The sequence below is a fragment of the Ixodes scapularis genome, unplaced genomic scaffold, assembly GCF_016920785.2.
Source record: "Ixodes scapularis isolate PalLabHiFi unplaced genomic scaffold, ASM1692078v2 PGA_scaffold0__279_contigs__length_252992795, whole genome shotgun sequence".
Lineage (NCBI taxonomy): Eukaryota > Metazoa > Arthropoda > Arachnida > Ixodida > Ixodidae > Ixodes > Ixodes scapularis.
The window spans coordinates 109771737-109915915 of NW_024609835.1; the positions used below are offsets into that span (position 1 = coordinate 109771737).

The 144179-nt window shown below is 46.5% G+C and overlaps 4 protein-coding genes across 6 annotated transcripts; 1 reads left to right on the forward strand and 3 right to left on the reverse strand.

The window, feature by feature from the left end:
• Window positions 1–1034: 1034 nt before the first annotated feature.
• Window positions 1035–30938, reverse strand: LOC8032063 (CDK5 regulatory subunit-associated protein 3; the record flags this gene model as incomplete). Of its 2 annotated transcripts, XM_040205763.2 has the most annotated exon segments (12): window positions 1035–1240; window positions 2044–2150; window positions 2234–2348; window positions 13135–13212; window positions 15270–15432; window positions 16914–17053; window positions 23842–23931; window positions 24040–24128; window positions 28582–28731; window positions 30061–30192; window positions 30510–30555; window positions 30829–30938. In XM_040205763.2, coding segments are annotated over 12 exon segments (1322 nt in total), but the record flags the coding sequence as incomplete, so codon positions are not given.
• A 1328-nt stretch (window positions 30939–32266) lies between these two features.
• LOC8036735 (ATP synthase lipid-binding protein, mitochondrial) lies at window positions 32267–42055 on the reverse strand. Of its 2 annotated transcripts, none has more exons than XM_029990663.3 (6): window positions 41985–42055; window positions 41617–41688; window positions 39747–39818; window positions 38125–38205; window positions 34899–34998; window positions 32267–32601 (listed from the first exon to the last, which is right to left on the reverse strand). In XM_029990663.3, the coding sequence occupies exons 2-6, from the start codon at window positions 41656–41658 to the stop codon at window positions 32438–32440; spliced, it is 459 nt and encodes a 152-aa protein (XP_029846523.2). In that variant the 5' UTR covers window positions 41659–41688; window positions 41985–42055; the 3' UTR covers window positions 32267–32437. The 2 variants fall into 2 exon arrangements, with proteins under 2 accessions (XP_029846523.2, XP_029846524.2); XM_029990664.4 differs by having other exon boundaries at window positions 41942–41996.
• Window positions 42056–42223: 168 nt separating this feature from the next.
• On the forward strand, window positions 42224–61238 carry LOC8053956 (juxtaposed with another zinc finger protein 1). The gene is made up of 6 exons (XM_029990665.4): window positions 42224–42458; window positions 42777–42849; window positions 43126–43226; window positions 43525–43621; window positions 54344–54472; window positions 55528–61238. The coding sequence occupies exons 1-6, from the start codon at window positions 42338–42340 to the stop codon at window positions 55805–55807; spliced, it is 801 nt and encodes a 266-aa protein (XP_029846525.2). The 5' UTR covers window positions 42224–42337; the 3' UTR covers window positions 55808–61238.
• A 3669-nt stretch (window positions 61239–64907) lies between these two features.
• LOC8053955 (LHFPL tetraspan subfamily member 2a protein) lies at window positions 64908–84940 on the reverse strand. The gene is made up of 4 exons (XM_029990666.3): window positions 84705–84940; window positions 74337–74588; window positions 69287–69400; window positions 64908–67021 (listed from the first exon to the last, which is right to left on the reverse strand). The coding sequence occupies exons 1-4, from the start codon at window positions 84889–84891 to the stop codon at window positions 66879–66881; spliced, it is 696 nt and encodes a 231-aa protein (XP_029846526.1). The 5' UTR covers window positions 84892–84940; the 3' UTR covers window positions 64908–66878.
• Between the last annotated feature and the right edge of the window lie 59239 nt (window positions 84941–144179).

The following is a 144179-nucleotide window of genomic DNA, read 5'->3' on the forward strand; positions in this document are numbered from 1 at the left end:
TGCTTTAAGGTGTACCACTCGTGCTAGGCACGTAGCCAGGATTTTGGTCTGGGGGGTCCTGCCCATGAAAAAATGCTCTATGAGGTGGAAATGGAGAGGAGACCCTAGCAAAATGGAATATTTTCGAAAAGGGGGAAGAGAGGAGCCCTTTGCCCCCCCCCCCCCTGGATACGTGCCTGACTCGAGCAATTGAAGAGGCACATGGCTGGTGATGCGAAAACGCATGTTTTTTTGTCTCTTATCATCTGCATTTCCACACCGCCAGCCTTGCGTCCACTGCACGACTGTAAACTTCAGTGCACCAGCACGCCGCCTCCCATGTACCCTACATTTTTCTAGAATTTACTTATTTACCGTAATATCCCAAGATGTACACCCCGAAAAGGTAATCTATTCCTATTTATGGCTTGATTTGCAATTTTCTTTTAAACACCGAATGGTAGCCCACTCTTAGTAATCGTTGTGTTCGGATCAATGATGACCTTAGAGTAAATACTTCTAGTTAACTATGGCAGGATATAAGCGAACATTGCTCACTGAGAAGTACAGTCATCTTTGCTTCATAGCCCCTCGCCACAATAACAAGTTTGGCAGAGACGCGTAGTCCAAAAATAGCATTTTTTCAAGTTTTCTTGACAGAACAATGAAAGTTAGCCTACTCCTTATTTTCACTCAATTTTCTCTCGATTTTAGGTGGGCAATCGTTCGGGATATTAAGGTAGTGATTTTTGAAGACTCTCAGCAAGTTTGTAACTGGAATCATATGTTCCTTTTAACTATAATTAAGAAGTCAATTAACAAATACTACATAAATATCCATCTTATTGTGACAATTAGCCCTTATATTATGTTCCCGTGGCTGTATAACTCACCTGCACTGACTGCGCTAGTGTAGATTTTGTGGCTTTTCGTAAACAAATCTGTAAAGCCTAAAAAAAATACCCCGTATATTACCGGTAGATTTCGGGACTCTAAGCACGTGTAGAACACCGCAAAAAGCCATGCCAGAAGCCGGGTAGCGGAGGTGTGCTCACTTCGCAGAGCTGTGCAGCTGGTAGAGGTGCTGCATGCGCACGGCGGTCATTTGTGCCAGGGAGGAGCGCACCACGTCCAGCAGGGCCCCGACCGACTCCCGAGTGTGGAGCTGCACCTCTGCAGGAGCCTCCTGCAGCACGCTGGCCGACAAGGCGTCCCCTTCCAGCTGCATCTCGCTCAGCCGCATTGCCAGGAAGCACTCCAGCTGCGAGGCAGTGTCGCCAAAGGCACACTCACAGATAAGACGCGCTCCCCCAAGGGGCAGCCTGCTGTCCAAACCCTGCACTCGGCACACAAAACTGCCACAGACATGAGAATTTCCTATAAATCAGATGACAAATTACACGAAAAGTGTCAAGGCCAAGGTATCTTCTTAGGCTACACACTGACTCTAAAGCTTAGGTATTGATACTTTCACAGAATGTTGCCAAAGTTAAAGGCATAGATGTGTAGCCTTTGGAAAGGCTTCGTGTTGCAGACACATGCGTGGGCACAAAAAGCACAGTTCAAAACTAGATTATGAAATGAAAAAAGAAGAAACGTGGATTGCGGGACGGCTACAGATACAACTTTGAATAAAATTTAGTATGAATGTAGGTCAGTTGCAGAGAAAAAGATAGCTATCCGTACAAGCCTAATAATTATAATACTCTTTGAATTCAGCCACCTCTTCTCAAAAGGGGCCTCTTTGCTAAGCAACAGGTTCGCAACACCCGAAAAAAATATGCTCGGCTTATAATGTTCTTGAAATGCGACGAAGGTGCAATAGCACTTCACGGAGGGTTTCTAACAAGCGGCTCTTTCCATCGGAATTTGGCAGAGAATACTTATCCCCGCTAACTTGAGCAGAAAGTTGGGACATCACATCACACGACACTACGACGTTACACGACATCATGTCACATGGAACCATTGAGTCGCACAACAATGTCTTGCGGTCAGAGCAACACGAGCCAGAAAGATCCATGGAGGGTTGCCACGCGTCACTTTAAAAGAAAACCGTCTCACCTCCTGAAGTTCATTGAGAAAGAGTGTCCGAGTCTCCGGGTTGTGCAACAGCGACAGTGCATCTGCTCCCCTGGCCACCTTGGCTCCCCCCTGATCCGACGCAGGCTCTGCGGACCGACGCAGAAAAGGCAGTGAGCCGTGCGAAAGGAGCCAAATGCAAAGGCTGCCCATGGCTGCTCAGAAGACGCACCAGCAACCGCCCCGGGGGCGTCAGCAGCCGTGCCGTCGGCCTCGACGCTGATGTCCCATGAGATGGAGTCTTCGGCGGCGACTACCACGGCCTCCTCTCCTTCCCCAAAGTCCACCTTGGGGCAAAACATGCGGTTGAAATACCAGTGTCTGCATAGCACAGGAAAGTTTGTACAAACAAGCGATCAACGTTTTAATTTTTTTTTTCTTCTCATAACTAGTAGAAGACTGCCAACTGACTGTGTGTTTGTGGTGTAAAGGGTTCTCTTGGGACACCAACTAGCAGGTGTGTTGGTATGGAGCTGTGATGCTCATCAATACATTGTCCGAGTAAATTTAGGAAATCTACCCATGGTGGACCTACATATCTGGAAATGCAGGTAAGTGCAAGATATGAGTGGAATGAAAAAAAAAAAAAAACTTTGTCTTTAGCAGTTACTGTTATGTTACACACTTACCCTATACTGGTACAGAAATAATGTGCAGCCTGCACAAAAGAACCTTGCAAAGCTTTGTTAACTGTGCCTGTTAATTATTATGTGGATGAATCTAGAGAGTGATAGATTAGATTCCATGGTTCTAACACTAGGTGTGGGATGGTAATTAAAAATATAAAATATAAAAAATGTGCTCTGAAATTTTTAACTGATTGAAATGAAGCGTATTCAAGCTTGGATCCTCCGAGAGTTTTATAGAAAATTTTTCTATAGAAGAATAAGCACATACAGTCGAGCCCTGTTGTATATAACACTAGGATATTTCGAATTATTGTTTATATCAAACAGTCCGAACAACCCTTTGAAAATTACATGTAATTCTATAAGTGTGCTTCTGTACCGAACTCCCATGGTAAGCACACTCGATATAGCGAAAAAAGCCCAGCCTCCCGGCGCTTTTCCTGGGATCCGATTGCGCTGGTGGCAAGCACATTGCTCCAGTTGCTGCCAGATCACACACTGGAACACTGCTGTCACTGTGCGACTCTTTAGCCCCAAAATAAAATATGCAACAGCAAAAAAGTCTTTGACAAGTCGAGTATGTGACAACAACAGTTGTGCAATCGCACTTTGAACTATACTCATTGTTTATCTTTGTTTCCCTTTTTCTTTCCCTGTTATTGCTTTGCCAGTTTTGTTTCGCGTTTTCTTTTTTTACTCTCTGACTTTAATCAGCTTCATGTTTTGTTGCTTGCTTGAATTTTTTCTGTAGATCAAGAAAGAAACTTTCATTTTTTTTTTAATTCTTTTCGTGTTTTGTTGCCCGTGCTGTATGAAGGTCGCGGCCAGGCGCACGCGAAAGGACGGCGGTGTTTGCTGCCCTTGCCAACTACGGCTTAACAAGGCTCTACGGTATTTATCGGCTCTTGGGTGCTGTCTCTGGTAAGTTCTTGTTTGTCAAGCCCTTTGGTATTAGCAGAGACACGTGGAAATTTCAACTGGAGCTTAAGTTAAAGGGATTGTTCGGTCAAAACCGGACGTTCCTAAGCTTTTGCGCTCATTAGGTCGAGGGAGCCTTCATATAGACAAACGTCATATTTATTGTGATATATGATGTTTCCACATTAATTAAACCTTTCATGAGCATGTGTTTGAAACCGCACCCTGAATTTCGCCAGTGTCAATGACTGACATCCGTAGCTGCTGCGTGACGTCACATAACGCAAAGGATCGTTGGATGGTCAGGATAACAAGCGTTGGTCAATGGACGTCTTTTATTTGTTTCGAATTATATAGTCTTTTAGGCTGTACCCTCAAATATGTTCCTAGTAATGTACCTAAGCGAGTGTAAAAAAATTGCGCCTTTCAGCAGGACATTACTTGAAGGCAGCCGTTAGCTTCCAGCAAACATATGCCGTTTCGAGCATTCGCAACTGCGACGGCCACTGATCAGACAAGGAGCGCTTGCAAAGCTAGAGGACACAGATTGTGTCTCTGAAGCGCCATCTGGGTTCACGAAGTGACATCTGGGCTTACATATTGGGGGATCCACTGGATCGGTGACGCGGCTGAAGGTCGTTCTTTCAAAGGTGATGCCCGCAGGTCGAAGGCAAACAACAAATCATTCAAAATGCATGTAACTTCCTAGATCGTCACTTGACTCGGAGAAGCTTGGTGAATCATAATCACGCTCTGATTGATTGATTGATTATTAGGTGTTTAATGGCGCAAAAAGCAACATAGGCCATGCTGCGCCAAAGAGATAATTAAAAGACTCTATAGTAGAAGGAAGGAATTACTATGCAATGCACTATGCAGAGGATCTATAACTGGTGCAGGTAGCCAGTTTTTTTAAGAAAATCTAAAATGTGATCAAAAGGAACTAAAGGTTCATCTCCCAGTAAGAAGACTGGATGAAATGGAAGATATCCAGAAAGTAAAGGAAAACTCGTCCGGCGTTCCTGATCAAAAAATTTGCAGTGCCATAGAATATGCAGTATAGTTAGCGATTCACCGCAATGCTCACAGACTGGGGTGTCCTCACCACAAAGAAGATGTCGATGGGTGATACGTGAATGTCCAATTCTCAAGCGACACATTAAGACTTCATGGCGACGGTCTCTATGGTGCGAACTCTCCCATAACTCCAAACGTGGTTTGATAACATGTAGCTTATTATTTATTTCTTTGTCCCAGTCTTGCTGCCAGGCATAATAAACTGCTTTTTTGAGAACCGGTTTAAAATCTTCTTGAGGCAGCTGAACAGGTGTTTCCAGAGCATCCTTAACGGAGGCTGCTAGCCTATCCGCCTTTTCATTACCTGAAATTCCCACATGGCTTGGTACCCAGCACAGCTTGATATTGTATCCCATTTGGAAAGCCAGGTTTAACTCTGCCTGTACTTGTTGCACGAGCAGATTCTTAGAATCATTGAGGGAACAGAGAGAAAGGATAGCACTCTGGGAGTCCACAAACAAAATAGCTTTTTTGATGTTGTTGCCTAATATATATTCAATAACCATGAGCACACCATAAAGTTCTGCAGTAAAAATGCTGGCAACAGAGTGAAGCCGTCGAGCTTTTACAAAGTGTTCTGAATATACAGCTGAACCGACAAAGTGTGGAGTTTTTGCACCATCAGTGAAGAATTGTGCATAGTCCTTATACTTAGCTTGCAAGGCCATAAACTCTTGCTGAAGAACTAGTGGTGCAACAGATCGCTTATTGTATTTCGCTAGCGACCAGTCACAGGTATAGTGAACCGCCTTCCAAGGAGCAATGCTTCGAACTCTCGTCATCAAGCTACGCTCAGGGAGCGCAAGTTGCAGGGATGTAGACATGCATTGAATGCGGAGGCATAAAGGCCGTACTATACTTGGCTTGTTCTCAAAAAGACGTGAAAAAGGAGATACCTGCAAGCAACGATAGGATGGGTGTTCAGGATCAGATTTGACTTTATAACTATAGCATAGGCTGAGGAACTGTCTTCGCTTTTCTAGTGGCATTTGGTGCGTCTCTGCATACAAACTCGGAACAGGCGACGTTCGGAAGGCCCCCGTGGCAAGTCGAAGCCCAAGGTGATGCACAGGATCCAGCATTTTTAAAGATGACGGTCGTGCCGAGCCATATACAACTGCACCATAATCGAGACGGGAACGAACCAGCGAGTTGTAGAGTCGCAGGAGGCATCTCCTGTCAGAACCCCAGGAGACGTGTGCAAGTACCTTGAGAACATTGGCAGATTTAAGACACTTTCGCTTCAGTTCCTTTAGATGGGGCTGAAAAGTGAGCTTCTTATCAAAAATAACACCCAAAAACTTGTGTTCATGCCTAACGGTTATGTCAGTGCCATTCATCTGCAAGCTGGGATCTAGCGACAACCCCCGACGTAATGAAAAAGGCACGCACACTGTTTTTTCTGGTGCAAACCGAAAACCATTTTCATCAGCCCACTTACTCATCCTATTTATTGCTATCTGCAATTGGCGCTCACAAATTGACAAGTTGCATGAGGAGAAAGCAATCTGGACATCGTCTACGTACAATGAATAAAAAACTGATGATGGTATAACTGCAGCGAGGCTGTTGATCTTAATTGCGAACAAGGTAACACTCAAGACACCTCCCTGTGGGACGCCGTTTTCCTGTGTAAAAACATCCGAGAGCGTGGATCCCAGGCGGACCTGAAAACAACGGTCTGTCAAGAAGTCCTTTATGCAACGCAGCATGCGACCTCGAACACCGCACCTATACAGGTCCTGAAGTATTCCGTACCGCCATGCCGTATCATAAGCTTTCTGTAAATCAAAAAAGACAGAAAGGCAATGCTGCCGGTTCACAAAAGCCTCACGAACAAAAGTCTCTAACCGGACAAGGTGATCCAAGGTTGAGCGACCTCTTCTAAAACCACACTGGTTTTTATCGAAAATTTTCTTTTGTTCTAGAATGTATACTAGCCTTCTGTTTATAAGCCGTTCATAAGTTTTTCCTAGACAACTAGTCAAAGCGATAGGCCGATAACTTGCTGGTAGGGAAGGGTCTTTGCCAGGCTTCAAGATGGGAATGATGTGTGCTTGCTTCCAGCACTGTGGAAAACAAGAAGCTGCCCATAAATGATTAAAGAAAGACAACAAATTCATCAAGGATTCAGCCGACAAGTGCCTCAGCAGTTCATAATGAATCATATCTGGGCCAGGTGCTGACTGCTTCCTTACTGCAAGGGCTATTTCAAGTTCATACATTGTGAACGGCCGGTTGTAACCAGTATCACTTCCAGAGAAATCAATTGGCTGTTTTTCTGCCAAAGACCTGAACTTTTTAAATTTAGTACTGTAATTTGAAGAACTGGAGACCTCTCGAAAATGATCAGCAAGAATGTCAGCCTGATCTTTTAGTGATGGGGATGATGAAGGAAAAAGGGGAATACTGAAGGAGTGGTAAGTACCCCGAATTTTCCGAACACGATCCCATACCTCTTTTGCAGGAACAAAACTGTTCAGAGAGGATACATATTTTACCCATGAGGTCCTCTTGGCTTGTTTTCGTGTCCAACGAGCTTTTGCTTTGCACTGTTTGAATTTAATCTTGTTCTGAACAGTCGGGTACCGCCGAAACCTTCCCCAAGCCTTATTCTGAGCTTTTATGGTGGTCGTACAGTCCTTGTTCCACCAAGGCCTGCATTTCTTGGGAATATTTCCAGAAGTTCGGGGAACTGACAGAGAAGCAGCATTTATAATTTTTTCAGTAAGGTAAAGAGTCGCTTCCTCAGGAGACATAGCTAAAAAAACAGCGGGATCGACGGCTGCCTCCAGAGAAAATAAAGACCAGTCGGCTTTATCTAATTTCCACTTGGGAGCACAAGCTCGAAGAGAAGGAAGGGATACTGAACTTTCTAAAATTACAGGAAAATGGTCACTACCAAAAGGATTTTCTAAAACCTTCCAAGAAAAACAAGGAAGTAAAGCAGGTGATGATATGGAAAGATCAATGGAAGTAAAAGTATTATGAGGTGCACTAAAAAAAGTCGGTTGTCTCTTGTTTAAAAGGCAAAGGCCAGATGACAGTAAAAACGTTCTATGACACCACCACGGGAGTCTTGACGACCACTGCCCCACATGGGGTGGTGTGCATTAAAATCTCCTAAGATTAAAAAAGGTTGCGGGAGTTGGCCCACAAGTCCTTGCAGGTCATGTACATGCACTGGAAGGTTTGGTGGAAGGTAAAGCGAGACAATTGTAATTAGGCGGTCAAGCAGAACACGAACTGCTACTGCCTCTAAGTGGGTCGCAAGAGGGACAGGAGCACAGGCAATACCACTCTGCACAACCACAGCTACTCCACCAGAAGAGCTGTTGCAAGAAACACGGTCCTTTCTAAAAACCTGATGTCGCCGTAATACCTGTGTATGTGTTTCATTAAGATGAGTCTCCTGTAAACAGATGGCAACAGGCTGGAGCTCATCGAGAAAAAAGTTGACATCATCAATATTTCGTAAAAGACCGCGGCAGTTCCACTGCATTATACCTATATTTTTAACCATTTAAAACAAAATAAGTATAACATACAAATTCTACTAAAAAGCTATATTCCTTACGGTTTAAAATCTATTTTTACACGCGGTGCACTTTGTTTTTTGGGGGGGTTATTCTGCCTCCGATTAGAGTCACCGGAGGCAGAGGGGGTGGACTCTGATCTTGAGAGGAGAGCCTCCTCATCAGATCTCGACCCACCCTCATCCATGGGCTCGTCTGCAGTTGCTGGCAGCTGGCCCTTGGAGGTCGACTGCTTTGGCACTTCCCCAGGCTTCCTCTGGGGAGCAGAGGTGTGGGGAGGTAGGCCCCGACCCCGAGAGGTCGAAGCAGCTGGTTGAGCAGGAGACGTCATCTCCTGTTCTGAGGTGGATGCTGGCAAGGCAGCATTCACCTTGCGGTTCGGAGGCGGTGCCACCGGCGCCGCTCCCGGGGGTTTCGAGGGGGACCGTGATGGGAGATGCAGGTCGTCCGGAGACGTCTGCGTTCCCATCGAAACCATTGGCCGAGCTGGTCCCCTCCGCACGGCCTCGGCATAAGTGCCTTTTGAAACAAAGGCAAAACGCTTCTTTGCCTCAGTATACGTGATGCTTTCAGTGACTTTTAATGTAACAACTTCTTTCTCGTCTTTCCACACAGGGCAAGAGCGGGAGTATGCCGGGTGGTTGCCACCACAGTTTGCGCAATGGGGCTCATTATTGCACGCATCTGTGACGTGCTCCTTGCTGGAGCACTTTGCACAGGTGTCCCTTCCCCGACAGTTCCGTGACCCATGGCCGAACCTCTGGCACTTAAAGCACCGTTGAGGGTTCGGCACATAAGGTCGGACACGGCACTGAAGGTAACCTGCTTTTACAGTCTGTGGCAGAGTGGTTGAATCGAAAGTCAAAATGATGTGTTTTGTCTTCCGTTCCACACCATCACGGCGGATAGTGATTCGTCGTGCATCTGTAACTCCTTGACTAGAGAGGCCCTCAATTATCTCTGGCTCAGGTGAGTCAAGCAAGTCATCCTCAGAAATGACTCCTTGAACACTGTTCAGTTTGCGGTGAGGACTGACGCTTACCTTGTAGTCGGAGACAAGGTTGAGTTTGAGAAGGGCATCACTCTGCTGCTTTGTGTTGACCTCGACAAGGAGATCATCAGAAGCCATCTTTTTTGCACTGTAATTGGAGCCAATAACACCTTCAAGAACTTTGGAGACCAGAAAGGGAGAAAGTTTGCCAAGTGGCTTGTCACCTTCCGAGTGCATTACAAGGAATTTCGGGAATTTCTGCAGTACGAAAGATTCTTTCATCATGTTCAGTGCTTCGGTGCGGCCCCTTTTGGGGGGCCGATCAAAAGGTTTAAGTTTGGAACCCATATGAAGGGGGAGGGTTTTCGGAAACTGTGGTGCACCGCCCACCACCGAGCCCAACAAGGGAATAGGTAACGCTCCATAACAAGAATGGCTTGGCTGAAGACGTTACTCTATTAGTGCTGCCCAGTTTCTATAACCAAGTGTGGTTCTAGACAAGGTGTCTGTCGCCACCCAGGGTTAGCCCTTGCCGCCAAAAGAGTTGAAAAAGGAAAGAAGAGAAATGAGAAGAGTGAAAAGAAGGAGAAGACAAGGGTGAATGGAAGGGAGGGGATAGTAGAAGTGGCAACTAGACTGAATCATCCTGGCCGGGCCTTACCAGGACTCCCGTCTATGAGAAGCGGGGGCCGAAGTGGTGTATTGCCTCGCCCGGGGGGCCCCGAAGGGTCCAAACCTACCCCGGGCTTGGCTCAACCACCAGGATGCCCTTTTCCCCAGACACGGGAAAGCCACGCACAGCCATACGTGGGCGGGCGAACCCGCATGGCTCGGGGTCCGTGGAGACGCCACTCTCCAAACACCTGCTTTCACAGGTGCCCCCTGCGGGGTAATCACGCTCTAATTTCACACGCGGGTCAAACAGAATCGGACTGCACGCATGCTAAATATAACTTTTGGCATCGTCTCAAGATGGCCTAGTTGTTGGTATTGGTTTCACTGCATAATCAAACCGATTGATCTGATTTGGGTGAGGAGTGGGTGGACATAGTTGATTATTGTTGGCACAGCTTCACACCTCAGCTTACAAGCCTTCTGTCCACTTAGAGCTTAGCTCGTAGCTCTCTTCTGTGAGATGACTGCTGCATAAGCGGGATCTCAATCTTGATGGGAGCCCAGTGCTTTCTATGCACGGCAATGATTCACTTTGCTAGTCGCTGCACGTCTCGCAGATCGCAGGTACTACCCGGTGGTTGTGGCACCCAACTGCGCAACAACGATCTCACCCATCCACGAAACAAGTCGAGAACAACAACAAGAACGAAGCACGCTGCGGCATTCCCTCGCAGGAAGATGACGAGACGGAAATGCTTGCTTTGCGTTATGTGACGTCAGAGCTTCAATGTTGCCAACATTAGCACCATTTACACTAGGAGGCGACTGGAGCAGTTTAAAATTCATTTACTTATGCAGAGGGGCATATAAAATTCGGATATTGCATGGATGATGCGTTTCGATGCAATAACAATGATATTCAATTGTTTTCTCGAACACAAAATTGGACTGGAGAATCCCCTTAACATACTTCTGTATATAGAATCATTGATATATCAAACTATTTTTGATCCCCTTTGAATTCGACATATCCAGGTTCGACTTAAGTAACTGGCCTGGCACCTCAAAACAGGCACCACAAACAAGATGCCCGTTGGTGCCAGTGGTCCTGACCAGCTGTTAAAGTTTCAGAACTATCTGTTATCTTATTCAACTGTTATGGACCAACACGCAGCCCTGACATCACGCCGCTGTAGTGGCACTGCTATTGGCAGGGCACATGCGCAAACGCTCCACTTCACGCAAATCTAGTTTCTGTGCACACACAGTTCCTGCACCTCGTGCAAGAACTGCGCGTTTGCTCACAGCTCGTGGGGGCTTGTTTGTAAACAGCGCGCTGGCCTTTAGACCGACACGCGGGCTTGGCGTCACAGAGCTGCGGCGGCGCTGCAATCGCGCTCAAGCCGGGTGGTGTGCGCAGAAGGGCGCACGTTTCACATGGACATCATAGCATTCCAGCATGCCGCAAAGCTGTGTAGCCGATTGCACCGAAAGGTACAGAAAAGGTGGCGGAGTGAGTTTCCACAAGTTTTCAACGAACCCTGAAAGGCGTAGAAGGTGGATAATATTTGTGGATCTAAAAGAATGGTCGCCTCGTGTGAACGATTGTTTGTGCAGCAAGCACTTTTTGGAAGATTAGTGTCCGTCCTGAGGCTATCTCTGTCCTGAGGCTCGCTTATGTGCAGGAAAACCGTTGTCTGATTGAGAACACCCGGATTTTGTTCCCACGGTGTTTGCACACAAAACACCGGCCAAGCGCTCGTCGGTGGCTTGCTACGCCCGTGCTACCAAGCGGAAGGAGATCGGCGACAGGACGGCAGTGTTGTAGGCGTTACCGAAAAAAAGTAACGAGATATGTTACTTGCAACTCGCAAATAAAAGGAACGCGTTACCGACCACATTTCTCAAAATAAAAGGAATGTGTTACCGTTATCAATAAAAAGCAATGCACGCTACTTTTGCATTACTTTTTTAATTATGATTTTACTCGTTTTACTGTTTTGACGGTACAGGTATGCGTAAGCTCATACTATTTCAAGAAACATTATAATCATGCAGAAACTGACCATAATTAATTTATCTCTTTTTAGAGTTTCACCTAAATACTCACGCGAAAAAATGCAAAGAAAAACGCAGAAAACTAAAGAATTCACATGGCATGACGCCTACAAACACAGAAAAAATTGAAGTGTAATTTCTTTAAGACTCGGGAAGAAGTAGTAACGAGCAACTTAACTATGTTACATGTTACTTGAAATAGTAATGCATGTACATTACCCGTTGCTGTTTTGAAAAAGTAACGAGTCGTTACTATGTTACTGAAAAAAGTAACCCATTACCATCAGCACTGCAGAACGGACAAAGTGTTACTGCTTTGTCCGTATATCAAACCTTGACTTCAAGACGCTGTGTGTATTTAATCAATTAATAAATATACTTCAGCAGACCCACAGTCTCCTGATCCCGCCGGCAGTGCGGAAAATGGCTCGAAATAATTGTAGGCCTCGAGGGACTTGCGCGCCTGCACCGTGTAGGCCGTGAGCTGGCTTGGCGAAAAAACTAAATAAACGACGACGTGAGCCGTCGACGTCGGTGACAACCACTTCACGTCGGAACTCCAGCAGGCCTTGTTTACGGCGTACGGATTGTCGAAGGCAACGCCGTCTACCCACAGTTTGTCTTGATACCATTGTTGCTCAGGCTTGGGTAGCGAGCTCAAATAAGTGGGCATAACGTACGACATACGTTGGCAGGAAATACTACGCACAAATAAAGCTAGCGTCTCTACAATGTCGACAACGAGCGCACGCCATAGAACGCAATAGCGAAAACACGGAGAGCCCCGCCACTTCTGCCTACATAGCTCCTGCACATGCGCGGCCTTCCGGCCAAGTTGGTAAACAGGGCCGTGTCGCGTGTTGGTCTATAAGTTATTTTCTAGGACTTTCAAGGGGAAAAATGTGGTTGACCAAGCCGAAGAATATACATGGAGCTGAATGGCATTAGCTACTGATAATGGGCCCATTTTCCTGCTAAAACGTTCATGAAATCACTTAAACTTTTAAATAAGATAACGGTTAGTTCTGAAACTGAATCACACGGTCTGGACCTCTGGCGCTACATCTGGACGGTGACCGAGTGTTTGGCAATGCATAGTTTATTTTTTTCAGAGATACACTGAATATGTATAATTTCATGTAGCTACAATAGCAGAGTAAAAATCTTGCCTGTATGTCTAGATCTAGATGCTCAATTTGCATACGACAGAATAAAGTATCCAGCTTCTGGAAAGATTGGCCTCACTCACGTGAACAAAGTCTCCATTAGGAGATGCAGGAGAGGCGTCAGAAGATGCCCCCTTCAAATCCAAGTCACCAAAGTCGATCTGTACAAGCAAAGAAAATCAGTGAATCAAGCTTCAGCAGAATACACCAAGCAAGGCCACTGAAACCTTATGTCCCAATATGGGAGCATGCCAGAGAACAAACATTTCAAAGATGCACGGACAAACTAATGCCACATGCATGTACTGGCGTTTGCACCAAGCAAATACAGCAGTTTGTTCCAAATATGAACAGTAATAACTGCCTTCATTTTTTATTCAATGATGGCGGAGGCTGGGGAAAAGCAAGTCACACATAGTTGTAACCTAATCGGTTCCCTCCCCCACTAAAGCTGCACGGTGGCACCGATACAACAATATTTCTTTTTCCTTCAAATAATGTTTTGTTATGCTAGTTTCAAGAAAAGTGGAAATATAAGAAGCAACCTGCAAATGCTCCGTTAGTCTACCTACCATATCGGTTTAATTAGGTCACTTTGTAACCTTCAAGGTAAACTCGCTCCTCACTTGGATAGCAGGGTTGAAGTCTAGAGAAAACAAAGTTAGTGCAGTGGGTTGGAGAACTTGGTCCCAGTAATGCTAACTGCATGATACATTTTCCATTTCCCTGGAGTTCTGTCTTCAAATTGTAAACCAATCTAAAATTAGATGAGCCACATTGTTCGCACACCCAATTGCATTAGCAGGGTTCAGACGTTTTAAGTGACGGGCCAGACAATCCGAGTTTCCACAACAATAGAAACTGCCCCTGTAACGGCCTAATAAAAGAAACGCGAATGAACAGAGTTTTTCCTTTGACTTTCATATATAACATGACATCTGTGGTGTGGTCTACAGCAACAACATGCTATCATATTTATGGCCCTTTTTCTGCACCATATAACCAGCCAAGTATGTCATAAGACTGAATTCAAACATTTTCACTGCAAAGACTGTAGTTACCGTATTTACTCAAGTAATAGCCGCACTATTTATGATCAAGGTCCTTGCGTCTGCTTTCCCGCAGAACACATATACAGCCAATCATTGCGTTGCGTATAAATAAGATAGCGAATAACTAGATCGAGAACACAATTCTCCATACAAATGCAATCTTCACAGATGGTATCTTCGCGCGAAGACGTTTATCTCTGTCCTGTAAACCGCTGGAATCATGCTGCCGATCGCGGAGATTGGCACGCCGCATGCACCACGGAAAAGCGAACACGCAGGTTTTCTTCTAAACAGTGCGGCTATTACTCAAGTAAATACAGTAAGCGATACTTGCGATTGACCTAATCCTCAGAGTCGATTGCCACATCAAACCATGAAAAGAAAATGCAAATGCGATGGGACACTATGTTAATGACACTATTAATGACAGCGGTGGCATGAGTGGGCAAGTACCCAAGTCAAGCATTTTTATAGCATCTAGAGTTACATACCAAAATTTAGCCCACCCTGAGGGCAATTCAGGCAGTTTGCCCTCCCTGAGGGGGGACAGAGGAGGAAGTAATCTGTCACAATACTACGTAGTACGGTGGTAGCATTTCAACAACACATAGCAATAACCAGAGCTACAATTAGGCTTCCATGTTTTCGGTAAATACTACCGATAAACCCCAGAAATTAACCTTCGAGCTGGTTTCACAGAAAACTAGAAAAACCGAAAAGCCCCAAATTAGAGCTGTTTTTGAACAGAAAAAAATCCAAGTTTCATGGGCAGAAAATTTGTATCTACAGTTTTACTTTGTGCTAAACCGGAACACATTCCCCACTTGACTATCCGCGAGGCTGTCCTTCCGAACCATCCTCCCTGTCGCATTTTTTTCTCTCGTCTATATCCTATTTCCCTCGACATAAGCCCCAATGATCACAGATTTTTCGTCAGACACAGAAAATCAACACAAAAAAACACAGTTTGTGCAAAAAAATAAACTCTAAAAAAAACACCCCCAAATTTCAAGAAAAAACGAACCCCAAAAATGCACAACCCTAGTTATAATACCGTACATTGACTCACTGAAACCCATAAAGTAAACAAAGGTATTTGGGAAGATGGTGAACTGAGGCATGAGCGGCACAAACAATAACTCGTAAAGCGAAATGGCGAGCCTTGCCTGGTCGTCCCCATTGCCGTTGTCCACGTCCACAGGGAGTATGGGCAGCGTCTCCTCCACCACCTCGGGCGGCTCCCCGTGCCTCCACTCGTACGTGCTCGTGTTGCCGTGCGACACCAGGTACTGCATCATGGGGAGCACCTCGGGCAAGGCCTTGCCTTCGCTGCGGGCAGAGGTCCCGTCAGGAAACCACCCGGACAACCCCACGAAAAATGTGTCTGCCTCGAGGTCGCGCATGGGTGGCCGACGAGAAATTTGTTAAGAGTGGATGATTTCTTGAGTGATTTCCTACGACGGGGCTCGAAATCCCGTGAAGATTCGGCCCTTGATAGGGAATCGTTAAGACAAATGTTTCTACGCGTAATGAAGTGTGCAGAAGCTGGTAGGCAGCCACCAACACCAAAATCAAAACTTCCGGGAATCTGAGAAAAGACAAAAATGGAATATGATAGTTTGGCCATACTCAAAAGAGTATGCTCCTTGTTGCTCCCACAGTATCTACCATGTGACATCGAAAAGAACGGGAGAGAAAGAGTGGAGTAGTTTCACTCTGGCCCTCACCCGCTCAACTGCGTTGCCTCCAAAATCTGCCACAGCCAGATTTCTACAACCAGTTCCCAGAATTCCTTTCAGTTACCAAATAGGGCATTCCATATTTTGCAACAGGTCTATTGCGAGACAGTGAAATATCTTAAGTGCATTTCCGTTCTCTCCTACGATTGGTTATTTTTATGCTTAGCTGATTTGTGGGCAAGGAACCATCTCTTCAGATGAGAACTTGATCAATATTGTCTGAGAAACCTCTGCTATGAGTAAAGCCATATATCAAGGGTATCAAAACACTCTCTCATGACTCGAAAAAATGTAAAGTTACATTTTGTGATATTGTTTTATAACTGGATAAAGATAAAAAAATTAAGGGATTATGTTGCAAGAGAATGCTGCATAGAGAAAGTTTCACTCAGTTATCAACGCTGTCCTTTCTTTTTCTTTGTTTTTTTTTTGCCTAGTAAATTGCTTCATTCCTTCGACCAAACTGAGGCACATCGCTGAGGCACATCCCTCAGCACCCCCCCCCCCCCCCCCCCCCCCCCCCATGTTTTCAAGTTCAGCAAAAATGCCAAGCGGCTAAAGCGGAAATAAGTCCCGGAGCAGGACACAATCATAATAATGAAACTAACCAACACATTCGTCGACATTCATTCGAACAACAAAATTGACAAAGACGGTGTGATTTGCAAGTCGGGCAGCTCGGGGCGTTATGGGAGCAGGCTGCGTAGATCGCCGACACATTCAAAATCAAGATTTGTTGACATTCATCCCCAACTCGGGAGAATAGACCCTCTGCAAAGATCACAAACATCCACTGCATCTACCACATGACACCGAGGAGGGCGAGAGAGAAATTGGGCAGCACAGCCACTGGCGTGCATTCGCCCGCTCGTCCACGTTTTCTCCGTCGACCCCGCCGTCTGCTACAAGCAATTTTGCAACTAGATTTCCCGGCATTCCTTTCGGTGCCGCGGATGGTACCGCACCTCTCGTAACAATGGGTCTATTGGCGTTGCATAGTCCCCGATTCCCCACAAAGTTGCTTTGCCCCGAACCCCTTCCCCTTGGAACGAATGCTGCTCGGTCCCTCACCCGTCGGGTAGAGTGAACCCAAGGAAGAGCCTGTAGAGCTGGACCGCTGGCTCTGCCTTGTGCAGCGCCTCCACCACGCTGCCAAACAGACCTGGGAGCTCCTCCAGCAGCAGCAGCAGCTCTTTCTTGACACACTCCCCCTGCCGTGGCAAACAACAACCATCAGCTTCCGTCTCCTTGAAGCCTCGCACTCAAGTCTCCGGCATTTTCTTCATAGTCCCCGATCTACCTCAAAATTTGCTAATCACACCAACAAACATCACCGAAATAGAAACCCAAATATTGGGCCAAAATAAACAATCTTCTCAAAATTATTGATTTACAAGTTTTGTCCTCATTACATTTTTTAAAGTGAAAGTCTCTACAGGCAACAATGAAAAAGTGACGTCAGTAGAAGGCAGGTGTTCACTCCTCGGACTGTAGACTTTGTTCCCAACTGATTCCAAATGAATGCTTTGGAAGCTGGCTCCAGCACCCATGCAACAGCATGAAACAAATGTTCTGGATAGTCCATTTATATAGTACATTTTTAGACTGCCCGCTCGACCTGCAAACCCGCCTTCCCCTGAGGGGAGGTCACGTCACTGCAAAGCGCAAGCATATTTGAATGTTGGTTCTGGCATCATCTTCACTTGCCGATTTCACCAAAACTATTTTAAATTTCACGATACTAAATAGCATACCAAAAAGGGTAAAGGACAGTGATTACAAAAAGATAGCTTGTTGGGGTGGCTATAAAAATCGCCAAAGTACCCTTTTAGGGCCAGTTTACATGTGCGTCTCATCATTGAAATAATCCAAAGTCAGTGCTGCATGAGCACTAACTCAGTGCAAAGTTAGCGCTGCATTGTATGCACAATGGAGAAGAAGGAGTCACATGCAGTGGAGCGCTGATATAATGCGAAGTCAGCTATGTGTTTAGAGCACAGAGTTAGCACTGAGGTTTATGCGTGGAGAGGCCCTTAACCTCCTATCCTTTCTACAAAACAAAGGCACTATGCCTGACCAAGGAAGTCACTTACTATTTCTTGCGCAAGGCAAGTGACATACCTGAAGATCGAAACAGATTGCTATATGTACATATACTCTCTATCACAAACATCTGCGGTGCTGACAAAGGCACAGGCCCGAGCATGTGTCTTCGAAAAGCACCTTCGATGTGCAAACTCTCGTACAAACGAAGCATATTCCTGAGCTAGGCTCGAGTGCCTCTTCCTTCGTCTGCACTGCAGAGATACGCGAGGTGGAGCTTACAATCCAGTGGACTACGCAGACCATCGAGTTTTACAATCGGGACAAATAAGAGAAAAATGTTCAAGGTATCTAGTGAGCAATTCCTTGGAAAACACTAAAGGAAATTCTGAAGAAACTTCCCCAGCTTATAATGGAATGTTTATTTTCATTTCACTTAGAACAGATTAAGATTTCCACCACTAAGGTCCTTCAGTTCGAACAAAAATATTAAAACACCAAAGAAGTTATGCTAAAGAAGTTTTCTTCATGCAGTGCCATGCCAGATATTTGCAAAGATTCAATAAAAAGAAGTTGCTAAAAAACTGTTAAGAACAAATGCCCTTCTTGATTCCGAAAATTATTTCCAAGACCATTTTTACATCCTTAGTGGCAACATACCTTGATGCATGTCGTACCATGCCCGTAAAGAGTGAAACAAATATTAAATATTAAAATATTCAATGATTAAAACTATCCAGGGGAGGAGGAGGACAATGCTTGTGAGACAAGCAGTGTAAGTGGTGCTGGTACAAAGAAGGATGGAAGCAGCCGTGACAAAGCTATATTAAGAGTTCCCAAGCCCCAGCAGTTTCGAGAATCCCACTTCCCAAGCAGTCAAAACCTGTTAAAGCCTGTTCACACTCTTGCGACCGAGTAAGACCGAGAGAAACCAGACCGATTTTTAAGCCTCTTGCGACGTCTTAGGACCGGATGCGCTGCAGCAGAGCTGGTCCTAAGACGTTGTAAGACGCTTAAAAACCGGTCTTGTCTCGCTCGGTCTTACTCGGTCGCAAGAGTGTGAACGGGCCTTTAGGGGCCAACTTGATGCAGTCAGCAATAACTACCATCTCAGCTAATCTCTGACATCATCACATTCCCACTGACTAAACACCATTCCCCTCCACTTCCCCTAAAATCTCTGCAGTCATCTTAGGGCCCATTCACACTCTTGCAACCGAGTACAACCGAGAGAGACGAGACCTGTTCAAACCTCTTAAAATTTCTTAACACGAGCATACACACTGGCATGCTGGCGCCATCTATGCAGTGACCCTGGAACTGCATTTCACAAGAGCGAAGGTTTTGCGGGATTCCCGAGGTCAAATGTGCGTAATACCTATAAGAAAGGCTCGTTTATAACGTTGAAAAAAGGTTTTTCGAACCAAGAAAGAAAGGATAATGCGTGAGAGAAATAGAAAATATGTCTGGCCGCCAAGTTTACACTGCTACCCAATAGATGGCACCGGTGTGTCCTATTGTTGTAAGAGGTTTCAAGGTATTCAGTTCTAAAAGGTGGCAAAAGTTTGAACGGACCTTTAAAGTTCGCCAGGTTGGGAAACATTAATGCATCTTTCAGGCCCCTCTTCATAGTTACCATATTGTCTCACTCCTTAAAAGGACACTGACACTTCCAAAATTTGTTTTAAGTTTCTGCCAGGCGATTTATTATGGCGCCAGAAGATTACCCAATCAATATTTCGCTACAGTGTCACATATATTTTTAATAAAGTCAAAAAACGCAACTGCTCAAAACCGTAACTGGAGTCGGGAGGAAGAAGAAATATAGAGGATGAGAAAATTACCGAAAATCACATGGCTGTGCAACTTTTTTTTTTTTTTTCAATCAAGATATTTGCAGCATTTTAGAACCCACAAAAGATGGGTATCATATTTTTGTCTATTTTTAGTATTGGGTGTGTGCCTTCGATGGCCCACGACTTTGATTATCTTTGGTGGTTGTGTCTAAACCTTAGAAAATGTGACGTGACCACAAAAAAGAGAGTGAGTGCTACTCAAACTGGCCAAATCTTGATTGGTGGTTTTGACGCAAAAAGAAAACGAATTTTAAGCCGCAAATTGTGTTCCGGATAGTTAGGCTCTCATATGTCATGTACAAATAAAAATCTTGGCGAGCCTAAATACCTTATGTATTTAGGCTCGCCAAGATTTTTATGTACTTAGGCTCACCAAAATATGTACTTTGCACGAATATTGCTTAGAATGAACCCCTATAAAGAATCTGTTAGATTTTCTCCCCACACAATGGTAGCTGCAGAAGGAAATGACGAAATCCGAGCAGCGTTCGCCCCCTCATCTCGCAGCCAGAACAAGAGGCCCAGTGATCTGGAGCCGACTATATGCCACCAATGTTTATCATAACCATGCGCTGGATTTGGCAGAGCACAAAAGACGCTATGAGTTCCAGACACTGTTGTGGTTAAACTACCGTCGTCATTGCAGCGATTGGAAACCAAACCCAAATGCTTATCGAGCTATCAATTACTACAAGCTCAAATCGAGTGCCCACGCAATGCTCGGGTCCAATCTATAAGCTGCATTCAAGTGTCCTCACTGGGGGACTGTACCGACACTGCGACCACCAAGTTTCTGCAAACAGAAGATTAAAAGAAAACGCTAGCTTTTATCCTTAAAATGACACCGCAACAAAGAGTCTGTGGCATTCCGAGCGAGTATGCTCAGGTCCCACTAGTGCCAATGAGCTTTTATAAAGTAAGAAAAGATACCAACCGAACGTTTAAAGTTTATGAAATTCCAGTTTTTGTGCAAATATTCAAAATTTTCAATAGTGGTTTTAAACACTACAGTATTGTAACATCCCTAGAGATGACCCACCCCCAAAAAAGATAACCCGCCCCCTATTTCTGGCACGATTTTCTATTTTTTTTTAAAGCGCGGAAAGATTCTTTTAGTAATTGCAGGGCCCCGGCCAATGGTTACCTCGGCAGGCATGGTGTTACTTAGCCACGGCAGGCGATAAGCGAACATTGCTGACTGGGAAGGACAGTCACCTTTGGTTCATTGCCCCTCCCTGCGATTAAAAGTTTTAGATTAAAAATGCTAGCTTTAGATTAAAAATCTAGAACTAGCATTTTTTCAACTTCCTTTTTTGTGGCACGCCGAAAGTTAGCTTACTCCTTATTTTCACCCGATTTGCTTTCGATTTTAGGGGGACTATCTTTCGGGAGATTACGGTATCCAATATTCACATCGAGATGAACTGAAATATTATCATCATCTTGTAAACCCTGAGATGGGGAACGATAAAAAAACGGACGAACACAACAAAATCTCATTAATGTTTTTCAAAGTGTCATCAGGCTCACGCAGCCAGCGGCATTCATGGAAACCTCGGTAGAGGCCGCCAAGAGTCAGGATGACGTCACGATGACGTCAGATAGGTCGATCACCCACTCCGGCAACTAGGACAGGTACAGCCGTTAACATCCATTTTCCCTCGGGGCACTCTTTCTGCGGTCAAGCGTAGGGTTCTTGTTTCCACCGCCTCAAAATATGGCGTTACGATCGACATTGCCACCGGGCCGGTGGCCATGGCAATGGCAACAATGCAACCGGTGTTATCGGTGCAACGGTCGCCGACAGCCGATGAGCATGATTGTCAGCTCCAAGTGTTCTCCGGAAAACGTGGTGTTCGCTCGGTCCACGCTAATTTGACTTGGAAAGTTCTGGTGCTCTCGGAAGAGAATACCTTGGCGCTACTGCGCTGCGAAATGGTGCGGGAACTCCAGCAAGTCGAAAGTCTTGAAAGGTGTTCCGAAGTGAGAGGTAAAGTTTTGTTTTTTGTCGCTTTTGTTTCAAGCCCGCGCGGCAGAAACGCCATGAACACAGCACTTAGCACACGTCTGTTTTCGTTTTTACTAACGTATGAGCAACATTGCAGCTGAAATTTGCAGGCAGATAGATCCGTACCAGGTGCTAAGCGCACAGGATGACACAGGCATTTTTGGTGGCGTTTTTTTGCTCACAGACCCTTGCCTTACTTTTGTGAGCAAGCTTGAGAGTGCTTTCTGGCATGCATTCTCAATCTGGTATACAGGGATGATGTGATGAAGAATCTTAGTGCTTTCATGACAGAACAGTCGGAGACCTCCTCTGTCCAGCAATCAGGTAGAAGTTCCTCCAGATGTTCTGCTATGAACCTTGGTGAATTTACGCCTTTTAAAAGAAGAGATCTGCTAAAACCTCATTTGAAAAGGTCTGCAGCTGATAGGAGAGCACAGAAACCGTAAAACAAGTCATATATCAGCTGAGTAACAAAAAAAAATCATATTTTTTGTCTACGAAACATTGAAGTTTCTGCTGGTCAAAACTGTGGTGGTGCAATGTCTTTTATAAATGTATATTTCTTTCATTGTGCTCTTTTTTTGCTTCTCGTGCTATCTGTTCTATTGTTCCGTAAATTTTATTATCTGTATTTATCTTTATTTATAATAAAAAATGTATGAAAAGTAAATGTGTGCTCCTTGCCTTCTACCCACTTGAGGAGCAGCTTCTCTGAAGTTGCGCTACAGTGGTTTATGAAAAAAGATATAAAATAAAAGCCCCAAAAGACGACAATGAAATCAACGAGAAATGGAATGAAGAAAGCAAAGCGGGAAGGGGGGGGGGGGGGGGGCAGCGAACGGGGGCGAACCGGCCGCCTGGGACGCGACAGGACAACTTGCGCCATCTAGGGGCAAGTAGGGGCGGCCCGGTAAAGGCGGCGATTGCAACACCGTGTTTTGAGGCGGCGGAAACAACCGTACGCTTGAGCACAGAAAGAGCGCCCCGAAGGAACATGGATGTTAACGGCTGCACCCGTCCTAGTTGCCGGAGTGGGTGATCAACATATTTGACAATCCGTGACGTCACCCTACTTTTCTCTTTTTTTTCGCTCACCGCTCGCTCTTTTCTCGCTTCTTCGCTCGCTCGGGCGCCCGGAGCGCGTTACAATATTCAAGGCTACGGCTGCGCCGGCCTGGTGTCATCACGACGGGTAAGCCCCGTTGAGCGCGCTTCTTACCGAGCATGGGTGCACTGCAGAGAAGCAAAACCCGCAAAAGCAAGCTCCGAGCATGATGCTTCTCCGCATTGCACCGGTGCTCGGTAAGGAGCACATTCAACGGGATTACCCGCCGCAATCAACACTTGGGAGAGTATGAACATCGCAACTGCGTGCTTCGGTGAAAGCGCACTTTCAAACTGGAATGGTGCATACACGCGCTTAGTCCATTAGAAAAGAAACAAAAACTTTGTGAATTTCGACATCTGCATCGCAGCAAACTTTCCTAAATGTGGCTGTTCTGCAAGAGTTAATTGGCGATTTTTTTTTTCTTGTTTTATTTGAGATTGAAGAAAGAATATTTGCTTATAGCAAGCAAATCCACTCAAGTCTGCTGGGTATGTCTATAGATTTCATTTTATGTCAAATCCGTCGTCTTCTTGCCATCCCAAGGCATAGGACTTTCTGAGGTCACAGTCCAGAAACAAATTTAGATAAAAACTAGCTTATAAGTGCAAAACTGGAAGCTTGGGAACAACCTTCATGGGTTTAGCTGGGTTTTCGTTCAAATATGATGCAACAGTAGTGAAAGGCTTAGAGAAACTATTCAATATTCAATTAAAAAAATATTTGGCCAAAACCACTATTTACTGCAAATTTGCTCCAAACTCAAAATATACCATTCACGCATGAAAATAGAATTCCTTGAGACTTTAGGAATCGTATAATATGTCATATGCACCGCAGATAACTATGATTTTCTTTTTTTTTTTTTTTGTTCTCGCAACAGTAACGTCCCTTTATACGAAAATAATTTTCTAATATATCCAGGCCTTGTATGATTCCTTCTGTCAAAATCGACAGATTGCAATGAAGATGCACAAGAACACAAACCTTGATGCCAAGCTGTTTGCACTCCAACTTGTATCGGTCCTTCAAGTCCTGAGCATGCTTGCCATAGTCAGCTTCCTTCTTGATGGTTTCCTGACGACAGACATCAAGAAACACCATGACCACTGTCCCTCCTGAGCTGCCACGAGACCAGCCAGTGAAATGTGAATCACCCCAAATGTGCAAGATATGTCCACATACCTCTTGCACTTGTTGGCACTTGAGAATCTGCCTCTTGAGAGCAGGAACCTCATAGTTCACAGTTCGAATGAGCATCTGAGCTGCCTCCGCTGGAAAATGCAGGGAAACGAACAACTCAGTTTAAGATTCCAGTCCCAGAATCAAATTGCAAACTCACAATCTAAGGATAAAAAAAAATCCAAAGCTGATAGTTGTCTCATATAAAACTTCAATGTGTAAACTGAAGCGACATAAAAATTTGCACCCATCTCAAATAAAGAATGGAGTTTGATTTCAAGGATCCTTATACGGTAGAATCTCGACGATACTATCACAGTAGATCCAAATTGCGGGATGGTAAGTATTTTTTAGAAACACCAGCCGAAAAGTTTTATTTTTATTGTGTTACATTTCGAGATAGTGTGAATAATCTCTCGGACCACGGCAGACAATAAGACAAAAGCGCCAACCTTCAGGAGGTTAAATTCCTCCATTTTAAAAATATTAAGGGACGTTGAGGTAAACAACATTGCGGCACTTTCCGCCACTCAGGTGGCTGTAAAGGTATTTTAAGAAAGGAGACCTTGAGATTCCCTTCTACTCTCGCTCATCTCACATTCCATTAATAAGTCATCAACAACCCCTTTGTGCAGCCACAGTAGACACGGCCAGCCGCTGAATTAAAAAATTCTTGAGGCTTTAAAAAACCTCAAGAATTCTTGTAAAAAGTGGACCGATTTTGGAGGTAGAGCAATACCAGCGGTATTGCACTACCTCCAAAATCGGTCCACTTTTTAAAGAAAATTCTTCAGGTATTTTTCTATTTTAGCCTTAGACGTGGCTAAAGGGCCATGGATAGAGCTAGCCATAGCTCTCTAGCCATGGCCCTAGCTGTGGCTGTCTAGTCGTGGCCCTGTGTCAGTTGCAATTTCTCACGTCGCAGCGGCTGGCCGTGTCTACTGTGGCTGCACGATTAAAGCAAGTTTCTCACCGGGTATGTCTACCTATCTTTTTATCTTATGAAGCCCAAATTGAATAACAAGATTTCCGGATGACAAAAATGTTTTCGGCAACCCTGAGAGATTCGTATCTTCGAGATTCTACTGCATTGCCCCATTTTACATATTTTCATAAAAATCAATGAAGCTTGAGTTTCCTTAAATGGTCATATTTTATCTATCAGCAGAATTTAGGGTTTCATTTGCTGCCTCCCTTTGGAACCCAGTTTCAGATAGCCCTTCCCGTCTGGACTAATTTTTGGGCTCTTAAGTAGTAACTCTTCCCGTACCACGCCCATTGGCCATCGATCAACCATAATCGACAGATTCAACGCATTGCCAAAATTCAAATTTGACGTGCAGAACCCTGTTGCGCCATCTCGTGGATAGCCAAAGAACTTCAGCTTTGATTTCGATTTTGTTTTGAGCTTCCTCTCCAGCTGGTCGGCTATTAGAAAAATCTCTACATGATGGAGGTGCTTGTCAAACATTGCGTTTCACTGACATTGGGGACCGCTAGAAAAATACCCTGAAATGCACGATTTAACTGCTTTTACTGCTTGTTATTTGGATGAGAGCAGCGGCGAGGACTGTGGCTGATGTTGGTTCATTTAAGAGCTCCTACAGTGATGCTTCACCTCCGAGGTGAAGGATATCGACAGGTGCTCGTTGGAGAGCGTCATTCTAGCTTTCTAGGATTGTCGTGAGCCGGTGTACACATTTTATGTGTGCCGTAAGTCATAAAAACGCCAAAAGAGGTAAAGTTAGAGCACCGCTGTAACAAACCAAGGTTTTGTGCAAAACACTGTGCGACAATCACATGACGTGATGCGTTTAGACAGCGACACCAAGGTCGTGACGTGTTTTCCCACTAAATTTAATGTGGAAACTGAATTGGTGCATAGGTAATGTGACAAAAATTTTCCAGCCAAATTTAGCGGGGAAACTGAACTGGTGCAAGGTCACGTGAGGTAAATTTTTCTACTAAATTTAGCGGAGAAAGTGGATTGGCTCATAAGTCACGTAATGTAAATCTTTCTGCTAAATTTAGCCGGGAACCTGTATTTGTCTGCGGGTCGCGTGACATCAGGTCACGCAACATCAATTTTCCAGCTAAATTTAGCAAGGTAACTACATTGGTGCTTAGGTCACGTGACAAAAAATTTTCCCCTAAATCTAGAGCCTAACCTGTATTTGTTTGTAAAGCCCATGACGTCAAGTCACATGACACCAATTTCTGTCACCAAATTTATTGGGGGAAACTAAATTGGTGCATAAATCATGCGATGTCCCTTTTTCCGCTAAATTTAGCGGAGAAACTGAAATTGTTTACGCTCATGCCATCACGAAACCAGGGGGAGGGACCATGAACAGCTGTTGCTGTAAAACAAAGGTGTTCTGGGGCCCTAAGCTACACGGCGGGACCAAGCACGACCAAGGGACCGGAACGTCCCCGCAGAAGGCGATTGGTCAGTGGCATGACGCTGACCAACCGCAGCAGGCGGCCATGTCCTGGTCCCTTTGTCCCACTTGGTCCCACTGTGTAGCTTGGGGCCCCTGGAGAACATGCACCTCCACATACAACAGCGTCTCTGAATGGCATGACGCCACGAAAGCCCACTCACCGACAGATTAAAAAAAGACAGTATTAGCTAGAGCAGTGATTCTCAAATGGGGGTCCGCGGACCCTTTGGGGCCCGCGAGGGCATTATGGGGGTCAAGCCTGGCAATAAATCTTTTTTTTTCAAATTGAAAACAAATGTTCCAATTTTCGGGCGAGTTTTCTCGTGTGTATGTCAATGGGAGAAGTCATACAGCCCTTAGTTATATGCATTTATTAAATCATTTTCATAATTAACCTATACCTTTCCCTTCCCCTCACCACGAGCGGGGTCCTCCATTATCTCTGCCGATCTACAAGGGATCTGCGAAACATCAATGGTTGAGAACCCCTGAGCGAGAGCTTCCTAAATATAGAAGCTAGAGTGGTGTACATGGAACACACTTTGTACATTTAGGGTTTTTAAAAACCGCAGTATGATTTAATACAGCTGCAAACAAACTTCTTGCTCTCATTCTTGCACAGATCTAAAGTTAAGCAATTAAATTTGACTATTTCCAGATATCAGTATAAAAAAATTTTTTTCTAAAGATCAGTCTATTGGCTACAACTTGATGTATAATAATCAACCATACGCTGAGTAGTTCTTAAAACAATTAAAAATGTCCATCACTCAAAACAGTCACCACTTTTCTCCGTGGTACGGAAAGAGTTAACCGCATGGTTTCTGTTCTTCACAGAATACAAACATTAGGTCTGAGTATATTTCTTCCCTCGTCAACTTTTTAGGGCATTTTTCAGTTATGCCATGCTTGTTTTTCTCCCCCAATTTCTCCAGCGAGAAAGGCCACAGAGTCGGTGCAACCTATCAAACTGAGCCGTTCCTGTTTACCGAAGACACAGGTCTGAAAGGGAACTGAAAAACTTTTCTATACAATTTCTATGCCAAACGAGTGATGGAGGGAAATCTATAATTATTTTCAACAAAAGTTGCAGACAACAATTCCAAAATTTCAGAAAGTGAGCTGAGCTCCTTTCCCAGTCCTTGGCCATGTTTTGTATTTAAGTATTGCACTTTTTATTCCAGACACAATATTAATTATTTTCGGCTGACAGTGCAACAAGGGCTCCAAGGCAAGCACCAGAGCGTTGCAAACTGCTTCTGCCGCAGAAGCCCTGGCACCACACAGACAGATCCAAGGGAAGAAGCATGCCCTCGTGGTTTCTGCTGCACCATCAGCTCAAGATGAAAAATAGCTGTAGACTTTGTTGAATCGTTACACTGGAGGAAGAGCTGCGAGCACAAGCTTAGGTGCATAGGGGCAGGGGCCCATCCATGCTTGGAAGTGTGACTGCAAGAGATGCAATCTTTGCATTTTACCCTTGCTGAAGTGCCAGCTTTGGCAGGGCTTTCTTCTACAAATGCTGCATATGACGATAATTGCACCATCAAGGCTCATAATCCGTGCTAAGTTAATCCATGTAACAACACCACGAAGTAACACACAATATATGTTCCGTGTTACCACTGCTCTTTGCTACATTTGAGGTGAACTTGGTTTTGCATAGTCTCCATTTATCAAGTTTTGGCTGTATATGCAGCATACTATATAGTATAGATGAACACAACTCAAACTTTCCAGAAATTTTAGTGTTTCTTATGCAGCATATTATTTTGTTGGAACCTCTGCTACTGTATATAGTATAACGCCTTCAAACAGCGGCAGTTTGAAATGTTTTGCTTCTTTTACTTTTTCCTTATAAAAATTTACACCCCTGTTACAGCCCAGATGTGCTAACAGTATAAATAAGTAAGTAAATAAACATGACATTCCTTGAACTACACACACAAGGTCATTTCCAATCAGAGGTGTACCAAGCGCAGTAATGTAAAAAATTATAAGTGGTCAGTTGTCCATGCATGTGTCTCCTGGAAAAAAACTGTACATTACACCGAAGAAACATGCCATGTTCTTGACTACAGTCGAAAGAGTGGACCCTCACCAAGGTACACATTGTCCTTCTCGTAGAGACGAAGTATCTCGAGCCAGTCCTTCATGCGCTGCGAAGAGTAGCGGCCAAAGAGGTTCTTGGTGCTGGCCTCTGTGTCCCGCAAGATCTCCACAATCCGTTGGCAGTGGAAGTAGTGGATGTCTGCAATCACGACGCACCGACCGGTGAGCCAGCACAAGTAATCAAACGGAACTCATTTCCTATACAAGTGGCATGTTTGTGCACCTCACAGGAGTAATTCCATACATACAGTAGTAAAAATACATGAGGCTGTGATTTCTACCATAATATTATTGCCAGTGGAGGTATGAGATAGAGCAACGTCTTTTACATTTCTTTTGCCTAGGTTTCAGCACTCAACTAGTGGGAGCTGAAACCTGCATCCTCACTTTATGTCACGTACAGCATGGGTCTATGTATCTCCGATGCAGAAAAAGCCAAACAAATATTGTTTTGGTTCGACATTGCTCTGGCACAATAATAACCTTGTAGCATATACTAACCAAGTCATAGCTAGACTTTCCGGTTTTAACCGAAAAACACCAACAAACATCTGTCGGTTCCAAAAACAAAAAATTGGATTTAGCCGAAAAGGATTGAAAGGGAACCATTAACAACATAAGTCCAAAATTGGTTAAAGACCAAAAAACACAGACTTCTGAAAAAATTACTGCAGCTAGGACTGTTTATGTCTAAACCCGTCCCTCTTATTTTTTATTAAATATTTTCATCGATAATCACGGTTTTTAGCATCCTTCCGACAAAGACCACCAAAAGTGCCGATACGTGAAAAATGAATAAACCTCAAAACATATCCGCCGATTTTCCTTATAAATAAAAAACAAAAACAGAAACTCCATGGCCTACAGATAACTGCCTGTTTAAACGGAAAAAAACCAAACAAACCATACAAATAAAAATTCATGCACAAGGCAAGTTTGGGGGTTTACATGCCGAACCAACGAAGGGCATCTGGCATGCCCCAGCTAAGGAACGAGGATTTCGAACACCCGGGGGTATCTTGCCGTGAAATTAAAATTTCCATTACACACAACGCCTTTATTGCAATAATCCTAGCTCAAATTCACGAACAGATGTCATTCATCTTATTATACATATGATCTTGTTTTCAGGTGTTTTCTGACAGTCAGAGTGGCAGTTAGAGTTCACAGTATTTGCTCTAGCTCTGGACACTACACCCATCATTTTCAGCATATCATACGGCATTAATTACTGTAGAGCAAACACCATGAACGCACATTATTCGTGGCTTGCACATGACATCATTGCACCATACCGGGCGTCATGCCGACTTGTTCTAGCAGACAAAAACAAATTCAGTGGCCCGAAGTATATGCTGGCAAAGGTTTGCACACTGCAGCAAGGTACTCCACAATGACTGCTGATGGGAATTAAGTCATTGCAAGCCATGTGTCGTTAGTTCTGCCCAATATCAACAAGTATACTAACAAGTTCCGGAGAGCAGGTTGGTGATCTCTTCCACTTCGGGCATGTCCTGGATGGCGGCGTTGATCTTCTCCCTGACCACCAATGCCTTCGCCTGCCAGTCCTTGTTGCAGTGCCTCCGGCTAATCAGCCAATCTGGTGACAACAATCCCGCCGGACGCACCCATTAAAGAACCCAATGAACTTTGGAGTTTGGTACCTCCATCTCTGTTCAGGCTGGTGTGTGCGCAGTGATATGGAAGTAATGCTCTAGAATCTGACGCAACTCATCTGAAGCAAAACGCTTGCGTTGCAGTGCACATTAGAAGCCTCAACAAGTGCTCCACTATTATTTTGTTATTTATTCAAGCATAAATAAAACGTTAGAAAGTGCTGCACATTTCGTTGGTAGAAACTAAATCGTGTACGCGTAAGTGGATTTGTTTTTCTTTTTTTCCTGGTTTTGTACGTACCCAACAATTTGTTGGTTTGGATGTCAATCGGCAACAAGCTTTCGCCCTGGAAAGAGAAGTTCCCGCGCCACAATAAAAGTTTTACAAGGATAATCGCTTGCACTTGAAGATCCTGAACGTGTACCCGCTTCTATATTGCGAAATAAAACTAGAGAAGATGTACGCGAGAAAAACTTGATGAATGTGCATTTTGAATGCTGTTCCGCTAGCAGACTACAAAATGCCTAATACGCAGGTTTTTAACTACCAGCCAACGGCTGCTGAAGTTTCGGGGCTCTATGGCCGGTAATTTTGTTGTGAAAAGTGGTCGAGACATTACCTGCATGGTGTTCTTCTCGATATTTACCCAATCACGTTAGCATATGACACGATTTCACTTTCCGTCCAGAGAACACGCAAACAGATCGGACGTGTGCCTTTTACCCCACTGGACCTGACAAATCCTCAATGACTACAGATGCTTAAAAGAGGGCGCTACTGATCAGACACAATAATACGTAATATTAAACTACTTACAAATTGCAATTAAAAAAAAAAACACGCTAGTAAAGATAAACTGATGTGAGTGTATGTTGCACATAAACTGCTATCATTTGCTAGTGTCAGTGTCTTGAGCAAAAAGGCTCGACTACTCAGCTGGCTAAACAGCTGAGCCGTTTGTCGGATGAGATCACTAATTTCTATTGTCATAGAGATCCGTAAATAATATCGATGATATCGGATCAGTGTGTAAGATAGACAAGTGGGGAAATCTTGCACCCTGTATCGGATGTAGTCAGATGGTAGGACCCACCTATGGGACCCAGTGATGAGGAATTATAGTCGGTTACAAGTCAAGAAGGTAGGAGAAGCTCCTCCCAAAAGCGTGATGCGCCCGTTTCAAATTTCTCCGCAGTCGAAAGAAGAGTTCGCTGGAAACGCTCCTTGTTCCGCTTCAATGCATTCCCACTTGTCTCCGATCCCACTTTTTAAGAAAGCGACCTTTGTATTCATCGGGGAGGGAACCGAGCCCCTGAAAGCAGCCTTTGTATCCATCGGGGGGGAAGCTAATCCCCGAAAGTCGTATTTGTTTCCGTCGGTGGGGGAGAACTCTAATCTCCCTCTCGTGGCCTCCACAACGCTAAGTCGAAGTCGAAAGATAAAGCAAATATGTACAGAAAGGCAAGACCCTCCTCGCGCGTTGGTCGCGACGTCACGGAAACGATGGGACGCTATTGGATGCGGAGGTGGCGGAGGGATATGGAATTCCTTTTGAGGGGCATTTGCCGCTACCTTCTTAACCTGTAACCGACTATAAGACCCTAGATAGGTCGCAACCCGAGAGCGAGACTGATAGAGAAGGTACCATATCGCCACGTCATGCTTAGACCTGCACCCTGTCCCATGCCCATTAGTTGTAGGGAATGGTTTTTTTGAAGCCTTAAAATAAAACGAGACGTTTACAATCCTCTGTAATGTCGAATTAGAACGCAGCTCTTGAGGAGGAGGGGAGGGTATGTCTCTACTCTTTTCCCATTTAACGGTAAATTTTCACTGAACTTAGTGAGACTTTTCCTGTTAAATATTAGCACAGAAACTGAATTGGTGTCGAGGTCACGCGACCTCAATTTCCCATGTCCCATAACGCAACGCACAGCTACACTGACACCTACGCCGCTTAACTCGGAAACGGGCACCCAAAAGCTGCACCTACAAAAAAACACATCAATTACAGCTCCTAAATATTCAAAGCTGTGAGCACAGCACTGGAGCCAAAATGACGAACTTGAAACAGTTTATTTCTCTTCCACTTTATTCTGTGATCGGGGCATGTACAGATGACCTCTCCTACAAGCAACCCACCCGAGGCAGGTGCCAGCCAACAGTAGCTAAGTGCGCAATAAAAAAAATAAAAAAAAATTGAGAGGGTTTTTAGGATGGTGGCATGCTCAGAAGGCAAAGAGCAGCAGGAAGGCCATCATGAGACAGAAGAGGCCCATGGCCTCGGACAGGGCAAATCCCAGGATGGCATAGGAGAAAAGCTGCTGCTTCAGCGATGGGTTGCGGGCGTAGCCAATGATCAAACTGCCGAACACGCTTCCAATACCAGCTCCTGTAATGAAAAATTGGGAAAAAGGTCACTACACAATGAACCACACTCCAGGGCAGGCCAGTGAAAACCTTGGATGTACCAAATTGTATTGTGCACAAGTTTTCCACCATATCTTGGCAAGAAAATGCTATGCTCACTTTCAGCTCCAAAGAGTGGATGCTACAAGCCCAGCAGGTGCAGTTTCCCAGAGTTTTGTTGCTCACAAGATTGATTCCCCAGCTATAGCCAACAATAGTAAAATTTAATAAAAAAAAAAAAAAAAACCTTTTGTTGCTTCAAAAAACATTTAAAAAATCAAAAAAATCTTGCACCTACAAAGATCTAGGAAGAAAAACTAGTTAAGCACATGTTTTTTGGTGCAGCATTAACAGTGGGTTATAATCAGTCATGGGCACATTACCAGTAAAAAGTAACAGTGTTGTAGGTTTAAAAAGAGTCCCGTCCCCAAAGACAGGGGACAGGACAACACATCGTCCCGTCCAGTCTTTACGTATGTAACTCTTTCTTAACCTACATCATTACCAATGCGCTCACTAACAAGTATAACAGTGTTACAGTTACCAACTTAAGAAGCAACGTTACAGTTACTGCAAAAGTAGTAACGCAGTTACTTTCTCGTTACAGTATTAAATCTGGTCACGAGAAATCACAAACCAAAACAATATTATTTTATTTGTTACACTATAGTGAGACGAAAGGTAAACTGAGAAATTAGAAAATTTGAACTCTAAGGGTGTTTCTGTGTTGCGCGATTCGCCGTTTCAGCATTTTGATGTGCACAATTTATTTGCAATAATTGTGCACAACTTAGAATCTGCTGTTTTTTTTCAAAATTGTAATCTGCCCACGTCAGTGAACGTTTTCGTTTATTTTTCACTCCGACACGAATGCGGACACAGATGTTTGCATAATTACCTTATGGTACAGTGCTAATCACACTTGTCTATAACGCGCGAGCGTGCGGCTTTTTCCGGGAAGCACTAGACTGGTGGCATTCGCGGGAACTAGGCTAAGTCACGTGGCGCAGCATGGAACGGCCCGCTCGAGGGGTGTCCTGCCCACTCTATCAGCTGGCGGCGAACGCGAAAGGCTGCTCGCACGTTTTTACAAACATCATTGCTCGAACAATAAACACACTAAAGCGAGAAGGCGTATCGACAATGTCGTCATCAAAAAACAAAAATATATCATAAAGCACTTTACTTTTATCGCTTATCAAGCTGATAAAGTGGGCAGGACACCCCTCGAGCGGGCCGTTCCATGCTGCGCCACGTGACTCGCTTAGTTTCCGAAAAGGCCACCAGTGTAGCGCTCCCCGGAGAAAGCCGCACGCTCGCGCGTTATAGACAAGTGTGATTAGCACTGTACATACTCTGAAGCAGGCCTAAACAGATCAGGTCAAACAGTTTCGAAAGAATATAAGGGGAAAAGAGTGAGTGAGGCTTTCTGGAGCTCTACTTGTGTACAACAACCACCACGGCGTCTGTGTCCGAAACGCCAACTGTGGAAGACCAGCCCGCATACATGCATCAAAAATAGCTGTTTCTCTTACTTAAGGCACGCGTTTTCCTGGAAATCTCACTGCATAGATTCCACAACAAATTGTCCTTCCATTGGAGTGTTTCTTGAGGTTATCAAAGAACCTGCTTTCGTGTTTACTCCAGCGGCTCCCAAGAGAATAGGGAAGAGGAAACTGCAACCGGCTGGGTTTAAAAACGACAGCATGGACATATCCGACAAAGAGCAAGGGAGAGGATGTGCAGACAATATCACGTGACCACCGACATCCGCAGATGGTCCCCACAAGAGAAGAGTGAGCCAAAGTCAGTGAAACAGACATTGTTTGCCTTCCCTACCACCGTACGCACCGCCCTTTATTTCCCGGTTTTACGCCGACTCGTCCAACATCCATTCTCGGTCTTGGGCTAAACCAGGCAACTGTTTGTTTAATGCGTAGCCACGCTTCTCTTTTTTTTCTTTTTTTCAGCGAGGAGTTTTGAGGAAAATACTGAAAGCTGGCGATCTCACCATGTCTGTGGCAGTGGGTTCTAATTTTTATAAAAGAAAATGTGATGAAAACTTGCCTGACGAGTAAACAGTGATGATATGACCAAAAGCCCCACAATCTGCATAGGATGGTTCCAGCCAAATCTTAGAAGCTAGCAAAACAAAAATCCAGCCCCAGGCAAACAAGTTGCCAATTGTCCTCTCACAGGTCTTACTGAAGGTAGAAATTGACTTTGCCACTTCACGGCCCAAGCAACTGGCTGCCAGTCTTTCACGGATAGCAAACTTACCAGAGCCAGCCACCCCAACGGTAGCAGCACCAGCACCAATAAACTTGGCCGCAGAGTCAATGTCCCGCTGCACAGCACTGGTCTGGAAGCTTCGCACAGCCTGAAAACAGCAAGAATAAACCAATTTCACCTTTGACTTACGAATACCCCCATAGATGCAATCCAATAACTCCCGAATTCCCGGTTTAAAATTTTTTCAGTACAAAGTTGCATGAACATGACACGAGCGAGCGCGAACATTCATGGGAGCAAAAAAAAGCTAGATCCTGTTAGCTCTACTGAGCTAGTGTGACTTAGACTAAGCACCCAAAAGGTTGTTTATGTACCCATTGTGGGCAACATTTTGCCCCTAAGTTCATAGAAAGAAGCTTCTCTCCTATGCTTTCAAGTGGCACCCTTCCAGGGGGGTGCCAGTTCTTCGGAAGGCGACGATTTCCCGAGTCATTCCGTTAAAAATAAATATACAGTTGTATCTGAAGCTTAGTACTATGAGGTCCCCAGGAGGGAAGAAAATTCTCCCCAGGCATTCTAACAAACTTGTAAATGTAGACCCACCCATGGGCATGCATTCTTTGTGGTTTCCAAAAGGTTATCAGCATGCAGCCCCATTTTATCTGCTCGTTAAAACCACAGGAAACCGGAGAGCAAAATTCTTTTTCCACTGGCTATTTGATGCCAGGCACCTAAAGATAAGCTGCTGATTTGGCAGGCTTTCTGTAGCCACCGAGTGTTCCCAGGGCACACAGTATGTCTGGTCAGGATGAAATAAGGCCTGACAAAAGATTACTTAATATGCAATGAGACCAGATAAGCTAACCAATCTAAATCAGCCAACAAAAGAGATTAGCACCATGCCCCAGCCATTAGGCATTCCCAGAAAAAAGCTCTAGGCCTCTCGTTGACCCCTCTAAGACGCAAAAAAAATTCAAAGTGCCCGCCAGTACCCTGTGACGTAATAATGTACCGCAAGGTGTCCGAGCGGTCAGAAGGAAGGCATCGACCTACGTCCCTAAAAGAGGGCTCACCGGAAGTCACGAGAGATTCACTCCTCGTGTTCTCCATGACTGTGCCTAAGACTTTATTTATTTTGGTCTTCTCCACGAGCGATTGTAAAAAACAAAGTTTCAGTTCCACTGGCTTTTTATCGCTGCAACGTCGAGCATAAAGCATGAGTTTTTTCTAGAACATTAGTGGAACTTCTTTACTAGGTTCATTGACTCCACTTCTACCTTTGCAACAACATTAGGCGATGAAAAACAAATAAAAGAAACCTCGTCTCCTTGGACCGCTCACGGAAATGTAAAGAATAACAAAAATATGGAGTGAATTATTGCACGCAGGTCGCGGTAAGCCCGAGGAGTGATACAACTCATGTGACTTCCAGTGATGCCTCCCTTCTGACTGCCCCGACATCTTGTGGTACATTGTTACGTCACAATGCACTGGCGGCGGGCACTTTGAATTAGGCTCCGTATTTCTATTTTTTTATAAAAAAAAAAAAAATGCAACTCTAACGTGAAACAATTTTTTGGTGATGTCTTGACACACTATTTTAACGCCTAGCACAAAAAAAATTTTTCTTGCCATGTCAGGAGTTTTATAATTGTGGGGCCATTGTGATGTATGCTCTGCCTAAATTGCAAGCTTTTATACATCATTGAAGTAACATGATCCTCTTACCACAGAGTTAACACAAAGAAAGCACAACAAATACAAGGCTGAAATTTCTCCCATTCTGTTATTGTCATGCCTTTTTGTGATTGTAGCTTGCAAAATGCTATTCCGATGTACTATTCATTCACATACTTTTACGCATGATGGGCGTACTGCATATTTCCAGAATGGACTATTTTACATTCATATTAAAATAGTGCAAAAAAAGGCGAGACAAAAAGACAAAGAAGCACACAGGACAAGCGCTGCTTCTTTGTCTTTTTGTCTCGCCTTTTTTGCGCTATTTTAATATGAATCGATTACAAACTTGCCCAGCAGACCAAGCTTTTACAGGACTATTTTAGACCACTCAAGCAAATGTTTTCTAGTGTGGAGCAGTTTTACAATTGGTTTTACAAAGTTAATAAACCATTTTAGAAAAATGCAGTGCCCCCCCCCCATCTTGATGCAATCGGTGATCCAATGTGCGGTGCATAAAGGAGTAGTTCCATGAATAGAAGCAGTCGACGTTGGTTAAGCATTTTAAAATTTGAAAATGCACAAAAGGTATAAAGACAGCATAGAGTTCTGTCATCTTTGTGGTGTGGTCATTCTGTTTCCTTTGTGTTCTGACCTCAGTGGTAAGAGAAGGGATCGTGCAGGATGCACGGAGCACGTGAGTGCCTACGCATACGTCAGCACAGCGCCACAACCTCTTGTGCAGCATGGTGCAATGCCGGGGTCGTCGAGAAGCTGTGTGGGATTTTCTGAAGAGGTCTACTGCCTTTTGCGAGTTGACCCTGCCAGTATCAGTTTGTGCTGTCTGCTGTCCCGTCTTAAAGGGCCCATGAAACGATTTTTGGGTTGGGATAAATCATTTTAGATTGGGATTTTACTAATAGCACATCGTTCAGTGGGCCAAAAGAAAAAAGGTAGAAAGTCAAGAGCTTGACTTTCAGTGCGAAAGTTTGAAAAAACAGCGGACTATTTCGTACCTCCTCCCCTTCGTAACCTCTCTGCCTTTTCACTGTGATACATCCGCGGTCCCAAAAGCGCGTCGTCGGGTCCAAACTGACGTCACACGAGACCGGACCTCATTTAGTCCCTTCACCCCTAAGCTGACATTGTGGTGGAAGCTACGTGCTTGCCGGACCAATCAGCCGCCTCCGTTTCATCACCTGACCTCATTCTCTGCAGCCACAGTTGCCACACTCACGTGGCAAAAGTGTGGCTAGCCCAAGGAGCGCGTAGCTTCCACCGCACTGTCAGTTTAGGGGTGAACGGGGTAGGGAAAGAAACTTTTGTCTGAATTTTGAGCGACGGGCTAATCTTCTAGGGGGAGAATGAATGTGTCCGGATTACACAAACCAGGTTCCGAGCGAGAGGGGCCTCCCTTCTTTTCGTCTTCTTGAACTGTTTGGTGGAATGCGCGATTTATGAGTTGAGGAGGAAAGCGAAACAGGAAAAAGTTGGAAAAGCGTTTCATGACCCCTTTAAGTCAATCGTTAGAGGTAGCATACTGACACCCAATCACCAATTAAAGGTATCATACTGACACCCAAGGCTTCCTCACCTGGCTCAGAGGGGTGGAGCTAAGACCCAGGAGGGGCAGTCCCGACACTCCGACAGGTGCAACCAGGGCCTTGCCTTGCGACTGGGCAGGGGCACAAAATAACTGGGATTAGCACAACCCGAATCACCTACACAGTTCACGTTATGTGACAGGACAATACCCAAAGCTCGCTCCTAAATGCGGTCTACTAACCCCTAACCTTTACTAACCCGTAACCATTGAGGGAGAGCAAGACACCGACAATCAAGATTGTCAACAAGACCATTGCGCGACTCCTCGTAGGTCAATTGACTGCAGAGTTCCACATCAGATTGTACATACTTCGTTTAGTTCAAAATGTCTAGCCTATCCCGGAGTGACATGTACGGTGGAGTTACTGGCCCTTGTGGAGACAGAGGGGTCGTCTACAACCTACAGCATATCTGACAAGCACACAAATCTGAGCTCTGCCATAGTGGTCATACCTACGACTGCTCATTTTTTTGCAAAATGTCTAACTCTTGCATCAAGGGTCCCCATGTGGTAAAGATTAATCTCTAATCTTCCAGTAAAGACATCTCAAATTATCACCGTTTTGAGGCAAGGATGCCAAACGTAAAAATATTTTCTTTCTTTCTTTAATGACCTACTACTCCTGCAGCTCACTGTCACTTCCACCTATGCTTGGCAAGTTTGATTCGAGACAGCGTCCCTGCATGGTGGACATGTACTCTCTCAACTCGTGCAGGTCAATATACAAGGTGTGGGTCAAGTTATACATGTGTGATCAACCATGTGAGACCATCAACAATACCCGATGCCCATTATACAGTCAAACCCGTTTATAACGAACAGCAGAAAAAGCTAGGATCAGTTAGACATAGCAAAACCCATTTACGACGAACTTCCCCAATGCGTTCGCTGTAAGGCGAGAGCTTCTCTTTCTTTCTCGTCTCTTCACTTCCACCTTGTAACAAAACACCAATTTTTTTTTTTTTTTTTTTTGCGTGCGTGCAGTTTTTTTTTTTATAGCTTTTTCCCTTTCTGAACCACTTCTCTTCGCATGAGCTTTGCTTGAGCTTTTAAAATTTTCTTTCTTGCCTGCCTTTTTTTTTTTAAAAAAGGGGGAGGGGGACAGGCTAGAAAACGATTGTTTGCGTGCATTTAAAAGCCTTCCAGGGGGGGGAAAGTTTGAGATAGCCAATATGTCAATCGTTTTAAAAGTACTTTTTTACATGCAGTTTTATTTAAATTTTCCGAGAGTTCAATATCGACAGTAATTCACTGTACATGGGTTCGTTTTAAACGGGTTTCACTGTACTCTGTTGCAGGCTAACAAGAGCAGGACAGGCAGCTCTGGCAAAATCCTCCACCCTTTCCACTTTAGCAGAGCTAACACTGGAGACGAGGAGAATCCCCTCAACTCAAGTGTTCGCTCTGCTAAAATGGGAAGTGTGGACGGCTTTCTGAGAGGAGCTTGTCCTGCAACAGGGTATAGCACCTTGCTGGCAAGAACAGGCCAGCAAGTAATATGCGCAACAATTCAAGTTGGGTAGCAGCCACGAACGGGCATCTCTGGTCGACACCGATGACTGCACTCAAATCGAGAGCACCAAAAGCAACTTCAGGCAAAATGTGCCCACCTCATCAAAGAGCCTGCTGTTGCTGACCGAAGCGGACAGTGGCCTGATGCACGACCGGGAGGTGGCAGAGACCTGCACGAAAGAGGGGCGCTATGAAGGGTCTGTCGCAGCACTTCCACACCGATCCATCAATCCTTTTCGACTAGAAGGAAAGTTGGGGCAGTAAACTATTTTGTACAGCGGTTTTGTGTACCTTTTATTAGGAGAATTACTAGAGGGTACAGAAACACAAACCAATCGTACAATTTCACCGAAATTTCTGGAGGAGTCAAAACTGAGCTAGAAGTGCAGAGATGAGGCATGGGGCCAGTAGCTGGAACTACCGGTAAAAATAGATGCACTATACTCTCATCGTATAATGAACTAAAGCCCAATTCTACAGGCCGTCAGGTCCAATCACGAGCCTGTTGGAAACCATGTGGTATATTTGCTTTGCCGTATGTATCAGTGTGCCAAGACGTGTCATGCGGAGGAGAGTTTTTCGTCTGCTTATCGAGCCCTTGCGGCGACCCCGTCTGCTTGCTACTACTGAAGGATTAAATAACGCCTGGAAGCAATGCGGCGAAGAGAACCTGGGATCAGAACCAGTGCCCATTAAGAAATTAAGATGAGTCGGATCGAGTATTCGCCAGGGAAGCGTATGTATGGACCACACGAGGAAGGGAGATATGGGTCCGGGTATGTTTTACGTACACTAAGATAGGATCGTCATGGCTAAGGCGAAACGACTTCCTGTCAGTGTTGCCTGCACGCCCTCCAGCTTCTCCATACAGTGGGCATATTTACAAAATATGGCACGAATATTTCTGAAACTATATACCATGTACCCTTACTTCACCAATATAAAATAGCGCACTATCACATCACAGAACCATATCCGCAAGATTAGTGCTCTTTAAACCCCGAGTATCAAAATTTCTTTCACACTTTTTTGCAATGCGGGTGCAAGCTTTTCTGAGGTAGTGCTTCGCCCGCCAGCCTTCGGGCCTTAGTCTATCGTGAATGAGACTGAATATAGTCACTGAACTGCTTGAATTACTTCAGCTAGTGCAGCCAAGTAAAACACACCCAACGTGCTATTACAGCACGATTTGTGGAACCTGCGAATAAATGCCAGCTATGCAATTACTACCCTATATAAATACCGGTAAGGACATGCTCTCATGAGCTAAAATCTCAACATTCAATGAAGAGGGTCAATAGTCAAGGGCAAAACTCCATGTGCTTCTAAGTGTTCAGCAGAAGTAACCTAACAGAGGGCAAACCCAAGGACATGCAATAGGTTACACACGAAACAATTAATGGGTTTAAAAAAACAAGCAAAACCAGACCAGACACAAATGCCCTCCCCAAAGCACACCAATGACCGGTATCCATTACGCAAGCTGCATTCAATTAGAAGCTAAATGCGAGATTGTTTACACAGGCTGTTTAGCAATTTGAACCGAAAAAAGCATGCCAAGTACTGTGCACCTTGGTAAACTACACCTTAGTTCACCAAGGTCGCAAAAGTACGCCTTTGAAAAATTCCCCAGCTGCACATTTGAAAAAACCGACTCTAGGGGTCATTTACGCGACGAAGTCGCGAACATTGAACGATCTAAAAGCGAACTAGCACTTCGGTGAACCTCGGCAACAGCCCTGGGTAGGCCGGTGTATTCAGGATAGCGGAAACTACAAAAATGGCGACATATCGGTGAATGCCCCGAATACACCGAGCTCTCAACTGCTCCCCGCTGAAGACTACGCGTTCCGATAGAATTAACGAAGGCCTAGGAACAAGCAAAACTCTGCGCACGCCCCATATCGTCATGCGATTCAGGAATGCTCCCTTGATTAGTAAAAGGTCGGCGAAGAGGTCAACACTCACCACAGTCCTTGAAAGGGGGGCGGCCAGCTTGATGGCGAACATTTTTTTGTCCTACGGGTGAGGTTCGAACGTCTAAAAGAGAGGAAGTGGCACGTTAATCACGGTCCAAATCTCTTTTTCGCACTATCCGATCGTCGGCTGCAGAATTTGCAAGTTAAAGCGAGAGTAAAGCGGGGTGACCTTCAGAATACCGGCTCGGATTGGAGCGGCCGTTGGTAAATCAAACGCTCTCGCGTTAAATATCGATAAATACTCTTTGCAACTTGTAGGGAAGATATTACTTATCAAGTTTTAGAAATAAGGAAGTTTAGAGTTTGATACTAACCACTAGATTACCGCGGATACGAGAAAGCTTAACAGAAACTCACCGTACTGATCCGAGAGGAGTGCGACCGAGGGACTGCGCCTGCGCAAGATTTTCCGGTGTGTAGGAAGTATCTAAAAGGCGAAAAGCAAAGTAGAGCAGTATAATCATAACTAATTTATATTTAAGTAAAATTATGCACAAATAACTAATAAAAAGTAATAAACCAAAATAAAATTGACATTTTATTGATTATAAAAATAAAATTAATTGAAACTCTTCCACTCGTTTGAGTCGGGTTTTATGACGTCACGCGTACAATTAAAAATATGAGCCAATAGTGGGCGTGGATTCTGATGCACCGTACATCGTCTGCGGCCTCGCCGCCGGTCTCGCATCTCGTTCTCATAAAATGCAATGCACTTCGCTGCATGTGTGATGGCGGTCTTCTTGATCAACAACTGTAAATTCAACGGTTGTGGCCTAACATTCCCCACTCTGCGAGAACTCATATTACACATCGAAGACACGCACATAGGTACTGTTGAGCCCGGAAACCGCTGCCGCGAGTGCGTCTAGGGAGGGGGCCCTCCCATCCACGCCTCGGAAATGCACATCCGAGATGCGCGCAGATGCGGAGCGTACGGGGCTTGACCCTGCCAGCACACGCTTGCGCCCTCGAAAGTGGCTCTGGACCGCCACGTTGGCCTCGCATAATTGGCCAAATTCCTATAAATCCCGCTTAGAAACCGTCGGACGTGGAGGTTGTCGAAACGGCGCTACCGGGCGCGCTCGCCGCAGTGGTGCCGTCTGCACGACTTCTCCGGTGGTCTCATGTGCGGTTTCCTCTTTGCAGATAGCGACCCTAGGCAGCTAGAAAAGCAAGAACTTCAACCGCCTTCGTGCCTTCCGGTCAGTTGCATACTTAGGTAGGTTGGCACTCGCTTTCCTAGCCGGAGTGCGTGGGCGCTTTCTTCCACGCACACGTGCATGGTGCCCGGGGATTTGGAGCTGCAGGTGCATGCACAACCGGTGCTGTAGCGGTGCTCCTCGTAAATGCTGTTCGTGCAGTCCCTTTAAAACGGGCGTGGGCAACGTTTTACAGCTTGTCGCACGTAAGCAAACGAATGTCGTGCGGTCCCGTCTCGCTCGTGATACGATGGCCGCTGTTAGTGGGCCCTAATGTGGCGCTTGTTTGGACCCAGGGTTTTCACAGAAGCGTCCCGGATTGAGCCTCTCGGAGCCATACGCAAGAGACAACGGACGCTCTCGCCAGCGTCGTCGATATGCAGCAACACGCCAACAGGTAGAGCTCCTCTGAAGTGCCTTTCTCCACGGGCGGGCCTTGCAACTTTTAATCCAGGTTATACGTAAGCCTTCATAAGCTAGCGTTTGAGCATGAACTCACCACATATATGCTGCCGTCACGTCTGCCATATTTTCCGTGAGGTCGGGCTGTCTGCTGTGTTTGGGAAGGGGGGGGGGGGGGGGGGGGGGGGTTTACTACAGCCTCCTACAGCAGACACTGAGCGTCTGAGCACCGGTGTGTAGTGCTCCAGGAAGTTTGTGGGGCAGGGGACGTGACGGACCCCCCTCTTTTGCAGGGAGCGAGATGGACGAAGAAGAAATGACCAGCGAATCCGATGACAGCAATGATTCGTGGACGACGCAGAACGAACTTATCTCCGAGTTCATCATGAGGTTTGTTGGAACGTCTGGCTTGTTTGGGAGAAATGATTGAGGAGTCTTGCCGTCAAGGTGCACATATCTAGTTTGGTGTCAATAGAATACCTTCTGCAGACAACTGTAGGTCATACAAAGTTTCATGAGAACAGTGTGAGCAGAACTTCGGCAAAAAAGCCACCGGAAAGATTATCAAGAACCATTCTTAGTCATGTCATCTTTGAGATCAATGATAAACCACCAGCTGGCACATGCATGATGTCTGCAGGCAATGACAGTTTAGGTAGCCATGTTGTCGGAGGCCTCGGAACTATTTGGGATAGGGGGTGCAACGGTGGTGGGGGGTGGGGGGGAGAACAGGCAAGATTTTCCTTCCTCTTTCTCATTCTGTTTACTTCAAATTTTTAAATGTTTAGGGGTGGCTTCCCTGTTCCGACGCCGCTGCACATGGTGACCGGTAGAACTTGCCACCACGAGCTCTTTCGTGTGTGGGTTCCTAACATTTTGGGAAACGGAAGCTGTCCAAGGCGTGGCTCTACCGAGCCCTCCACGAAATATTTTCCACTTATAGACCTTTCCAGCGGCAGTCTCGAACGAAGCGATTTACAGTGGGCGTCCCTGGTTTTGAGAGGGTACGTCAGTGTTGCCCGACTGCGCTGAGCTGTGGGTTTTCTAGTCAGGGGGCTGTGGCAGACTGCGTAGGCGCACTTCCGGGCGCTGGTGGAGGCTAAATTGCCGCGTTCTATTTTTTGGTTCGTGTTCTATGGCAAATAGAATTTCTCAGGGTTTTTAAGAAAGCATTTTACTATTTTTTGGGAACAAAAATGAAGAAATGAAAGCTGCTTTAGTGAATCCGTGCGCGACAGAACAAATGCAACTGGAAAATTTGTTTAATTTTATGTTGATTTTTTTACGGCACCATACACTCAGCTGTGTCAGTTTACAAAGGTCTTAGCCGCCAAAAATATTTGACCACACAGGATATCCAAACTGCATGGATATTCCCTGCCCAGAACATGAAATTCAACGAGTATCATCAATTGAACAACATATAGATATATTGTACGTACCCCACGGTGCCGCGTTATCCGAACAGGACTTGAGAAAGGTCTCGAATAACACAGCATGTCCAATATACAGTGCCGACGATCTCCGATAGTCGCTTCACGACAATCGGACGGAATCCGGTGTGTCTTGGGGAACATCTAGAAGAGAGCTGCTTCTTCGCACATCTTCAAAGCAAATGAACGAACGTGTCTATTCCGTCGCCACAGCCCGGACCCGACCCTATCAGCTATTTTTCGCGAAGACCCGGAACATAGCCGGGAAGGCTTTTTGGGGATTATCTCAACATAAATAATCCTCCAAGAACGTTGAACTGCCTGCGTCGCGGGCAGCTTGACGTTCGCTCTCTTCGTTCGTTTCCTGCGAAGGCCGAGTAGGCTACGAGCCCTGGACTATTCCCTGGTTCTCACAGTGGAAGATAACACACAAAGGGTAAGTATCCTAAACAGGCAAATAAAGTAAAAACTTAAAAGAAAAGCCGGCGAACTCCGAATACACAATGCAGGTGGGGAGTCACGCTGACCGGGTTTCCACAGCTCAGGCGGATGCCAGACATTTCTGGCTGATAGGGGTCGCTCGATTCGCAAAATGGCGGCGGCCAGAGCGCTCTTTTTGGAAAGGTCTATAGCACTATTCCAATGCCTCAGCATAACGTCCTACCCCAAAAAATGCAACAGTGCTGGTCACATGGCAATACCATAAGTAGAACAGATTTGTGGATTGGTAAATCTCGGTGCAGTCACTTATGAACTGAAACTCGTATTCTGATTTCCAATGAGAACGCTATTGGTTGTTGCCATGGTCACATAATCGCTTCTGCCAACCATGGGGAGTGAGGCATGCCACCCACATGGGAAGTGCCCTGTTGTGGCAATGACACAGTTGCAGTGGACACCAAAGTTAGATGTGTACATGGCATGACACTGGTGGCGCAAGCAAGTGATCACTTTTTTTTCCTTCTTTTTTTCGTCTTTGTCTTAGAATGAAAAATGTTAATTTGGGGCACTAACCCGAGTGGTAAAGCATAGTGCCTGCTGGTGCTCTTTTGAAGTAAAATATAAAAAATTGCTGGAGTCGCGTTTGTGCCAACAGTGTCGTGCATTGCTTTCTTAAAGTAAGCACATGTTTGGCTTTGTGGCAATTGTAAAAACAATATTTCATCTTTTTTTTTTTTTTTTGCACAAAGATTTGTTTTAGGTGGCAAATTACTTCTCAAATATTCCGAGTTCTATGTCATCATTGTGCATGACTGAAGAAAAGAGTGGAGGGGCTACCTTGAGCAGTCGGTTCTGAATGGTCAGTCTTAGTGCAGAAAAGAAACAACTCAATTTTGAGAGGAAAATATTTCCTCTACAGTTGTAAGTTGAATTTCTGTAAAAAAAAAAAAAAAAGCAGGCATGCATAATTGCCTTGTCGGGGGTCCTTCAGTAATATGGAAGAGGTTTCTTGCCATGGAACATAGCACTTCTGAATCTATCCATGCAATACCCAAAGAGACATTGCAAGTAGCATGTATGTTTGTGGAACATAGGAGAAAAACACACAAAAATAAATGACCGAGCAAAAAAAAAAGATGTAAGAGTGCGAATACTAATTGAGAGTAGTGAACACACATTTTAAAATGTTTTGAACCATAGGGTACCATAATTAACCTCGCCTGGCTGATCCACTGTAGGTTGTCATTCGACTAGGGTTGATAATAGGCCATGTTCAAAAATCCCTCCATGCAACACCGCTCATTGCACTCTGGGAACCAGTTTCCCATGCAGCGGAGTGGCATTGTTTCGGTCTCGATCGGACAGCTGCTGTCTGTACACCTGCAACCAAGCTCGTGAACTTCCAAAAGTGTTGGGTAACTTCCAAAAGTGTTGGGTAAAGTACATCTAAAAGGTACTTGAAGTAAAGTACAAAGTAAACGAGACGTGATATGCTTCAGGTAAAGTAGTAAGTACACTGGGTGTAATGTACTTGAAGTAAAGTTCTATATACACAATGTACTTTCAAAGTAAAGTACTATCGGGGAAAAATGAAATGCGAACAGAGAAGCGCGTGGCTCGCGGTACAGGCTGCGCCGCCTGGAAGTGAGCCTAGGGGCGAGGGTGCGTGGCCTACTCCAACGTGTTCACGCCCCTCCCTCTGCGCTCCCCAAGCTTCAGCAGTGCGCCTCTTAGTGCGCTGAAAGCTATCACCGCTATCTTTGCTGGCTCAGCGCGTGCGGTGCAAAGAAGCTCGCCGCACTCTCCAAGCAGGCAAAGATAGCGGTGACAGCTTTCAGCGCACTGAGAGGCGCACTGCCGAAGCTGGGGGAGCGCCAATCGAGGGGCGTGAACACATCGAAGTAGGCCACGCACCCTCGCCCCTAGGCTCACTTCCAGGCGGCGCAGCCTATACCACGAACCACGCGCTCCTCTGTTCGCATTTCATTTTTCCCCGATGTACAAGTATTTTAACACAATCATTCATGATGCCCTTTCATTCCCCTATACAGTGATTTTTTAACTGGTATGCATTGCCCAGGGGTAATCAGGGGTGCATGACCTATTTTCAAAAACAGTGGTGAACATTTGATAAAGTCAAGTAACCACAGAGTTGTTAATTTCAGGGATGAAGCCGAATTCAGAAGTCCCTTTTCTGAATTTGGCGCTGCTTGCAGTGGATTATTGAACCCAAGGGGATTCAATGTACTAAAAGAGAGCATGACATCATCCTCGTAGCTTCCTCAAGCAATCCTCTCATAGAGGAGTGTCCTCTCCTTAATGAAAAAAACATTGAGTGTGCAAGCAAGCTGGTGATAATTAGTCATAATGTGACACCTGAGATTGGGGTGCGAAAAAATTAAGGAACTCTCAAGTCAAAGGAAACGACAAAAGATAATGCCTCAAGACATTGCGACGTTCTCCTCTGTTTGTTTCTTCTACTTGAAAGAATTTTTCTGCACCGCAGTCGCGGGTGCTACATTATGATTAATTATGCTGTCCTAATATTTTAACTTCCTCACTTGCGCTGACCGACCGAGAAGCAGTGAGAGTTCAAAAAGGTATGAGAGAGTTGCTCCCAGAACAGACAGAGCAATGTGTCGTCTGTTCCCTTCTCGTTTTCTTCAAGTTTAAGTAGAATATCCCTCCCAGTATTTCTTTGGAGTTGACAAAAGATTCATATTGTGATAAAAATTTAACGAAATCAAATTTGGGGAATGTACTTTGAAGTCGGGAATTGTACTTTCTTTGGAAAGTACCGCAAAAAAATGCTTTAAGTAAAGTACAAGTACTTACTCAGAGAATGTAGTTCAAGTAAAGTACAAGTTTCCTGATTCTACTTGAAGTAGTACTTTAAGTACAATGTACTTAAAGTACTTCCCAGCATTGACTTCCAAGCCTGCATAACTTTTCTTCACGCACATGCGAACGTGCTTGCACGACAGGGACACTAGCAGGGACGTTGCAGTGTGTTATGAACTTCGGGGTTGGGTTTTGCCCTAACTTTATTAACTAATAACAAGCGGCCGGGATGAGAGTAGCCTTTTATCCTCGTAGTTCCAGAGTCAGCCCCTCTGATGAGAGTTTCTTAGCTTTCCTCGGCACAGTCGTTACAGAGCGGGTCGGTGGTGCCATCTAGTGAGGGCATACAAATACACAGCACCCCTCCCTTCCTATTGAAGGCTATGTGAATCTTTGGGGCTTGCGGACAGTTTGCGTGGGTCATCTCATACAGGGCGCCCTTGCAGTGTCCACCATCCTTGGTCTGCTTGTTGCGTAGTCTTGTTCCTTGTCAGGTGAAAGTTATTCCCCAAGACTTGATGCCAAAGTAGTCAAGTGTGGCTTGACTTGGTCGTTGTGGCGGCGCACCTTGCCCTTGCGGAGTTGATACAGTCACAATGGATGTTCCGCTGGTGTTGTCACCCTTACACAACCACCATCAAGGTCCCTTGCCGAAATTGCTGGCTGCAACCTTGTCCCTTTTCTTGTGGTGTAGTCCCTTTTCCTTCTCTTCTTGCCCAGCCCGTTGCCTAGATTCTGTCGGCAACTGCTCCGGAATTCTCTTCACCCCTCCTCTAGAATACAGAGGTCCAGTCTTGCTTTCATTGGATAAGCCAGCACCTGTTTTGGTGGAGACATTTCCGCTCGGACGGGGTGCTCGGCAATGCATGAGCAACCACTGAGCAAGTCGGAGCTTGAGGTCTCTTCCCTTTGTTCTCTTGAGGCCATCCTTAACCGTGCAAACAGCTTGTTCTGCCAAGCCATTAGGTGCTGGATGAAAAACGGCAGTTCGGAGATGCTTGATCCCTTTTCCTTGAATGAAGTCTTGGAAGGGCTGATCAGAGAATGGAGTTTCATTGTCTGTTACAACGCACTTCAGTAGTCCGAACCTTGCAAAAATGTTGCGTAGGTGTTCTACGGTTTGCCCAGATGTGGCACTTGCCACAATGACGACTTCAAGCCATTTTGACTTCTCATCTACCAACTCCAGTAGCATCTTTCCCTTGAAAGGTTCTGTGTAGTCGAGATTCAAGCGATCCCAGCATTCCTTTGACTTTGGCTAAAGTATCGGTTCTGCTTTTGGTGGCATTGGGGAGTTCTGGAGAAACTGTGAACATTGTCGTGAACAGTTCTCTACTTTTGCTTCCATATTTGGCCACCACACAAGATCTCGCCATACCTCTCACAACCACCATTCCCTGGTGAGTTTCATGCTGCAGATCTGAGATGTGTTGGCGAGCAGGGGTTGGCACAACCACTCAGTTTCCTCAGTACAGGAGATTCTGATGCACGCTTAGCTCATCACATCTGTTCCGAAATGGTTGTAGTGACTTGCCCAAAGGCTTTTGTGGCCATCCTTCCTCCACCCACTGTAGCACTTGGCTTAAGTCCTTTTCGCTGCTTTTGAGTTGTAGTTGCTTGACTGAAGCCGCCAGCTTTTCCAAGCTCGAGATTGAGTTGACCAGTTCCAGAGGTTCCGGAGGATCTGTATGTGCAAGGGCAGCCTGCTCATGGCATTAGCGTTTCCGTTGGAGACGTCCTGGTCGGTGCTCGATGCTGCGCCTCTAAGCTCCAAGACTAAGAGCTCAGTGTTGGATGGTGAAGCTGTCAAGGCTGGAATTGCCTTGTCTTACCGAAAAATCTCCCCAAGTGGCTTGTGGTCAGTGATGAGCACAAAACTTTGACACAGCAGACAGTCTCTGAACCGTGTGACACCAAAAATTATGGCTAATGCTTCCTTTTACAACTGTCAGAGTTCGGGATGAGAATGCGAGTGGCGACTCCACGCCATCCTCTCGATGCAGGAGCACAGCACCCACACCATACAGTGACGCATCACATGCCAGAACAAGCCCCTTTGATGGGTCGTAGTGGGTCAGGACCCTTACCTCCATGATGGCATTCTTGCTTTCGACGAAGGCTTTCCGTTCATTGTCTGTCCATTGCCAGCGGGTGTTCTTGTGCAGCAGGATATACAAGGGTGCAAGCACTGTGGACAGATTCGGAAAGAACTTGCCGTAGTATGAAAGAAGCCCAATAAAGGATCTCAGTTCACTGACATCCCTGGGTTCAGGTGCTTCATTTATGACTTCTGCATTTTCTTTGAAGGCTTCAGTCCTTCTGCGTTGATCTCATGGCCCAGGTAGCAGAGTGATTCTTTAAAGAACTCACATTTCTCTCGCTGGAGTTTCAGTCCAGAGTCTTTGACTTTTTGGAGAACTTTCCTCAGGTTCTCTAGATGTTCTGTGTCGGTCTTTCAAGTCACCAGAACATCATCCAGGTAGACAGATGTTCCTTGGATTCTATGCACGGTCTCTTTTAGTTTTCTTTGCAACAATGCCAAAGCCGAGGACATGTCGAATGCTAAATGGTTGTAAGCAAAGAGTCCTAGGTGTGTGTTGATGACCAGGAGCTTGCTAATTCCTTTACCAACGAGTATTTGGTTATATGCTTCACGGAAGTCTAGTTTGGGAAACTTGACTCCTACTTGCAGAGAAGAAAAGATGTCTTCCACTTTGGGCAGTGGGTACTGGGTTGTCATCACTGCAGGATTCACGCCTAACTTGTAGTCTCCGCAAATCCTGACACTCTTGCCATCGGCTTTCAGCACTGTTACGATGGGGGATGCCCAGTTAGGATGGTCTATGGCTGTGATGATGCCTTCTTCAACTTGTTGGAGTTCTAGTTCTACTTTGTCTCTTAGTGCATATGGTACTGTGGTACAGTGGTTGGGCGTCGGTTCGAATATCCACATGCACCAGTGGTCTTTTGAATGCACCGCAATCTGGTTTGAAGACCTCTTCAACTTCCTGGAGTATTTCCAGTACCCTTCGTTCGGTTGCAGTTTCTCCCAGTTGAGTGGAGTTTACTTGCTGTGGAAGCAGGTCAAATGCTGATATCCAGTCCCTGCCACAAAGGTTAGGGCTCTTGCAAGCAACAACCAAAAGTGACTGGCTTTTGGTCTCACCAAGACTTGCGTCCACTGTCAAAGTTCCTTGCACACAAATGGTTCCACGGATGCATTTGAGCTTGATTTCTGTTTCAGCTGGTTTAGGCAGAGTTCTCTGATGGCTCAGGTATGTATCCTCAGAGATCAGCGAGACAGGGGATCCTGAATCTAGCCTTATCTCAAGTGGGAGTCTATTGACCATGAATGTTACCGTGATCGGTTTTAAAGTTGACTTTGCTTGCAATGCATGCAAGTAGCACTCGGACGGTCCACCAACTGGTTCCAGTGCGTTCACTTGTTTTGTGGACTGCTTCTTTGGCTTATCAGTCTTTGGCAAACCGCAACTTGCCAGGTACCCAACTTTTTCGCGCTTGTAGCACTTTGTGTTCATGTGCGGGCAGTCCAGGGGCTTGTGATCCCAGGAACCACAATGAATGCAGGCACTTGCTTTGTCTTGTGGTCCTGGCTTCCTTTTAGCTGTGGCCTTTGGATCCTTCAATCTTTGGCCTTTAAGTCCCTGTTGACTATTTTTCTTCCTGTGGAACTTAAGATGATTGGTGGTACCTTTTTGGTTTCCCAAAGTGGGTGCTCCACATGGCCCCTTTGCATTTCGGTCGCATTGCGTTCCGCCAACCTCGAGATTTCGACAGCCTTTTCTAGGGTTAGGTTTTTCTCCACAAACAGTCTTTGCTGCACAATCTTGTCCCGCTGCATGCAAGACAAGACGGTCCCTCAGCATGCGGTTGAGAGCGGCTCCGAAGTTGCAGTGTTCTGCCATCTGCCGAAGTTTGGCAACGAACATAGCAAGGCTCGTTCTCGAGCTATACTTGTGTGTTGAGTGCTCAAGTGACTGTTCAAGGTAGCCATGAGGGGGGGCTTCTTGTACTTCTCTTTTGGCTTTGCAGGTGCTAGCAGACTGGAGTGTTGCGTAAGTGCTGGTCTCCATGGTTGATAGGAAGATCATTTTCTTCTCGTCGCAACAACCCTTTTCGGGTAGGATAACCAGGGCTTCTTGTTGTCGTATTTATAGTTTCGAAATTCACAGGCGGGAAGTTTGCACGCAGCGTAGATCCGTAGAATTCCTAGCGGGCCATCCCGTGGTGCTGTTGCTTGGCGGCTTCTGCGGCTTGTTGTCGATCAGTTTCTCGTCGCCAGTTGTTATAGACTTTGTGTTTGGGTTTTCACATAATACTTTATGAACTAATAACAAGTGGCTGGAATGGCAGCAACCTTTCATCCTCGCGGTTCCAGAGTCGGCCCTATGATGAGAGTTTCTTAGCCTTCCTCGGCGCAGTCGTTACAGGGCGGTTTGGTGGCGCCATCTAGTTAGGGTGGACAAATACACAGCACAATCCATCGTTCTACATTTGCCTACCTTTGCCCAAAGTTTAGCACATCAGGAGCCATAAAAACGGTCCCCAGGGGAGCACGCGTGCTGACCGAGCACTAAAAGTATGCAGCAGATGAAAAAGGGAGGGGACGAGCGACTTGCATGCTTTCGCATTCACAACTCACAAGTGCTTAGGTGTACCTCGAGCTTTTTTAGTGTTGGCATTCAGTACGAATACTACTGATGCCAACAAAACAAGCCAGAGAAGAAAACGCAAAAACTAAAAGGCTAAAATCCGTGTACGGCTTACATGTCACCTACAGCTCTGTCACTCGCTCCTCCCATTTGTTCAAGAAAATGCAGTTCCTTATACAACAATGAGGGTGCGCTGACACACTGTGGCTCTAATCTTCCAAGTTCACGAGCCAAGATCCTTGAAGTGATTCTGCCTTTATTATTGCTAAGCACTGCACAACACTCAATAGTAGGTTTGCATCCATATAGTCACGACAGTGTATGCCAAGATGCCCCATCACCACTGTATCTACATTGTACCATTGCTCCCATAATCGATCATTTTGACAACATCCTGTCTTCCCTGCATATTGTTGTCCACATGATAAAGGAATAGAATACACATCCCTTTCTACGCATTCGACAAAGTGGTTTTGACGCTTTTTGATACATTTTTGTTTCCCTCTAGAATCTTAATTTGCCCTTTTACGCATGCCAGCCAACCTCTCTGGGGCTAAAAACACCGCATCAACACCATGGCCCACTCTCTTCAGATTACGGGAAATCTCGTGAGGGTAGGGTATTACAACGACTTTTCGTTACCTTCCACTGCCCCTCACTACTTTTCCCTCACAACTTTTCTTTTTCTTAAGTAAGGTTTGAACCAGCGCTGATAGAACGCTGACCGGATAACCTGCTGTCCCGAGCCTTGAGGCCCGATTGCTAAATCTTGCCTTAATCCCATTGACGTACGAATTTTCCAGTGCGCTTTTGAAGCAAAGGTTAATGATACCCCTCTTCACAGGCTTAAAATGAGCAGAGGAAAACTGCAGTATGTAGTAGTTTGTTACTTCTAGGTTCTTAAACCCAACAAACATGCTCGTGTTGAAAACTGAGTCTTAAGATCTAAAAGCCTGCTGGTACCTTGTCTTGAATTGGTACTTTGTTTGTTAAAACGAGGGGTTTTTGGGCACTCACTAAACATAGAGAGGATCTCGGACACATCGCCTTCAAGATTGTCTGATCTGCAGTCCGAAAGGAGTAAACTATGTACGAGCCTGAAAATCTTGTCAACTTTCGAACTCTCAGGTCTGCTATATAGAGCTCTATTCTACACCGCTAGAAAACTGTCTCTCAGTACGAGTGCTATACAGGACCCTATACAAACCCCCATCTTTTGAAATAAAGTGCCTTCCTCCCAAGTAGCAAATGTTGATTTTAAATAAAAGGAAAGAACTTCCAGAAAGCCATTTGCACTAAGTCCTGCCTTATTTTGGAACGCAGCAATGCCATGCTTGTCAGTGGTGTCATCGACACAGGGTAACAATTCGTCATGAGGAATCGCAGTTGAAAGCCTATATGTCAAACAAACAGCTTGTCTTCTGTGCTGATTTTGCCGTCATGTCATAGTTCTTTTAATTCTTAACCTGAGTCTCGCTATATAACACCTGGTACATCACTGTGTTCAAGTTGTTTAAATAAATAAATATTTCAAATGTGCTAAAACTTACCCGAAGGAGGTGGCTTTTTTTAAATGGGGGCTGTTCTCAAGAACACAAAGAATGGCTGTTGATGTAGTTTGGATCAAAATCCCTTTTGAAATATCTTCAGCTGCTGTAGGACCTTAGTGTGACTGACGAGGACAATTAAGATACTGAGGCCTTTCTGCTCTGCACTTTCTCCAGGATGATGAGCAGTGCTGGCTCAACAGATGACAAGCCCTTCGCATGTCCAGTGCCAGGCTGCAAGAAGCGTTACAAAAACGTTAACGGCATTAAGTACCATGCCAAAAACGGGCACAAGAAAGAAGCCAAGTGAGTGCACATTTTTCTGGGCACAAGATAGACAATATATGATTGCTCCTTTGACCATTTACCTAATGCATTCTTTTAGAAACAGTTCTTGTGCTAATGAACCTTCTGTATTTTTTAAACACTGCTGTTAGTAAACATTCAGATCATTAGACTATCCTTAAAAAAAAACACCAACACCCCCCAAAATTTTTTTTTTAATTTTTGGTTAGGAGATTTATTATGGTGTCAGGAGACTACCCATTAAATATTTCGCTACAGCATCACATATATTTTAATAAAGTAAAAAAACGCAACTGCTCGAAACCAAAACAGGTCTGGGGAGTAAGAAGAAATACAGAGATGGAGAGCGTTGCCCAAAATTCACGTGGTTGTGCAATTTTTTTTTTTCTTTACAATCTATGTATTTGCAGTGTTTAGAAGCCTCAAAAAATGGGTATCATATTTGTTTCCTATTTTTAATATTGAGTGTGTGCCTTCAATGACCCATAACCCTTATTATCTTTGGTGGCTGTGTTTAAACCATAGAAGACGGCGTGTAACCACGGAGAAGAGAGGTAGTGAGACTCAATCTGGCCAGTTTTTGATTGGTGGTTTTGGGGAGGAAAAAAAACAATTTCTGAGCCGCAAATTTTTTTCTGGGTAGTTGGGCTCTTACATCATACAAATAAAAACCTTGGCGAGTCTAAATGTCAGTGTCCCTTTAAGGGTAGTGTCATGCCTTTTGTCTGTTGTGGCTCAGCTTGTGTGCAGTATTCATGGTGTAAAGCAAACAACTTGCATACCATACGCTTGATCCCCTGACTTTATATTCTAATTCTGGATTCCATACAAACCAGCCACGACAAAGCACTGGCAAGGTTCTAGAACAATTCCAAAGGTCTTAAAATCACAATGGCACCGACGAATCGTTCGGGAGAACACTAGGCCCAGCACATACATGGTGCAGAGGGATTCTTCTAGCGTTCGATTTGAAGCCCTCAGCCGCTGCTCACACCTGTGCTCACTCTTGGGTCGCTCGCATTTGCAAACGTGCCCTTTAATCGCTTCGCCCCCAGAGTGAAGAAGGCCCACCGCTGCCACTGTGGCAAGAGCTACAAGACTCCTCAGGGTCTGAGGACGCACACCCTGACGCAGCACGGCGCAGAGGCCCTGGTCAAGTGTTCGGACCTTGTGTCTGGCCTCGGCTCCGGCCAGGGCCACCACCAGGGGGTGCCTCGGCTACACCCTGCACCCCTGCCGGTTGTCTCGCCCACGCTGCAGCAGCACCTGCTCAGTCCCTTGGTGATACGCCCCAGCGTGGCGTCTTCCTTCTCTTCGGTCAGTGCCGAAGGCTGAGTTCCCGTGTGGCCGTGCCGCCCCGCGGCGCCCCGGCGGCCGTCGTGATTTGCTCTCGATCAAAGATGTCATATCCCATAGCCTACGGACACTCTCCAATTGTTTCAGCGTGGGCTCGACGTCTGCGGCTTCGAACATTGCCTAACCAGTGTCAAGCGTTGCACCTTGAAGTGAATGTGGACCGATGCATGCGGCATGGCGTGGCGGGCATTGTTATTGGCTCTGCACCCAGAGTGATTGTTGGACTGTGAGGCGGAGTGCGGTACATGTACATCTGTCTAGAGCATGCATTTTGTTGCGGGGTGGGGGCTCATTAAGTAAGATTGGGGATTGCCTCCTATGTTGTGTGTGCCAAGTCAAAATCGGCACATGGCTCAGGAACCCTACTGTGGCTTTCAAGCAGTTTCGCTCAAGGTACTGATGGTGAACAATATTGCTTCTCGGACGAGACTGGTCGGTTTACGATGTGGCGGCTCGACGTCGGCATTAGCTAGTTGTGTCTTGCGGGCGGGAACTTGCGGGGAGATTGCTTTGTCACCCGGCAACAATTCCGCTTAAACTTGCCAGTATCCGTACATAAGCAAGAGGCTACCTGACTAAACCGTATTTCTTTGTTTGACTGGGAAACGATGGAATGTTGAACCCAAACCCTGTCCCTTATCATTCGGATGAAGCAATGCCAAAGTCGTTGTCCCCAGTCTGTTGTTTCCTTGTTGCACTAGGCTTGGCAGTCATTACTTTACCGGTCAAATGAGTGGAGCTCCCCTGAACTTTGTTGTGTCGTCCAGTTGTCTCGTAATTTTCTCTAGGAGTTGTTGTTCTTATTTTTGTTTGTGTGTTGAGCAGACAAGGAGTATATAAGGATGCCGAGCATGGTTCAAGACTGAACTGTGGTGGACTACGTGGCACAGAATCTTTCAGATGTCCTCTCACACATCTATAAAAGTTTCCCATAAAAGAGGTGTCTACAGCTTGTCAATCTGCTTTTTTTTGCCTCTTGTCTTGGCTGCTATTGCTCAATTAGTAAGTGCAGACTGACTTAGTTTATGCCTCTGTTTGACCAAGCAGCATCAATTAGGCTGTATACTGTTTATGAAGTCTTGGGTATTTCGCCCGTGAAACTGACAATGTTGATGTGTTGTTTTCTTCGTGTAAAACAATCCTGTTGGTTTGGTTAGAAACACCTTGTCTTACTGTGTGATTTCAATAGAAAATAAGTTACATAGTTTATTGTGAAAGTTGGAGCAATACTCGCTAGGACATGTTTTGATCCGGGTTATGTTTCTTTTACACTGACATAAATACCAGTGCAGCACTCACGGTCTGGTTTTGCCTGTATTTGTTATATACTAGATGCATCTCATGGTGCAGCCTCTTTAAGCTAAGCATTCTAAATTCTTAATGTTTTTCACCCGTGTTTCTACCTTCCTTTTACACGGTGGTTTTGAATTGCTTTGGGATTGAACTCCCTTTCTCCCAAATGTTGGTGTGCTACATTTCACCCTGGTATTACTTGAAGGATAATTCTGTTTCCAAGGTTGCTTTACTTCATTTTGCTGTTGCACATGCTCTATTATAAAGAAGAGGTTTCTTGTGTATTTAGCGAGCATCCAACTACATTTGGGCGTTGTTAAATATCTTTATCCAACTGAAGCGTCAAGATCTGGATGCTCTATTAATATGTCCCCGTTTTTTTCCCTTGTCATCTAGTTTGTCCGTAGGGTAAGTCAGAGTTGCGATTCAGCAAGCTTTCTTAAATAGCCTGTTGCGGCTCTGTTGACTTGTTTAAGATTTCGAGCATTTCTAGCCCACATAGGTGTTTTAATAGTTTGTTGCTGTCATGAAGTATGCCCTGTTTTCCAGGCTTTTATAATGTCAACGATTATGAAAAGTCTGGTGATCAATGCCAACTGGCCTTTTTCTAGATTTTGCTCAAGTTCTTCTTACACCAGTCATCCAGAGGATATCTTGGTATCCTGGAACCAAGTGAAATTCCATGCAAATTAACGTTCATTTTTGGGCTCTGTATTCTTTCTCTCATAGATTATTTTATTCAGCCTCACCATTTGAAAGCATAACTAGATTTTTGCAGGACTGCAAAACCAATTTTCCAATCCAGCAAAAATGGTGGCAAACAAAAACTGCTGATAAGCGGAGAAGCTTCAGAGATCTAGGTGAATTCTGAGTCATATAGGCTAGAACAGCCTGTAGCTAGAGTGCTACTAGGAAATCTTGCCAGCAATCTTGGGTACACAAGTCCCGTCCTAGCTTCCACGCAGGTGCTATAAAAGCTGTGCTAGACAAGCTTATTAGATCCCAAGGCTTTTCTAAATCCTTGCGATTTCTCAAATCAGCTTCATTTTTTTTTTTTCGTGTTTCTAAAATACGAGGTGCAGTCAAGTTGTCAGGGACAAGTTTTATATTGTAAAACAAAAGAGTAGCAGAATGATGCATGCACAGTTGTCAAACAGGAATCTTCATGAGTCATTGTGCTAAAGGGCATCATTCTGTGAGCATTTGGAATTGCGCTAATTGCGTTTTTATGGCCACAAGGACATTGGCGACTTCAGCATGGGCTGCAAACCAGAGCTGAAAGTGAGCATTAATTCTGTATCCAACTCGGCAAATCGGGAGCCGAGGTCTTTAAAATGAATCGGCAGGCTTGTGGTGAAAAAGCAGTGAATCGTGCAAAGTGTTCCGAGTGGCACTCGTGCTTCAAGAATCGCTCTGGTTTGAAGCTTATACCCAAATCGCCAATGTGCACATGGTTACAAAAACTCTCGTAATGCAGCTCCAAATGTTCACAGAATGGTGCCCTTTAGCATGATGACACACGAAGGTCCCTGCCTTTGACAGCTGCACGCACATCACTGTGCTGCCCTCTATTCTTATGCTACAAAGCTAGTCCTTGAAATTTTTGATTGCACCTCATAGTCACGACTTGAGTTGAGATAAGCTAGCAACTCTGAAGTGCTTTTCTACATACTTAAGGTGAGCATTAAGACGATGCAGAAAGCGTTGTCTATCTGGCTTGGTTTCCCTTGGCGCAGCAGGCGCTTGCGTGTTGCCTCGTATTTTGTCGACGAGTCTGCTATTTTGGTGATGGCTCCCAGCTCTTACTGTTGTCCCGAACAACAGCACACCTGATGTCTTGGCGACAGACCTTGTGGAAACTTTCTAGTCATGGGAACTTAGCTCGGCCTTCTTCACAGTTTGGAGGAACTGACTTAACTGGTACCGGTTGCTTGCTGTTGCTCGCTGCAATTGAACCGCACTGTCGCCGAAGCACAAGGTGCGATGTGCGATCACCTACAGAAGAGAGTTTTCAGCTGTCGCAACTGTGCGTAGGATCGCTCGTGACGAGTTTTTTATTTTTTTCTCTGTATATTTTCATGTTTGCTCTTTTTTTCGCAGAATTGTGATGGAGCCTCTTCTGAAGAGAACTCTCCACCATAGTGTACCTGTGCTAGTCAAAAAAACAAACAAAAAAATTGGTGTACAATGTTTATCTTTTGCACACAGTTCGCACCGTTCGTCAGTGATAGGTGCATATGGTAGCCACACACTGCTTCGTTGATTTAGGTTTGATATGAGAATTCCTTTGTGTTCGCCAAGCACAATTGTTTTCTTCCGTATGTGCATGTCTTTGTTGCCAGGTCATGTTTGTGCATCCACTCCTGGAAAATGCCATTGTCTGGGGAGTTTGTATGTTCTACGCTTGCCTTCATTTACTTTGTTCCGTAACATGGGTCAGGCGTCGTGTTTTAATGCTTGTTCTGACAATGTAGCACAGTGTGCCGAGCACACCCACACTTGTTGGGTAGATACAGCAACGCCATAAGAGGGCCGATGTGGGCCGACACCTGGTGCAGGGCTTGTTTTTTTCCCTGCATTTTCTGTGTTACCAAAGAGAACCGATGAAGTGATCGTTGTATCCATCCTCCTACCCTCGCTCGTTTTACACGTGTTATGTCCGGCATGGCAGGAGCCCCCATAGTAATTTTCTGCTGCATATTCGTCTGTGGCACCTTGTAGTGCTGAAACTGTTGCTCTTCGGTGTGCGTTGTTGTCTGGTGCAGGATGAATTAAGGATCACTCCGCAGAGTCAGGAAATATAGCCGCCAAATCTAACGGAAGACCAGCTAGCTAGGCACTACCAATCAGTATACTAGTATTTGTGCTTGGCTTCATAGCAGGGGCTATCTCTTTCTCCTGGTTCACATAAGAGGACGGCGAATTTTTGCATTCTAAATTACTGGTGTCGTGACAAGTCTTTTGCAGACTTTCTGGGAACAGCCTCATGAACAAAGATCTAACCCCACTTGCTTTGCATCGTCCATTCTTCGTGTCCACTGGAGTGTTTCCCGCACTTCCAAGCCAAGTGCCGCTATCCTTGAAGCAATACAGTGTGCTGAAGCTGCTGTTGCTGCAATACTACCGCATTAATTGCTACACCTGGATGCCTCTTGCACAGTTATTTTCTTGCACATACAGTATTGCCAATGATTCATTGCACCAGCAGTTGCATGTTCCTTCAATTGCCATATTTGTCATAAGGGTTGCAAATTTGGGATGCTCGTCAGCTCTCAGTCGATGGCTGACGATGCCTGCAGATCTTTGGAATCCTCTAAATGTTGCTAGAAACTTGACGGACCATTTGAGTGTTAGTGATTGCAGTGGAGTGCAGGTTCTATGAATCTCGGTGTCGGATATCTAGTGGCACGTACCACTTCCCATTTCAGCATACTTTTTTTTCATCACTGGGAAGTGCACTATTATGTGCACTTCCCCTGTGGCACGATTCTTTCTAGTGTAACTGGCGGGCTAATTTACTTGGACAGTGCGGCTAAGGTTTCTATGCCAGCGTTGCACCCACATAGTTTGTGCAGACAGTGCCGAAGGCAGAAGAGGTGGTGTATTTTTCCTTTGGATATAATTTCTTACGCTCTGTACACAGTTGTGTGCTGCAACAGGCAGATAGCATGTCAACAGCTGTTTCGTTCTGACACCGGCCTTCTTGTCAAGGGTATTATTTGCATTTCCTTTGCCATCTTGCAAGAATGTGCTTGTGCCGTTCGACGCTCCGTACATCTGAGTTCCAGTTTGTGAGGGGGATCTGCCATAGCAGATTGGCACCACAGCACAGTTAGCAACGAAGAGTCATCTAGAGCTGGTGCATCAAAGTCTCCACAAAGTGTTTTTTTTTTTGTTTTCAATGTGCATGTTTGTGCATTTCAGTCGTTGTAAAGAAATCTTCCTTGGGAAAGGTAGGAAAGGGGTTTTCCTGTCCCCCAAGGAAGGCAGCTTGCACCCGTTCAAGGTGGAGTGTCCCTTTGGCATCCAGGGAGGCTTTCGAATCGCGAGGCCTCAGAGGTGCTAATAGTGTCCATTCCCGACGCCTCGGTGAATTGCAATAAAATGTTGGTCACAATATCAAGGCTACTGTATTTTATTTTGGCGGTGTTCCTCAAAATTGCTAATTTGTTAAGCTTTTCAGGATTTTTTCTTTTTTTTTTTGTAGTTGGATCAATGCTTGATCTTTTGTATAGAGGGCAATGTTTGCTGGTGTAATAATGAAAGATTGTAATATAATGCTGCTTGATCGTGACTGCCACTTACCCCAAGCTCCCCACTCAACCTCAAGAGATTCCTAAGTATCCATATTTATCCAATGAAGAAAGTTTGAATTGTCATAAAAGGGCTCTAACATCATTAATCGACATAATAAACAGTTCAATTATTGGAACTGCTGCTTCGTGCCGCATATAAAGACCCAAGGTTAGCATTCATATCGTGGTGGTTGAATTTCACACCTGCATTGGAAATAAGACTACACACTATCAAAACAGATTGGTTCCCCTCTGCGCAAATACCCCAACAAATCTCTTCAGCCTCTTATATTAGTAGCAGCAGGAAGCAGACAAAACACAATGTGAAATGCTGCATCACTAGTGCTTCACTAGGCTCGAACTTCCATAGACCTCCTGCATGCTAAACTCTGCATACCGTCATATTCAATTTTCAAGTGCAGCCTGTAGTGGAAGTTCTCCACCGGTGCAGGTAAATGGAACGAGCTTACTGTCGATGAGCTTGAGTGGCTGAGGCCGGCTGTAGTTTCACTTCCATGTCGTCTCACTTCATACTCGCCATCTGAATTCAGAGCGTCTACCAAATTGATTCTCTGAAATACTCTGACTTTTCCAAATTTACCCTAGATATATCCATGAAATACCTTGACCATTGCGAAAAAAAAGTCGTACTTTTCGCCGTCAATGCGCGAAAAAATGAAAGCAATAGCTGTAGCATGGTGGCGCAATGCGGGTGGAATGGTGCCGTCGCGTACCTGGGAATGGAAGTGCCATGTGGTTAATTCTCGTAACCGTCGTAATTGGCATTGTGGATGCCACTGACAACTGCCACAAGTGCCTGGTGATCGTGAAGTAAGTCGGTAAGCGTGGCGGAAGTTTTTAAACCGTTCAACTGTACACATATAGCAACCTGATAATGCTAAAGTGGGCTTTCGCATAACGCGAGAAATGTTTGGAAACAACTGTTTGCTTAAAGCAGACGACAGAAAGACTCTCCCTTTATCGCGTCATTACTGGCAGGATGCCGGGGCTTCCCTCTCGTCTCTCTTCACGTTGTGCGACCGATGGGAAAACCCACTTACCTCTCCTCATGCCAAGAGGGGAGAGAAGGGTTTTTTCATCGCGGCAGTCCATGAGCTCGAAATCTTTGCAAAGCGTCACCTGGGCTCGCTCACACACTTGCGTTTGACTACGACCGACAGAGACAAGACCAGTTTTTAAGCTTCTTGTGACGGCTTACGACCTCTGCAGCGCATCCGGTTGTAAGCCGTCGCAAGAGGCTTAAAAACCGGTCTTGTCTCAGTCGGTCATAGTCAGTTGCAAGTGTGTGAATGGGCCCTAGAAGGCTATCGCTTTAAAAATGAAAATGCAGAGGGCGGGCTTGCGGCGGCTGCTGGGGGTCTTCCCTTTTAACCAAATGAATCTGGTGTTGGCTTACGCTGCCTTGTGACGCCCCGGGCAACTGTGACACAGTGTGGAGGCTCCACGCCTCCGCACCATAAGGACAAAAAAAAAAAATGGTAGGAACCACGAAACGTTTTGTTGGTGCCTTCTTTTCTCAAATTTGCAACTCCAGCAGAAAAGGTGAGGTAGAGAATTTGAGAGCCATAGAACTTTTCATCTAAGTAGTTACCCGACTGGCGGATACAGGGTGCTGGCACACTCGCTGCCATTGGATGGCTTCAATTTGGCTGTTTTCGTTTTCAGCATAGCTTGCGGCTGTGTTTGTGTTTTATGTCATTTTCGCCTATTTCCTCATACAAATGTGTTTGTTATAGCACACAACCAATGAAACAGTGGTAGTGAGCCACCTTAAGAAGCATGAATTGGTTTGGAGTCATAATATTGCTAATTTTTTAACGAAAACTTTACGATGCATGTCTATCGTTAACTTCGCTCAGGTTTGGCGGCAAAACAATATATACCATATTTACTTGAGTAATGGCCGCACTATTTATGAACAAAGCCCTTGCATTTACTTTCCCGCAAAGCACATATACAGCCAATCATCACGTTGCGCATAAATAACGTAGCAAATAACTACTAGATCGAAAACACGAGCTTGCATACAATTGCAATCTTCACAGATGGTATCTTCACGCGAAGACGTTATCTCTGTCTTGTAAACCGCTGGAATCATGCTGCCGATAGCGGTGATTGGCAAGCCGCATGCGCCGCGGAAAAGCGAACCCGCAGGTTTTCTTCATAAACAGTGCGGCTATCGCTCGAGTAAATACGGTAAACGATACTTGGGATTGACCTTATCCTCACAGTCGATTGCCACATCAAACCATGAAAAGAAACTGCAAATGTGACGGGACACTACGTTAATGACACTAATAATGACAGCGGTGACATGGGCGGGCAAGTACCCAAGTCAAGCATTTTTATAGCATCTAGAGTTACATACCAAAATTTAGCCCACCCCCTTCTTCAAGCAGTTTGCCCTCCCTGAGGGAGAACAGAGGAGGAAGCTATCTGTCTGTCACATTACTACGTAGTATGGTGGTAGCATTTCAACAACACATAGCAATAACCAGAGTTACAATTAGGCTTCCATGTTTTCAGTAAATACTACCGATAAACCCCAGAAATTAACCTTTGAGATGGATTTACAGAAATCTAGAAAAACCGAAAAGCCCCAAATTAGAGCTGTTTTTGAACAGAAAAAAAAACAAAACAAGTTTCATGGGCAGAAAATTTGTATCTACAGTCTTACTTTGTGCTAAACCGGAACACATTCCCCACTCGACTGTCCGCGAGGCTGTCTTGTCGCATTTTTTTCTCTCATCTTCATGAGAGACTTTACACTAGCTCTTAGTTATATCCATTTCTTAAATCATTATCCTAATTAACCTATAACTTTTCCTCTCCCTCACCGCGAACGGGCTCCTCCATCATTTCCGCCGATCAACAAGGGGTCCACGAAACATCAATGGTTGTGAACCATGTATAATCAAAATCAACTATATTAAATTTGTTATGAATGCAAAGCATGATGCGTTCAGGAAACACACATAGCCTCATATGCTGAGTATTTTTGTCACATTCTCTAATATCCTAAATGTGCGACTATATAACTTAAACCATAGGTTAAAACTACCTTCCATTAACAAAGTTGGAAGTGTATAAAATCAGGAGTAGATATCAAAATATGACGACCAAAATGTTGTCAGTGTTTTTTTTTGTTTTTTGTTTTTCCTTTTATGAAACCACAAAAATGCATTGAATACTTTGAAGTGAAAATAGTTATGCACTAGCTGTTGCATATCAATTAAACAGAAAGTCCTTCGAATAGAAAATATGCTTCTAGTTTCAGAAAAGACAGTTCTGCATATGAGTTTTGTTTCATGGTTAGATTTACTTTCAAATCCTTCATGTAGCATTTCAGAATCACATTCAGTTATTACTAGTGCTTTAAGCAAAATTGTGAGACAAAAGCGTTAGTGTACCATACTATGCTGTAGAGACCAGCATGTCTTCTAAGTTAAATAAACTTGCTATGCCATAAAACCAGTTTCAAACAGTTTTATACGTTCAATGAGTATAATGAAGACATTTCACACAAAGGTCAAAGATATACATGATCAAAGAAAGTGTGTATGTATGGAAGACGATTGCTAAAAGATAAACAACCACAAAGGTTCATCAGTGTGTGGTTAAACTAGTGACAGTTTAGACTCTCTAAAGATTAAAAGCACTGAAAGCTGGATAGTCATGAATACCACGCACACTGTATTGTACTAGCAACAGGACCAAATGTCAAGGCATTTAACATTTCCCATATAAACTGATGAATAGCTTTCAGTCAACGGTACATATCAACAAGCTACACAATACAAAAAATATCTGCACACATCACGCAATCTCTTGTGCGAAGATAGATTAAATGGCCAACGGTTCGCCCTGCAAACCATGCCAACACTTTCAAGGACATGACTAATCATGAGACAAATGACTGAGCCAAAAGGCACACAAAAGTGAATGAAACCAAACGATTCCCTAAAACACAGGTAACAGATCTAAACAATGACTGGTATTTTTGCCTTGACATCCGATTAAAAAAGTAATTACTTTCTAGCTGCACTGGCACTAGCTTCATATGCCCATAAAAGCCTTCCATTCATTGCAGCAAGAGCTAGAAATGGTAAAATATTATGTCTTTCATCGAGACACATCGTAAGCAAGGACAATCGACGAAGCAAGAAAATAATGTTGCTTTGTTCGTGTAGCTGTGACAGGTATGCAGTGGCATCGAAACAGGGAGGCAGTCGCCCTAACCCCACATTTCAGATTTTTATATTAAACAATGTGGGGGAGGGGAAAGAAATCCCCTCCCTGTCTCGTCCGTCCGTCCCCCACCCCCCCCCCATCTCCTGAACACTTTTGGTGCCCCGGCACTCATCAAGAGTATGGTATCTTCTAAATTGATAAGTGTCATAACACTCTCTGTTTTCTCAATGAAATGAAAGCTACATAGGAACAAGGCACATTTTAATGTACAGCAAGGATAGTCCTCATTGCACTTTATGTATAGGTTGACCGATAAATGTGAACATTCTTCAGCAATCTTTGTCATTCTTCTTGCAGGGCTGGTCTTTCACTCCAAAATTCTGTCTCTTGGTGCCATGAAGGTAAGAAGAGGCACCGCCTATTCTAGCCTCGGTAGGTATTTCGTTTGAAGGGAAAATATATGTGAACACTGAAAAATGCACACTCGTGAACAATTCAGACATGATATTTGCCATTCACCTGAAACTATGGTACCAGTTGGAGATGATAAATGACATATACACATGTCTTTAGGTTCGTTTCAAACCTGTCCGAATACCAAGCCACATTTCACTTGTCAATACTACAAACTGGCACCAGTGCCACAAAACTGCTTTATCTCACAAGTCGCGTGCAGTGTTACCAAAAGTACATGGGTGAAAAAATGACGTTAGCAGTTAGAGATGAAAGAGGAACTCCCCTCTTACCTGGGCCCTCTCTTGTGTACTCCCATGTCGCTTTTCTCCCTCATGGGAATTAAGTCTGTAACCCAAAATTCATACAAAAGTGGCTTTCCCCTCTCCTGCCCGTGGCTTCTGCAGCACTGCACACATCTAGTGAGACAGAGTATACTGTTGGCACTATCCCCCGTTACATTTGAATGTACAGTTGCAGCCAGGAAAGAGAGACTGGTAAATTACTCCAATTCAAATGGTTAAGTATCTAACAAGAAGAAGCAAACAGTGGCACCCCACACGTGGCTGTCACGTCTACCTTTTTACAGATCTAGCTGTACATTGAGTCAAGTATATTACTTCGAAAGTTTTGATTTTAAAAAATGAAGTTCCAAATCGTTTTCTTGGCAAACTAGCATCGAAGACAACGCAGAAATAGTAGTAATGTCTATGATCAGATCATTGTTGCACTGAGAGGTCCCATAGCCCAACTTTGGAATCAGCATGTAGGAACGCTAGTGGCTCTTGTCACACACACTAGAGCAGGCAGATGATGTTCTTTCCTTCGAGGATCTCGTCTTGCACTTTGTCACTGGAGGTAGAGACCTCGGCTTGGACGGAGAGCACAGAGCAGACGAACGTGACCACGGTGGACCCCACAGCCAGATAGAAAGCCCAGCCTGTGAGGAATGGGTTTTATTTTAGGAGCGGAACTGCAGTATCATAAGTACGGTAAATGGTGGCCAAATTGGATGATTGCATGCTTAACACATTTTTGTTTGTGCGTGACTCGTGTTTGTATGCCCAGTTTCTTATTTCTGTATTCTGTAAGATTTCTTGTAGTAGAAAAAGGTTTTCAGACATTTCTTGCAGTGGTTGTAGTAGCAATTCGTCTCTCACAAGCTTAGAGACAACTTTCATGGCGGTGCTACTGCTAATTATTTTATTTTCGATACAGTCAAACTTCCATGAATTTTCCAGACGACACGAAATTTGAAAAAAAAATTAACTCACAATTTATGTATCTCCAGAGATTTTACTGTTCACACTTCTTTGTATTGCAATATAATTAGTGCGCTGGAAACGGTCAGGTAACTTTGAACAATGTTTAACGCTACTCTTTATCTTTGAAGAGCCAATCAAAGAAGACTTAATACTAAAATGTTTTACTCTTTAGAGGTTACTCAACAATGGTGAACAATTTGCATTTGAAAATTACAATAGCTTTGTATATTTCATTAGGTTCATGGAAGTCACTGGCAGTTTAAAACAATGAAATCTGGCTTCAGAAATACAATTCTACCGTAAAATACCACGGAAGCACCCACTCTGTTCAAGCACCCGCTGTTAACATTTCCCTAACTTGGGAACTCTGCAAATCATACGTTAAGCACCCGATTGGACCGGAAATGTACCCATGTCTAGATTAACCCAGTTTTGAATGAAAGAGGGGTGGGCACCCCCCGGTATTTTACAATAGTAAAGTAATTACTAAAATAATAATAAGCTAGAGCTAACTGGCTACTTCCACCTTTTTATTTAAAAACTGAATGTTTAAGCCTATGTTACCCACACAAAAAAAAAAGTTTGCCTCCTTTCTTTGTGTTTGTTTCTTTTTTTGCAGGTTTGTATTTTGTTTGTTTATAAGAAGACCTCACAAAGTTCCTAAACATCACATTTCAGGAAACAAACCCATCGAATGAAGTATGTGACGCAGCAAAGCTCAAACTGATTACGGTATGTCGTTCATTCATATATAGTATTTGTTTCTTAAGCTTAACAGATTTCTTTTACAAAAGTCGTGGAAGTACATTTATGCGGTTTGTGCAGGTGAGTTATACGAACTGGGGAACATAGTATAGAGGGCTAATTGTAACGATCAGTCAGCTAATTAAGCAAAATTTTTTTTTTTTTTTTTAATTAGTGAAAACATAAATATGGTTCCAATTAGAAACTTGCTGAGTGTCATCGAAAACTGCTAAATCAGTAATTTTTAGAAAAACTTTGAGCATGTGAGAAGTGCAGTAGTGCACTAAATTTACCACTTGTGCAGCAGGAGCAAGGCCACCGGTGCGATAACGCACCCATGCGATTTTTCCGTCTCTTATCATAGCCCTAGCCTTGTACCTGTTGCATGAGCAGTACCTTGAGCGCACTACTATGCGCTGAAGGTACTATGCAATTTTATAAAATGCTATATTTACATCCACTAAGATCTAGACAGTAATTCCCGGAACGTTTCATTTGCATACGCTGCAAAGTTATTTGTTTATAACTTACTTTTGGTCCACCCATGCTAAAGAAAAGACAGAGGCTCGAGCACTCTGAATGCGTTTCTCTCCATTCAACTTTTTGGCATAAATTAAACTTAGGAAAACTATCGTTGGTAAAAGGAGAAAAGGAAAGGCTCACTCATTGTTTTTCCTAAGTCTATTTGATGTGCAATGCAACAGTATAATTTTTTTTTTGTTTTAACTTGAAAATGTTTTTTATAAAATATGGTAAGATATTGTCAGCAACATGAAAGCCAAAACATTTATTTGATTTTTCAGCACGATGTTACCATAAATTAAATTACTTTTTGGAAGTTTTGTTTGTACAGTTGCACTCTCCAAACACTCTGCTGCGTATCTAGTGAAGAAAAATGTTGGGTATTACATTAGATTTCCAACGATAGTTTTCCTAAGCAATGTCAGCATGTTCTTGATAAAATTGACTATACTTTATTCCACAATTCATGTTCACAAATGAAACTTTGCACTGTATTCTGCATTGCAACTAGTACATATTGCAAATTTCATTCTTAATCCAAAGGTTCAAAAATTGACCCTTTTGGGTAGAGTCCTCTCTGAAGAAACAAGTGTGGGTATTCACACAAAAACGTGCATTCTGAGCGATACCGCATATGAGCTTCATGTTCAAGAAGGCAAAACAACCCGCATCACCTAGGGAGCAGCCTCCCAGCATGAAGGGCTCCGAATGGGGTCCGCAGACAGTGTGAACCCGACGGCTGCCCCAGCCAGCTGGGTACAGCAGCAGGCCCAGGAGGAACATGAGCCCTGCAAGTTAAGAAGTTAATTGAGGTTGGCATCTTTGACAAGAAGATGCAGGGGCTGAATCTATGTTTTACGGTGTGGCGAAGTTTTGCACTGGATGCCGGTGTCATTGTATGGTGTGGCCCGGTAAATTGAGCAAAAATTTACAGTGTCACGTAACACTGTGACGTCACGTGAACCATTTACACGCAAGAAAAATTTCTCCGCTAAATTTTGTGGGAAAATTGTGAGGTCACATGACAATTTAATCTCTCCTCCTTTGCCAAAATTCGAAAGGTGGTGGATAATTATTGTGCATTGTCTGTGTGCAGCAAATCATGAAATGCCTTGGCTGTTGCCTAAGTTCATTGGCAAAACATGTCAAAGAACCGACAATGCTTTTGTTTTTTTCATGTCACTTAAATTTTTAATTGCAGCTGATTAGAAGTCACACACTTGCATGATGCAGAATCCAGTGGGTCAGAAATGTAATGCTAATGTTGGTTGCACATCAAGAAAATAAAGAAATATATGGCTTGTGCTACTTTTTAATATGGGACGGAGTATACGAAAGATAATGTAAGTACTCTGAACGAGGTTTAAAATCTTATACATTCAGCCCTTCACCACTAGCAATAAATAACAAAGACTAGATCATATTTCACACCAGAAACTGGGTTTCTGCCAGGGCCAGGTCTACAATAGCAAGATGCACAAACCTGACAGGAGCAGCACAAAAAAAACTATCGTTGCTTTTTTTTTTCAATTTTTAATTTAGAATTGAGAGAGTTTTGCCAAAACGACCTGTGCGGCAGAATGTGCTTGTTGTGGGCAAGAACTTAGGTGGAAAATATTGGTGCTCATCAATGCAGGGCTGAAAAAAATACAAAAAAAAAAAGCGCCAAAGTAATTTTAGAATACAAGGTAGTGCTCGAAGACGAGGACATAGGGGGAACTGGAAAGCACTATGTGTGCTAACTTTCAGCTAGAACCATATATTCTAATATTCTGAATCAGCACTGTTTGGTCAAAATCATGTTTGTACTAACTCTGTTATTCCAGTGTGCATCATACTTTTACAGCGAACCTGTATATGGCTCGTTGATCGGACTTTTTCGTGTAGGAGTTCTCACGGAAAAATAAAACTTCAGAGATTGAAGTGAAAAGTGAATACATCATCTATGCAACATACAGCACAGCATTCATTTCAATAAAGACAAAGCACAAAGCGAGCATCCGAACCACATAATTGATGATAAGGCACTCCTGATAATAACGGGAAGCCCGTGTGCTCAACACATACGTTTCCCGGTAAAGATTACTGTTGCGCAAGCTGCTGAGGCGACGGCAGCTTGCGACATGGGGAGTGCCGTCACTAGCCTTTCCTATATAAAAGAAGAATCTGCCTCCGCTTCACCTTACGTCCGGACACAGTGGACGCTACAAGCTATCCTAACCAATCCCGTTCTGATGACGTAGCCCGTGATACGCTTTCCGCATGTCGCTGTGCCCCCTCTCTCTAAGGTCATGCGGCATTTACACGGCCCTGGATCGGCTCCGATGGCTCGTAATATCCGCTGCGCTTAAAATAGATCAATATTTTTTGTAGCAATTTGTTTTATTGTTGTTAGCACCGCTATGGGTAGGACACGCATAGTGAGGACTTCCGAGGAGCAGTGGTTCTCAAAGGGAGTCCACGAACCATTTAGGCCTTCTTAAGGTCCCTGAAGGCCTTCTTAGGGTTCCTGAAGCTCTCGACAATCAAACAACCCAAGCAATAGAACATTTTTTTTTTTTTTAAAGCGAAGTTGTTTATGGCTAGTGTTCCGTGGACTTTTTGTGTGCTAAAAACTACGCTCCCACCGCCGTACGCGTACGCCTTCCCCGTATAAAAGATTCTAAGTAAATAACAAAAATAAAGCGTTGACGAACGGGCATGCAAGATGCCATTTGTTTTATGTTTTTGGTTTAGAACAGTTACTACTGGAGATGCCGGCACGTGCAGCGCATGGAACACCATTCTCTGCATTCTCCTTGATGCTTGGGTAATTTAGCAACAAGTATATTCAGTAGATTTGTTATCAATAGGCACAATTCTCAAGATCAGTAGACTCTCAGGTATATATAATCAAGGTTTCTCAAAGATCTGTTGATGTGCGACATGCGTCTGCCATGTCTACGCTCACACCGCCCTCGCTTTGTCGTTGTTCCAAGCGCTTCCGTGCCTAGTTTCCTTTCCATCCCGCTTTCCGGGGAGGCAGTCCTGTTGCGCGTGTCTACTTTCCTGCGGCTCCTCGGGGCGGGTCTGTGTACTAAACAGCTTCGCTGTTCATTCATCTTCACAGAGTGGAATGGCTCATGATTTTTTATCGATGCTGGCTATCCCACAAAGCCTAAACTGAGTGCACCAAGTGAGCAGGGTCGATTATTCTCCATTTCAGAGTTTCAAAGTATGATTGCACGCATTTAGTTTTCTCAATTTACTCTCGTCATTGTAATCGTCCAATACTGCCTACTGCCGTCCCCCAGAGGATGAGGTCCCCCATCACTTTCACTGATCCAGAGGGGGCCCCCGAAACATCAATGATTGAAAACCGCTCAGCTAATGTGACTAATATATTTATACCTGATGTTATACTACCAAAAAATAAATTTAAAAGGGCTTACATTTCATATTGACAACATTAATAAATGCTCCTTCTTTTCAAAACAACTATAGCATTGAATTAAACAAAAATGAGGCAACAAAAATAATTAGACTACCGTGAAATCCCGAGCAAGCGCCCACACAAAATTTGAAGGCAATCTGTAAAACTGGAGGATGGGCACTTCTTGGGTCAACAATATGGAAAGATATGTCCTTTGTGCATTTTCCAAATGTTACAAAATTGAGGGGTTGGGCCGATGCTCGATGTTTTACAATAAATTGAAACTTCACAAATTTTACAATAAATGTTTAAAAGCTGCCAAAGAAAGTAACATCTTATGCTACTAGCTTCATTTATACTTACTAGCCAACACACTCTCAAATACCAGAAAAAAAGAAAAAGAAACTTTGCTTTGGTCCATATGATACAGTACTGAAAACACTCGTCACGTGATCCACTCTATTAATTTGCAATAAAGTCCAGTTCACACTCTTGCGACCTCTTAGAACAAGGTGCCTTGGAACCTCTTAATATCTCTTAGTACGAGAGGACACAGTGGCGCCATCTATTGGGTAGCAGTGCAAACTTGGTGGTTCGGCATATTTTCTATTTCTCTCGCTCATTATCCTTTATTTCTTGGCTCGAAAAACTTGTGTCAAGTTATGAATGAGCCTTTCTTATAGGTATTACGTGCATTTGACGTCGGAAATCCCGCAAAACCTTCGCTCTTGTGAAATGCAGTTCCAGGGTCACCGCATAGACGGCGCCAGAGTACCAGTGTGCTCTCTCGTCCTAAGAAATTTTAAGAGGTTTCAATAGGTCTCGTCTCTCTCGGTCGTACTCGGTTGCAAGAGTGTGAACGGGTCTTAAGGCGTATTATTTCTCGCTTCTTGTATTACTCTTTTTACTACTGTTCGAAAGATTACCTGGCCAACAGATGGCACTATTTACTGTGGTTGAGCCAACGCTACTAGAATGCACCGATCCATACTCGAGAACCGATATAATGGCGATCGCAACGCCGCCATTTCTCCCGCAGTGGCCACTTGGGAAACTGCACGGCTGCTTGTATTGGTTCGGGAGTACTGCATTCGACAGCGTCCACTGCATGTGCGGGAAGTTCTCAATCTCCCGAAAGAAGGTCGGGACCCCCCCCCCCCCCCCCTCCCCCCCTTACACGTTTGGGACGTCTCTTGAAAGAGGCGTCCCAAATATGTGTAATCCCCTGGATAACGTAGGATAAGCATGCTGACTGCGTGATACCTAAACAAATGTCTATTTTTGTGACCCTATAATTTAGCTGTCATTGCAATTGTAATTAGTGAATTCCGTATTTCAAGCGCACTGACCGTAATGAATTGTTTCAATGTTTGGGAAAACAAAATGGAGCTTACAAAACGTATGATGTCGTCTACTTCCATAGGCTGCAGGTCCGCTAGAGGTGTCGCTGTCGTCATTCGCAACTACTTTCAATGGCTTTCGAAAGAATTTCCAGCACTAATCTTTATCGTATTTGCTAATAATATGTAGGGTTTTCGAACAGGACTGCATGAATAGTTAAAAGAACTTTATCCACTCACCAACGTTTAGTGACCAGAACTGGTGAGTGGATAAATCTTTATCCACTGGGCGCCAGCTATCGATATGTGCGGGCACCAGGGAGCACAGATAAGTTTTTATTTACCCACTGGGTGCCAGCTATTGGTAAGTGCGAGGTTCTGGATGCGATGGTACTTGCTTTTCCGAAGAGCTCGGAAAGAGGGGGGGGGGGGGGAAAGGACTCGATCCTTTGAGCCCCCCCCCCCCTTCCCTTCCTTTTTGTATGTGGCGCCTATGATTCACTCTTAATGTTCTAATTTAGCTTCAATCGGCCATTTTAGTGCCAAAACATATATGGTTTTGGTAGCTTGCGCCACCTAGCCAAAATCTACAAAAAGATACTTCTTTTTTTCTTTTTTTTTAAGAGGTTGAGGTGGGGGTCTTGCGGAAGTAAGAAATGTCTTTGCAAACCCGAGCGGGTCCGCAAAACCCCATTTGAGAACATCTGCTTTAGCAGAAGGAAAGCAGGAGAAGAGGCAAGTGGACTTGCCTCTTCTCCAGTATTCGCTCGGCTAAAATGGAAAGAGTGGAGGACATTGCGGGAGGAGGATGTCCTGCTATTTTTTTAACCTGCAACAGAGTATAAATACATACAGAAGAGTTCCAGGGCTATTGATAGATGGCGCCAGTGTGCTCTCTCATTGTAAGCGAGCACAGCGCACTTGGCCACACTCAAATGCAAATGTGTGAACCAGCTTTCAGGGCATACCGACCTGCGATAGCTTGCACGGTGCCGGAGACCGTAAATATGCTTTTCTTGAGGACACTTCGCACACAGCAGCCGAGCACGGAGGACAGCACGGTGGCCGCCATCAGGGCCAGCCCTCCGGCGAAGAAGGCCAGCCCCGCCTTCCAGGGACTCGGGAACTCATCCGACGGCATAGACAGCGAGCTCACGAACGGCGCGCAGTTGTCCGTGAAAAGCTCGTCGATCTGGTGGAGCTTCACACACCGGTTGTACAGACCTGCCCACCAAGGAAAGAATGAGCTTGAGTCAGTATGCTACAACATGGGCTCACAAACTAAGTTCCTAGGAAATTAGGGCTACTCCAATGCCCCACCCTAGGCGATATCCCTCGCTCCCAAGTTTACTCAATTGTTCCTCAGTAAAGTATTTCCACGCATTTTCTTAACACGGCCGGTTAGCCGCATTGAGTGCGCTTCTTATCGAGCTTCGGTGAACTACGGAGAAGCCACACTCGCAGAAGGGAGTGTCGCGGATGTTGCTTCTCTGCAGCGTGCTAGTGCTCTGTAAGATGCACGCTCAACGGGGCTAACCCGCCACAATCAACCTTTCGGAAAATATGAATTCAACGTAATGGCTGCGCTGTTACATCACACCAGTAACGACCAACGCGCCCAAAAAGCAGTTTTAACAGGGGCTAACCTCCCACGTAGCACGAGAACGTTCTGAGAACATTCCGGGAATGTTCAAAATAACATAGACAACATTCTTGGAATGTTGAAGATTTACGTAAGAACATTCTATCAACGTTGTCAGAATGTGGCGCAGGCACTTATCGCTACATTCGGGGAATGTCTTCAAAGGGATATTCTTAGAACGTTCTGAGAACGACATAGAACATTACCAGGTCATTCAACCAACATTGAAACATCCTAACAACGTTCTCAGTACATCCAAAGAACTTCTGCAACATTCTCTGAATGTTGCAAATTTACGTAAGAACATTCTATCGACGTTGTCAGAATGTGGCGCAGGCACTTATCGCTACATTCGGGGAATGTTTTCTAGGGGATATTTTTAAAACGTTGTGAGCACGACAGAACATTTATTCACCATTCTAACAAGGCTTTACGACTGTTCCCAAAACATTCAAAAAAACATCTGCAACATTCTCTGAGGAATTTTTACAAAGATTCCACAATTATGGCTTGCTTAGCTTACCGCCCCTGAGCCGTACTACATATATTGATATAATAAATCTCCTCACAGTGCGATCGATATTTTTTAATCGAAAAAGATTTTTTCCAGGCCTACACAATCTAGCCGCTTTTCCAGCGCATTAGCCAGAGCCTGTACTACAACGGCAACTTACTCCTACTTATCTAAACATGCTGCATACATAACCGATTACTCACTCCGAGCATAACATCCCACACTCAAGCAGGATATACCTTCTTCAAGGTATTGAATCCGAGATGCTAGAAATCGGGTCTATTCAAAACTGCCCCTCTACATGCGCAGTGAGTGCCAAGCTCATTATCAAATTTTGAAGTCCATTGCTTTTCTCCTACACCTTATCTCACATTCCTCAGTAGACTCGTATAAGATGAAACTGATCCCTTATGCTAAGTTTCCAAAACCTCCACTTACTTTGCATATTTTTGGCACAAGGTGGCATATAGTGGATGGTGTTTCGAAACACAGGTTGCTTGAAAGCTCCGTAAAGTTGGCTTCACCTGCGAAAATTCTAGGAATGTTCGCAAGCGAACGTTCCAAGAATGTTGCACATATGAATGTTCAAAGGGGAACGTTCCGAGAACATTGTGCATACGAATGTTCGCCAACAAACGTTTCTAGAATGTTGAGCAGCTTACCTTGTAAGGAATGTTCGCATACGAACGTTCCTAGAACGTTCCGAATGGTGTTTTAACGTTCCTTCAACATTCAGAACACCCAGGGAATGTTCGCATGACATTGGATGCTACGTGGGCTACCGCGATCAAAACTTTGAAAAGTACAAATATTTCAGCCACGTGCTTAGGAGAAAAGCACTTTCAAAATAAACTAACTTTTTTTTTTTTTTATTTAGGCGGAATTTATAACATCTACTCTAATCTTGTGTGCGAACCACAGGCAGTGGATAGAGAAAAATACCTGTGGTAACCATAGGTATTTCTTCCTATATCAGTTTCCAGCAAATTGCGATTCTACGGCAAACATATTTGCCCAACATTTTTACAATACACCCTTCAATACACCCTGCAGTTTGTCATCAAACGGGTGTGATTACGTCCTTTGCCGTGCGTCGCATCAGGACCAATCATCAGTGTTTGACCTCAGTGCCGTCAAAGCGTCTCCTAAATAGCCATTTGCGGCCGCTGCTCTCGTGGGGTGGGGGGTGGGGGGGGGGGGGGGGGGGGGGGGAAGGGGGAAGGGGGGAGTGCGGCCACTTCTCCTCCTTTCGGCGCCGAGGACCATGGCGGCGCCTGAGGCATCAATATCGTCCGCGGCCGTAACCTCGGCAGTACCGAAACGTGGCCGTCCACGCCAGTACGCCACAGACAAACTAAGGGAGCGGATGAAAGACATTCATGCTCTCGCATTCACAACTCATAAGAACAGCTTAGATGTCCTCGTAATTTTTTTTTAAATTATTTTTAGGGTACATAAATATGTTCAAGCTGCTGGACTAACCTGATTCATGTTTTATGTGGGCGATTTCGTCTGAAATCGTAAAGAAAAAAAAAAAAAAAAAAAAAAGCATGTTTTAAAGACGTTTGGAAAAACAAATATATAAATGCTGGGCAAATTCTTCACTAGGACAAAACCGACAACCGTTTTTGCGTCATATTTTTAGTTTCTAGTTTTTGATTTCTAAAGGACCAAAGGCTCTTTAAACTAATTATAAAAGCGCAATAGGTTAATAAAAATAATTTTTTGCGTTTATTAGTACTTGTGAAAAATCCTTAACCTGGACCTTTTGACGATAACTTGCCAGGTGTGAATGATGATAACTTTTGTAACTCAATTTTATCACATAGATTATATATCAAATGAAAGCTTACACAAATACATATTCAGCAAGCACAATATCATGTAGTCAAATGAAGTTATCTTGACGAGAAACGCCTTTAAATAAAAGAGGGATCTCTGCGAAGCCACCGGTCTTCATACAATAGGGCGTCCTATGGTTTGAAGACCGGTGGCTTCGCTGCGTTTCCATGGCAGTTAAGCCTTTTAATTTTTTTACTTTTTCCTCAGGTAAGCTCGCTCTTTGCGAATTTTACAGAAAAAATGCACCATCTGTGAACAACGCTGCAGAAAGTCATGGGCGCGATAGGTTAAGAAACCGAATTTTCTGGTCGATTTAAAGAGCTTGGCCGCTCCTTGAATCACCCGGTAATGCGGTTAAACTGTCAGGGGGACACAATACAGGGAGCTGATCGCCACGATCAGTATTATAATTAACTAAAATTGTTAACTCACTTTTTAATTAATGGAAATAAATACATACTTCCAATTATATACTTGCTCATAGCTTTGTCAAAAACCACTAAATCCGTCATTTCTGTGGAGATTTGGAGCGCACGAAGAGCGCGGTGGTGCGCTAAAGTTGCCACTCGCGCACCAGGCGCAAAACAGGCGAAGCGAAAACGCGAGTGATGGGAGACGGAAAAACAGCGCGGGTGCCTTCTCGCATCGCCAGCCTCGCGTTTGTTGCACGACGTGTGTGACTTCAACGCATCACGGCGTCGCAACTCCAAGGCATCACACTGATTGAGACGTGTACTAGAGTTAGAGTGTACGTGTACGATGACCCTCAACAAGCTTCTAATGGATACCGTATATGTTTATCTTCACTAATTAAAATATAATTAGCAAATTTTAGTTAAATAATACAGACTTATCGTTACGATTCGCCCCGTGTTGTCTCCATGGCCGCGTAACTTATCTGCACAGACTGCATTACTAAAACTTTTACGGCTTTTTTTTTTGCTTTTTCTTCTTTTTACCAATTGGTAAAACCGGAAAAAAAAAGTGAAAGCCGTTTATTGCTCCCCGTAACGCCGAATTAGAGCGCAGCTCTTGAGGATGAGGAGGGAAGGGTACTGAGGGGGGAAGGGGTCACGTGACCTCATAGGGGGGTTCACATGACCTGGGGGGTGTCACGTGACCCCCCAGATAAATTTTTTCGCTAGATTTAGCGGGGAAATTTTCCCGCTAGATTTAGAGGGGAAATTTCGCTAAATTTAGCGGGGAAATTTACCCATAATGCACCGCGCGGTTACGCTGCCGGCGACGGCGACGCCGCTCAAGCCGGAAACGGGCGTTAAGAGCTGCGCTCTAAATTGTATGTACCGCTTGGTTTTTGCTTCATTCGGGACTTTCAGCAAGTTACCGTGTTCCGCGTACCTTACTACTGGAGCGATACCCCGAGTGATACCGTGACCTCGGGGCGTGCGCGTGCTTAAAATTATGCTTCAAAGGCTCCAATAGTGCGGTACACGGAGCACGGTAACGGTTTGCTCAAAGTTTCTATTATTACGCACTAACGCTTCCCGTTTCGTCAGTTCTGAATATCTGCTTTGGAGGCTGGACTACCTCGATCAGACACACGTGATTCCTAAAGAAGAAGCCGGATTCCTAAATACACTATCCGCAGTTTCAGTTATTCCCGACACCCCTTCTACAGCAACCCCAAGTAACTTCGCAAGCGGCAACTCCTCATACGCATAAAGCGATATTAACGCGAGCCGTGCAGACTCCCAAGTCTAACATATGAAAGGAATAGCTGGGTTGGGCACCACAACAACCGAGAACTTTCAACGACTGGCAAAGAACGACTTGTTGTACCGCACAGACTTCTCTTCGCACAACTCTAGGGCTACGACCAAACCTCTGTCTCCACTTGACGTGGGCCTTCCCCCCCATTTTTATCCTTCTACCTCATCCTGCTTTCTCTCCTACTTTATTAATACCCCCACAGTATGATATTTATGCCCTCCGTCATTTTAAATACATAGCACTTATAGGGACAGCTCTTAGCGCTTTCGTATCCGTGGAATGTATCATCGATGGTGCACGTCACGCTGATGACGTCACGGAGCTCATCCGACGCCACCACCGCTTTCAAAGGTTCACAGAAGGATAGAAAATAAGAATCAAGATCAAAATTAAATAATGATTTAAATCGTGATTTAAATCACGCCGGTTTTACTACGATGGTCTATATCAAACCTTTTCCGTAGAAATAATATAAAATACCTTTTATTTACTGTTTGTCTTGCTTTCCATGAGCACTTGTTTTGTATTTAAATCAAAGAACCATAGAGCAAAACATTTATAGAAGGTTGAACACAAACAGTTCTTCTAAGCAAATCCGAGCGTTGAATATTTTTGTATGTTCCACTTCGTTTGTTAGTTACGTAATGTCATACTGGGCAAGCAAATTGAAACGCGAAAACAAGAAACCAAAGGAAAAGCAACTTCCCATTGATACAAAATCAAAACATGAAAAAAAAAAAATCAAATGCAAGTTTCTAAATAACTAAAAAATAAAGTGCTTTTGTTCTAGTATGACGGGTTTGCATCAATAAGAAGTTGTTTTAAACTCTACTTTAAAAATATTTAATATACAGCAATCCTTTTTCCAGTATTGCTTTCAGTGATATAACGGATTAATCAATCAATCTGCAACGGTTAGAAACATAAACTGTGATAATAACTTTTTTAGCTACAGTTATTTAAATCGAGACCATCGGATTTAAATCAAATCAATTCGATTTAAATAAAAAAAAACTAATTTATTTAACTAAAAAATGAGTTTTCTAAACTCATATTTTTACATTGACGTCATTGACGTCAAACATTGACGTCGTCACATGAACGTTACATTTTTTACGTTACGGTTTACATTGACGTCGTCACATGAACGACGTGATGACGTCAAGGTATGCACGTAACTTCATCGTCATCCGAATACATGTATGTGAATGTAAACGATCGTCGTGTGACACTGAAACGTCAGGTGACACTGACACTGTGACGTCACGTAACTTCATGACGACACGTTACGCTATCACGTCATGATGTCACATGACGTGACCTGACATCACGAGACGTGTGCTGACACCATGACCTTGCAACGAACCTATAAATGCTATAGGCGTTTACAGCGCCTTTGGAAGATATACAGTTTCTTCTTTTGTACTCTCTTCCTCCCTCCACAACAATGACCCTTTTCGGTATCCTCCCTCCCCGGCTTATGTACTATTCCCTCCTCTTTCCCTTCTTGTTGACGCCTCTTCTCATTCCGTTGCCGCCACTTGGCGGGAGATCCCCTGACGCGGCGGTGATTATGGAAAGCAGCTCAATCCCGGCGCAACACAGATTGGCACTCGGTAAATAGCGGCCGATTCTGCGAGTACGAAGGTGGGCGGGAGGGACGCTATTGTGACGACCAGCGTCGAAGGACATTCCTTGTTTACGGCCCCAGCGGACTTTGCCGCCTCTTGTGTGCCTTATCTTTCGTGCAAGAAAAAGGCCGCGGTCCTTTTTATTACAAGGTACATCGCGCGACGCTGTTAGCGCGAACAAGGGACGGCCGGTTTTAGATGTGTTTCTTTTCCTCTTAAAATCAAAATGCTGTCATCAAAGTACTAGTACTAAAGTGCTCATCTGGGACCTAAGCGGTAAAGTTCGGTGCCCGCCGATGCCCTTTCGAACTTAAACGCGAAAAAGCACCGACGTTGTATTCGCGTTAACAGTGTCGAGCAATCCTCGTGCAAAACAAGGAATTAACATACGAGTACCGCTAACCCAAACTGTAGGAACAAAAAAAAAAATAAACGTGTAAAAAAAAGAAAAAAAAAACACCTTGCCCCTTGTTTTTTTCTTTTCACCCACTACACACTAAAGTAAATTGACCACACGGGGAAAAAAATTACAAATGAATACGGTGAACGCTGAACCCTGTTCAATTTTAGAGCAACAACAAAATTAAAACAAGAAAAAAGAAAAAAAAAATCCAAAAAGCGGCGTTTTTATTTCACTTCTTTTTAAGTGCTTCAACTTCACGTTAATAAAAAAAACTGACACTTTTAAAATTCCCGACTTTTTTCGTCGATTACTTTACTCTTTTTATCGCTAACCCAGCGAATAATTTTTATCAATTTCGTGAAACAGAGTTGATTAGTTGACTGCTGAACTGGGCCAATCGTCTGCCATTAAAAAAGAAAACTATTTGCAACTCAAAATCAACGGCAAAAAACAATACAAAAAGAACAAAATAAAATTACAGAATCTCATCTAGAAATGAGGAATGGCGCGCATTTGTTTTATCCCTATGCACAGGCAACCGGCTCCCTAAAGTCGGTTTTACCCCTGAAAGAGTGTACCTGAGGAGAAGCCGAACGTCCAAGGCACGCGCCCAAGGATGTTTAAACAGACAGGACCCGGCATGACGTCAGCCTGAGTGGAGCCGGAAGAGGCGTTTAATCCCAGACTGCCTTGCGCACCCGTTCCGAGGCCGTGGGGTAGCGCACCGGCGGTTTGTCTGCTTTCTAATCTGCTCCGGCGTGTGCTTCACGAGGCTAGCTTTCGATGCGGTCGGCGTCCGCCGTGGCCGTCCACGATGCAAATGCTTTGCAGCGTGAGTGTTTATACTTAGTTCCACATTATGTGCGAGCGAAGTCAGAACTGGAAGCGCGAGCCCGCTGTTCTGTGCGCTCCTGGCTTGCATGCGCGATCGTGCGATCTGCTGCTGCTGTTTATTAAAAAATGCGTTGCGCACCGCCAAGTCCTTCACGGTGCGTCGTCTAGAGCGTCTCAATTCTAGTCACTTACTTTCTGCTGGGCAACCAGGCGTTCGTTTATAATAATGTCATTTAATTCCGACCATACCGGTTTAAAAGTCTCCCGTTAAGCGCTGTTTCCAATAACAGTGGGTGCCGCCATTACTTTCAGTACACACAGTCGCGTTGCCACGGAAATGTCATGGCAACGCGGTTGTTTGCACCGAAATTAATGGCGGCGCCCACTAACTAAGCTTCCCATTGGTCAAGAAATGCTCGTTGCGGCCCGTGGCCACGCCTACTTCCGTTACACTTCGCTCCATGCATTGGGGATAGGGACGCCACCTCCTGCCCATTATAACCTCCTTGCACGCGCCGTTTGCATAGAAGGCGTAGCCCCAAAATTGGGTACGGAAGCGCGTTTCCTTTTATCTATTTTACCTTATCTCTGTGTAAACACTTATTCTCGCAAACTACGTTTACCAAAATAGTGACCTTTTACAGTAGATCGCTAATATTTATAATTGTGTTGTATGTATGTTTATACGGCCCAGAACTTAGTCTGACTCTACGGGCGACTTGTCTCCCAGCTGTAGATGAGAAATTCAGTCAGTGCAGTACAAACCGTCAGCCTGGGGTCTTTAACGTGCATCACGCAGTCGTGATACACGACCGCACGCCAGTACGATGCTCATCCAGATCGAAACAAGCAGGGGTGGCGATTGAACCCAGGATCTCTGGGTTTTGCAGCGCGAACTTTCGCTCCACGCGCTCCGAGATAGTACGCCACCACACTCGGCCACCAATCTTGCTTTTTCAAGTTGCACATTTAAATTATATTCACTGCTTTTTCTTTTTTTCTCATCTTTGGAAATACTATAAAGCAAAACACACGTTTTTTTTTTGTTTTTTTTTTGGTTCTAGAAAGCCAAAAAGCAAAAAAAAAAAATGTTGCGTTAGGATTTTTTTTTTCTATTTGCCCTGAGGCCCATAGGGCCATAGGGCCCCTAGAAAATAGGCGAAATTGGCCAATTATTCAACTAATTGTCTGAAAAAGCTTTTACTTAATTTTTTTTCCAGATTTCGGGGCAAAATGTATTTGTAAAGTTGACGCTCGACCTCATTATAGTCAAGCCGTGACGTAAAAATTTCATTAAAAATTAAAGACGCAAGCCAAAACCGAGCTACTGAAGAGCGTCTGCCACATTGATCGCTCCACGTTGCGCTTGCGTCGCACTGATCCCGTCACCCGCAGCGCGGTCACGTGGGTTGTGTAGTGATTTGTCAGCGCTGGTTGCTGCATTATGAGTATGAATAGGAAAAGGCCGGGCCTCATGGCGGGCTATGTCTATAAACTTTATTTCATCTCAAGCTCGAGCGCTCTACCAGAGCTACGGCTTAACAGAGCGAATCAGGCTGGATCAAAACCTTTAATTGAGTCACTCCGTTTTTTTTCAAGTCTCGCTGCCCGTATTACAGCCACCTCATAAAATGAAGTGCGAAGAGTATACGTCGTGGCATTGCGTTTTAATGCGGTTAGCATTAGGATCCTCGTTTTGGCGGAAACCCGGCGATGTCTTTCGTTTGTCAGCGCCGGGGAGAGAGGGAGAAGGAGGGGGAGAGGGCGATACGTGCGAAGCTCCCGTTGGCCCGGAGCGCTGACTTCGCAAGCGTCAACCTCTTCCTCTCTCCCCAGCGCTGACAAACTGAAAGACACCGCCGGGTTTTCGTCAAGACAAGCTATTTCGTTTTCGTTAGTCGCGCGCACAGCTAGCTCTGAGCCAGAGAGTTGGCGGCGCCGCGCAGCGCCGCGGTGGAATGCGGGCGAGCTGAGTTTCCGCTCTGCCGTCGCCGGTTGCTTTGGGTTTTGGTTCACGTAGTGGCGGCGCAGCGACTGTGATTTGTGTGTGTGTGTGCAGTTAAAACGATGGATGCGGTTCCCTCCACGAGTGATATAGATAACCGTATCCAAGGACGTCGACGCACTCTGACAGATAGAGTACGGGAAAGGGGTGAAAAAAGTTACAGGAAAATCCATTGGTGGGTAATTGGGGACTGCGTTAGCATGACCCTCGGGAAAACGCCACACGCGTCCCCCTTTGGGAAACGCTAACAGTGACCCCGCAACGAGGCCAAAAAGATGCAGCAAAAATAGAAGCAAGAAAGAAAGCCAGAAAAAAAAGAAGAGAAGTGGTCAGTGTTAGCGTTTCCCAAAAGGGAAAGCATGTGGCGTTTCCAAGGGTCATGCCAACGCATTCCCGAAGAATCCACCAATGGATCTTCCTGTCCTTTAGGTCTGTCCGTTTGTGCTTGTTTTTACCACTGTCTCTCACTCCGCTCGGACTTAACTAAGGCCGGTTGCCAGATGCACCTCAGCGCTGAAGTAAACCAAAATCAGCGCCACCGACAACGCTGAAACAGCTTTGACTTGTCGCTCACCTTCTGCGAGTGAGCAAGAAAACGCGGGGGGTGGCATGCAGCGGAGCACTGATGCCGCGGAGCGCTGATGCAGCGCTGGTATGCAGCAAATTCAGCTCCGTGTCTCCAGCCCCGTGTCTAGAGCGGGAGATTCTCGGTCAGCGCGCAGCGACAGGTGTACGCACCGATGGAGGGCTTGTAGAGCTGGGGCGGGCGCATGGTGGCCCCCGTGAGGCGGCCCCTGATGAGCGGCCTCTTGGGGGCCCCCACCAGCCAGGCGGGCGTGATGACGGCCGCCAGCATGGACAGCGCCGTGGCCACCGTCAGCAGGGTCCACAGCAGCGTGCGCGACGTCACAATCACGTGGCTCATGACGGCGCCGGGGCGCGACGGCCAGCCGCCTCAGCCAGGGCACCCGCTGGGAACGAGAACGACACCCTAAGAATCAGCAATTCTGCTCCGCGCTTGTTTATACAGCGGGAGCTTAGTCAGCCCCGATGGACGTCTGCTGTTTCCGCTGTAGATGAGGATATTTAGCCAGTGCATCGTGACTGCTAGGCTGGTGTCTCGAACGTGCGTTACGCTGTAGCGATATACGACCGCACGTCGGTACGATGCTCGTCCACATCAAGACGGGCAGGGGTGGGGATTTGAGCCCAGGAACCCTGGGTTCAATTCCCACGTGTTCCCCTCAGTCACGATTCCACTATTTCATAGGGAAAGGATATACCCCCTTTCACCTTACGATGCATCACGTGTCCGTGCCGTCCCCGTCACTGCGCCCCTCCCTAACTTCACGTGGTGACACTCACGCGGCACTGAATTATTCCGATGGCTCGTGGTCTTGTGTAGTCTCCGCTTCGGTCAACCGTAAGACGAAACGGGGCATATGTCAAAGCCACGCGCACGAGGGCGGCATGACAATACCGAATTCCCTTTGGTTATAGCCTCTGCTACATAGGGCAAACCAAACGTTGCCTTAATGACCGTTTAACCGAACAGAAACTTCGCATTAAGTGCAGGGACCACTACTCAGAATCGTCAAAACATGTCGAGTGTGATAATTGTGTCCCACTTCGGCAGTCCTCCTCAATGCACCTCCATTCAGATTAGCAGCTAAAAGAGGTTGTGTAACGGTGGTGCATATACCACTTGGCTTTGTATACGCAGTTGCAATAGAGAACGTCTTTTCCGTGTCATTCTGATCACTCGCGCGCCTTGCCGGAAATTCTAGAAAAAGTACATACATTGGGGGCCCATATGGTGTGGAGTCTGCACGCTGGACTATGGCGTGTTTGTGTCCAAACCTAAGGTCACACCGGGCTGTCACCACCCCGATACACCGCATGAGTTACCGTGGGGTACTGCGACCCCTATGAATACGTATAATTAAGCATTCCCAAAAAGGGAAGGGTAGAAATAATTTATCTTACTTCGCCGCTTTTACCTCGAAAAGTATTTCTGAGTAAGCTTCCACAGTCTCACTACATGACGAACGTTTAAAAGGAAATCAAGGTTATAACCAAATGCCGCTTGGGCGATCGACGAACCAGCTCGCGTTCGTGGCCCTAAAACTCACACATGGAACGCACTGCTCCCGCGTTTCTTTCATTGCGTTCGATCAAAAGATCGTTGAGATTCTCGACAAAGCACATAAAACATGAAAATCCAATCCCCTTTCAAAGCCCATTTAAGATACTAGCTCCTCGCAAACCTACAATAGAACAATCGCAGACTCGCTCACTGACGACTGTTGGCTTCAGCCTTATAAACAAGACGCCTTAGCGACGTGCGACTCTATGAATCCCTAGCCTCATCCATTGCGTCAACTGGCAGACGTGACTTTTACTTCATTTCACTTCACGAGAGGATGCAGAGGATGCAAGTCGAGCCACCGAAGCCATTTCGATGCTGCGTGAGCGTCTCCTTATCACGTGACCTTCGAGACTGGCGCAGGGACACGGGGGTCGCGCAGTCACGTGGTGCGGTTACAGCGCTAGATTCACTGGGAAGGCTCGTAGCGTCCGCTAACGGTCCATCGTAAAAGGAAACGAAGTATAAAGCCTAGAATGAAAGGCAGGAAAAAAACCTCCAACGCCAAGCAGCCTGAATGGAAGGGTGCAATTCGAGACGAGGCGTACAAAAGGATCCCCTCCCTCCGAACTGCGCACGCCTGCACAACGGGAATAAAGGAAAGAGAGGCCAGGTCTCGACGCCTCCTTCTCGAGGCACACTCCGTGAATAACGCTCCTCCAAGTGCCCAATCATCCGCCATCATATACTCCATCCCAAACGATCCTTCTTGTTTATTTTTATTACTATTATTTTTGGTAATTTTGCGCGATTCGGACTCGGATCGGGAAGCTTAAAAAAGAAACGCTTTGTTCCTCGTTCGATCGCCTCTCGTGTCTTTTGTAAAGCAGCTCCGAGCTACGATTTGCTCCTTCTCTCGACGCATTTGTTTCCACAAGCCGGAGCACGGACACGGTTGAATGGCTCGCTGCCCGCCTGGACGTACTCGGCCTCTTCAGCTCGTTCTTCACAGTCCGTCTTCTATGCGATCGTCTTCCGTCGTTCACTGCCGTCGCTCCCACCGTACATGGAACATTCATTTTCTCACCAGTAGAGTATACTTGTTTCTTTCTTTCTTTTTCTTTTTTCTTAAGCGCGGTCGAATATTTCGACATTTCAAACCATCTCATAGATTCGGGAATGCCATCGCTATCTTTGTATCAGCCTTCCGAAATCTCTCCCAACAGAAACACACACACAAAACTACGGTATTCAAATTGCCTTTCCCTCTTTTCTCGTGCACCGAGCTTTCGCCCTCGCCGCCCTCAATCGAAACGACGAGCCGTCTCCTGAACATTCCATCGCTACATATGCGACGTCGAACTCGGGCTTCGAACGCTTTTTCGTTTTAGCTTCACCATTTCGAGAGGAGGGTACGTCCTTCTCGCAGTCGTCGTTTTCGTCGTGTGCGAACGCGACGACGCTCGCTGTTGCGTTTTCCTTTCTCCCCGGGACCCATTGTGCGAAGCCGCGGGGGCGCGTGTAATGCACACCGCCCTGCGCCGGCGCACGAAGCGGCCGGAATGCAGCGGGATCCCCAATCGCTCGCAATATGCGGGAGGGGAGGAGAGCCACAGAGGAGGGGGGAGGCTGCGGACAACCTGGCTCCACGCGGCGTACGGCTCCCCTCCGTTTCGCCTCACGATGGACCGCCGCCCACGCTACGGCACGACGGAGCCAATCGAGCAGAGCCAAAAACGCATCGTCACGTATCGCCTTTGTGCGTTTCCTCAACACCGATTACACCAATCAGCACGCACGGTGAACGCACCCGGCGCTTTCTTCCGCCCACGACTGGTTTAGTCTCCGAATAGCAGACCCATATGCGGAGAGCGAGTCGTCTGCTTCTTGCACAGGGGGTTCCGGTGACGTCAGAACGACGCCGATTTCTGATTGGCTTTGATCGTAGGATAGTGGGTAGACCTCGAAGCAAGCTGAATCGGCGTCTGCCCACCATCCTTCATTGATAACCAATCAGAGCTCGGCGTTCTCACACGACCACAACCCCTGCAAAAGAAGCAGACGAACTTGCGCTCCGCATAAAGACAACGAGCGTCGTGACGATGCATTTTTTGGCGCTGCTCGATCGGCTTTATCCGATGGCGGTATCGGCTGTGGTTCGGCTTGACGTGAAACGGAGCCTAGCCAATCCAGAGCCGTGAAGGCATATCACGTGACTTACACACGCCCCGCACGTCGCTACGCTCCTCCAGAAGGTCACGTGACGCTCGCGCGGCATTGAATTCGCTCGGATGGTTCGTAGGTTGTCCTCCGCGGTCCATCGTGTTTTCTCTTCCTGCTCTTCCGGTTCCCCGCCTGGAAAACCTCTCTCTTTCTCCCCCGAGCGATGTATCGGAAACTCTCCGAGCGAGACTGTGTATAGTACAGCCAGCGTGCGCGTAAAGCGTCGTCCCCGAGCCCCCGAAGTCCCCCCCGTCGCGTGATCGAGCAACGCTACGGTTCGGGCTTCTGCTCGTCGGGGCCCAGGGAGGCATATGGGACGCCTCCCCACCCGCCCGCGCAGGCAGCGAGCGGACCACCGCGTCGGAGGAGAAACGCGCCTTCACCGGTCGTCTCGCTGCGTGGCTTTATAGCCGGTTTTCGGGGGCAGCCGAGTGTGACGCGCGCTTCGTTCGTTGTTTTTTTTGTTTTTTTGTTTTTTTTTGCATTGCGGAGTGTATGGTGCGATGTTTTTTTCCGACGGTATCGGCCTACCCGAATGTCTTTTTTGCGGCGATAGGAAAACGACAGAGAGCTCCCCCAAGAGTAGCGCGGTAGAGAAAGTGCACGTGCAAAGCTCGAAAGGACTGTCCGGTGCTCGAAAAGCACGCAGCAGTGCTGGAACAGAAGCTCAACCACGAAAACCGGGGAAAAAAAAAAGTAAACGGAAATCATCATTTTTAGACGGATCACGAAGCCAGCGCTACGAGGCGCCCAAATTGGTGGCGACTTTTTTGCGGGACAGTGTCACAACGTATAAAACGGCAGCAAGCTTACCACATTACGTGAGAACGTAAATGCACTCGTTTTTTTTTTCTTTTTATAATTTCTCAATCGACGGCGATATCGTCCGTCGACTCCCTTCCCCGTACCTTCCCGCGCGGAGGTTCGGCCGGATCAATCAGTGCCTGGAGTATAACGAGAGGGTCGAACCCATCGCAGCGTCGCATGATCTCCGATGACAGCCGAGCGGTGAAACGCCGCCTTCCCCCGCATTAGGACGAAAGTGAGACGAAGCCCCGCCGTCCGCCGTGGCATTACCGTCGACGCCGGGAGGAGATGAAAGAAAAACGATCCCGAGTTCCCCATTTCGCGGTGGGAAAAGAGCCACGAAATAGGAGCTCTCGACGGACTCGCCCAGCCTAGAGACCGGCGACGGAACGGCCGGAAGCAACGGAGGAAACAATTTCCGGTGCGGGAACCGTATCTTCGCGGCCTCTCCCGCACGCGATCACCTTCGGCACCGATAATCGCGAAGGCTCGTTTGGTTCCGTCAACGGTGTTCTGCCGATAACCGTGTCGCTCTGTTCCCACACCTTAGGGCATTCGCGCATACGCGTACGCCGCCCAAATAGTAACTGCGTTGTGCGTATGTTTGTACAGCCGGCAGTTAGTCCGCCTCAATGGGCGCCTGGTGCGTCAGCTGTAGACGAACGACTTGGCCATTGCGGTACAACCGCTAGTCTGGAGTCTTTAACGTGTACCACGCAGTAGTGATACACGACCGCACGCCGGTACGATCCTCATCCAGGTCGAAACGGGCAGGGGTGAGGATTGAACCCAGGGATCCCTCGGTTCTGCAGAGCGAGCTTTCGCTACACGTGTTCCGAGCGGAGGTGCGCTAACGCACTCGGCCGCCAATCCCCCTATGACACCTAGGTATAAAGATGTCCATTAAGAAAGCCATCAAACTCATTAAAAACATAATTTTTAAGTGCCAGTATAGGACATGTATGCCTCAAAACAACCCCGCCCCTTAAAAAAAAAAAAGAAAGAACTTACAACACCCGCGTGCAAGCACACCCACCACACACACACGCGCGCACACACACACATACACATATAATTTGAGTTAGAAGGGATTCCGAAAGAGGGCTTTTATTTCAGAGCCGAAGTCTCAAACATAAGCATACTTCGGAATCGGTTCTAAGTCAAAATGACGCTCACGACGTAAATATTTCGCTAATATTTTTCCATGAAATTTATTTCGTGAGATGCGTGTTCTATCGGGGCACTTGGCTAGTGCGTAGCTTTTATCATAGGTGTCCAGATGCGTGAGTGCGAGGGCGCCCATAGCACGGCTTGGACAATGACAAGTCCCGTAATACCGCTCAAGACGATAAGGGAAATGACACTCTTTCCCGCGACTAACACAACCAGTCGGATAACCTGTCTAGTTATTTAGCTTCCCAATGTCAGCTTTTGTTTAGCCTTTCGGGGAGAGATGTGCGTGACGTCAGTCATCGGCGGAACCAGCGGAACTCCCTCCCCGGCTCGAGCGTTTACACGAGCGGCGGGGAGGCGGCAGGGATGTCAGGGCTATGAGACGCATTTAGAGGTCGCACTTTCGACAGCACGGCTCGGTGCCTGCTGATGAGAGTAGAAAAATGGAAGCGTACATGAAACGGCGATACAGCCATAAGCGATTACAGTGAACTAGAGGAGGGGTAGTGAGATCTGGCACCGACGCGCGCACACGCATTGCTGTGAAGCGGCGAGCGTGGAAAGGTGCCGGATGTACGCCGCGGCGCTGTAGTAGAACGGGCTAGAGGATCCGAGCGTTCCAAGGGTTTTTGGCGAGCGGGTTTGGCTGGGCGGTTTGGCAGTGCTAACTGGCTCCCGTTCGGACTTGCCCCGTATTTTCTGTCTCTAATGTACTTCCTATCTTTTCAACACTTCTCTCTCTCTCTCTGTCGCTCATGTCAATTGAAGCGCAATTCCGAATCGAGTACGACGACGACGACGACGACGACAATGCCAGTAGCGCAGCTAATGCTATGCGATACATGCGCTACTACAGCCTATGCTTTAATGGCGCTCTCTTGTGCGGTCGACACGATATGCAGCAGCCATAAGCGCTCGCTAGGCTCACTAACCCTCATCTAATTCACTTTAGCAAAAAACAAAAACAAAAAAAAAACCTGCTTCCTGCAAAAAAAAAAAAAAAACTTCTTGAATGGAGATCAACGAGCTTAAGTAAACTTAAAGCGGTAAACCAGCGACCAAAAAAGGCACCTTCCCCCCCCCCCCCCCCCCCCACGGTTGGCGCCATTTTGCCCGTTTGCCACATTAGTGATCACGTGACGTTAAGAACTTAAGATGGCACCGCCCAGAGGTGGGTCAGATCAGATTGACCAGATCAGGGTCAGCAGGGACGTGTCTCAAAATTTACTCGATCTTGCTCCAGGACAAAGGTTCTCTACCTTGGCGTTTGAAAACACAACCGAGTCCAGTTACTCTATCTGTCTTGTCACGTGACCTGATACAGGAGTAACTCGAATTCATTCGAGTAAGATAGAAACACAACCCCAGTGGGCCCACTGTTGGGAGCACCTATCTTGACGTCACGTGATCACTAATGTGGCAAACAGGCAAGACGGCAGCAACTTGGGGGGGGGGGGGGGGGGTGCAATTTCCGATGCAGGTCATGGGTTCCGGTTTATCGCTCTAAGGTGATACTCAAACTCGTTGGGGTGGATGGAACACAGAGAACGTGTAATCCAAAACCACCTGGGTGAGGAGGGGCTTGAGGACGGCATTGATGAATATCGAAGAGTCCTTCGGGTGCCTCGGACGACATGCGCAACAGCGCAAGCCACAACGAATTAGGCGATCCCGATGGCCCCGCCGGTATTCCACAGAGAAAAACTTGTAGAGTTGCCGGACATGCGAACAAATCCATACGCGCTCTGTTCCTGGCCTACGTGTTCCCAAAATGTAATACGCACGGTGACGGGTATATGGAAGTAGCCTATTATGCCAAGGCCGGGAGTGTTTGTGCAGCATGAGCAAAAGCTCCCCCATCCCCTCGAGGTGTCTACGTCAGCGCGGTTCCGCGCAAAGGGGTGTCGTTGTACCCACGGGATGCTCATCCCGGGAAGCATAGGGAGGGATTTCTCCCCAGTGTGAATACCTGCACTAAATCAGTCACGGTCTTGGCAACTCCAGGCTGAAAAACACTGGCTAAAGTCCCTCGATAAAAGTATCGCTTTCCGTTTCTTCAAAAAAAAAAAAAAGTTCAGCCTTTTTATTTTTGTTAAGAAGGAAGACCAGCGGAGCTGTACTCGACACACTGCCGCAACACGCACGAGCCCGATTCCCGCTTCTTCTTGTCCGACACGCCGCCGATCGTGGATACGTCTCCGGCGAACTAGAGTCGGTCGCACACGGCGCACGTGACGCCAAACGGGTTCTCCACGAACTCCCTCTGGAACCTTGCCGTCGCACCCGGGAACTGTTCAGCCGGCGTGGAGTGCAGCCATCGCCGGCCTCACGCTTGCGCTTGGCCTCCGTGGCACGACCGTCGTCCGTGGCGTTGGCCCGCCGGCGCCCTTTACATCGTTGGTTCTGTTCTCGGCGGCGGCTTACCAGGCAAGCGATGTGCGCAAGGGAATCTGAAGCGCTGGACGCAGTGGAAGTCGAAGTGACAGCGGCTTTGCGGCGGTTGCGGACCCATTCGCGTTGCTGCGTACGTCGCCGCTCCCTCCGCAGCGGCGCACGGCCGACTTATCGTGAGTACCAAACCAAAACTGATAAGAGCGTAGGAGCGTAGGAAACAGCGCGCAAAACAGACGAGGACGAAGAGACAAACGTGACGAGCGCTGCGCTCGTTACGTGTGCTTCTTCTTCGTCGTTGTCTGTTTTTCGCGCTGTTTCCTACGATGAATTCCCACCAACGCGCCCAACTATTCATTCTTCTATGATAGCTGTAGAGTTCCTGTATAGACCTTTCCAGCGGCAGTCTCGAACGAAGCGCCCGGGCGGAAAATGCTGAGTCACTGAGCTGTGGACGCATGCGCAGCGTCCGATATACCGTACAGCAGACCAACAGCGCATGCTCAGAAGGTGTTCCACAGCCCAGCAGACAAAGATGGCAGCGCGCAGAAGGCAATTTTCGCAAAGGTCTATAGACGCTTTGCAGCAGCTGTGCATGGACGCCGCCATAACTGACCTTCAGTTTTTGTTTCCTCTTATTTCGTTTATTTCACTTCATCATTACCATAGCAGGCCAGGTTATTGCCATATTAGATTCAACTGTGTCCTTTTCTAAAGCATCGGCCTTTGTAGAGGATCGTCAACTACCGTTTCAGTTGCTCGGCATCTCGGTAAGACAAGAGAAGGTCAGCAATGGCGGCTGTAATTTGGCGCGTGTGTAAAGAGTCTATAGGCTCCCTACGGGAGCCAGAGTAGCGCGTTTGATTCCACGTGCCGCGTGCCGCCCTCGCCGCTATTCGCCGAGATCTGATCACGTGAGGAGCCGTATCAAGTGTCGTGCAGCAAAGTAGACGTTGCAAGCGCCCCGGCGTACGTTCCCCGGCTTTTGAGCGCGGCGCGCGCCTCGAACGCGCGGCGCAGCTATTCGCCGAATTTAGTCACGTGAAGAGCTGTATCCACATGCCATGCATGAACGCGCAACTCTGGCTCCCGTAGGAAGCCTATACAGGAACTCTAGATAGCTAGAAAGGTTGCCGCCATCTACGAGCGAATGCGGAAACCAGACTGGTTGTGTGCTTGCCGCCGTCGCTTATAGATAGCTGTAGCTGTCCAGGCAGGTTTGTGTCGACATACCGGACACGATCCAGCGGAACCTAGCCCTTAACAACTCCGGCGTAAAAAAAAACAAAAAAACACGATAACATGCATGGTGCTTGGAACGCGTAAGACACGTGCCACGAGCAAGTGCTGTGCCGCCATTCGTTTCCGAGGACCGCAACTGGCATGGCTCTTGTGCAACTAGCGCATTTGACGCTAGTTGTAAACGAAAACGCGCATCAAGAGGTCTTCAACACTGACTCAGCCGCAGCGTCATCTGCCTGAAGCGCTCCAGTCAAACAGGGAGCAACAAAACGAACTAGCAATAAACAAAGCGAACTTTTTCTCAAGGCACGAAGAGCCGCTAACGAGCCGATTGAACCCATCCTGTGCGCCAGGACTCTCGCCTTATCCGCAACGACTTGAAGGGTATAAGATCGCTGGCCGCTCGGATGCACGAGGGTGCTCTCTCGGAGAACTATCTCGCTCCCCAGGGCCAATTCTCAGTAAGGCGCCCCATTAGAGGCGGTTGAGAAGCGACGTCCATCGCCTCAACAGCCCGGTCGTTTCCCAAGTCGTTATTCCCATTGCTGTCGATTTAAAGACGCCGCGGGACCGCAGGAAACGATCCCCAGAGCAACGTTGTTCCCTGGCGAACCCGCAAACTTCGCTGATCGAATAAAGGGGGACGGCCAATGTATCACACCTAACGGTTCATATTATAAGTTTGAAGATGAAGACACTTGACACTCCTTCTTAAGATTGAGAAGGTAGGATAGGAAATGAGAAAAACCACTCGCTGCAGAAGCAAAAAAGTGTCCCATCCCCGAGGTTTTTCGTCCCCTTCGATTATCGCCGGAGTTACATTTTACTAACTCAAGCGCAGTCTCAAATCGTTTGAACCTACTGCATTCATGTTATATATGGGAACAAAAATAAAAGCGCTTTTACTTACGAGGGGACAGACGCTAGACACCGTGAGTCATCGTACTTTCCAAACGCGTCTTCGGAAAAGCTTGTGAAGTAAGTAAACACACCTATTTCGGCGCCCTAATTGGTGCGTTTTCATGGACGTTACATCACGTGGTTTACGGGAGACAGAGAAGGGGAGGAACGCTTAGGTAAACACTCCTGTGTAATTTACACGCTAGCCTTTTGCTTACTCGATAAGCGTAAGCAAATCCGGGAGCCAGAAGGATAGCGCGTGAATCAATGAGGCTTGTTTATCCAAGTCTCGCTTCCCTTCTCCTCCTTTATTTTTTTTCCCAGGCGATTTGACGTTCATGAAAACGCGGCAATCAGACTGCCGGTCTGTTGACTTAGTCTACGCTCCGGTCTGCTGACTTTAGTCTACGCTTTGTGCAATAATTGCGACATACAACTAGAATCTACATAAAAAAATATTTGAAGTTTTTCTTTTCTAACACGAGTATGAAGTTATGAGTATCGCAGTGTTATGGTTGTGAAATGTTTGAAGAGAATCTCATAAAAAGAAAAAAAAAAGAAGCTTGTTCGTATGATTTATACAGAGTGTTTCTGCGCGATGTGCTGTAGTGTCTGCCTTATTGTTTTTGTTTTCTACATTGTATAATTTCTGGGGCGGAGGGAGCTAGCTGATTTATTCAGCTTTTTCTTCCCCAACCTCCCACATCGTCCGGATGGAAAATAAAGGCATTATTATTATTGTTATTAAAAAAGAAGCTCGGCGAGCGGGCACCTCAAAGCGCGCACACCTTGGTGGGGTTCATAAAAGACCCCACGGGACATTTAAACGCGTCCGCAAACTCGGGCATGTTTCGCAACGGCCCGTTCACTCGCAGCCTGGCGGGGCTCCGACCTGGCCCGACGCCCAGTGACTCGTCCTCGCAGAGCGAAGCCGCGAAGTACACGAAGAACAGCTGCCGGCCGTTCAGGTCACTCGCTGTCTGCAGCCGGAAGTCGGACGTCAGGTGCGAGCGGTACGCCTCGAACGCCGGCACCACGGCAAGGAGCTCGAGGACGTCTTGAACCGAAGAGCCGCGCTCGGCGGGCGACGACCGCAGCGGCGCGTACTGCTCTTTGACGCAGGCGCGCACGCGCTCAAACATTGCGGCGGGATCCTCGGCGGCATCCGTCAGGTTGCCTTTGTTGTTGAGGGCCCGGTGGTAGAGGAACCTCAGCAGTTCCGCGTAGACGCGCGGCGCCACCCGCGGGATCTGGAAGTGGCGCACCGACGCGTCATCGGTCAGCGCCAGGTTGAACACGGGCAGCGGGAGCTCGAGCCGGCGGAACGGGGGCTCGAGCCTCGGCAGGGCCGACAGGAAGCCGCCCGACCAGCCGGCCCAGAGCTGGCTGCCCGGGGAGTGGTTGCTGACGCCGCGGAGTTGGCGGGCTACGGCCTTCTTGAGCCAGAAGTAGTAGAAGTAGGCGAGCGGCGACATGGGCATGTTGGAGTACAGGCCGTCCAGGTACTGGCGCCGGAAGGAGGCGTCCTCGATGGTCGACGGCCGAACCAAGTCCCAGGTCATGTCGCGCAGCGCCTGGAGCGACGACGACCGGAAGTCGCCCGTCGAGGCGAAGAATTCGTCCACGTACTTCTCGAATACAACCTGCACGTAGGGTGAGGTTGACGCGAGGACCTTCGTCTCGTAAGGTTCGAGTGGAGCGTTTCGGCTGCAGGCATCAAGGTTAATGACGGTAACCATCTGTGTGACCAATTTTAATATCATTACTGTACATTAAATTACCCGCTAAGCGTTCCGGGTAGCTGATGTCGACTCAAATAAACGTGTCTTATAATACATTACAACGTGTCACAACGTAACGGGTGGTAGAAATGCCTAAATCTTCAGGACATCGGTGGTCAGCCTTCACGGCGCATGAGGTAAGTAACATATAAGTAGAAAAATATATCCAGAATAAAGCAGAAATTTAGTAACTTTCGGCTAACTTCCTAGAACAGGATGTGCTCTCAAATATTTTCGATGCGCGTTATTACCATCTAGTGAACAATGAAGAATGCCACTTTGCCTGCAAGTGTCCCTCCAAAAGATCCTGGACCACCTCCTCAGGGCCCAAGTAAGAGAGCGACATGTTGGTCGCCAGATACATGGGGATCACCGGCTCGAACCGGTCCAGCAGCCGAACGCAAAGCTGCCGGGGCGTCGGCGGCGACGACTCCCCGGGGGCCCCGTAGGCACGCGACATGGCGTCCCGCAAGGTTGCGTTGGCCATGAATGGACTGAGCACGACCACGATGCGGAAGAGCAGGTAGTTGAGCAGGTCCGTCGCCCTGGGCAGAGCGCCGCGGTTGAAGAGGCCCAGGACATAGCCTGGACAGGCCAGTTTCACCAGGTCTTGGGAGTAGATGTCGTCCGTGCCAAAGGCGCTGCGCAGCAGCGGCGCCCAGCGGAGGTAGTCGATGGCCGGCATGTCCACAAGGGCCATTGTCTTGCAGCGCGTCAGCGCCAGCGGGTCCACTTCGGGGCGCTCCATTAGGTCGATGAGGTCGCGCTCCAACTGAGACACGTTCGTCTCCGAGAACTTGCCGTAGAAGTCGAGGAGGGCCTTGTAGCCGCCGTCGAGCCAAGAGCCGCCGCCGCCACCTGCTGAGAGTCCCGGCGACGAGGTGGCGGTGAGCAGCCGCGGTTCGTTCAGGGCCCAGTAGCGGAGTCGCGGCTTCTCGGGGTCCGGGGCAATGGCGAAGCGAAAGAGGGACTCGACTCCCAGCTCCCGAAACACGGCGCCAATCTTGGAGGACACTTCGTCCGGGGGCAAGAATGCTGCGGCAGAGCTCAAGTAGGGCCAGTCCTGGCGGCAGAAGCGCGAGCAGCGCGCGTAGGGATCGCATATAGTGACTTCCTACTACTAGAAGTTGTGGCGAGATTGAAGTTTCTGAAATCTCTAGATTTCTATGATATGGCTACAGACATATTCTTAGGTTTTGCCTCAAAGTAGGCTCGTATCATCTGCTGTTGTTCGAACTCCCAAATACAGTAGAATAACTCTGCCACCTTCCCAAGGTACTACTAGGAACTAGCTAAGAGGCTTGCCCAACTAAAAAAGAAGTTGAGAAAACAGGTGTCTGTAAAATTGACAGAAACATTCTATTATAAAAGGTTCAAACTCGGAAGCGAGTACATCCAGCCGGAATATAAAACGGAGCACCCAAAAATTTGACAGCCAGGGAGGTTGCTTTGCCGACGATCTCAGCGCGGGCCAAATTATATAGATGCCCCCACCAACCTTTACGCGTGCCGTAGAGATATGTCAAGCCACCGAAACGGTCGATGACCACAGTGCAGACTGTTCGCGACAAGGACACGCTGGTGTCTACATAGTTACTTCTGTGTCACTAAAACTTACAAAGTAAAACGACCGCAATAAAAACAATCAAAATTTGAAGGTCCAGTATGGCGCCTCCTATACAATTAAGCGTCTATGCAGAGAGGTTACTTGAGAACACGCATTGTTCTTGGTGTATGTAGACGGCGCATATTGTACAGGGTGTATTCACTGGACGCCGTATTGCTCGGGATGAGCTCACACTTATAAGCTGTCAAGACCGACAATTTTCATCCTCTGGAATGTACGTTGCAAAACCACTGTGCAGCTTCGCTGTCAGCTCGTACTGAGCAACCACAAATTCAGCTATGGCCGACACCGAATGCTCCAGGGAATGCCCTCTATAAGTTGTCGTCGGAGCTCAAACCGCGCTGTGATATATTTTGCGTGACCATACCAAGGCCGCAGGAGAACCAGGAGGTTGCCTAACCTGTCAAGTTTCTCGTGACGCCGATGGCTGGTCAGAGGTCTATTATGGCGATACAGAGTACACTCAGAGATAAATAAATAAGTATAACAGCCTCGCCGCGCTATGCTTACGTTAGAGGTGTGCACGGGTACGGGCCAGGCTGCGGGCCGGGCTCGGGCTTCACGGCTACATTCAGGAAGGGCCCGGACCGGGCACGGGGCTTGCATTTAATTTTACAAAGTGGGCCGACGCAGGCCAAACCGGCAGTTACTTTTTTTTTTTTTTTTTTTAGTTTTAAGGCAACCATAGTTGAGGTACCCAAATGCTGAAAGTGTGTGTGTTTGTGTGTGTGTGCGCGTGCGTGTCTGTGTGTGTGTGTTTGTGTGTGTGTGCGCGTGCGTGTCTCTGTGTGTGTGTGTGTGTGTGTGTGTGTGTTTGCGTGCGCGTGCGTGTGTGTGTTTTTTTGTGCGTCTCGGTTTGTGTGTGCAGCGAATGCTCTTTTAGAGCACTAGAGGCGCAGCGTTCATTTTCGTCACTGGCGGCGACGCCGTCGCATACGCGCCCGCTAATGCGTACTCTCGCAGGCGTAAATAATCTGAAGATAAAAGTTCGTGTATCCACAATAGGGGTGAAGAGATTCCCCTGGAAAGTGATTTTCCTGAACAAGTTCTGGCAATCCACCAAAAAAGACAACAACCTTTTCTTTCTTTTTCTTTGTGTGCTACGCGGCCGAAGTGCGCAATAGAACTTTGTTCGTCTTTTGTCCAAACCCGTCGTGACGTTTCCCTGTCTTTTCAACTTTGACACATGGTTTTGTCTACTGCTGCTTGCCACTTTTATTTTTCTGTGCTTTCCGATTCGTAGGAGTGGTCGCCAAAAAGTACGATGGTGATTTTTTGTAACGAGCTGCATGGGACCGCAAACTGGTCCGACTAATAATAGCAGAAAAAAAAATGAAAAAGGATGCTTCCTGTACTGACTATCGGGTACCGTAGTCAACATGCATAGCAGGGGCAAGCGAGCTACCACGCCGCGAAATTGGTGAGCAATTTGTACTGAGCGGGCCTCTGCGGGCACGTGGAATTAACGCAAAGCCGGGCCGGGTCGGGTCGGCAGTCGGAAATGTATAGCGGGCCGCGGGCGGGCCCGGGCCCAAGAGACAGTGGGCCGGGCTGGGCTCCTAAATATCGGCAGTGCAGACCTCTGCCTTAGCTTACTCTGTTTTCCTAACTGATGCCCCGTTCAAGCACATATCCAGCTCACAGGTGAAGGTAGCTTTGGCAGGCTTGCAGTCGAACGTACTTGCCCAGATTAGGGGAGACATGGCTGTGGCCAGAACCCCCCGCACCCAACTACAGTCACTCAGGGGATGAGAGCAGCGGGGCGTCCCTTTCGAAATGCCCAGTCTGCAGCACGCGCTCGCTGCGTTTCATCGGGCTTTCGCTGCGCGTGTACGAGCGAAGGTCAGGAGACGCCCAAGTGGTATCGACGGTAGAAAGCTCATATTGGACATGTGACAACTTAAAGACCTCCCTTCAGTTCTTATCCTGTCAGGGAATATGCCCTCTGAACTAAAATATATAGATAAATAAATAAGGCCGTCGGCCAAGCGTTGCGTAAAAGAGCATTCCCCCGTGATCGCTGTTAGCATCACGAGACAAGACTGACGGTCGACTGTTTCAGACAGCAGCCTGGTTCTCTGCCTTTAGCAACCTCTCAGTAAAATAGGCTACAGTACTCTACACTCTGCACATCCGGTTCATCAAATCTGACGTCCCCATGGCGGCACCTGAAAGCCGAGCAGATAGAAGAAGGTGGCCCTGATCTCGGAGAAGAGGTTCTCCTGCGGGCGGATGCAGTTGGCGAAGAAGCGCGACATCTCGGGCACGTCGTCTGCGGCGCGCTCCAGCAGGTCGGCCATGGCGGACAGGTAGGTGTCCAGCTGAAGGCGGTCCACGGAGGCGTGCGGGTGCCGCTGAATCCAGCGGGAGCACACGAAGTGGTAGAAGTCCACGCACGGGTCTACGGAGTACTCCAGCTCCGCCTGGATGCGCGTGGCCTGCTCCACGCACGCGTGGGTGCCACACGCCGAGTCGGAAGGGCTGCCGGACGCCTGGATCCGCGTTGCGAGGCGAATGTTAAAGGGGCAGTGCAACGATTTTAAGGTTGAAAATATTTAACGTTTGTATTATTTATATTGCTTATCGTTCCACAAATAAACGAAAGCATGCATCCTTCCCCGGAAATACAGCGATTCCGCAGCGTAATCGCAAGGGAAAAAACAAACTATTTGCCGATCTGGAGCAGCGTGTGGCGGCTGCAGGAGCTGCTGTGTGAAGTACTCTGGGAAATGTCTTTTGTGAGTTAGCGATTTGTGAAATTTCGTGCTCAATTTAACATTATTTTTTTTAAATGTCTTGTCGTTTAAGCGCACAGGAGTGCGCGAATAGTCTAGTGTTATCCCTAAAACTTATTAAATTGTAGTGGCGCCATCTACCGGGAGTCAACAAAACCATCCCTCCCTGCGCAGCCAACCTCCCCGTCGCTCCCGGGTTTGTTTGTGCTGCATCTCAGAGAGCATCTTGTTTCCCCGTGCGTGGGAGCGCACTAACGATGACGAAAAAGAAGAGTCTCGTGAGCCACCACACGAGCGCTGATCGAACTGCTTGGTTTACACAATGGTCTGCCGATGTCCCGTTCTGTACCAAGACCACAACTTGTGTAAATATTTGTGTCAACACGATATTCAATTAAAATGTTTTTTTTTGTTTTTTTTTTTTACTTTACACGAGCTTACTGGCACTAGTGGGACTCATCGGTACTCGCAAGCAACGCCACTGGCCACGGAACTCCTTTGTTGCGGTGTAATTTCAAGGACAAAAGCAAGCGTTTTCATTCAATCTCCCCTTCGCAAAACTTGATGACGTAGCTGGGCGGTCGCAGTACCGCCCAGTGACGATATTTGAATGCGGCTCATAGATTGGATCTGAGCACTGCATGTGCACTCGATTTGCGCTCGTGATAATCGATAGCTCGAGAAGCATTCGGGTAGCATTGGGGTGGTGGCACTGCAATGACGACAATAGCCTAACCCTAACAATGTCTGGAATTCAGCGCGTGTCCTGTGCCTTGCCAGCGGGCCCCCTAGCGCGTGGCTATGATCAACATTCGCGGCATACAATCCGGTCCAGATCACGTGGTCGCTTGTTCGGGCCGTGACTTGAGAAAGTGAACGCTGGCTCGTTTTTCATTAATGCTTTTTTTTGTGACTTCGATTGCGTGTGGTGAAAAAGGAACGGGTGTTTCACAGGTCATTAACATCGGAGATGCGCTCTATGCGGTATCTGCGCAAAGTACAAAAATCGTTGCATCGCCCCTTAGAGAGCTTCAGCAACGTCTCAAGTAATGTCTAGCAGTTTGATTTGTTCGAGGAGCAGATGAGAGTGTGAAGTTTCGTTTTCTCGTGTTTCTGAACGCACCATCGTATCATCCGCCGCGATCACGGACGATGGTTACCGGGTGCGGTGCTTTGTTGTGCCCGAACCCGAGTCCCCTGTTCGTAAATCAAAATCTCCTATACCATCGTTTACCGCGCGAGAAACTCCTCAGAGGTGCGTGGTGTCAGAGACTAACACGCCATGTAGCCGCGTTTGTCGAGAACACGGTTGACAGGGTTTTCACAATCACAGGAGGAGCGCTGGAGGACCAAAACCAGAGGTCACAGAGCCCATCCGGAAGTGACATCATCCTCCAGAGGTGTCACTGCGCACGTGACTCGGAAGTACTCTGTCGTCGATGCACGAATTGAGAGGCGCCGAAAACGATCTTTGCCATTTTTTTTTTTTTTTTTTTAATTAGCACACAAAAGCAATTTCTTCTTTTGATCTGGAAATGATTGAAATTTACTTCCACAATTATTTGGCCGAAGTTCGAAAATCATTTCACCGCCCCTTTAACTGAAAGATTATTGAGTAAATCTTCTTAAAGAAACTGTGTTGTGAGTACGTTTAGAACAGTGGATAGTCAGCCCCAATCGGGTATTTCCGCTGTAGATGAAAAATTTAGCCGGTGCAGTACGACCGTTAGCCTGGCGTCCTTCACGTGCACCACGCAGTAGTGGTACACGACCGCACGCCAGTACGATGCTCATCCAGATCGAAAGGGGCACGGGTGAGGATTGAATTCAGGATCTCTGGGTTCTGCAGCGCGAGTTTTCGCTCCACGTGCTCCGAACTACGGTACGTTACCAGATTCAGCCGTAAATCTTTTCCACCCTAGTGACTTTCCCGAAAGAATTATATATAAGCACTAGACGTATCATCTCACCTTTGCGGTGGTTTTGTTCAAGACTGGAGCAGCAGAACTGGCTTTGGAGACTCATATTTGTATACATAACTAGTATTGACGTCACATAAGCGGCAATTGGCGGCGGCCTTTCTTCTGAGCGGACCTTTGTGCAGCGTAAATTTCGCAACACTCCAGTTATTTTCCTCGACAAGAACAAGTAGGAGAGAGCGAGCGATATGTAGGGTGGCCACAGTGCGTCCTACGCTGTAAGATGCACCGGAAAAATCGGCGCCTGAACATTAGAAGCTCGAACTTGCTCCAAATGTTATATTAGGCGGTGCATTTTCACGTTAAAATTTTCAATCTTTTTCTGTAAAAAAAAAAAAAAAAGAACGTTATATTTGTCAAAGTAAACGGCGCACGTGTTCGCCAAAGACCGAGTTAGCGATGCGTGTAACTTGTGACGCCATCTCCGAATACGCACAGCGAGTATACGACGCACGCTCATTGCTAACTGCGGCTATCGGGAGATGGCGCCACAAGTTATACGCATAGCTAACTCGAACGTCTGCGAACACGTCCGCGCGTTGACTTTGGCAAGTTTTCTGGTCTAATTTTGTGTACAAGAAAATAACTACGCTTTGAAATTGTGCAATGTGACATCCACCACCAAAACGTACGTTTTGGTTAAGCTTTCTACAACGTAGGCGAAATGAATTGAACGCACTTTAAACTGACCGCATATATCGGTTTCTTAAGTTATCGCGCTGGCATCTACTACACAGGTGCCTGAAGCTAGTGGAAGCTTTCACTAAAATTGTGGAAAGATTGGTTCACCTGAGTAAATCAAGAAAAAAACAAAAACTAAGTTTTTGCTATACGTTCCACGTACACTAAAAATATTATGTGTTACTCTCGCGCTTATTTGGGCGAAATGAAGTCAAGAATAGGTAAACCAATTCAAATTTTTTTTTTTCCATTTCACAAATGTCTATCGTAGTAAACGCCAGAATAGCCCACAACAATTTCCTAATGATTTTGAGAAAAAAAATCTTGGCGATAATTTTTTTCATACACTAGTTTTTATTTTCTTTGTTTTTACACCGGAGGTTTCATGTATTCATACTCTCAATTAATGAATGCACCAGCTTCGAGCACCTCTGTAGGAAATCCCAGCGCGAAAAGATAAGAAACCAACTTATGCTGTCAGTTTTAAGCGCGTGCAATCCATTTCGCCCACGTTGTACGTGCCGGCGCGGATGTTTCCGGCTAGTTTTACAGCACAGGATCCACTGCTCGTACCCTATACATACGAGAGCACCACGATTCCCTTTTACATCGGCCGTCATATTTTCGAACTGCGTACCGGAGCCGGAGTGGCTTCCTGGAGCCTGAGCCTCCTCGGCGCCGCTCGGCGGGGCGGGTGTCCCGAGGGGAGCTCGGAGTCCCTCCCGCCGACAGCGGGGTCCTTTCCGGCGGGGTCGGCGGGCCTGGAGCTGAAGGTGCCCATGGCCCAGTGGACCGACGGCAGAGAGACGAAGCCCACCAGTCCGAGGACCAGCACGAGCACGCCCGAGAGCAGGCCCCAGTAGGCGAGGTATCGGAGCCCGCCCCAGCGAATACCCAGACCCCCGGGGACCAGGAAGAAGCCCGTACCCTCCGCTGTTCTGTCCGCCATGCATGCGCCTGACAGCACGCGATTGGGAGTCCCACGCGGGGCCACGCTGTCGGTACGGGATGGCGTGTGCGCCGCCAGTGCGCTTTGTCCTCCTCGTTTTTTTTTTTGTTTTTTTTTTGATGGAGACGACATTGAAATTCGAGGGGGATCGGTGTCTGAGTCGGCTAGCGCACACCAGCTAGGAGCACCTGGAGCGAAAGCTCGCGCTGCAGAACCCAGGGATCCTGGGCTCAATCCCAACTAGGGTGCCTCAATGTCCTTCTGTTTAGGGTGATGCCACCCTTTGTAGTACCACATGCCGACAGCACGCGCTCACGGGGAAAATATAAAGAAATCGTTGAAAACAAAATGTCGCCGTAGCACAGTCAGTGCCACAACCGCGTGCAGGGACACGCTCTTTCACGCGCTTCTGAACCAAAAATAAAAATAAACGTGTGTGACAAAATGGCGAGATGCCACCACCCTAAGCAAAGCGCACATGAAGGCACCCTAATCCCAACATCTGCCCGTTTCGATCTGGATGAGCATCGTGCCGGCGTGTGGTCGTGTATCACTACTGCGTGATGCACGTTAAGGACTCCAGGCTAGCGGTTGTACCACACAGGCTAAACTGCTCATATACAGCTGGGACATCAGACGCCCATTGAGGCAGACTAACTTCCGGCTGCATAAACACACACACACAACAATTTGCAATTTGATTTGGGGGATCGGTGGCCGAGTCCGGCCCGGAGCACGTGAAGCGGAAGCTCGCGCTGCAGGACCCAGGCATCATGAGCTCAATCCCCACCCCTACCCGTTTCGATCTGGATGAGCATCGTACCAGCGTGCAGTCGTGTTTAACTACTGCGTCATGCACGTTAAAGTCTATATTTCCTCCCGTCTTGATCATCAATATAAGGTGGGCATCCCTAACTCTATCACAACCACGTTTTATTCATCTTTCGTTCCCCGTACATCCCAGGAGTGGAACCACCTTCCCCGGTCGATCGCCACTATCACGGATTCTGAGCTCCTTAAAAGTACAATAACTAATTACTTTATTACTGAGTTTGTCTAATATGTATTATGTCACCTGCATTTATCTTTTTGTTGCTCTCCCCCTCTGTAATGCCTTCGGGCCCTGAGGGTATAATAAATAAAATGAAATGAAATGACCCCAGGCTAGCAGTCGCATTGCGCTGGATAAATTGCTTATCTACAGTGGATAACAATGTCGCCATCTTCTGGCAAACTAACCTCCTGCTGTATAAACAACGAACGACAAATTTGACTTTGATTTTTTTGTCGGGGCGTTCGGGATAGGAAATTGACTGAAAATGTGCACGTGATGCTTCTTGGAAGAGCGTGATTTTTGCCCGAAAAACCCATAAATCTGCAGGTCTTCCACATTTTCATAGCCCGATCCAAACTCCGAACTTCTTACTCAACGCCTTCTCTCATTTTTTATACATTACATCCGAAATACGAACATAGCTCAGCTGCACGCCCTTCGAGTTGGTCTTCTATTGGTACATCTCAACTGTGTCATCAAAAATTGGCTGAAGAAACCACCATTGTTGGTTGTTTATGAATCGCGATAGCATTTGTCATGAAACTCACGACGCAGCTCACTCTGAATGCGAAGACGCAAGGTTTGAGTCAACACTTTCTTTCATGAATGGTTCCCAACACCATCATTGGCGTCAGCGCCATTGCAGCGCCACTTCGAAATTGAACGAATGCTTCGTCTCTCTGTGTAATCGTGAAATCTTATGTCTCTGTCTAATCGTTTAATGTTCAAACTGTTTCCTTACCATCATTGCAGTTCCGTGTGTGTGTCTTGTCCTGTCTTTGTGTTATCGCTCAATGTTCAAGCTGTTTCACCACCATCATTGACCATGTACCAACTAGCTCAACTCAAACCGATAATTGCTTCGTAGCTTCGGTGCACATGTGAATGTGTGCGTACTGCCGCTTCGTTCGTGCGCGGCGCGGGTTTATCTGCTTGCTAGGAAGGCGTCTAGGACGACCTCTAGGGCGATCTCAAGGACGACCTCTAGGACGACGTCTAGGACGTCAGAGATGACGTCTCGAGCGACCTCTAGGACGACCTCTTGTGCGATCGCTAGGACGACCTCTAGGGCGACCTCAAGAGAGACGTCTAGGGCCACGTCGAAGACGACGTCCAGAACGACGTCCAGGACGGCGTCAAAAACGTCAGGTCCTTCGAAGAGGGCGCAAATGTGGAGGAGGTCGTACTGCCACTCCGCGTACGCGCGGCGCCCGCATACGCACGGCGCATTCGAGGCCAGATCCCGTATCGCGAAAACCGGATGAAGTAACTAAAAAGTGCTATCGCATTAAGAAAGATGTTCAAAACTATCTGCGTATCACTCTACTTGGTTACAAATAACGAAAAAAAAAGATTTATGTTTGGGTTGTGTTGCTCGATTCTCACACACTGGTCGTGCGTAGATTACGCAAGCTGTAAATATTTAGAATCGCGCGTTACATGGTCTTTTTTTAAGATGTACTGCAGGAAAAGATCGTCCAGTGGGAACGCCAACAGCTTGCACTTTCAGCCTATGCGGCAGTCCTTGTCAAGCTAAGACGGAGTGTAGCAGCGGTATTTCAATTAGAAGTTGAAAAGAGTTGCGACCCCGCTGGAAAGACGGAGGCCTTAGCGAAAAGTCGTTCAAAATCAGTATACTGAAAGTATACTAATAGTGAACTTAGGGTATGTACTGAAATCGTACTAGTTTCACACTTTTATGAAATAAAATAGTATACCTTTAGTACACCCCAAGTACATGTATAGTATACCATAAGTGCACCTCGAGTGTACTTTTAGCATACTGCAAGTGAACGTTTAGTACACTTCATGTATGCTTTTAGTGTGCTAAATGTACACTACCAGTACATATACACTCCGTGCGGGAACTATAGTGGTACGATCGTACCAGAAAGAATGCGGCGCCGCACAAACTGAAGTGGGCTTTGAAATGATTCTTACAGACACCGTGAGACACGACGCCTATCCAGGACGTCTGTGTAGGCTCCGGTCAGTTCATAGCCGGCCAGCGAACATCGGCGTATGCAGTGCCTTGATATGAATCGGAGTTTTCATTCGTGCGATAGGCTTAACGTCCGAATTCTATCCGATGCCGACATGTTCACGAACATTTGAACGTCGGCATCACTTTTTGGAACCCAATATTTATTTGTGACTCGAGAAATGTTAAAGTTTCACTCGCCAAGCTTCGCCAAGCTCGCGCTTTGATGCGCTTCGGTGTGCTTCGTTGAGACAATCCTTCGGGAGATTTCTTTCCTTCACTTGCAAGCTTGCCCCTGTTCTACATGATGCCAAGAATATTAAAAGTTCCCATACACTGCCGCCGTGCGTTCAAAAATAAGACTGCTAGATATTTTCGTTTCCTCTGTGAAAAACTCAATGACGGAAGGACGCTCAAATGTTCCAATGTTCCACCAACGCCGAACCAACAAAATCAAAGACTCAATCTATTAAACAGCACGCGAATACGCACGTGACGTTTGCTCCGATACGTTTCGCACGACCTGCTGCTCACTTTCGTCGTATTCAGGCAGATAACTGAAGGATGGCTCCCGTATGATGAGATGATTATTAAATCGGCTACGTTTATGACTTTTATTTTACCGAATACTTTGAACATATTAAAAACAATTCAATCATTCTGAATACCACAATCAAGAAAAGGTCACGACTGAAAGTTTGTAGCTAACACTCACAGAATAAGTTATTTAAGGCAACCGTGCGGCCAAAACGAAATAATTTGATTGTGAAAAGCTGAGTACAAGATGGAAAGCAAAACTAGAGATCACAACGTTTATTACAAGCTTTGTGCGGCGGCGGCCCCTTCGCCATAGTTTAGTTACCGGGCAAACAATCCGCACGAAATCGATAACATTGGTGTAATGACATTTCCACTAAACGCTTTCTCGCGTATATAAGGGATAATAATTTCGATATCGTGATAAGGTTTTCACGTCATGAATAAATTCCGAGCGTTAGTTTCTTTGTTCTAATAGCTAATCCGGTCAATGTTGCGAACCGTAGTTTTTTTCGAAACTTGGTTCGGCTTTTCCACCAGCAGATGTTTAATGCGGGGAAGCAATCAACCCAGGTTCACCAAACTAAGCGCTCCTCTCCCCATCCCTCCTTTCCTCTTCCCCTTCCCTCCCCCCTCCCCCCCCCCCCCCCCCCCCAAAAAAAAAAGAGCTTATTTTTGTTAAGGCAGGCGAATCCCGTCGCAATTCATACCTCCCTGCAAAAAATTTAACAGCTTAACGATATTGCGCTGAAACTTGTCGTACGTAATACTTCTAACACGGAATATTTCTAACTTGTTTATTTAAACTGTACTCATCGTACCCATCATCATACAATTCGAATTTGTGCATGGCGTATCACATAATCAAAATATAATTAGTACAAGAAATCTAAACGCCGAGCACGATTTCACTCAGCCTCCTGGCCACGTAAGAATTATTTTGCTCTTATAAAATATCGCAAAATAAAAGAAACTTAAACAGTAAAATATGAACTAATGTTAACTTTTACTGTTAACGTAAAGTTAATACCACACTTAATCAACTGGTGTTTTATAATATAGATTACATTATTGAATGTGAAGAAGAAAAAGAAACACGAGTGGACATTTTGTAACGACCATATCATTCGACGGCGGAACAAATATTGCAGCCCCTAAGAGGAAAAAAAAAATAAACGGAAGGAATCGACACAGACACACACACACACAAAAAAAAGCCATTTCGGAGCCCTTTCCTAATCGGTTTCGAACGACTGAATCCTTTTCCCGTTCAGTAACGAAGGGCGAAGATGAAATGAAAGACAGATTCCGACGGAACTAATTTTTATTAGTCGCGCGGTACGCGCGCGACACAGATAAGCGGATTGTTACGCAGACGAGCGAACACTCAATTCCCTAAACGCACACACATGTTCACACATGACGGTGCAGATCGCTCGCACATTGAAATGAGGCGTAGCGCCGCTCGCGAACGGCGAAAAAGGCGCACTGCGTGCCCCAGTTTCCCATGCGCATTCGAGCCGACTTGGACCACAGCGGACGCTACGAGGAATCTCAGCCAATCCTGCACTGTAGACACATCATATGACTACAAGCTCCGCGCGTCACGAGATTCACGGGACACTCACACGGCCGTCGGATTGACTTCCATGGTTCGCAGCATCCTGTGCGGTCCATCGAAAGATGAAACAGATCATATTATACGCCATTGCTCATCATTCGCCTCGAGATTTGATCGGTACGGCTGATCTGGTGGCAAACAGAAGTACGCATCGTTTTACACTTGAAGCAAAACGAATGCTACGGACGCGAGGTCGAAGCCATGGAAGGCGCCAGTGCAGCCCTCGCGCACTGGAATCAATTCCTAAGAGTTCGTTCTCCGTACCCTTACTCTTTCTCTGTGTCCTTAGTGTGGATGCGCTGGTCCCTGTTCGATTCGATACGCCAAGATAGCATTAATGCAAACCCAACCCATGTAAACGCAGCCATGGATACACAAGAGCAGGCTTCCACACCATTCAATCTGGATTTCGAGGCCAACACTCGGCGTCAATTATCTTCTGCTACATCATCGCTGCTAGCGTGGCTTCCGCGGTGCTTCAGTCCCGTACTGCCGGGAGCAAGCGTGCACGTGACTTCCCCTTTCACTTGCGCGCACTCGCGCAGCTAGCCCCGACCGCATTGGAGGAGTGCGGAAGCTACGCTGTAGCCTTGACATAGTAGCACGAAACAGTTGACGCCGAGCATAGGGCTGCCGGTTCGGCGGAGCCGTTCTTTCCCCGCTACTCGCTTGACTCGATTTCACGGCGCCATCGGAAGCAATGCAATCATACAGCCAAGGCTGGAGTGCGTGCTTTCCGGTTATTTTCGCTCGGTTCTCCCTTTCTCGTATTTTTTTTTTCTGCCTATTTCCTTTTTCTAGCTTTCATCGTGTTTATTCTCCGCATCGTTCTTTTAGGTGTGTTTGCATTACGTACGGCCCCCTTTTATTGGCTCCCCGATTTACGATCAATTAAGGAAAACGCGATAAGGGACGGGGAAGAAGCGGGGGGGGGGGGGGGGGGGGGGGCTGCGGCGAAAGTGCGGAAGGCAACGAGGGGATCGTATAAAAAGAAAAGAAAAGCGAGAATAATGGCCTAAAATAACGACGAAGATAAACTAAAGCTACACCGCGGCTTCGTGATACGCATAAAACTTCGACCGGCTGCCTGTTTTTTTTTTTCTTCATTCTTTTATTACTTTTTGCTCGCACGTTTCTTCGCGACGAGCAAAACAAAAGTCAGCATCGGCCGAACAAAAACAAAGATACATAAACTGCGATAAAAATAAAGTCAAGAAGTGATAAAGAGTGCGAAGAAGAAGAAAGAGGAAAACCGCCTAAGAAAGGAAACGAGGCAAAGGGAAGCAGTAAAAGAGCGATAGAATACCGAGCGGCTTCGCCCAGAAAGCGCCGCCGAGCACAGCATCGGGACAAGTTGGAGACACGCCCTCGCGGCGCCAAAAGAACATGTTTTGCCTGGGTTTTCTTTATATATATATATATATATATATATATATATATTTACAGAATTCTCTAAAGAAACTTTGGGTGTGCGATGCGCGTGCTAACGAACGAAGACGGATGCCTCTATAAAGAAAGAAAAAAACAATTTCGGTTTCTTGCCGTGTCCTGGAAACTTTACCGCGGCCACAGCCGAGACACTGTGCACAATTACACTACGATGCCCCCAAACTCGTTCCCTACTGGTGTGTTTAGCGCCTTATTCTGTATCGAAAATGGTCCCCAAGTGGAAAAAACTTACGTCACAAAAGCCGGAGTGTCATGCTGTCAGATGCCGCGATACTGGCGGTTGGTCGTAAAAGTTCCCGGCAAAAAAGTGCAACCAAACGCGAGTGTCGCTGTCGTCGCGACGTCCTAACTCCAGGCTGCCAAAGCTTCCGTGGTCTGACAAGCTGAAGAACGACGCGCAGCAGAACAGGCGTCTGCCACATCTACCAGCGCTGCCGTGACACCGCCAGGATCGCTGCCGGCGAGAGTGACACTTTTAGGACGTCACCAAGCGGAAATCAAGGGTCCCGTTTTTTGGACGCGGTAAACACAATGGTCGGAGACGCTGCACCATAGTTACACAACCGTGTTAAAATTTGGCGGATTTACATCCCCCTAAATTTAGCAGACTGATCACGCGACACTGTGACGTCACGTGGCTCTGTGACGTCGCATGACGCTGTGATTTCCCGCTAAATTTAGGAAGAAGCGTGCCACGGCGTACGTAGACAGAACACACGCGGGATCTGCTGCGAAACCTCGCGAATAACGGCTATAGCAGAAAAAAAAAAGTGCGCAACCGATTTTTATTTTTTTAGAGCGTACAGTGGCCCAATTTTTTTAATAATATCACGCGAGCGTCGATCGCCGGGACGGCCAGTGCCGTGCCGCGGGGGCGTGCGGCGATAGGGGAGAAATTAAGCGCGTGCGCACAAAGCCCTTTCTGGTGGGAGCGTCGCCTGCTAGGCTATTCCGTGGACCGCACACAGCCCCGGCTGTGTGCGGTCCACGCACACAGCAAAGGAGGGCAGGGCGCTAGCAATGTCGAAGTGCATCGCCGATGCGCCCCTCGTCTTGAAATACGTTCACAACCCTATGGACGTTAGCCTGTGTAACCCCGACTGTTGTTACTATATTCCTTTGCGTCATGCAGCCCATCGACATTCTCACAACACAACGCGCGCTCCCGCTGGTCAAAGAAAGCTGTGACTACCCGGCTACATAGGCTAGATGACGACAGCAACAACGCATTTGATGATACAAAACACCAAGAGGAAACATTGACCATACCCCATTTCACTTTGTGTTGTACCGCAGCCGACGCTACGAGCCATCTTGATCAGTTCATCGCTGAAAGTGTGTCACATGGCCTTCCCGTTGGGTACAACTGCACGGGGAAGCATAATGTCACGTGGCAGGGTGAAAGCACTGCATTCGTTTTGATGCCTCGTGGCATTGCCTGCGATATATAGCCTCATGCATCGTCATATTCAGTTTGTCGCGTCATCGCATTTTCTATTTTTGTTGGTATTCACAAAAGTGAACGCAAACGTGAAATAAAAAAGAAAGTAAATTAAACTCGAGATGACGCGCGGTTTATGCTACGCCTGAGCAGTACCACGCAAGCAAGCGCTGTTCAGATCTCTGCTTAAAGGCGGTTAGCTATGCCAGCAGATAATGGACAGGGGCTGTGTGCGGTCAACGGAATAGCCTAGCAGACGACGCTCGCAACGGAAAGAGCTTTGTGCGCACGCGCTTAATCTCTCCCGTGACGCCGGATTTCTCCGCGGCACAGCGCTGGCAGTCCCGGCGGTCGACGCTCGCTTGATATTATTAAAAATTGGGCCATTGTACCTCGCTGTCATTGGAGCTGACCAGTCAAAAACACGGGGGTTTTACTTTCTAAAACTTTTTTTTATGTCATCTCACGCGTCATGTGAGTGTCTCGAATATGTGTGAGTCACGTAGAGTTGGCTTCGTGAAAAGCTCAGGGAAGTCGACCTCTAAACTACGTGATTGTAAAGGCTGAAACTAACGGTTCCGACACTTAGGCGCAGGCTCCGCAGCACTGCTTAAGTGACGAGTCAAAACGAACAGACGTTCGTTTTGACTCGACAAGTATGTGCGTCAAAAAAAGAAAAAAAAGAAAAGCAACTTTCGAGCTCTAAAAAAAAAAACAAAAAAAAAACACCACGCGTAGTAAAAAGAAACGGATACTCCATGAAGCTAATGTAATTCCTGCTGCTCAGTTGTAGTCCGGCACATAACCTAAATGTACCTTTCCTAGGCTTCCGTCCGGCGCCCTTTTTCGACGTCAAGCGCGCGTACCGCCGCCCTGAAAACCCGGCGTTCTGCTTCACTGCACACGAACGGACGATGCGGAGGAACGTACACCCCAGGGGCCTCAAGGAGGCGGACGTTCGGTTTTTGCCCATATGACAGCAGAGCCGGCGGGAAGTGCGTTTCGAGTAGATCGTTTCCAAATATAATTTCTCTACTCGCTGCGTGTTGCTCGGGTGTTGCTTCGCTTAGCTTCAGAACATGACCCGCTTTGGCCGAAATGGTGAGCTGGAGCTGCTAGAGCGCAGTCCTTGCACTGGACACGGTGCTGTCGCGAGTACGCGTTAAAGGGGCCCGTACAATGGTACTGAATTGGAATGTTCCTCGCATCATACGAGCGAACTTGCACCAAGACGTCACAGGAGTGTTGTTTTATTGAGACATCATGTTCTTTAGGAACAAAGCTGAAAACCGGTGTAACTTATTTCTACTTTGCTACACACATGCCCCCCCCCCCCCCACACACACAAACGCACAGACGCACACAGAAAACAAACGAAAAAAAAAAAAACTCCACGCTACACTGTAACTCTCGCTAAGCATGAAAGTCCGAAAGCTCTACAGCGAAAACATGAACTTTGTTGGGAGGTCACATTCGCAGCCATAGAATGCCAACGCGCAGGAAGAACAGAAAAATAAGAAACACAACTGTAAAAGAAAAAAAAAATGATTCGATATATTTTTTTTATAGAACATAAACATAGCTTTATTGATAGAATAATCATTTTTTAAAATGATTGTTCTATCTATGTTCTACCTATGTTGAAAGTGGATACCTTATACACCAACAGACTGCTTCCAAAGAAGCCCGCTTTGCCCACACCAGGTGTGGCCACTGCACGTGCGCAAAAACCAGGTTCGGGAGGAGCGAAGCGTCTGCGCATGCGCAGTACCGACAGCAGCGCCACTGCAGTGGAGGAGTGATATCAGCGAGTTGAGTTGGTCTGTAAGTGCACTTTATTTCCTATCAGGACCAATCAAGAAACTCTAAAAGTGCTGCGTCAGGGCGACCGTCGTCTTTCCATGCGGATGTTATCCCCGGCTAAACCAATTAAGCCTATAGTGAAGGCGTCACGTTCTTGCTTTTTTTTTTTTTTCTGAGCGTAAGTATTTCGTAGTCTCTGAGTGCGCTGCCACTGAATAGTGAAACGAAGTATATAAAAAAATATTACCGTAGTAGGAAGTGTAACATGAACCAGCATTTGGATTTTACAATAAGCGTCTCGATGACTGAACTTTATCAAGAAAGAGAAGGAGAGAGAAAGAGAGCGGTAGGGATCATTCCCAGTCAGCCAAACGAACTTGGAGGGATCGTGTGCGACGCTCATTAAAATGTTTCGCGCAGCTTTGACCCTCGCATCGATCGAACGACGAGTAGGAGCTAACGATGAACGCGTACGGGTCGAAAACACCGCGACGGACGTCCGTCTGCCCGGACGGAACAGATTACGGACTAATTGCTCGGCGTTGAGAGAGAAATCCCGTACTCCGTTTACCCCTAAGCTGACAGGGCGATGGGAGCTGTACGCGTTCGCCGGACCCATCAGCCGCCTTCCTTCCACCGCCCGACTCCCGCTCTCTAAGCGCAGGAGCGCGATCACGTGACGAAAGATGGACGCAGACGACGGATCGACCGAGCGCGTAGCTCCCGCCGCACTCTCGGCTTAGGAGAGAACGGAGCATGCGGTGCTCTCGTTCCGAAAGTTGGGGATTACGTCGGCCAACTCGAGAAAACAAATCTGCTGAGCTCCGAAAACTGCGGAAACGGCTCTCAGTCTCCGGCGGCACCGAGGCGTAAGCATCCGGTTGCCATCGTTAGCGACTTGCACGTAAAATTTTATGGAGGCCAGAAAAAAAAAAAAGGAGAAAAAAAGAAACGAAAAGACAGAAGGAACTTTAATCGCACGAAACTGTGTTAATCCTTTAACGCAACCTTTTGCTATAATGTACAATTTACAAGGACAGACTATTTATATATATATATATATATTTTAATGCGCATTAAGATTAAGGTATCGAAGCGTCCTCTGAAAAAATCAGTAAATCCAAATGGCTGAAGAGAAATTAAACATCGCCAAAAATGTTCTACTTGTGACAGCATGCTTACATAGATATCGATACGCGTGGGTAAACAAAGAGGGAAGCAGGCGACATTCTTATTGAGAAGCGCGCGATCTGAATCACCGACTTCTCGTCATAAACAGGGTGGCGTGATTTCGGTATGCGCCGATAGAAACCGAAAAGTAACCACCGACGTGATCTCACCAAAATCGGGGAAAGCAAAAAAAAATCCTTTTATGGTGCCGCCCTAAAATAAAATAATAATAATTAAAAAAAAAAAAAAGAACCAAGCCTTACGGGAAGAAATCTCATGCACAGATTTATTTTGTCTCGACCCGGAACAGGGTCGCCCCTAAGCTGTCCTCGAGGCTGCAATTCTGTCTTCAATAACCTCACCCCTCATCCCTTCTCTTTCCCTTATCGGTATCGGGACATGTGAGGAATCACATGCCCGTGCCCCGTTTTCTTCAAAGTAATATCCAATAAAAGCCGCTTTTTTTTTCTTTGTTAGACACCAAAACATTAGACACCGAAAAAAAAAAAACGAATATATGGGAAAAAATAATTTCAAGAAGAATAAACTCACCCAAGTTATAAACCTTATATACATCGCTTAAACTCGACGAGAAAACGTGACACGGAAATCACCTGCAAACCTTGGGCAACCACCAGGACTCAAACTCGAGAGGTCTGTTCGGCGCCCTGTAAAAGCACAGGCAGGAGCGAGCGACGTTTAACTGTCGATGCTTGCGCGGGTTACTCGAACAAACAAAGTATAATGTATACTATAAAAAAAAAAAAAGCTCTTTTTTTATTTTCTGGCAATGAAGTTAATGCTATAGCAGGAACCGTGGGCTCGCATACCTTGAGTGCCGACTAAGGCTGTGCGCGCCGGGATCGAATTTTCGCGCCCATTTCACTGGGCGACCGGGATCGAGACGTACGTACTCCACTCGTCGGTTTGGATCAGATCCCACTCCAGATCTCGATCTGGATCAGAAAAGAAGTCTCTCCGCCGATTTCGGCGGATTCGTCCGAAAGCCAGCCTGGCCAGCCCTCGGCGCGAACACGTGACTTCCTTTCTCGCCGGGTATCTCACCTTGGAAGAATTCGTAACGGCCGCTGACGAAGTGCCGCCCGCTTTACAGCTGCTACTGCTACTTGATAACAGTTCGTCGCCAAGTTGTTCGAGCAGCTCGTTCAGCAGCAGCGGCTCGGGATAGCAGCGACGACGAGGATAGCTTGCATGTCGCGCATGAATTCGACTGCCTTTTCGGACCTCCGCAGAAGAGGCCCAAAATTGAGACGTACTTGGACACCGATCACGAGTATTCCGATGAAGAGGCTAGTGGGCTGCGCTGATACACATCGCTTATCGACAGGCATCATTCACATCATGCTTAACTTGGTTCGTGCTTTGAACACGTGTTGTTAGCACCGCGATCACGAAAACATGGGCTTCGAGATCCGGGACCGCGGGAAGGGGATTGCCGGGAAGGTGATTGACGGGAAACGTTACACTGAGGATCCAGAGGCGAAGCGACAGCATTCGGAGTCGCTCCGCCTACTGATCCCGGCGTGCTCCAAAACGACCAGTGGAATTCGGTATTAAAAGGTCTGAGCTAGCTAAGCTTACGGAGCCAGATTATCGCGTTCGTTTTCCTTTCGTCACCAACTCCGTGTTGGCCTCGGAGAAGCGGTCACGCACGCCGAACTCGATTCAATGTCATGCGGGAAAGCGACCTTGCAGGCGCCGAGCTTCGGGCAGAGCATGTTTCTCGTTTGGCGTTTGCGAATTATACATCCTATACGAAAATGAAACAAACTTTAAGGTTCCTCGACCCTTGAAATTTATGTGTAGCCACTAGATACAACCTAAGTGCGTGTTTTTTATAACGCGATCGTTGTTTTAATACTTGTTTCCAAAGCCTGGAGAGCAGAAGAGACGGAGGATGATCGCTTTTTTGAAGTCTGCGGCGTTCGCGGAGCGATACACGATACGCGCCCGGCACATCCGGGCACCTTGGTTCAGAAAACAGCGCGCAGCTATGGCTTGCTCGTAAACCGAAAGCGAGCGAACGCGTTTTCGTCAGCCGCTACGTTCTACCGAGGGCATAGAGACAAACAGGAGACAAATGACGGGACGCCGGCGCATGCGCGGTGCGTTGCTGCACTACTTTATCTGCTGCGCAGGCCGCAGCACCCCGCCCCTTGCGCCGGGGCGACCGCTTCTCCGTTACTCCTGCAAAAACAACGGTCGTTTCCCGCAATGCAGCCCTGGATCCAACATAGCCGCCCTGTTTAGGATCATTGCGATACTCAGTTCCGCAGGCGGAGCATATACAGTTACTCTAGCCTGAGCCACCCATTGATGCAAAACTTTGCGACAAACACTCCCTTTGCGTCATTGTTTACGAGGCTTGTAGGTTTCTGCACCGCTTTACTGCATCAGCGCCTAGACCAGCAAGGGATCCTCCGCCGCCATTCAGGGTAGACAAGGGTTCCTCCAAATCGAAAAGTTTGAGAACGACGAGACGCGAGGGTATCTCGCTCTCATCCGCGGCCCCGGCAGCGAAGTTGAAACTCGTGGGCGGTCGACAAGCGCACGTCAGGCGCGGCGACGGCGGCGGCGGCGACGGGGGGCGGTGGCAGACGCAAGGGCGGGAGTGTCCGGAAGTGGTCCCAAAGCGCTTCCGGTTTTGCCTGCTTCCGCGTGGGCAGATATCGCCCCGCTCCGGCATGTGCTTCCGCCGCCGTAGACACGGCGAGGGGCACCCCGACGGGAGGGAGGTCTCCGCGTGGGAGGCCCAGGAATCGTTTGCTGTTTTTGTGTGTGTTTTTTGCGTGCCTCAATAAGGCACGTACGTCACAAATAATATTTGCACCCCCCTCAATCACACCCACATACAGAAAGGAAAATAACTTTTAGCGCAATATCTCCGTCGCGGAAATCGTTGAGATGGGAGCAATTAAGAAATATTCTTCTATTTCGAAATGTCAACCCCGAAATAGACAAATGTTTCGAAATCGCTCTAATGAGACTCACGACGTCAAAAAGCGTCGCGAGACTCATTGGACTAACTTATTTTTGTTTATTTTCCCGGTGAAGTTTATTTTGTGACGTATACAGACACTTAACGACTGCTTTGGGAGTTGCATTGTCCGGTTAATGTAGAGAATTAAACTCGTCGACCAGCTCCGCTTCGCGAGCTCAAAGACTTCATTGATATAAACGGGAGTTGTACCGGCGTCCATTCGTGTTATCACATAGCATGGAACAAACTGGCCGCCTATGGCGGATACGCTTTAAGCTGTGCAAAGACAGACTGACTCCCATCTGTCCAAACCTACATACAACAAGTTAGTTTATTTTGACTGGAGAACATTCTTTTTAACTTCGCGAATATGACAATATTCTAAGAGATGCCAGAGTCCTTTCTTTTTATGTTTTAGCTGAGCTGCCTTGCTCACTTTTCATGATTACACAAATTGGCGTCGAACATGGAGATAACTCGCTGATCCCGCCACCAGCTGGAAAGTAAAATAATATCGCATCCTGTATGCGTCAAAAGCTCATGTCGGTTCGCCTACAGCTCTCTGCATTGAAGGTCATTTATTCGAGGCAATATATCGGACACGTCCGTGTTCCGGTACATCGCATTCGACAAGATTGTTACCCCTGTTTCGCTGGCATTTCAAAGCTTTTAAAAAGGCAGGAATCAATAGAATACGGTAATCAGCGCATACCGAATGTCACGCCCATAGTCGGAATCGAGAGATATTCACCGATTTTGTAAATGATGTCGGTTCGAAGGCCTTTGTAAAATGACCCACATCGGAAGTAAACTACACTAAGAACGACGCATTGAAAGGTCTTTGCAGTATCCATACGGCACTTGTTAACAAAGAGTACTTAAGCGAATTAATAGATAAACAAAAATGACCCCATATCTCGAGGTTCACAGATAAGCAGACAGGACGGTGAAAGACACGTAATCGCGGGATCTATCAAGTGCCTGCCTTTTATCACCTGTATCCTTTTCTCTCTGCGAGAGCTTGCGCCGATAACGTGATCACCTCGCGCAAAGCCGATGGTTAACTGGTCTAGCGAGCGCGAAACTTTAAACGCTCGCTTTTGAAGACAAAAAAAAAAACAAAAAAAAACAACCTTCTGTAATTTTTGAATTTTTTTTTTTAACTCACCGTAAGTTTATTTTACGCGCATACATTTCTTTATTGCCGGTTCGAAACGCTCTTTAAAAAGTAACAGGTTTAAAAATGGCCTAGCTTGTTTTTATCACGGAGTTTGCTCCACAACCATAATTTATCCGCCTCTGTCTAAAAAAAATACTATATATATATATTTGTTTTTTAAAGCTTTACACATGTGTTTTAAAAAAGCCGTGAAAGTTACACTTAAGCGGTTTATGCAGGTGAGTTATACGGCCAGGGGGACATTATGAAAGTGGCTAATCTTCGCGATAAGTCGGCTAATTAATTAAAATTCTTTAATTAACTTTTTAATTAGTGAAAATAGACATATGGCTCCAATTACCAACTTACGGAGCTTCATCGAAAACCGCTAAGTCAACTCCTTTTAGAACGACTTGAAGCTCGCGGGAAACTCCGTGGCGCGCCAACGTTACCACTCGTGAAGCAGGCACAAAGCTAGCAGTGGCGGAACGCGGATGATAAGAGAGTTCCGCCACTGCTAGCTTTGCGCCTGCTTCATGAGTGGTAAATTTGGTGCACTCCCTGTATATAACGGGGCATTTCCGACATTTCGGGCTTTAAGGAGGAAGTATGCAGTGAAAATATGCAAATGAATAAACCGTACTAATCGAATTGAATTATCGATACGAAGCCGCCAAAAGACAAAACCTTCGGCGGCGTGGTGGATTCAAATTTCGAATCTCCTAATCGCCGCTGATGCTAACCACTGCATACCAGCAGCGACCTAGTCTTCTCGAACACGGATACAGCGTGTTTTCGAATTCTACTTTGAAAGGGCACAACATTTTAACAACTAAGAATTAGTGTCCTAAATTAGCACCGTCCACCGCACTAGACGTCTTGATGACAACCATATAATTCTAAGAGGAAAGCACGAAGTAAAAACGGAGACCGCTCGTTCGCGCTGAGAGTGCCGCGCTCCATACTTCAAATGGACAAGCTCAAGTAGCAGTTCTGCTACTCATGTGTGCGTTAGTATCGACGGGCATATGCAAATTCAAAACAGTGAATACATAATCAAAACGTACACCGTAGTCTTCTTAAATTCCTCGATGTTGTTGACCGAGTCGCTACATTGTCACCCGCCTCTTGGAAGCGCTTTAATGACTGGAACAAAAAAAGGTCTTTCGCGAGTAGTGTTTTTTTTTCGTACTCTTACGATTTATTATGTCCCCAGGGCAACAAGGCACGCAATATTGGGGAAAATACAAGAGACCGTGTACAACAGTACAAAAACAAAATGAATAATAAAAGTTGCGGAAACACACAAAGGCAAGCTCAGTCCGCCGCACGCCGCGCCGTCTCAAAGCAGCCTGCGTAGGACAAGGCATCAGCCTTGTACTCTGCACGTCGAAAACCCTTTCCGAGCAAGCAAAAAGTATCCCCTACCCGAAACATGGGTTCCTATCCAAACAAAGTGTTCGATGGCGATGGCGCGAGGCAGCGTGGGAAGAAACACGTTTCGTGCAGCGAGTCAGGACGGAATGAAAGCAAAGTGACCGCGTTAGCTGGCCACATAATAGGCAGCCATTAACCATTCCACGCTATATCGCAGCGTTAGATGGTCAGAGCACTATACAGCGTGCATATAGTTACCGCGTCCGGGGTCATAAGATTACGTATCATATTATGCAAATTTGAACAGCGTCACAGAACTAAAAACAGACGGCGCAGTTTGGTACATGCTCTTCCACCCTGGCCATTGAGGCAGCGCCAAAAATGCATCGTCACGGCGCGCTCGTTGTCATTGTTCGTTCGGTACATCCAACAAAACCAATAAACCAACAAAATTAAAATAAAAAGCGCAGGATGACGTTTTACGTGCTATGCTCAATTGGTTTTAGCAGGTGATAACGCATTCACAAAGAAGACGAACGCCATGTGGTTCGCTTTTTGGCACTGCTTGATTGGTTCCATCAAATTGCAGCGTCGGCAGCGGTTCAACCTGATGTGAAGCGGAGTATAATAACGCGTCAAAATAGCAGAGAGTCCTATAGTGTTGTGGCTGGTCGAGGATAAATGCTTGAATTTGTAGCCACTTAAAGATTATCGTAGCGGGTCTGCATGGAAGTTTCTTGAGGTCGTGTTTTATTAAACCTCTCTGTTTCTCTTCCTGCACCGATATGCGATGAGATTATAGCCATTTAGCTTGTTAACCTCTTGCCGACTAAAGGCCTGTTCACACATGTAGCGGAGCGCTACAAGCGTAGCGCTTACCTCGCGCTAAGCGCGTGCTGACGGGAGCGTTCACCAGCTTTGTGTCGCACCGTCAATACTGTTGTTCATGGCAGACAATAAGTAGCAGACGACACGTGAGAAGCGCTACATTAGCGCTTCGCTGCATGTGTGAACCGGCCTTAATACTGAAGGCACGTTCACACGGTTACGTTTGACTGCGTTGAGACTGCTCGCGTTTTGTTGTTGCTATGGCGACCCTCACGACGAGCCAACGCGCAGGCGCTGCGCTGCACGACGCAAAGCAGCGCGGCGCGGTCGACGCAAATGTGTGAACCAGCCTCGAGTGTCACTTCTCGGGCCTCCCCTTAAAAGCACAGTCCGGCGATATCTTTAGCTAACCCAACTAACTATAGGTTCGGAATCACCGGCCTTTACAATTTCTGGTATACGCTATAGAGTACGGCGCAATTCAAACTATTGATTGTGAAATCCGCGAGTGAAAATGATGCTTAAACCAACATTTAAACATCCCCGCGCTTTTTTCAGTGGCGTGACGCCGGTGGAGGGTAGCAAGCCTGCAGGACAATCGGGTAGTGTAAAAATGGACTATGTCGAGCACTTATTTCCTGTTGCTGCGCGAGTGCTGGAGTGAGCTTCCGAGGAATTCATTTGGCACCATAAGACTGCTTGGAATTACTTGGGAACAAAGTCTACAGTCCAAAGAGGGAACCCTTGGCTCTTTCCTCGACGTCACGTTTTCACTGTTGTCGAGACTTTCATCTTGAAAAACAAGGTGACGACCAAAAGTGTAAATCTAATAACTTAGCAAAAAAAAAATATATATATATATTGGCCCAATATTTGGGTTGATACTTCAGCGATACCGTTGGTGTGGTTAGAAAATTTTGAAACAAATCGGGGAATATAAAAGAAATAAAGAAAATAAACGCCAGATATCGACGCTAAGAAGACTCAGGCCAGAAGTTCTGATTTAGAGCAAGATAGCACAACTGGAAGTCGAGAAATGATTTCGTTTTCTTTTCATGCGAATTGCCGGTTTAAAACAAAACACTCCCCTACGATCATTCAAGGAAAAAAAAAAGAAAAAAAAGGAGAGAGACAAGGAGAGAGACGAATAGCATAGAATAGCATTTTGACGAGTACAGTGTGTACACCTCTGACGTATGGGCGCTTTTGTTTTTAATACAGACAGTAAGGTGTACTTTTAGGGTACAGAAGGCTATTCTCAATTAAAAATAGTTTCATAACATATTTACAGCCTTGAAACAAAGAGACGATATGCCTTGAAGAATTCGCTGCCACTGCTCGCCCACAAGGAGGACGAAGAAGGCGGATATCAGAAGAAAAAAAAGACCTTTACTGTCTTCAACCGTCCTGACTGCTGGCTGACTCCTGGCCAGGCGCAGAGCTCCGACTAGCTCGCGCCTCTCGTTCCGGCCACCTCCGAGCTCATGACCTTAGCCTCGTGCTTTTTTTCTTGATTGCGGCGCTACCTCGGCACAAAACCCGCGACACCGCCGCAACCTTTACAACTCTTCCCGAAAAAAAAAAAATGCAGTGAAGATGCGAGGGGTGATCAATAAGTTTTGCCTCCTGGGCTGTAACTCTTTTATTCAGTAATGGAATTTAAACATGTTAGATTCAGATGAAACTGTGCAGTCTCCTCTTTCCCGGAAGCACATAACTTTTCATTATAGTCCCCACCGGCGGCAGTGCACTTCCGCAACTGGTGCACTATACTCTCCGCATGTACCGTCGTAGATGGTTGAGCGCTGCTGCTGACGAGACCAACACCGCGCCGGGGGAGTTGCAGTTCCAAGGTGATTGGGCTCATTCACCTTACAGCCCGGACCTCGCACTGTCACACTTTTGGCTGTTTTTCAAGATGGAGGAACATCTGAAGGGTACGCGGTTTACGTCCGACGGTGGGGGGAGGTTCCCGACGCAGTGCGCCGTTGGTGTTGTCAACAGCCGCCCTCAGTCGTCTTCGACGACATGCATGGAGCAGTTGCACCGGTAGCGGAACTCCGTCGTCGACGTTGGGGACTACATTGAAAAGTTATATGCTCCTGGGAAAGAGGAGATTCCAAACTTTCATTCGAATGTAACATCTTCAATTCCATCACTGAAAAAAAAAAAAGTTACAGCCTAGGAGGCAACTTAAACTTATTGATCACCCCTTGTATGTACAACGAAAAACAAACTAAGTATTAAAAATTGTCTACTTTAAATGGGCCGTGCAATAATGTTTGGACTTCGGTCAAATAACCGTGGTAGTTGTTCCCTGACACGTCTGGATTAAATGAGCTATGCAACGATTTTAACGTTGAAGGAATTTGCATCTTCTACTTTTGATGTTGTTAATCTTGTCCCAAAGGACATAAAACACATCTCGTTCCTTCGAGATGTCGAGACTCCGCCGCGGAATCGCGAGGCAAAAATGAGAATATTTCCCGATCTGCAGGTGCGAGCGGCGGCCATGAGAACCACGCGGCGTGACGTCAAAGGTTGTGCAACTACCTGCTCGATAAAAAGTAACTTTTCTATAACAATTTTCGTTCCAACATAGATATAAATGCGTCAAAGACCTGGTATCCTTCCTCGACAAAACTTTTATTACACGGAGTTTCACACTAGCCATCTATTCGAGGTCAACAAAACCGTCAGCTCTATCTGCTACCGCGAGGAGCCGCCAGAAGTCAGACGGCCGGACCAACACCGCCTAGAGGACAAGGCCGTAGCGATCATATTTTTACGTCACCAACGAAGGCCGACACTGGACCCGGATTGGGAACGAGCGTTGCGTCAGTGCTCGGCTTCCAGTCAAGTTTGAGCCGAACGTTGACGCAATCGTCGTGTCCAATCTGTTCCCAGCGTTGGCCTTCTCTGATGACGTCATCTCATTCAGCACTATGGTCTTGTTATCTAGGAGGTGTTGGCCGGACCCAGGCGAGCACGTTGGTACTTTCCTCCTTTCGCCATGTCGACCGCGAGGTGCAAGCCCGTGGTCACATGGTCGCGAGCGAGTGAGTTATCGGTGCTCACTGATGGCGCTAGAGAGAGAGAGAGAGCTTCACCGGAGCCCCCTCACGTCACAGCGCACGTGACTCGGAAGATGGTGAAGGAGTTGAGGTGCCGAAAACCTCAATCTTTGACCAATTTTAGAATAAAAACTAGGACATGCAGGCAAAAGCGTTTTTTTTTTTTTTTGTTAACTTCAGAAGGGTCGAGACACAAACTCCTACAGTTGTTTAAGCAAAGAACAAGGAAAAAAAAAAAAAAAAAAAAGATTGTCTTTTGCGTCACATGCAAAGTGGCGCGCAATGAGGATAGGGAGAATCCGGTTGGGTTCTCCTTCAGAGCCTTCAGCGCGCCCGGCCTCTGCTTCCAATTCACATGGCGACCTTGAAGGTTGGTCTGAGCGAGCTTTAATAAGATATACGAGTTACATTTATATATTTTATATATTTATTTTGATTTTCAACAAAGGACATTTCTGCTTAAAGGGGCGATGCACTGATATTTGTATTTTGCGCAAATGCCGCTTAGAACGAATCCCTGACGTTAATGATCTGTGAAATACCCGTTCGTTTTTACCACACGCAATCGAAGTCGCAGAAAAAAAAATAAAGAAAAACGAGCAGAATTCACCCCCTCAACTCGCAGCCAGAACAAGTGGCCCCGTGATCTGGAGCCGATTATATGCCACCAATGTTTATCATAGCCATGCGTGGGGTTGGCAAGGCACAGGACACGCGCTGAGTTCCAGACATTGTTATGGTTCGGCTGTTGTCGTCATTGCAGCGATTGGACACAGGACACTACCTGAATGTTTCTCGAGCTAGAGATTATCACGAGTCCAAATCGAGTGTCCACGCCATGCTCGGATCCAATCTATGAGCGCATTCAAATATCGTCACTGGTCGGTACTGCTACCGCCCAGCTACGTCATCAGGTTTTTCGAAGGAGAGATTGAATGAAAACACTCGGTTTTGTCCTCGAAATAATAGCGCAACAAAGGAGTTTCTTGGTCAGTGGTGTTGCGTGCGAGTATCCTTGAGTCCCACTAGTGCCAGTAAGCTCGTGTAAAGTGAAAAACATTCCAATTGAATATTGTTGCACCGCCCCTTTAACAGAGTAAAACCTCTACCCCCACCTCTCCTTACAGTTCGAGGCAGAGAAACAACGTATGGCAGTGCACCCATTATAAACATTCTACACAAATTTAAATGTTTACAAAAGTTTAGGTTGACATCTTTACAAACCTCTACGCTACAGGTAATAAATTTCCTTTTGAACGATGTTTACGCAGCTGTATACGGGTTCTAATGCCAAATTTCTCTGGCTCTATGAATACCACGGCTTACGAACAAGCTCTTCAATTAAAGTACCACGCACACCGGAAACATAAAAAAAAAAAAAAATCTCACTGTACTTCAGGCCTTTGTCGGTGTCGTACCGATTAGAACAAAATATATTGTCATTCAAAAAATATAGCAGAAATCCAAGAGAAATAAAAGTCATGCATGTGTGTACCCTGTGATTGAATCCAAATAAAACCACCCGCATGTAAGTACGAACATGTTGAAGCCAAAACAAAAAAAACAGAAAAAGTGTGACACATACTTTGAAAAGCATAGTACGCGTTGGTGCAACCTGCATGTAAAATACGTAACGAGGATCTTCAGAGTTTAGTGTTCATTACAAATTCGGCATTCAAAGTGTAAACCTGCTAAATTTTCTAAACCCTCAAATTAAACTTTTATGAAATGATTATATTGTCGCTATATTCCTAGTTTTACGTGATTATGGACATTTAGAAATATTATCTACACAAATTTCCTTGACGGTACTTTTAACAAGTAAATAAATAAACAAACTGAGAAAAATATTCCCTAGAAATCTGCAGGACCATGGCGTCCACGGATACAAAAACACTGGGCTCAAACCCAGAGGAATAGTGGCCAGTAAAATAACATAGGTTTCTGTAGTTTCCTAGAAATACAGCAACACTGACCAGTTGTAAGCGGACACTAATAATAATCCCCTGCCCCTTCCCCAATAAAGAGGAGACTGCAGTGGTTTCTCATTAAGTTCGCCAGGCTCTCATTACCTTGCACGGTCCCGAATGTCTGGGTTTTTCCGGACAAATAAACTTTTACCGGCTAGTATTTTTCGCATAGTTTAAGCGTCATGCAAAACACAAAACGCTACAAACAAAGCTATATATAAAAAAAAACAGGCAAGCTGGTGACCGTTTACATTAAACCTCCGACTGAGAAACAAGGGGGGGGGGGGGGGGGGGGGGGATAATATACCAAGGGGTTGCAGACCCAGGCGATGCATCTGCGTGCGTTTGATGAACCGAGTGCCTCCGAGGGGAAAATGCTTTTTGCGCGCTCCTTGGGTGCTTCTTTAGTCTCGAGTCTCGAGGATGACCTCAAACTCAGCATGCCGCACTCTGTTTTTGGCGATTCTATTTTTGTAATATGGCGCGTACTGTTCTTCTTCTGCTGGCTCAGCCGGAAACCACCTTGAACTATAGAAAACCAGTTTAACAGCACGAGGGTGTAGCTGTCCTCAGGACTGAGAACACGCCCGAAAACACACCGGAACGAAGCGCTTTTCTTTTTTATAAGAAAAAGACCAACAACGAGCGAAGACGCGCGACATATTAAAAAAAAAAAAAAATACAAAATCAAAATACAAACGGGTGCAACCCACGCCGCCCACGGGAGCGGCGCCTAAAGCCCGTTCTGCGTGGATTTTTCTGCCTTCTTTTATTTCATCCGAAATTTACACCAGCAATATTCTTTCCGCACGCGTCAGCTTTTCTGTGCAACTTCGGCAAAAACTATAGCGCGTGGTTTCGCCTTTTCTTCTTTTCGATCAGCGACGCTGACCATGCTGACACGAGCCAGGGCAGTCGGGGAAAGCTTTCTCTTTATCTTCCATTTCTTTCTATTTCATACCTACCTGTTTTTTTTATTTTTATATATATATATATTTTTTTTTTTTACTAAACGCTTTTGAAAAGCTATTTGCCACGTTACAGAACAAAAGTTGGCGCCGAGTGTACAGAGAGAAACCGAGGGAAAAGGAGGAGATGAAAGAGTGCGGCGACCTCAGAGCGTCGAGCTCTGATTGGAAGGATTAGTGGGTAGACGCAAAGGCTGGCTGCCTTTGTCTCTACCCGCTATCCCCTCCAATCAGAGCGAACAAGAGCGTCGTCTGCTCCGCTCACAGCTTCTTGCTCTGACGTGACTGCACGCTCTCTTCTTGTCCTCTCCCTCAGTTTGTGTCAGTGTATAGAGTCCAGTGACCGCAATCGTGAGCACACGCTCCTATTCGTTTTTTTTATTGTTGTTGATTTTCTGTGACAGGCGCGTCTTCCGAAGAAATGGACTCAACAGACCCTCTGTGAGCGAAAAAACAGTAGTATAAAAAAAAAAAAAAAAAAAAAACAAGAACGTGAGAGAAGGGTAGATAGATAGAGAGAAGTGAGAAAAAAAAGAGAAGCTGTGGGCTTCGATAACAACAGAGGCGATAAATCTGCCGATTAAATCGCCTCCGGGTCGGTCGAGAGAGAGGGGGAGGAGGCGAGGGAGGTTTAACAGGGTGGATAGAGACCCACGAATCAATCGGGAAGGACTCCGCAAAAACCGCAAACACGACGCTTTGAAGACGGAGGAGGAAAGAAAAGAAAAAGAGTGGAATCCAATAAAGTCGAAACAAGGACGTTTCGAGCTGCGCGTATACGGCTTGCGGGGTTCGCCGTCGGCGATTCGACGAAGCTTGCTGAGCAATTTATAACCGGAACTGCGACAGCGCTGCTGTGGAAAACGAGGCGCCGGCATGCCTCCTTCGTTACTCCAAGCAACGCCCGGGCGAAGAAAAAAAAAAAGAATCTTAATAATGGCTCTTTCCCGTCCTCAAGAGTGGCTCGTGTTGAGGATATTTTTTTGTTTTCACTCGCTTATTTGGAGTTACGAACCTTTGGTTTGATGAAGAGGAGTGTGATCGTTCGTGAGAGCTAATAGGCAGCGTAGCACCAAGCGAGGAGCTTGGCGAGCCGTCTTCCTCGGCTACAAAGTGAACTCAGTTCTATATGTGTCCAATTATAAAAATGTATCCAGAAGTGTCTGTATGTTGTTCCTGTTTTCACAATAACTCAGACCAGGCTGTGAAGTATTGTGCATCTATCTGAGTGGGTGCAACGGCACTTTTGCAAGGTGTAAGGCTTAGAAAATGGGTGGTTCTGCCAGGCACTGTGAGTACATAGGTTGGGATATGAAGGGAAAGACAAGTGTGAGAGGAAAGGAGGGGAACGACCTTTCGACCAAACGGTCTTCTTCGGGTATACTAAAAGGGGAGATGACAGATCAATGTATATACTGTATACAACATATATACAAAAGACGAAAGAAACACGCGTTGGCACATAACATCTTCTGAACCATGACATCACCCGGACAAAAGTTGAGTCGTGATTGGGATATGCTGTAGCCTAAAAAATTCCGAGGACACCTAAGCACTTCTTATGAGTTGTGAATGCGAAAGCATGAATGTCATTCTTCCGCTCCCTTAGTTTGTCTGCGGTGTACTGGCGTGGGCGGTCACGTTTCGCCACTGCTTGCCGAGCGCGCGCTCTCGTGAAGCGGCCGCCAATGGCTATCCAGGAGCCGTTTTGCTCAGCCAATAGGAGCATAGGCATTGCTTTTGCGTTTTTTTTTTTTTTCGGTTACAGACGCCGTTGGCTCCGCTCCAAGGGATAGTTAATGATTTCGCATTAAAACAGTCCGATAACGACTCAATTTATACGAGTGAGAAATTAAGTGGAAACTATACTCGGTCTCGCTAAAACCGTGCAGTACAGCCAAAGCAACAGTGGAGAGGGCGTATGCCAACCAGTTCAAGAGGAGGGAAAAGAGGGACGGGGAAACAAAAGCTGGGATTCCCCCATTCCTCCTTTCCCTCACCTTGAACAGGTCGGGGCACACTCTCTCCTCTGTAGCTTTGACCGTACTGCACAGTTTTAGTGAGACGGACTATGCGTTTCCAGAACGTCGGTGATCGTGAGTATTTGCTACTCTCTCTTGATTATATTTCTCAGTCTCTTGTACTCATTATCTCAAATACATTTTGAAATATTTGCAAAGAATTGTCGCTGGAATATTTTGCAGGAATAGTAATCCGCACACCCCAGAGCAAAGTTGAACCAACTGCAAACTTGTTGGGTCGCGGAAGCGACCCAACAATGAACAGGGAACAAAAGCACAACTTAAGATGCAGACTCAAAATGCCAACAAAACAACAAATAGAAGGAAATAAATTGAAGCGGGGTTGTAAATTGGGCCAGTTGGTCTGCCAGCCGTTGTCCCGTCCTGTTCGTTTCTTGGTCCAGTCGTGTTTGTTTCTTATTCTTCGTCCATGTTTATTGAGTTTGTATCTCATCATGTTTAAAAGGAAATTAAAAAAAAAATCCAAAAAACATGCAACTTTCTAATTTTTTTACGTGCGATTTTGTTACGGCAAGAACCGCGATTGCCTGACCCTTTCATGAACATAGCAATTCCTACAAGCCTGGAAACAAGCTACGAGCAGGATGAGCTCTCAAAATGTAAGCAACGAGTCCTCCCAAACTTGCACGCCTTTTTGAAGAGATTCCTAAAGCTTAGAGGATAAAAAAAAAAAATCGTCAATTACGAGAAAGACAGTAGTGCTTCTTCGTGCTCTTCTGTGCCTTTCTTTTTGAAGTTTAGACACCTTTGAATGCAGCGTTTGGGGTACCCGACTTGAAAACGGTGGGGCAAGTGCCATGCCTACTATTTGTCAGCCCTCCTTGTTATTTCAGTTATTATTTTGCGTATAATTTAAATTGGTCATAAAAGTTAACTCCGGATGCAGTAACTTGCGGCGCTTAGTAAAACGATGCGCATAAGGTGTGCATTATAAAACAACCAAAAGATGTGATTCTCAGCGAAGGGACTATAGGTAGCGTTTCCTATTTTTGTTCATTTGTCTAAAAAAACACCGCAACATGCGCCAGTGATGTTTACTCCTCGTACTAAGACTGCATAAAATAGCACTGCAATTTCTTTTCTTTTTTTTTTTTTTTTTGCTTCTGTTGCTTGCAAATGCAGCATTCTATACTCCGTTTCACCTTATGTTGTACCGCAGCGAACGCTAGAAGCGCGAGCTCATAACTTTGGCAGCTGCCCTTGGTGCACGAGAGCTTGTACCGCCGAGATGTGCCCTAGAGCAAGGAGCTCGCGCTTGTAGCCTTCCCTGCGGTACAACACAGGTGAAACAGGGTATAGTATCACTGAAGTCGACGCAAATCGCCAAATTGCACAATGCGGCAGTATCTTCAGAAATAAGTGATACCAACCACCAGGCACCGCGTACTAATCGACTACGCTAGTGTGACTAGATAGCCACCGTAGCTACGCTTCCAAGTTTCCAACTAATGGCATTCGGCCATCTTGGCGGTTAAACTCATGGTTGCCTACTAGGTGAAAAATTAATCTGAAATCGGGGAAAACGCTTTTCACTAGTTCGGAAATAATAAAACAGTTCGTGACCGGCAAAAAAGACATCGCCCGAGCATCCTGAAACCCTATATCTAAAGCTCAGCGAGTCGCCTAATATTCTAATCGTAATCATCGCCAATTGCACCCGCCATTGCACTAAGCAACATGGCGGCGCCCACGAGACAACCTCAAAAGGGAGTTTCTGTAGCCTGATGCCCGAGTCCGACTGGAGCGACAAAGAGAAACAACCGAGAGCGACGAGCCTCAAACCAGACTCTTTCAGGATTCGACATGCTTCGTAGAATGAAGGAGGCCATGTTCAAACACGAGCATCATGCACGCGAAGGTATTTTTGGCGGGCCTGCAATCACTCGGGCTTACTCCCCGGGCACCGAACGTCTATAAACGCCTGCCAATGATACCATATAGTCACTGCGTGTGTTAGAGGCTTGTCGGTGTCGGTTGCTCTTGTTTGTCGCTTTAGTGTGGCTCGGGCATACGCGTATACGTGAGACTATAGACGTCGCCGCAGACACACTGCTCAGACATCCTATACAAAAGACACCGTGTTCGCCGCATACATAATCACAGGATTATCTGCGCCTCAAGCACGTTCGGAGCTGGTTTGCTTCATACATGCATGCCTGCAGAGGGTGTTTGTCTGGCCAATGTGACGTCATACAAGGAAGGCCCCTGACATTCTATGCAGCATGCCTTTTGTACGATGTATACAAGTATTATGACCGCGGATTAAGGGCAATAACGGCTCTGCCCGTAAAACGTTTGCACGAACTACAGCGAATGCTATAAGAGCGAGCGTCTTGCTTTTGATCGCGCCGCCGCAAGAGCAGAGAAAGACATTCGCTCACGCTAGTGGCATTCGCGGCAATCTATTATAAGTTTAAATGAAGCGTATACTACAGCATATGGGTCACAACGGCAAAAATTCACAACACACGATCACGCCGGAGCGTTCAAACGAAACTCCGGTTACCAGTGGCCACCCTAACCACAATATAGGGGGTATTCACTGAACGCCATATTTGAGAGCGATATTTAGAGCGCATGCTCAGAACGAGCTCACATGAATAGTCCGCTAAGACCGGCAATCTTCATGGTGCGAAAGGTACGTTGCAAAAGAAACTGCGCAAGCTCGCCGTCCGCACGCGCTCAGCAGCCCCGCACTCGGCTATGGCCGCCAGTGAATAGTCCCTATACGCGCGTGCAAGTCGCGCCATCGACGTTATTTGTTTTGCCCGTATAATTATTTATAGCCTATCTCCCGCGCAGTCAAAGGCCGTCACGGTGGGAGAGCAAAGTCGAGCGTTGGCCGCCTCGAGATGCCGACCGGGCAGCTGGTACCGGGGTGGCGGGGCCGGCAGACGCGCGCACCTGTTTCAGCGGCGGGCACGATCGCGGACTCCGCAATGGGCGGTCCGCCGGATTTATGAGCCACGCACGCAACGCACGCATACTGCGAGATTTTTCAATTTAAACGGCGGGCCTCGTTTCTGGCGGCTCTTCGTGAATCCCTGCACACTATACACGGAGTGTGGTAAGCGGGAGCATGAAAACACTTCTAGGGTCTCGCTGTCTCGTCGTTTTTCTTGCCTGTCTCCCAGTTTCTTTGCAAAGTGCAACATCCTTCGCGTGATACGTTGTGACAACTATAACGGATCATTCGTGTTGTTAACGAAAATAATCCCCGTAGAACGAGGGAAAAGGGGGACAAAGGACAAACAAAGATCTCGAAATAAAGCTAGGTGACTGGCGCACGACTGAAAAAAATTCGCATGGTCCTGGTATTAAACCAAAGACCTCTCCATTTTCAGTGGAGCGCACCAGACACCCAGCTGTGTTTGGAGCTTTGTGTTTGTCTTTGCCCCCCTTGTTCCCCTTCTCCAGGGATCATTTTCGTTATTCTTGTACAGCTCGCTTCCACTCTTGCATTGGACGTAATAGGCGAAAAACGTACAGAACTTCAAGCAGTTTTTTTGTCGATTACATTTTGGTATAGACCAACAAAGAAACGAGACGACCAAGACGCGCAGCACTAGCTAGAGAATTTTTTATTGTTGCAACTCGCACCAGTTACGAAAATCTGGACGACCCCCGCATATAGGATGTTCCAGGCAAAAATATGGATGGAAATCAGGCTGGAAAGCATCACAAGTTGTCACAGGCACTTATTTAGCCAGTCTGCCCGTGAACGTCGATTTCGTCACTATTCGTGCACTGGACTAGCACCGTAATCACAAAGTCACTAAACGCTTGTGCTTGATTGAGAGACACTGCATTCGGTGCAGAACGTAGTTTTCTTCCTGCTCCGGACAGTGACAATAAATTTGAGGGATGTATTTTCGCCCACAAAATTGTATTTAATTACAATCGTATTTGAAACACCCACGTTTTAGTATTTAAATACACACGTCAAATACATTACCGAATTTGTAATTAAATACAAATGTTAAATACACAAAGTATTTTAAATACACATTTCAAATACTTGTATTTGAAATACTGCCCATCCCTCCCATGCACTATGGGCAGTGTTTAGAATTCTTTTTAAACTCAGAAAAGTGTTGGTTGCTTCGAATCAAAGGGGATCGAAGTATTTTCATGTTTCCTAAGACTTCGAGCCCAGCTACATCACGAAACAAAAGATTACGGCCACGTGGGTCCGGGTCAGCTCTCCTTCACGTCTTTGCTTGCGCGCAAAGCGCGCTATCACCAATTCCCACGCACAAAATATATTCACAAACACGGCGAACATCTCCAACGCGCAGTTATCGCCGCGGCAGAGCAACGAAACGACGTGCTTTAACACGACAAAGCAGGCGCCCTGTTCGGCCCTCTTCTTTTTCTTTCCATGAAACGGTGCGCACGTACACGCGCCATTTCCGACCGAGCCGTCCGAGCGTGAACCGGCTCACGACCGGACGTGCCGGAGCGTCGGATCGTGAGAGGACCAGGACACGGCACCGCCGCCATGGCCCGCCCGCTCGCGGCGTGTGGGAGTCTGCCGCAGAGCACCTGCAGCGCCATCCAGGAGCCCGTTGAACCGCCACGGAAGAAAGACTGGTCTGGCTCGACTGCCCTTCAAAGAGAAGCCGAACCGTCTGCTTCCCCGATCGCCCTTTCGTCGCATTTTAGTGCGGGGACTTGGTCACGTCTTCAGAAGAACTCTTCGTGCCTCCTGGGCCCGTTTCCTCGCCGTAGTCCCGACTGTTGTGGCAATAACTAAGTCTGCGCCTCTGAAGAAGCAAACGGCATCATACATGACGCTTGACGCTGTTCGACACCCTTTCTGTTTTCTAATCAAGCAATTCTATTGTGTCCATGTTTAGGCATCCGGAAGTTAATCGCCCCAATCGGCGTCTGCTGTCTGCGCTATAGATAAGAAATTCAGCTAGTAAAGTACCACTGCTAGCATGAGGTCTTTAACGTGCATCGCGCATAGTCATACAAGACCGCACGCCAGTACGATGCTCATCCAAAGTGAAACGAGCAGGGGTGAGGATCTAACCCAGCATCCCTAGGTTCTTCAGCACGAACGTTCTCTCGACCTGCTCCGAGCAGGTCGAGAGAACGTTCGCGTTAAACACCCCCGGCCACCTATCCCCCGCGTCATGTCTAAGCTGTGAAAGAGGTGGGCAGAAGACAGGTCACCGAACAGCCGAGTATTGGCGCACTGCCGCTGACAAGGGGCTCTGTTGTGCGCCTGTATCCTTCCTCACGTAGAGCCTACCGACGTCGCAGCTAGGCGTTCGGCCCCACCGGATGTAAGACTTTCCATGAGAGTCTAACTCGAACCGAATAAACAAGAGCGGTTTCTGAGCCCGAAGCTTGTCCCTTTATGGCGGTGTGCGTGCACGCACGCCGCCATAAAGGGACAAGTGCAAGCGGTAAGCAGCCTGCACGCGTTTGTAGATTCCGTCGCCAGCCGCATTCTGGACGTCCTGAAACGGAGCGCAGTAAGAGGAGACAGAAGCCACGAGGAGACTGCTCTAATCATATGCCTACTGCTTCTAGCCAAACGATATTGGAAAATATCCAACAAAATTGGAATACATAAGCAAGTACACGTGAAAAATACTAATCACCCATCCGTCGATCTGCGAACTGCGAACTCCGGAGATTTCGGTATGAAGTGCACGCATACCGACATGCGCATATCCAGTGCGACTCTCTACGCTGCTTGAGCGAACTCAAAGTCGTGGAGCTCCTATCGTAAAACTCTATAATCTAAATTCTTGAGTAAGTGTAAAACGTTAATTGTACAATTTCACCCAAAACGAAACATCTTGAATGGCAGTCATGCAATCAAACGAGCCATTAACAACATATTTTAAAGGAATCAGTCTTGGTTTCTTTGAAGTTCGGTTGTATCCTGGACAAGAGTTGCGCCGTCTTGAAAACCTGAGACGAAGAACCCGAAAAGGAGGGCAACGCGCAGATCGACACTTCTTCATTCTTCGATCTAGGGTTTTCAAGACGTTGAAAGTTTGCCAGCTCGCCGGCACGTTCTCTGCTATTTCTTCCGAGAGTGTCGTATCCAAGTCCCTCGTTGCAAGCGCTCGCAACGGCAGGAAGTCTTCACCAAAGCCGGGCTCGACAAAGGGAAGCACGTGCCTACAGAAGTTCAGACCATTCCTAAAATGACCCGGCGGCGGAATAGAACTGTCATTCGAACTGGCTTCGCAGTTCGGAGGAAGAACATAGCCTTTCAGCTTCACATGCAATTTGTTGCATGAAAGGTTAGGAAACGGGAAGTTCATCTGTTATAGCCACACTAGCTCGGCTTTTAGTATCGGCACCCCATTCCACGATTTTCTTATGGTCGCCGCTATCTTGGTACTTAGTGCGGCGCCATTGGCGATCGTTATGATTACATTCCTGGGCTTTCGATAATGTGCAAGGAAGCTAAGGCGATATCGCGTTGTTCTGTCGCGAACTCTTTTAATATTTCCGGAGGACGAAAGACCGTTTCCCGCCAAAAGCTTAAGATAACTGGCAACAATTACTTGAAAGGACTCGGCTAGTCTTGACTGGCACTTGGCGGGCACAGCCGAGTTAGGTTAGGTTAGGTTCTGGCAACGTTACTAAAACACTCAGTTGGGAAACTCACCCCTAAAACCCGGACCGCTCGCGTCCACCCAAACCGAACTGGATACGCTTACAGCGCCGCCCTTTAGTGGCGAGATAACGCTCCGTGCGGGAACTATAGGGGGCGCTTTGAAAAACGCACGTAGCGCCGCTAGCGGAGGAGCTGGCGTTCGACAGTCAGGCGCGTTCAGCAGCCTGCGGCGCCTTTTCGCATGCGAAGCTGTGGCGGCGAAAGCGCGCACGGACGAAACTTTTGCTTTTTGAGCCGATACGTTGAGGGTGACGTTGCATGAGTGCTGGGGCAGACCTAAGAAGGGCATCTAACTGTTCTACACTTATTATATATTGAGTTTGAGTCGTTGTTAGGGGTAATTTCACTAGTTGCGGCCGCCGCCACCATGATTCCTCTGAGTGGGAAATTCGTTTCGCTCGTCACAGTAAACGGGACTGCTGGAACGATAATATTTGGAGGCGAGTGAGATGTTCACTAAGTTTGTGCACGAAGTGTGCCAAGTTTCATTAAGAGAGCGAGTGTGAAAATTATGTTTCTAACGAATAAAAAAAAATAAAGCTGTACGGGATATCCAATATTGGACCTTGGATGTTGTATAATAACCGGGCTGTGCGAAGTGAGATTTGGGCATACAGGTGCTTGGACTTGACAGTAACATAATACAGCACTTATTATACCAAAAAGAGGTGGCATAGGGAAACTAGGTAGAAATTTGGTTTGGGAAGGGCGTAACTCAATGGTAACCGGTTTTGACCATGAAAGGGCTGTCAAGAGAATACCACTCGTCGTGGGAGGTGGAGACTTTACAGGTAGGAAGGAACTAGTGGACTGTACACTCTAAGAAAAAAGGGAGCGTGACTTGCTCTCTCAAAGGAGCAAATGCGCTGACACAACCATTGGTCCCCTAGGGGGAGCAACGGTGACGGGAGAAACACTTGCTTCCCTACCATTAGTCCCTCAAAGTTGAACCCCCAGGACTAACTTTTGCACCCTTGCATTTAGGCCCTTGGGACTAAATGTTGCGCCCTTACCTTATTTAGTACCAAACTGCGCCCTTACGCGCACAGGTGGCGTAAGTCAACGTCAAATTCAAATTTGGTAAAAAATATAGTATCGCTGGGCTAGATCTTTTCCGCGCTCATTACATTCACATACGAACAACGCTTATTTCACATTTGCACACGTTATACACATTTTAACATAGACAAGGAATTAGAACACAGATGAGAAACAAAACGCACACGCACAACACACACGCGACGACACGCTATTTTGATCGCCACCATAAAGCCTACCCATGCACCTTTTATACTGATCATACGAGAGGAGTCCTTGTGTCAGTGACCATCTCAACCGTGAACGATATTACAAATATGGTGCTGCTTTCGCACCAATATTGTTCTCCAATATTGTTGCTAAACTTTTCTAAGAGTGCATCTCTTACTAAGAAGGAACAGTATACACACCGTAATTATTTGTGACAGTCTATAAAACAGCGTCCCGACTCCCCATAGGCTCCCGGCAGCCATGTTCTCGCTTTCCCGCATAGACTGCCCTACTTTGCGCATGCGCGTCTCCGTGGCAACCGCATCGCCTCTTACGAAAAATAAGGGAAAAAAAAGAAAGAAACCAGAATTATTTTTTTTTTGTCTTTGGAGACGTTTTTATTACGTGCTACGTGGTAAAAACATTTTTCTACGTTCTAGTTAAACTAAAAAGAAAATATAAACGTTTTCGAAGCACGTTCGAAAGTATGCAAAGGGGTAGAACACCAGGACAATGGTCAATAGCCGCATGACCAGTGCGTCAACAATGGCTGCGCTTGAGTCAGCGGCGGCTTCCACGACGGGCTGGTACGGAGGCTGCGATCGTTATAAAGTCAGCTTCTACCCTTAAACATGCCCCCTCTTGCAGTTTGTGATGCTACGATTGTCTGTGGATACCACCCTCTGCGTTCCGAAACCGTAAGTGCGCCGCTAACGCTGGCCATCGGCGATGCAGCAGACGCCGCCATCTTGTCCGCGCGTCTTTTGCTCCCGCGCTCTTGCGCCCGCGCACCTTTGCACCCTCGGCTGCTTTTGCTCCGGCGCGCCTTTCGGTTAGTCCTGGTCGAGTACAGTTAGTCCCCAGCGTTTGCGCACGGTACCTAGCTCAAACCAGATGTTTTTTTCGGGGAGCAAATGGAAGTTCAGAGGACCAATTGCTGCCGTTAGTCCTTTGTGACCATCTTTTTTCTTACAGTGTACCCCCAAGTGAAACAACTTTACGAAAGCTGGTTCTAAAGCCGAGAAAACAAAGTTGTCAGCCAACACACGGTTTGGCCATCAAAGGCTTTTGCGGTTAGCGGTTGTGTAATAACCTGTTGAGCGAGGTGCTGATTTTCGGCACACAGGTACTTCGACATGACCGTAACTTGACACAACACTTATATTACCAAAAAGAAATGGCATAGCGAAACCAAGTGGAAATTTAGTTTGGGCGGCGTAACTAAATTGGAACCAGTTTTGACCGTCAAAGGCTGTCAAGATAACACCACTCATCGTGGGAGGTGCACACTAAAGCGTCGTTCACACTCTTGCGACCGAGTAAGACGGAGAGAGACCAGACCGGGTTTTAAGCCTTTTGCGACTTCTTAGGAACGGATGCACTGCAGCGGAGCTGGTCCTAAGAGATCGCAAGAGGCTTAAAAACTGGTCTGGTCTCTCTCGGTCGCAAGAGTGTGAACGGGCCTTTAAAGGCCCGTTTACACTCTTGCGACCTCTTAGACCTTTTCTTAAAACTTCTTAAACCGGAGAACACACTGGCGCCATCTATTGGGAAGCAGTGTAAACTCGGCGGTCCGGCATATTTTTTATTTCTCGCGCATTATCCTTTCTTTCTTGGCTCGAAAAACTTTTGTCAATGTTATAAACGAGCCTTTCTATGGGTATTACACACATTTGACTTCGGAAATCCCGCAAAACCTTCGCTCTTGTGAAATGCAGTTCCAGGGTCACCGCATAGATGGCGCCACAATGCCAGTGTGTTCCGTCATTCTGACGTACTCGGTCGCAAGAGTGTGAACAGGCCTTTACACGTAGGAAGGGACCAGTGGACGGTACTTCCAGTTCGAACAACTTTGTGATAGGTGGCTCGAAATCCGAGAAAAAAAAATTGTTGTCTACAGAACTAGGGGTGTCAGCGTTTCCACATCCAAAAGGAGGCTGATCAAAAAAGAAAGCACACCACATAAACTTCCATAATCAATCGTCGATTCTCCAGTGATTCCGAGTTCCATTGTAGTTTTCCTTAGATTCATATTTCTCACTTTTCTTTTTTACCGTTCGAATCGTTCTACGGGAAGTACAGATTGCGTGCCATACTTGTCCGGAAATATCATCGACACGTACGGTGGGGACGAAACTTCTTTGGAGGGCATTCCTCCAACAAAATTGGCGCTGCATGCCCACGAGTGTGGGATGGCATTTCAGTTCGTCCCATCGGCACTAACACATATAGGCGTCACTGATACGAAAACAAACGCAGAGCGCAAAGCGGCAGTGTAGAATATGTCAGCCGTGCCGACACAGTGGCAGATAGGATCGGGAGACTAAATTTCTCGCGTAGTACGGCACGGGTTCACCATTGTCGCTGTCCCACAAAACATCCGCGGGTTGAAAAACTGTGAAACTTTGTCCCCACGAGATACGACGCATAACTATTGAAGCACCTAATGATGCAGCACAGGCAGGCAGCACTTCATGCTATGAACCCAGCGCAACCACACCGCTCCGACTTCAATGCGTACCAACGTGCACCCGTGAGCGATATGAAGGTGAACAGCCCTCTTCTTGTTTCTGACGCTCCGGCAAGTTTTGGAACAAGCTCTGTTCCAGAAGTGGTCTAGAACGCAAAGTTTAGACCCCAAGTTACGTACCATTTGATACGTTGAGAGTTAATATAGCTTTAGGGAGCCGTAAAACAGGCAAGAAACCGGGTAAGGTGTTCACCTTCATATTGCCGGCGAGTGTACGTGGCGTGGTTTCGGTTTCGTTTTCGCTGGGGTTCTCACTGCCTACCTTCGGTAACGGCCGGGTGGCGGCGCGCCAGTCGCGTCGCACGGAGTGTTCGGCGATATGGCACTGAGATGACGCCACAAGCCCTTGCGCGACTCGACTGAACCGATACGTGAAGTTCCCGGAGTGGCCGCTGCGGGAGAAATGGCGGCGTTGCGATCGCATCCAGTTCGGTTTTCAAGTACGGATTGGAGCCACTTTTTCAAAGCAGGCTCCTATGGCAGTTTCCAAACTGAGTTGTTCCAGTAACGTTGACTTTTGGCACGCCCTCACAGGAACTTCCGGCGAACAATCAACACCTCCCCCGCCCTTTCTTTACTAAGGGGTCACCATTAAATCCAACCAAAAAAAGAAAAAAAAAAAAGAAAACTCAGAAGTTTTAGAATATGAAAAGAAACTGAGAAAGAAGAGTGCTCGTGCGCAGATTTAGTCGGCGTTCAATGTGACCGAGCGCCTGTGCGCCCTTAGCATTGACAGTTTGATTGCATAGCCACAGAAAGTTTACTACTATCAGAAGATGGCTGAATTGTCGTTGCTCCGAAGCGTAGCCTTTTCAAATGTTTTAGGCCGTCCCAAGGGGCGTCCAATAAATCGGCTGAAAGTGAAAAAATTAAAAAAAGAAATTAGCTAGCGCAGTAAGATAGCGCAGTAGCGATACACGACCGCACGCTGGAACGATGCTCACTCGGATCGGAACGAGCAGGGCCGAGGATTCAACCTACCGCATCCCTGGTATCTGTCAACGCGAGTTTTCGCTCCAACTTCCAGCAACAGCGGTACCGCGCACTTTGTGGATGATCGAAATCACGATCAATTCAAAATCAATACTTCGTGCTCGGGAATAATCAACTGGGAGGGCAAAAACCATCGCCAGACACAGTGCTGTCTGTTTTCTAAGCAGAGATTTTCTGGGTTTCAGGTCTCCAATATAAACTCGCATAGAGTCAAATAATGCAGTCATACAGCTCTGATTCAATTACGGTCAAGTATAACAAAGTCAATCCGGTACTTTTAAGGTGCCACTGTAGCTTGATTCTTTGTGGCATCCTCATTGTAGTTCTTGACGTCGACAACAGGTGATTAGAGATACTTAACGTGTCGGAACAATCACGAAACCCCTGTCCATATTGTAGAGCACGGACCAAAAGACGCTACCTCACGTGTCGGAGGGAGGGGAAAAAAAAGCATCGTTTCATTAATTCGCCGGATAGCACAGCTTTAAGGAAGCCTCACAGCGTCCGAGCCAAGGCGTTGGCTTTCACCACTGAATGTGTCCCCTGAGCACGCAATAAACTGCTAGTACGTAAGGGCCGTGTGTATTAATTTTGTTTCGCAAATTGGACTTTAAAAAATCTCTTTTACAAATGTGCAGTTTCACAGAAAGTGCAGAAAACGCCGGAGCGGCATCAAAGACAAGCTTTTATATTGTTGCAAGATACAACAGTAGCCCGGGACAGGTCACGGACAGAAGGCAAGACAAACATGGGTTGTGGGAAGCTCCTAGAAGCCCCGGTTCGTCCAGTTGGGCACCAGTAATTCCGGTGGCACCGGCAAAGGGCCGTGTCGCCAGTATGGCCCATGGTGGTCAGACGCCGAGGGAAGAACTCACTCGCTTCTGCATGACCACAAAGCCGACGGCGATGACGAAACCGATGGCGATCACGATGCCCACGGCCGTGCACATGTAGGTGCTGTGCACCGAAAGGAGCGGTTTTCTGGAGTGCCGGTCGACCCCGGCCCGCATGAGCAGTGTGTCGGAGCCCTCGAACATGGCCGCACCCTGCCGTCTGGGATCTGCCAGGAGAGCGGATCTCCTCGTTCACTCCTCGGTTATCAGGTTCAATGAATTGCGGACGGCGGCTGCTGGGGCGCCGCGTGGCTTGAGCGCTGCCTTGACCAGGACGGACTAGACCTCGTCTCGGCCAGGAAAGGAAGGCACTCGCGATGGAACAGGCCCGGCTGAGCGTTGTGCACGTGACGTGCAAGGCCCTTCTTCCTCCTCTACTTCCGGAAAGAGACCTCGCTGCTCGCTTGCCGTTACGTCACTATCCGCAACTTGCAGTTCCTGTCAAAATGTCTGTCACCTGGATCGCTAGGGTGGACATTTGAGAAAAGGTACATGGAAGTGACGTAATGCAAAGGAGGAGCGTATCCTAGCAACACTCACGTGGCGGCTCTGCCCACTTTGACGCCGCTACGTCATCGCAAACTTGACACCCGTCACCCGTTTGAGCGACGTCCGGAGCCAACCACCGACGAGCGGAAGTAGCTACGCATTCCCTGAGGCGTCCCTACGCGCGGGATACGGGGTAGGATTTACTACGACGCGGGGAGCAGTTCCTGCGTTTAGCGAAGGAACGGCAACCAATCCTGTGCGTCGCTGGCCGTCGCATCTGTTCTAGTACAGGGAAAAGTATTGAAAAACAATCAAAACCTGTTGGGCGTTGTTAAAACAAACCGCTTTTTTGTACCCTTTTGCAATACATTTAAGAATTAATTGTAGAGAAAGTTGTTCCAATATTATGCGGGATGTGCGCTACGCGCCTTCTTCAAACCAAAATGTCGAACCACGAGGAGCCGGGTGTGCCGGGGGCAGCGGAGGGGTCGGCGGAACCAACGGGGAGCGCGCGAGTGACGGCTGCTTTAGTCAGAAACAATTTTTTTATCTTTCGAGAACTTGCTATTGCTGTGCTCAAATAAGAAGGTTTGGCGCAACATCTGTGATAATTCTTTTAAAGTGGTCCAGTGTTTATATGGTGGTATGCTAGTCAGAGAATATATATATATTTTTTTTCCTTTCGAAATTTAACTATTGTGCTCAAATAAGACCAGAGTGTTCAACAAGATATCTGTGATATATACTTAAGATTGCCCAATTGCTTACATGGTTCCAGTCGATGCTCAGTTTTACTTCCAAGAATGAAATATTACATTCCATGTTATCACACTTTTATTCATGAAGTCACAGGTTTTTCTTTAAGAAATAAAGCAATTTTCAAAACAAACTACATGTGCACTGTCTTGAGATAACACAATCACCTAACTTTGATGAAGTACCATAAAAGAGATAATAAAATGGAGCAGAAGGCAAGACGCTTTGAAGCATTTGTAAAATGAAACAATGTCCATGACAACAATATCCCTGGTTCAATCAGCAACTAAGAAAGCAATCTCTGCAAAAGCAAGCATTTCTTTCTAGAGGTAGTCTAAATTACTTCTGAGTTCTTTGCAGGGGCAATCCAGATGACCTGTTGGTCTGGCAAATAAACCTCCGAACCTTTTCTGTCACTGTCGACTGCGTCTCGTGCCTTCTGCTCATAAAAATAAAACAAAAGGCTGTATAGATTTCACCGCGATGCACTCGACACGTATCCGGAGGCAGCACGCTGGCTGTGCGACGAACTTCACAAGGTGTAGGAGCTGAAGAGAGTATGTAGCTTGTGGACGGCCATGACTGTGGAGCATGAAGCGAAGTGTG

Excerpts from the sequence above, each read along its gene's own strand:
- LOC8036735 (XM_029990663.3), bottom strand. The coding sequence starts at position 41,658 with ATGTTCGCCATCAAGCTGGCCGCCCCCCTTTCAAGGACTGTG. Across the intron at positions 39,819-41,616 it reads CCCCCCTTTCAAGGACTGTG|GTCTCTGCCACCTCCCGGTC; the intron begins GTGAGTGTTGAC and ends TCTTTCGTGCAG. Across the intron at positions 32,602-34,898 it reads CGTTGGGGTGGCTGGCTCTG|GAGCTGGTATTGGAAGCGTG; the intron begins GTAAGTTTGCTA and ends TTTTCATTACAG.
- LOC8053956 (XM_029990665.4), top strand. The coding sequence starts at position 42,338 with ATGCACTTCGCTGCATGTGTGATGGCGGTCTTCTTGATCAACAACTGT. Across the intron at positions 42,850-43,125 it reads CCGGTCAGTTGCATACTTAG|GGTTTTCACAGAAGCGTCCC; the intron begins GTAGGTTGGCAC and ends GTTTGGACCCAG. Across the intron at positions 43,622-54,343 it reads ATCTCCGAGTTCATCATGAG|GATGATGAGCAGTGCTGGCT; the intron begins GTTTGTTGGAAC and ends CACTTTCTCCAG.
- LOC8053955 (XM_029990666.3), bottom strand. The coding sequence starts at position 84,891 with ATGAGCCACGTGATTGTGACGTCGCGCACGCTGCTGTGGACCCTGCTG. Across the intron at positions 74,589-84,704 it reads GCTCTACAAGCCCTCCATCG|GTCTGTACAACCGGTGTGTG; the intron begins GTGCGTACACCT and ends CTTGGTGGGCAG. Across the intron at positions 67,022-69,286 it reads GCTGGGAGGCTGCTCCCTAG|GCTGGGCTTTCTATCTGGCT; the intron begins GTGATGCGGGTT and ends CATTCCTCACAG.